The sequence below is a fragment of the Anopheles arabiensis genome, chromosome 2 (genome assembly GCF_016920715.1).
Source record: "Anopheles arabiensis isolate DONGOLA chromosome 2, AaraD3, whole genome shotgun sequence".
NCBI classification, from domain to species: domain Eukaryota; kingdom Metazoa; phylum Arthropoda; class Insecta; order Diptera; family Culicidae; genus Anopheles; species Anopheles arabiensis.
This window is the reverse complement of record NC_053517.1, coordinates 38,731,664-38,853,559: the sequence shown is the minus strand read 5'-3', so window position 1 is coordinate 38,853,559 and position 121,896 is coordinate 38,731,664. Positions and strand designations below refer to the sequence as shown.

The window sequence follows — 121,896 nt, the reverse complement described above, 5'->3', positions numbered from 1 at the left end:
CATACTCACGCCCATCGTCGCTGTGAACACTCGCTGTGCGCTATACTGCACATGGGCTGGGCCGATGCACGTACTGCGTTTTCATTACCATAAATAAAACCGCTTCGCGACCTGCTCCACTGCATCGATTCGACGTTCGGCAAAAAGTTCACTAATACACGTGTAGGTGGCGCATGTGGCAAGTGCATGCGAGCAATAGCGAAAAGAAATAAAACGCACGCTACCATTGTGACCGGTGCCACACGCTGTCAATTTTGCCGGTATAAGGCAGGGTCAATTTATTGAAACTATCGGAAACAGTGTGCAAAAACACACAAGTGTAAGGTTCACATGCAGCGCGATGGAAGTGATGAAGGATACCAGGATACTACCGGAAGTCGCGTTCGTTGAGAGGGAAAATTTGCAGCTTATCGTCTGGAATGGAATGCGGGACGATGACAACGGTGGACCGCTCCATTTCTATTCGGTGATCGCCATTGGCATGTCATAGAAGTGAACTTTGCTATACTTTTCCTGCAGCACCCTGCGCATTTCCTTTGAATGTTCCCAGTCACGTGTTTCACAAATCACTTTCACCTGGAAATAATAACCAAAACGCATTAAAAATTGACAATTTATTCGAAAAAGAACATAAAAAATTCTAAAAATAAAAAGCTGATCTGTAAAATCCGCGCATAGCTTAACATTTTCTGATTTTTCAGTAATATTATAATTGCTTAAAACACAAAGCTGCATAATATGTATGTGACGATATATTATGTACAATATAATCCATTTTCACAGTAATGTAAATGAATCACGTCCAATTCTGAAATAGATTATAAGTTGATCTACAGAGCAGAATTGCTGACATGGCTGACATTGCATTTTTGAACAAAATAAAACGTATTTGTTTAACACAGTTTCAATCCTCAACAAAGTTTGTTCGAAAATAAATATGGCAGGTATCTTGACTTGTTCTAACAATCACACAATTAGACTTTTAGTAATATCTTAAATTATTAACTTCAGGAATAATAGCTTAATGTACTTTGATCATAAAGCCTGTGGACTTTAGAGAAAAAATGCACCAATATAATATTAAGTATCTGTATCATCCTTTACTTAAATGACACTTTTTTCAATGTTTTTGAACATCTGCTTTCAAGAATCAGTAGAACTATATGAGAGTTTGTCATTACAGGTGACCCCCGAGATACGACTGCATTTGGAACCAAAAAATGTCCCAAAGCAAGGCGTAAGTCGAATATCTGTGAATATAAAGTTCATAACCGAATTTTGAGAGTCAAAATCTATGATATCGTGTATTTTATTTAAAACAATGTTCGATAATGTATCAATTTTACTCTAAAAGCCGTTTTCACGATATAGATATTCAAGATCGGATCGGAGTTGAGGAAGCTCAATGCCATCTTTAGATCGTCAAAATCAAATCGTCTTAATTCGAGGAGGTCGTATCTCGGGGACGCCTGTATAATTATTGTTTCTAAATTATTTAGAACAGTTTTGATATTATTTTAATTCCGAAGCTTAAATAAAACCTAACGAATTAATGCATTAATGCAACATCTTCGTCGGTATATATAACACTTTTCTGAGTAATGCTTATAAGTATGTAATAAACTTCTTGTTACTGTGTGCTTTACATGTATACAACAATTCCATAATGGCTATATTAACATTTACACATTACAAATCAATACACCACAACCTATGCCTACAAGCTCACGGTGTACTTATTGCAATATTAATTATCAGAATTCTATATGTCCACTCCACTCTCTAGCTCGAAAGATGGTGAGTTTCATTGGAGCTTTAATAAGAAAAAATACCTCATAAATGATACACATTCAATCAACGTTTACTACACTGCCACACACCCCACTACGGACAGCCAGAAATACACCCACCCACCCAATACAACAAACAGTAGCTGCCACCAGACGGTAAAAGCAAACTCATCGCAACCGAAGTGTGCGCTAATCAACGCAATCAAAAACCGACCACAGCGACATCAGAGAAAACACGAAATCCAATCATCCGGACCGTTCTCGCCAAACCTTTTCCACGCTAATGAAGCGTACCCTGTGTCGAAAGGTAAATATTAGACGCACCCGAAGTACTGCCGGCCTTGGTTGACCGCGAAAACCAGCACAAACGGTTCCGGCCGCTACCAAAACCCCGTGCCCACCAGCCTGTGCCGTCTGCGGGTCGGACCGTCGTCACGCCTGACCACGTATGGCCATTGACCGTAAATTAAATCATAACGAGCGTCCTCATGTTCCCGGTCATTACCACCATCGTCGGATGTGTTTTTTTCTTCCTTTCGTTTGTTTTTGGCAGGTCTATCAACGCAAACTCTGCCCATCGTGGTGCGTTGCTTTGGGGGGGCCCAAGTTTGCCAAACGGGTAGGCAGAGCGCGGGAGAGATTTCTGCAATATCGGTCGTTTGTTTTCGGGGTACAGCAGATCCCGCGCAAATGTTGGTGTTTAAAAATACCTAGAAAGACCGCAATACTAGCGTATCCTATGAAACAACGGTTCTTTATGCTATGGACCACACCCAAAAACCCAGAACAACAACACACAGCACACAAAACGGCAAACACAAGCTGCTTTCACTTACCTCTACATGGTGAATATCACGAATGAAGGCACGTTCGTGCATTATGTCCTTGATGGAAACGCCCAGGCTGGCGAGCAGATTGCACAGCTTAGCTACACCGCCCGGTCCATCGCTGACGGTGACGGTGAATCTGCGTTGTGTTGTGCCACCCCCGAAACGACCGCGAGTGCGAGTCCGGATCCCACCGTTCCGAGAACCGGCGTAGGTCATTACAATGCAAACAACGAGATACGGAAGCGAGAAAACAAGAGAGAATGTGTGTGTGAGAGGGAGAGCACAGGTAATTGCCATCAGGCATCAGGCGGATGTTATGTCACTGGCACAAGCAGCAGCAGAACCCCGACAGAGTCCCAGGGACTCCAGAAGTTAACGTTACCTCTGCAAACGGCCCTCGGCAGCCATGCCACGCTCGAGACATTTGCCGAACATGGTCGTATCGATATTGCCTCCGCAAATTAGCAGCACCACTCTACCGGAAACGAGATCGAGAAAACGGTTCGTGAATGGCCGGAGGTTTTAGAACGGAGCGTTGGTGTGTGGGTTTTTTGTTGTTTTGCCCCTCAACCCACTTCGGATCATCCTATCGGTGGTTTCGGCTTACCGTTTTCCAATGAATTCATCCAGATGGCCGGCCAAAATGGCTGCCAGGCCGGCGGCACCCGCTCCCTCCACCACACACTTTTCCAGCTCGACCAGTCGCAGAATCGCCAGCGCAATCCACTCCTCCTTCACGACGATCATTTTGTCCAGCAGCGGCACGGTCGTGGCGTACGCGTTGTACCCTACCTGCGGCACTGCCAACCCGTCCGCCAGCGTTTCCTGGTTCGCGACAAACACTGGACTCTTGTTCTCGAGCGCTCGCGTGAAGCTGGGACACTTCTCCGACTCGACACCCTGTGAGAAAGCGTACGAGCGCGTGCACACACATGGCAACACAACCGGAAATGGGGTGAATTATTCTGCACACCGTGTTTCATTAGGCAATAGCTGGAATTGCTTCGAACCCATGGCCGGGTACGGTATTTACGCGCATTCCAACTATCGAGCGAGAGCGATCGGAACTTACGATGATTTTGGTATTAGGGCTGAGATTTTTGATGGCAGTTGCAACACCGGCAATCAGTCCGCCGCCACCGACCGGCACCACAACGGCGTCGATGTCGCTGACCTGCTCCACGATCTCCAGCCCGATCGTGCCCTGACCGGACATGATGTGCGGATGGTCGTACCCGTTAATGTACGTGAGTCCCCGGTCGTGTGCCATTTTCAGTGCAATCCTTTTAGCCTCGCCCATGTCCGCTCCCTGTCCAGCCGGCCAGCCAGCGTGTTTTGATGCGTGAAAATGATATGAAAGTACCGGGTTAGAAAGCATACGCCAGCAGGCAGGCAGCCGGCATAGTCAGCAGTCAAAACAATGTTAACCCGCCGTCGGGAATGCAAGGGACATACCTGTACGACGACATTAGCGTGATAGTTACGGCATTTCTGGATTTTCATCAGCGAAGCCTTCAGCGGCATCACGACCGTCACCGGGATGCCCAGCTTCCAGCCGTGATAGGACAGACCCTGCCAGTTGTCATATGCCGTGGGTTGTGATTTTTTGTTTTCAATTTCCGGATGAGCACAACGCGGCATGCGGGAACACGGGAAAAAATGAAACCAAAAACACGACACACGCGATACAGCGGTGAATAACTTTCAAACGGAACCGGGTGCGCTAAGCTAAATCGCTGCCAGAATCAGCCAACCAAGGCCAGCGATGGCTTGTTTGCCCACCCAGGGGACATTAGCTCGTGAGCACTCTTACTGGGGTGCTTTTGGAAATGGTTTTCTGTTTTTTTTTTCTGCTCGCATTCAAATACTGACGAAACGGGGCCATCACCACGCCATGTAGGGACAACCCGGACCCACCAGCAAACTCACCTGCGCATGATTCCCGAGGGAGGCCGAGATGACGCCCGTTTTTTTCTGCTCGTCCGACAGCATTAGCAACGCGTAGCGCGCTCCACGCTCCTTGAAGCTGCCAGTAAACTGCAGAAATTCCTTCTTCAGGTAGATGTCCATGTCGATCAGGTCGGAGAAGTGTGATTTCTGCAAACATCAAGAGTCAAGAGGCACAGGGGAGAGGGAAACAAGGCGTGAAAAATCTACAGAAAAAAGTGCCCACATCGCGCGACCAAACCCATCCTCGGAGTGTACGTACCACGCACGGCGTCAGCTCGACACCTTTTCTGATTTTGAACGCCGCGGACGTTACGTCCTGGAAGGTGATTATCTGCGGATTGTCCGCATTGCAAAACGGATCGACGATTTCCGGCTCGGTCGTTGCGGCTGTTGGGGCGCCGGCGGGTGCACCGTTCACGCCGGCCTCGTGCCCATTTTGGCCTGCTGCTGTCGGCCGCTCTGCCGCCGACGGGCGAGCTGTCAGCTTCGCGGAAGCCATTTGCGTCGTTACGGATGACACTTGCATCGTGGGAGATTAATCTACGGTGACATTTAAATCAAGGTAACAACAATTAAACAACTACAACAAAAAACAGTTCTCTCTCTCGAACCGAAGAACGACGACTGTTTGCGCAACCAGCATCCCTTAATGGTGGTGGCTCGTGGGCAAAACGGGACCAGCGATGACGGGTGGTGTCATAAAAAATTAATCGAGACGTAAACGTTTGCCCAGCAAGTGCACGGTTGCAAAGTGAAGTGACGTACACTGTAGCTCGCTGTTGAGGATGTTACGTGGAGCAAGATAAAAAAAAAAACATACACTACCCGGACGAAACGGACAACAGAATGGTTGTTTCCGTAGCGTTGCGTAACCGCTCATCGTGTCCCAGCAGGTGAAATATTAATATTCCAAATTTCCATAAAGCACACTTTGTAACCGTTCCCAATCCCGAGAACCATCCGAGCCAGGAATGTGTGTTTGTTCAGTGAGAAAGACAGAGCAAAAGAGAGAGAGAAAGAGAGAGAGAGAGAGAGACAAGTTGATTTGTGGAGGTGAAAAGTATAAAATAGGTCCCCTATGAGTTCCCGAAAGCTCGCCGGGAATATGTTGATGAGTTTGGTACTTCCAGTCATGACCGTAATGAGAATCGTTGGGCTTCTTTGTTATCCCAACTACGCCATTATAACTCAATCACGTTTCGACCCACTCGAATCAATTCCAGTGATAGTGTTAACATCATCATTTGCAAAATTTAACACACTGCAGGGTAACAAATAGTGGAAGCCCCTTTAAAGGATGCCAAACAACGATCCTGCGTTATGCTTTTGCATAGGTAAATATCATTCACTTTGTCTCGCGTTGAGCTTTACTACCCAACCTCATTATTAATTTGCAATTTGATACAAAACTATTGCTTTTGGCCCGAATATTTAACACCACGCACAAACTAGCCGAGTTTATTCGTCTAAATTTCCACTTCAATCCGCAACACAAACACATATTCACGAACACACACACACTTGCACAGGGGGGAGAATCACAGCGAGAGGATATGCGATGCAAAATCACGTGCAAATATTTGGGAAATGCAAACACGAATTTCAATACACGTCCACACGGCTTCCTGGTGGGTATATCGCCGTACATCCAAAGACTTGGCAATGGCGCTCCATTCCACGGCACTCTATTAGCCGCTGATTTCTCGATCAATTCGGTATTCGGTAGTTTATTGAACGGCACACAACTAACGCCGGCACCGGAGACTTGTGTGCAGACTTGTGCAACATTTATCGACCGACGAACGGTTTGAGCAATCGATGGAAACTGCAGAGCAGAATAAGTATTAAACTGCTAGGAGTACAAAAAAGTCTATGAAAAAAAAAACCAAAGCTGCACTACGTATCAAGTACAATTGCAACATAACTTTCTGGTTTTTTTTTTCGTTGCTCTAGGGAATCTATACATTTTGTTGTTGTTGAACCTTCAAATCCACGCAAATTCCGCTGCACGAGAGCTTTAGCTGTAGGGCTCTCCAATCATCACTCTTGAAAATCGCTCTCCAAACAACACTTCGAACGCACCCTTTTTGGTTGTTGTCGGTCTTCTCGACGACGAAATTGGCACACACCACCCTCTTCCAGCAAGGACTCGCACACAATTCGTTCGCTTCGCCCACGTACCGGGCGGGTTTTATACCCCGAATCTGGCAAATGCGTTACACCACTCGTCAGTATCATCCGCGCGCACCACTCGTCGATAGCATCACTCATTGACGTAACCCACTCGGGCGGGCGGGGAAGCGATCCAATTATTCTTCCCTCGCCGCCGCAAACTACATCGAACCACACACTTCGATTATCATTCCTATGCGAAAAGAGCGCCAAAATAAGCTACCCTTTTGCGCCGTTTTCGTTGCTATCCCCGGCTCGTTCGTGGCAGGTGGCTGTTGTGTGCCAAGTCTAGCATCGCGTGACTAAAAGTTCCAAAAAGTTGACACATCATTCACAATTGAGGCGATTGCAAGCTTCATTTCGAATACTGCTACTAGCGTCACATTTTGTTTGTGTTTATTTGTGCTCCCAAGACGCGTCGTAAAACCGTAGCGAACCCGTTACCTTGCCCGCCTGTTCAACGCTATCGACACTACCGCTGCCCTCTAGCACATTCCCATCACCACTGAGCCCGTCGATGCATGGTCCCGTGATGGACAGTCGAGGCTTAAAGGGCGTCAAAATTCAATACATTTTTTCTCGCCCTCTCGCTCGCCCAAACACGGCACAAAAGAAAGTGCGATAATGGGCGGCCCCCAACGTGTTGGGTGCATCTGGTTCCAGCTGCAGTAGCGTGTCTGGCCCAATTCTCGGTTATCGCTCGTTTACTGTTGCCTTTCTCGCCACACCGACCGGTTACGGTGAACTTTGATTGCGGGACAGCTTCACTATCGGGAAGCTGCGGGCAAAGGTTTGCGATGTTCGAGCGCTTATCGCTTCGGTCTACCGGTCTAACGGCCCGTGAAGGTGATGCAGCGGGTGATCGATCGGTGGCCCAGTGATGCTTCCGCCTATTACTCATCATCACTCACATTTTAGTGCTGATCGTAAGTGAGCTTTTATTTTTGTTTTGAGAGGAGCAAGGGACTACACCGAAGCAATCCTGAGTTCCCAAAATCACCAGAACCGTTGAACGGTACAAGCAGGAAGCAGAGTTGTTACTTACGGCTCGTAAACAATTTCCTCAATTGATCATCAATTTCGTACAGAAAAAGAGAGCGAGAAAAAGATAAACACAAACTTCCACCACAATAATCTCACTAACAGTGCCAGCTTCAGTATTGCTATTCATTATTTACCATCGTTTTCTTTTACGACAAACCAACCATTTCGCAGCAGCCCGCTCAGTTTGCCGCTCGCCGCTAACAGCCACTTTGCATTTAGGTGTGAATTTTTTATCTAACATCACCAATTCCGCTGTCTGTTGGCAACGATCTACACACACACACACCCATTTGTTCTCTCTTTTTCGTATGTGTCTTGAAGGCGTCTTAGCGTCTTTCCGCGTGTTTCAACTAAGTATGGATTAGCCTCAAAATTAAGCCAGTTACCAACCGAACGCTGAGTGGAGGGAGAGGACGTCCCAACTTAAGCCACTGTGAGTGTGAGCCACCGAGAAGTGGGGCTAAATTATGCATTCCTCTTCAAACGAAACGCAGCAGCTGATCTATGTTTTACTTAAGCTCATGAATGTAATGTTATTCCTTTTGTTTTATTCCAGCCGGCAAACTGGGCGAAATACTGCTGCCTCGCGCTCACACGCTGCACTGACGCTGCTAACGCAATAAAGCAGACGGCAAACGGAAGGTAGTTTGCGTCAACAATCTCGCGATGCGATGGGGAGCAAAGGAGCTAAAGAAAGAACAGCCATAAAATATGCTGCTGCTACTTGCTTGCACTGAACTCTGAACCGGCGCAAAATAAATAGTCACATCGCTTCGCATTCAAATCTCGTCCCGTCTTCTGCCCGCGGTGTGTGTGAGTGTCTTAAAAGCAAAACGGTTGTGGACGCGTTCGGTGCGTTTTATGCTTTTTGCCGTTTTCAAATTTATTTCCATCCCGCGCTTTCTCCCTCCACCGGCATCACGGCGAAGAAGTAAACAAACATCACAAGCATTATTCATTCGCTGCTGGTAAATAACGGGCAGCTGCTTATTCTTTGCTCCGCTTTTCGCTTCAGCTCACTCAAAGTTACACATCTTACGACAGCCTTATCTGAGCAGACTGAGCGATGCAATGAAGTCCGTCCGATGTGGCGTTTGCTGTCTGTCTGTTGTGAAGTTTTCATAAACTGCTGCCAGCAACATTTCTTCGGCGTGAGTATGAAGCTTCCGTTGGAAGTGTTGTTGAAGTTTTGCGATAGTAAACATACGCACGCGTCCCGCGATAAGCGACTGTGTGGTGGATGCATCGTAGCTGCAAACCTTATCAACCGACGCATCGGGCGCATGTAAGTGATCGACCCGCTCTTGGCACGAGATGTTGGCGATTTCTATAAAAAGCCCTTCGAGATCCGAACAGAGAGTATAGTTTTCTGGTCCAACTCAGCGTATCAGCATGAGGGGCAAAGGATTAACCTCGTTCGTGCTTGTGTTGTTGTTGTTTATCTCCCTCTCGATGGGCGATGAGGCTGTAAGTTTTAATTGCTCGTGATGCAGTTGCTGTTTTTTACTAACAAGACGCATTTATTAATGTCTCTTTATCGTAAAGTCCTCCGCAAAAACAAATGAGATAGCTGCCGAACCGACTCAGATCGATACGTCGACCTTCCAGAAGTGTTGCCCCCGTGTGATGAAACCGATCGTGCTCACCGCTAAACCGAAGATTAAATACATTGTAGTACCTCCGGAGAGTATAACGTGAGGACTGCTGTCGCTGTCGGGCATGCTGGAATTGCTTCGCATTGCTCAACCATAGTGAATTGTATTGCAACAAAAGCCGGGAACAAAACTACACAATAAACCTATACTCTTATTCCCTCCAGATTCGTCGTGTCTGTCTGATTTTGGTGGCACCAAATCGACTTCCCTCGGGGTTGGATAAAACTTCCATCGTCCAGATAGCAAACCATCGTCACAAAATGTCCACCGGTGTTAGTTTGTGCTAATATTTGTGCTTATTTTTTTCTTTTGCTGCTCCTACCACAGTTGCTTTTTGTTCTTGCGCGTTCAATATGGGCTAATTTTGCCATGCACGGACGTCGATCGTACCCAGCACGCCAAGGGGCCAAGGCCAAGGCAAATCGGATAATTTCATCTAATAATTGTGCATTTTATCATCGTTTTTAATCGCGCAGCTGTGTCGGTTCACAGCAAACAAAACTCCCCGGAAGGCATGTCTACCGAGACGGCAAGCATCGTATCGTACAGCGATACGCCGGCACGCCAGCTACACGTCCTACAGGCGATACCTCTATTGATATTCTTCGCTACGAAGTCTACACACAAAAGATCCTACGCGGGAAGAAGAGCTGACAGTGGGACGTACCGAGTAGAAAAGTGTAGAAGAAAGTGTCCCGCTTTGGGTATCGATCCAAGGCTTGCAGGAGAAGTTTGCACTACGGGCAACGGGATGCCTAAAATTTCCACCAGTGAAGGCCAACGGAAGGGACCGTCGAGCTGGCTGCGACGTTAGCTTTCGTGCATTGTCTCTGGCCTCTGCACTGTCTGAGGATGCGATCTCCGGTAGCTGACATTGGAGCTTATTCTTGTTCGGTAGAAGACTCGCATCTCTTTTTTCCCATTCCCAAGCCAAGGAAGCAACATCACCGCTGCGAGGTCACGAGCACTCTGATGCGCCACTCTTGCCGTTGGTGTGCTCGACTATCATCACCAGCATATCACCTACGCCCGCAGGTCTGCCGGCCTCACTACACTTCACTGACCAGCAGTTTGCGTCGGAGGCACTATCTTTGATGCTATTTTACCGTTTCCGTTTCTCCACGGTTCACGCTCTTTCTCTCTCTCCCTGCACAGCTTGAACGACCGATCCTAGCGGCTAGAAATCAAAACGATTCCTGTTACGTTCTAGCTCGCCGTATGATGGGTGCTTTGCGTAAAAGAAAGAAAAAAACGGACAGATTAGTTTTTCACCCTCATAATGCTTCGGTCGTTCTGCATGCCTTCCGTGGGCGAAGGATGTGACGGGTCGTATCTTGCTGAGAGTGCGTTCGCTCCAACCGAAAACGGCAACCGGCAGTGCCAACCGATCGTGCCTAAAAGGCTTTTTCATAATTTTTGTCACAAACATACGCACACAAACGCACACAGTGATATAACAGCATAACCACTGTCATAAGTGGGTAGTGCCGCAACCACACTCCGGCACACATACGTACACATATACTTTCTGGAAAGAAAATTTGAAACTGCCCGGTACGACAGGTGCGGGCCATTGTTGCAGCTTTGCACATTTTGCCAACGGTTTCGTGCATCTAGGGAACGAGCACAACAAAAAAATGCTATACGTAAACACCATGTGCGTTGGCAGTGTGCGGATTGATCATGTTTGCTTCCTGCATCACGGTTCATGCGTTCGCTTACGGGCAAACGGGAGAAGCACACGTACAAAATAACAACAACCACCACCACAACAGCAACAAAAACCTCATAACACATCTATAATAATCGAACGAGCTCCCTTCTTCGGCCAATCATTTCATACAAGAATCAACAGTGAAGCTTTAATCAATGATAATTGAAGGCAAAATATTTGCTCAGCCTCATCATTAATGCTGTAGCAAGCGGTATGCAGGCTGCGATGCGCTAGCGATGTTGTTGTGGGTATGGAATTGGAGATGAGATGGCGCATCGGGGCCTGCCTCTTACGCGCGTTGTAGAGAGAATATTTTGTGAAGCGATAACAATCGCACAACAAACAACCATTTCAAACATGATCGAATAAGGTCGCTTCTTTCCAGCGACCGCTGTGCAGCGCAGAAGGCCCGCTGAGTGGACCAACGACATCGATGGCCGCTGGAAATGCTTTCATAAAACAGTGATTCTAATCATCACACAAGGTTAATGAGAGGTCAATATAAAACAATGGGGCGATCATATCAATACACCATTGCACATGAGCATTTTAAATGTTTAACAAGCAAAAGCAACCGAATAGAGCCTTTCAATTGCTGTGCTCGATAAACACGCATACATGTTATGGAAATAACAAAGTACCATTTTCATTGAGAAAAACAAAAGTTGCATTTACATTGTACTTACACAATAGACTTTAGAATATCAAAACAAAAACATCGTCCGATATTTAAAAAAAAACAAGTTTGACCTGAGTTAAAAAAGGATTTTTTAATCATTCTTTTAAATGCATCAAATATGTTTGTTTGTATTAAATTGCATTGTTTTTTTTTAATTTATTGAATTTTAAAACACATCGTGCTTCCTCTACAACACACAAATTATCCTGATAAGCACGAAACAATTTACCACCGATAGTCAAGCCTATGAAGCACTCTAGGAGGCCGTAAATTAAGGGAATTGTTGCAATCATTTCACATTCAAACAATCGATCGGAATAGATAAGAAAACAGTTAACAGCATGAGCATAAACGGCGTCATTACTTTTAATTTGTCATAGCGAAGGTAATTTATTTCCGTTTTACGATTCATAACTGATTTAGCTTCATTAGTGGAACATTGAAACAGCTATTTTATTTTTTACTTTTACCAAAAGGTCAATGATTGAAAATTAACGAGGTTTACCAACAAACTCAGCCGCTACTTATTTCTGTAACATTCATTTTGTGTTTTCCACAGTACAGTGTTGTGTACATTAAAAACTTAATTAACAATCTGTCAACCAAATCCATCTGTCAGAGAACACTGAACGCAACATTTCAAATCAGTCAAATTGCTTCCGTTTGTGTTTTGTGAGCCTCCATCACAATTTTACCAAACAATACCGTTGGCCTTCAATTGTGCCTGGTCAGAGCTGTCTTTTAAATTACGATTTCTATTTCATTCCCTGAAAAAATCAATAAAAAGTGTTGTTTTGCTTCTTCTTCTTCTTCTTCTTCTTTTGCACCATACCACGCCCAGATCTGCAGTTGGTGTTTCTTTTCTTTCTAGTTCGAGATAAAGCACGGTGGTTGCGCGGTGGTTTGTACGAGCGATTTTCCATTTATATTTCTGATAAGACCGGCCGCAGCGCTGGATTAAAAATTTGTGACAATAGCGACAACGGCCGGCACCGTCGGTTGAAAAGGCATCATTTAATGTGCAAACAATCTTGTCGACCAATTGCTTCCGCTGAATAGCGAGAGAAGTGAAGGAAAATGGAAAAGAAATGATGAACCTGCCAGTCCTGCTTCAGTTTCGTTCGTGTGCACCGTAACCGTATGAAAGATCGCGATAGTGTAAAACACCGTTTCCTATCATGCGCTGCGTGATGGTAGCTTTCGATTTGTGCCATTACATCAGCATTTCAGCTACCGAAAAGGTGAAAATCATTCTGGATGAAAACGATTGATGGAAAGCGAGAATGGAATTGGATCTTAAATTGCTCAATTACCAATCGTTTCAATCGTGAGCGATGGGATTTTTTGTATGGAATTGGCTTCAATGTGCTGGAAAGATAGGTGATACTTCCGAGAAGTGCAAAGAGTGGCTTCAAAACGTATTGTAGGTGTAATACATTTCATTTTTCAGGAAATTTCACTAAGCACGAAGCTTTATGGAGACAGTAACAGAGCGTAATACGCAATATGCAGTGTTACAGTTTTCATTTAAATAAATAAGTAGTAGTACGAGACTATTCATTGTTTCGAAAGCACTTCAATTACTTTAGAATTAAACCAAGGTGTGCAAAGCTCTAGTGATAGTCCACGTTTACCCCAACATTTTTTTGCGTAAACATCTACCACACTCGACGGCTCTGGCACGCGGTGGATGTCTCGCGGCTATACATTTCATTACGCTCCATGTTTTTATGCTAACACAATCATCTTCACGTCTGTCTCGCAACACATCCGATACGATATGATGATGTTATTAGGCTCTTCGTTGGACCATATACGTGCGTCCTGCTGTGCTCGGTCGGCAGGCCATGCAACCATCTTACTTGTGGATCAGGGTGGATTTCATTTTTTGTTTTTTTTTTATTTGCCTTTTCACCACCCCTTAAGGCCATTTCCCGTTTTTCTCACGTTTTTTTACACTTTTTTTTTCTTTTTGCTTTCGAACGCAGTTTTTCTCCACAGCTTTTCTCTGCCATTTGAACGCCGAATACCTCGCCCGACTGCCTGAACGAACGGACGGGAGCGAGAGTGCTTGCCATGCATGAGCGGGTCCAGTTCATTCGAGAGCGCTTCCTCCGGAGAACTCTGGGCGCTTGCCGGCTGAGTGGCCGGAGCTATCCATAACCGGCGGCTTACCAGCCTCGCACAGTCGGGCGGTAGGTTTAATCATATTTCTTTCCGAACCAGTTATTGAATGGTTTTGACTGTCATTTGACCTTATCGCTTATCGAGCAGTGCGGCATCCCAGCAACGTGATCCGACCTCCGGACGGGTTGGTACAATGGCAAATAAAAGAACATGCTTCTTTCCACGAATTGTGGTGAAAATTGGATTCGCCTGAGCGAGGGAAAGGGAATGGCAGAATGGCGTTACAACGACTACAGGTACGCCCACAGTAAGCGGGAAAACGGGAAACTAATCAGGGAAAAAGTTTCAATTCAACACGAACCAGCGGCAGTGGAACTGAATTTCAACTCCTGAACGAAACACTTGCGCTCACAAACGTGTCCGATGACTGTCTAATTCCAATGGAAAACTTTTCACAACTTAAACAACCAAACCGCTAACAACGTTTGGCCAGTCGCCGCGCTGATACGTTGATGCTAAAAGCTCTCCTCGAGCTTAGTGCACTTGTGCGAGGATGCAGGATGCACTTTGCGCCGGTGGCTTTGGAGGGTAAGAAAATACCTACCCAACAGCACGGCCCTTCCTTCATGCTCAACATGTTAAATTTACTGCTACTAGCATCGAAACTACGGACTGGTGCTGCTCGTTCCTCCCTCTCCACCTCTAGCCACGGCTGACCTTCGACAACCGAAGACATTCGATATTCGAGTATGTTTGCTAACTCAATTCGGTGCATTTCCCTAGCGTGCTTTGGACATCATAGCTCTGCCCTCGATGCACTCTTCCCGCGCTCCTTTCGGCAGGGTAACATGGCATGGTTTTGCTAGCAAACTCACTCACTCGCTCGCACATGTATGGGCATGTGAACGTATACCTACCCATACCAACTCTTCCGGGTGGCACGTTCGCAGCATAAAAGTCCCATGCTCTCGTAGCGAAGTTGCCACACACACACGGTCACGGAACTTTGCCGATGCTTTTAACGTTATGGAGCAAGAATGTCCGGGGTAACGCCCGCTGGGAATGCGGGAAAACAATTCCAAACCGAGGTTGTGAGCAGGGATGAAAAGGGGGAGGGAGGGAGGGTTGGAGAGGGCCGTTCGGGCATCATTTTCGGCGACTGAGCTAAAGCAATCCATTCGATCCTTTGACAAACATCGAGCCGGTTCACCTCGGGGCCAGACCGCGGAGGGCACGCTGGGTGGTGATGCACGCTGCACATGTGACTTATGCGAGCGATGACAACGACGATCGGGTAAGAATCTATTCGGCCCAGTGCCATGTTTTACTTCCCTTTTGGGGAGGAGGGGGAGGCTGGTGCATTCTCACAGGGTGTGTTTGCGTGTTTGCGTTCTTTCACCGCATAAACTTCCATTTTTGCATTGTAAGACGTGCATTTGGACGCCCGGTACATAACTCGTGCCATAGTTGACGGAACCGATAATGTGCTGCATACTGAAGCGCTTTCAGGAATAATGTTTCACAACACATCGTAGCTATAAGGGAACAAGGAGCTTTTTATTTTATAGCCGATCAATTGAGTTAAATACATATTATGACAGTAAAGGTACTAATAATCTTGTCATGAAGGAGGTATACAATAATTTATTTAATTCAAATTAATGATGAATGAACTGTGGCCGATAAATTGTAGAAACAGTTTCATCTGCATACAGAATGCTGGAAAAATAGGATCAGAATAGAATAAGATCAGTTGAATTTTTTTAAATTAACCAGTTTGAGTGTTTAAAATCATCCATATTACCTACACATAATGACAATTGAATTTTTTGTTCGACATTTTAGTCGTTTATAAGTCTTGAAAAATCGTGACAAAATACAAAATTTTAAATTTACACTTTGAATAATAACCTATCAAATTTGAAACATTTTAATAAAAAAAAATTAATATTCTTGGAAATTAAAGTACAAAACGCAAAAATATGTTTATATCTTCTTCAGTTGAACTACCTGGTTTTGTTGGATATGTGTTTCAATTTGAAGAAATGTGAATTAGAAGCTCAACAAAAGTCCTGTTTTTTGACAAATTTCCAACGAAAACTGGGAGAAAATTAAATCATACCATTCGTAAAATTGAATGGCATCGCTTCAAAAGGAAGTGAAGCAACCACACCTGTCTAAAATACCTCCAGAGACATGCTTCCCACACACGAGAAGCCTATCGAGACGCACACCGCACGATTTGAATGTGTGGCGAAAAATATCATGATGTAAATAAGCGGCTACGGCTTCAAGCACCCCCAAACGCACACGAAACGGTTGAACTTTACCGAGTTCCGAGATTCGGAGCGAAACACGGGAAGCACCTTTTTCATTTATTTCCTCAACCAACAAGCTTTTACCGTGCCCATTAACACGAGCATCTGCAAACAATTCAATTTGCCATACATTCTGCCACCCACTTGCTACCGCCCACGGCTGGCCCTTCATCTCCGGTGGTATTAGGACGGATTTACGAAGGGCGGGTTTTTTTTGCACCTTCACTGCTTCCATTCAACCATCTTCAAGAAAGTGGGGCAGTTATCGTAATTCCGTTCGATCCGATTGGCGCTGTGGCATGCCTTCTTGGGCGGTGAAATTCAAGCCCCGCCGCGTTCGACATGGTTCCTGCAAGCTCGCGCCAGCTTACCGGTGCCGCTCAAGAAGTAAAATCTCCCACCCTTGCGAATTGGTGGGCGAAACAATCTTCCCTAACAACAGTCACCTTGTTCGCTCCCACCCTGGCAGCTGGCGACGGTACGTTCGTCTTACGTTTTTATTTTATTTTATTTTTTTATAAGCAATATCGACTACTCCCCCTTTGCAAAGAACAAAAGGACGCACAAAAGGATGTCGGGTGGAGAAAAATGTTAAATGAACTTCCCACGAGCTGGCGGGGTGAGAGTGGCACGAGGCGGCAGTCAGTAACCATAATGAACACGGCAGGCGAGCTGCATGGTTGAATGCTGCTGCTTCTCCTGCCGGCCCAAACTTGTTCGGTGTGCACCGAAGCCGAAGAGAAAAGCTTAAGAGGAAAGCGAGAAAAACTCAATTAAAAATTAATTCATTTCAGGGCGATTCCCGGCGGGGAAGAGGGCAGAGAACGGGCACTCTTCCAAGGGGTTGTAGCTTCCTGACAAAGGTGGTTCCTGGACAGGGGGGAGGAGACGTCAGTGAAGCACATACAGGCACACGAGCTGGTGGCGCTGAGTGGGCCAGCCTGGGTATCGATAGCAGCAAGCCGAAGAACAAATGGACAAGAGTTTTTCCCTACCGGACCGAAAATACCCACTGGTAATCAAGTTTTCTTTCCGATGCACTCGATATTGGCGAATAGTTTCATGTCGGCTTTAGTTTGAGTGTGCGTGTTTTTTTTCTTCTTATACTGTTTTGTCCGTTTGCTTCATTGCAAGTTGCTGCTTTTCCTTCCGCACGCCTTATTCGTTGTGATTTTTCTTTCGCGAACGGAAGCGCTCCTCTTGATTTCCCTGCTGAATCCCTTTGCTTTCCTCTGCGTACCATTTAATCGGCGAATGGTGTGCTTTTGTGTGTGTGTTTTTGTGAACATCTCTGAACAAGCAATTTAATCCTGGTTTCATTGAATTAGATGAGGCTCCAACATAGCGGTTCAAATAGGCGTCTGGTTGCGTTTCAATAATTGCAATAGATAGGGAGCGTTGTAACATCAGCGAGTAGGCTAATGTTACAAATAGTTGATATCCGATTGGTTCGAACAACACATAGAAAAGGTAAGCATTGATGAATGCACAATCATTTCATTTTAAAATGGTCAACGCTTCGGCGAAACAAACCCCATTTCTAACAAACTTCGGTTGGAAATAATTCAAATCTATTTTGAATTTCTGGTAATGGACAGAATCGATATCTCAGACTTTTTGTGGTCATGTTTAGATTAATTTTATTTAGTTTTTTTTCCTTCTAGCACAACTATGCATCTTGAAAATTTTGTGAGCAATTGAACTAGAGCAAAACCAGAAATTAATTGATGCATCAATTGTAGATGTAATCAACATAAAGTCTACGATCATTGCCTTTACCTTAAAGTCCCTTACTATATCTGCTAAAATGAGAAATATTATATTTGAGATTGTTGAGTCTGTTAAAGGAATCGATACTGAGATGAGATTAGATGTCACCATGATCCGTAGAACAGAGCTTCTAAAAGGAAAAATAGCTCTTAAAAATATGTTCTACAGTGTAATTTGATTCTGTTTGACACTGCGTCTGAAATATTTGTATTATTAATACTTTTTTTTTAATTATTTTAGGACAAAGTAACTTTACTTTTCATAAGTCGTTTGTACATCTTCTATTTTTTTGTAAAAATAAATTTTTAAATTTTCTGAATTATTGCAGGCTGGCGCTTCATATTTTATGTTTTTCTTGAACTAAAAAAGCGGATATAGTACCTGATAAGCAAGTAACAAGTAGAAAACGTTTTCATTCAATAAACTTATAATAAGTTGGATTAACAATATCAATGTTCTGATACTTTTAATAAAAAAAAAAATTCAGTTGGTACCGAGAAATGTTGCCTTTAAGACTTAGAGTCTAAGGCATACATTTTTGGCTCATTCACACCTGTTCGTGTATATAAGTAAAAATTTGTTTTCTCTTGTAGGCATCATGATAATTTTACAAGGTGTTATGGAGCAGAGGAGCAGATTTATGAAAACTGTAATTTTATATCACTTAAACACTACAAAAACCGTATAGAATGATTGTGACATTGTCTACAAATGACGAGCATTAAGTTGAGCCTGAAGCGTTTCTATACCAACGTTCAGTGCGTAAAAGAGTATACTCCACCGGTGTTAATATCTGTAGTGTTTATTATTTCGTATATTTTCACAGTTTGTAACAATGCAAAGAATCTTCAGTAATGCTTATATCGCACACACTGTACGTTTGAAATGTTTCACACAAGTTGCACGCAAATGGAGAAAGCCACGATTGAATACAATCTACTTACGTGCAATACGGAAACTTCCATGCTCAAAGCACACATGGAACTGAGCTTTGAAGAGAATACAAAGCTTTTTAGTTTTTACTTACAATTTCGCTAGAAAATACCAGGAAAGAGGATTTTTCTCAAAAATGGCAGTAGATATATTCGCTACCAGCCTCTTTTCAGTTCTAGTTTTAATTCAAATTTCTAAACACACTTTCTAGTTAGATATTTGATACACGAATCAGGGTTTAATAAAGCCAAAAAGAGTGAAGACATAATAAGATACTCATACAATCATCAAAAATGAGAAAAATCTCATTGCATTTTGAAAAATAAACCAATTCTTTTGACGTCAGTACGTGACTTGTGTCGCCACTAAAAAGCTAAAATCCACTTATTGATCTCAAAAACAAATAAATGCACACTCTATTCCACACTAAACTTACTTAACAGTATCAATCGAAATCCGAGCAAGCATATTTTTTTTAAGAAAATTACTTTATTGTCATTGCATCAACGCAATAGTGCCACCAGTTTACTGTTGCTTACAAGCTAAAACCGTGTGTTTGATTAGCGTGTTACTTTATTTGTACAAATAGCGTAAATAAATAGTCGTGAAGCGCCAGCCGTGGCGCGCTCGGGCAAAACAAATCGATCAACGGGTCGTTCGATTCGCACAGTCGTATTGCTACGTTAGCTTTCCGGATTAATGTAATCAATAAATGGAATCTTCATCTGCATGTAGGTGTCTATGTTTGTTTGTTTGTTTGTGCAAGTGTGTGTGTGTGTGTATCAGCTTGTGTCTCTTGGTAGGTCCGACACCGCCCGGGCAACATTTGCCCCACCCCCAGAAGTACCGACTTCTAAGCGCACAAAACCTTTCCAATACATGTGTAAAACCGTCCGTCTGTTTGTTTCTCGGGTGAGAAACCGGAAACGGCTTCACCGGATACCACACCAACCGTACCGTAAGATATGGCGAAACGGGAACATGATCCTAAGAATAAATACTCCATGCTTCAAGTGCATGATAAAACGTGCTCCTTCTTTGCGTTATGGCAGCTGCGCGAAGATGCGGCCCGCCTCGGAGCTTCGGCTGCAGCCCGAAAACAAATCAATATCCGTCCGATGGCTCGTTAGTCAAACTCGGCGTTGCCGGGCGCTGCACGGAAGGTGCCATGTCCGTGTCCACTGTCGAGTGTGTGTGCGCTATTTACAGCTTCTTTATCGTGCCCGTACTCCCGGACGTTGTGTCGGTGGCGGAGGAGTCGGAACTGAACTTATCCCGGACGGGCTGCAGCGGCTGGGTGGCTGTATCGATCGACGCCGGCTGTCCCGTTTCCCCGTCGCCCGCACTGCGCGCTTCTCCGCCCTCCGTTCGGGACACCGCTTCCGGGCACTTGAAGGACGAGGGCGTTCGCATCAACCCAACCGGCCGCACGTAGCTGTAGTGGTTCTCGGGCTTATGCTCGATGCAAATGATGTCGACTGGTGGCTGCTCCTCGCTCGGCCGGTCGTCGTCCGCCTCGCTCGAGCCGGGCTCGCACTCCGAGCCCAGCGAGTTCTGGCGGGACATCGTCATGTAGGTGCTTTCCTGGTGCGTCGGCAACAGGGGACCGACGTGCAGGGTGTTCAGCGCGATCGGTGGCTCCTCCTCGACCGGTGGCTCCTCGGCCACGATCGGAGGGGAGCTGATGAAGTTGTTGCTAGCTCGCGCCTGCCGCACGGCTGCCGGCCGTCCCAGGGTGGAGCAGATGCGTGGTGGCGGAGCCGGAATCAATCGGCCCGCGCCTGCCGCTTCCCGGCGCAAACTATGGCAGTTTCCGTGGGGCAGGGCCCCGTACAGCGACTGGGGTGGCAGTGAGCGGCGCTTTATCGAGGTGCCCACCGTCGTCGGCCCGCCCGTCCCACCGGTTCGCGGGTGGTCGGGCAGCACCTTCGGGAAGTTTCGCCTCTGTATGACGCGCAGCGCTTCCTCCGGCGAGAGTGGATCCTTTTCGGTGCTTTTGTCGCGCGACGTCACATTGATGTCACCCGCGGGAGTGTCCTGCTCGATGAAGCTCGTCACCTCCTCTTCACCCCCTTCACCGGTCGCCCCGAACCGTCGCACCGGATAGTCGGGACAGTTGTAATACAGTCCTGCTCCGGCACCGGGCATCGTTTGCTTCAGCTCATCGGTCGTCGCCGAGCTGGAGCACGAGGAAGAGGTGCCGGATGAGCTGCTGCCCGTCCCGCTGCCATCACCTTCCCCCATCCGTCCCTCCCCGGGACAGCCGCTTACCGCACAGTCCACCTCATCGGTCGCTCCGTACTCGAACGACTTGGCCTTCGTTATCTCGATCGGTTCCTGCCGCAGCACGCTGTTGCCCCGGGCCTGCGGAGTCGCATCGATCGCCACACTGATCTTGTGCGGTGGCACGGCCGGTGCCATGCGACACCCAGCCGAGGCCACCATCCAGTCGCACACCTTCGTGTGTGCATCGACTGCATCGACGCCGATCGATACCGGGCCGTGCAGCTCGCCGCCAAACGGTTGCTTCGCCACCGGCTCGTAAGAGTTCGACTTCCGCAGCATCATTGTGGCCGCCTCGTCAAGCAGATACGCCCCGTGCGGCAGATGGTGGTGATGGTGGTGCCCGTGCAGCTGATTGCAACCGTCCTCCTTCTCGCCGAGCCCCACGCCCGCCACCACGACGGCGGCCGCACTCTCCAGCATCGTGTCGTCGTACTTTCGCTTTACCTTGCGACCGCCCGCCACACCACCAACACCGACCCCGCCCGCTCCCGGCCGACCGAGATGGCGCCGGACCAGGTAGCCCACTATGACGACGATGTTGAACAGCAGAAACACGATAGCCACCGCTATCAGGATGGTGAGCGTCGATTCACTTTTCATGATTTCTGTCGCACCCCCGTCCAGCTCATGCTCGTCCGTCGCTCCGAACGGGCCGTCCTTGCCGGACTGCTGCAGTTGCTTCGGGTGCTTCGGATGCTCCAGGACACCGGCGGCCAGCTGGGCCGGGCTGGCACCCTTCTCCGGGATGGCGGCAGCGGAGGAAGTCGCCGGGGCATTGTACATTCCCGGCCCGGCCAGCGGATCCTTCATCTGGTACAGCAGCTCCCGGAAGGGGTCCTCCGTCGGCCGCTCGATGTCGACGTGAATCGGGTACAGGTTAATGTGCCCGGTGGGATAGTCGGGATGGGGCGTAGTGCCACCCCGCATCCGCCCAACCACCGCACTCACACCGCCACCCTGCTTCCCGCCTGCGCCGGGCGGGCTGAAGAAGTCCGAGTACGGCGCGTACGCCTTCGAGCTGGTAATCTTCTTCAGCTCTTCCGGCAGCTCCTCGTTCCAGAACTTCATGTACTTCTGGCGGTACCGGTGGCCCACGACCGGCGTAATGCCCATGTGCAAATAGCTCTGGTTGATGCTGTTGTACTCCGGCCAGTCCACATCGTAGTACGACCAGTCTTCCGGGTTGAGATTCAGGAACAGATCCTTCCAGGGCGCTTTCGGGTTGCTGTGCGGGGTGGATGGCGAGAGGGAGGAGCGAGAGAAAACCAATTATTTGTTTGCTGTAATCATGGTCTGCCACGGCGGAAGGCGGAGAACGCTCAAGGGGTAGCATGTAAATCCCGGCCCAAACTTTCGCCCATGTTGTACACGCATGCAGCCACAGCGTTTGCATCAATCCGCAAGCTCGCAGCACATTTCGGGGCAGGGAAATTTGAACCATGTTCCCCGGTGGGAGCGGACCGGGCTGAAGGAATTTCCTCTAAAGCAGATTAGTTTGTCGGTTAGTTTTGCATGCACCGTCAGACGGTAATGGGGAACATGCTTTTAAAGCATCATCGATCTGACAATTTAATTAAAAACTCCGCTGCGGTATGTCGTGCTGTGTGCTGTTGGGCTATCTGCTTGCAAAGGGGAAAGCTTTTAGCAATGTTTTACTAAAATGGTTTGCCGATAATGTGGTTGGTTTAGTAGTCGCATGTTGATTGATCATCATAAGATTTCATTAGTTTAATATATTTCAGACATCTGCCGCTTTAACATTTGCATTAAATATAGGACAAACATTGTCGATTTTTCATGGGTTTATCATTTCCCACACTAAAAAATGTTCATTGCACTTTCGATAATATTATCCAATGAGTCAGCAGACAAAATTACCTCTTGCTGTCGAACTCTAATCGTGATATGATAAAAAAGAGAAGCTACTTCGTTTAGAAGCGTGCGCAATCAAAGAATGGCACCCCGTAGCGTCTAAAACGAACTTCATGAGGCATTTTGTAAAATTCGTGTAAGCCTATTCCGGCATTTATAACCTCTTGGCACTATTAGTCAACAATCACAGCATTCTAGGAAAGCCCAGTTCCAAATGACCGACCGCCCTGAACGACAAAAAGTTCCAAGATGTTCATGGATAGAAATTATCTTTCTTAATGTCTTTCTACATCCTACCAAAAAAAGTTTTATTTAGTGCAAACGTTTATAACCCTTTGCAACAATGCAACTGAACTGAACTGAAACTGAAAACTAGACAAGTGATTGGACGATTTAATGAAAATAAATAAATGAGGATTATTGTGCTAATTTAAAAATGCGTGACTAGTTACAAAACAATTAATTTTAAATACTACACGTTCCCAGGTTAAAAACATCAGCAATACTCCGGAAATGACAAATTTATCAGATTATACACCCTATCGCTATCTTTAGTCCATTGATATCATAGTGATTGTCGTGAGGTTGATGAATTAGAGGTTAAATTTTAACAACAAATATGTTCTTCAACCGTTGCCGAATAGTTTCCTTCTATAAAGAATGAAAATTGAATGAAAATTGAATTGAAGAATGAAAATATTATGCCGGTCTCGTAGTACAGTCGTCAACTCGTACGACTTAACAACATGCCCGTCATGGGTTCAATCCCCAAATAGGCCGCGCCGCCATACGTAGGATTGACTATCCTGCTATGGGGGGAAATCAATTAGTCCATGAAAGCCAAAGCCCACTAGTGGTACAGGCAGGCCTTGACCGACAACGGTTGTTGAGCCAAAGAAGAAGAAGAAGAAAGAATGAAACTTTTTAGTAAAGTAAAGTAAATCAACATGTACATTATGTGTAGCCTTTTATTCTAATTCTTCTACGTAACGTCCTACGTGGATATGCCGGCCTAGACTTGACCCCAAAACGGACATGTAGTTAAGTCGTGCGAGTTAACGACTGTACTACGGGACCGCTCTTAATTTAATCCCAAAATCAAACACAACGACTGTATTACTTTTGTGATTGATTGTTTGCTAGATATATACGTAGTTTTTCATAATAAAGGTCTCTCTCTCTCTATCTCTTTTGTTGGCCTGCTCACGATAGATAAATTTCGTCATAATGAAGGTATTTCTAATAAATGTATTCAATTATGCGCTATTTTTTGTAGTTCAATAGTTTAATTTGTAAAGCATTTTAATTAGGGTTGTTATTAGCTTAATCTGTTTTCTTAGTTATTATTTAGTATAACATCTATGTTTTGAATTTCATTACTATATGCAATATACAGTTTTTACACTATACAACAGTTATCTACAATCTCATTGAAAAACAACCTTGGTATCTTACCCAGTCTTGGCAAAGTTGGAGAAATACTTCATAACAGCCTCGGAAAACAGCCGCTCGCGCGCATTGTAGTGATGCTGGAAGGGGCCCACCTGCCCGAGCGGAGCACCGAACACGTACGCCAGATCCTCGCCGACCACGCTTTGCGATAGCTGTTGCATTCGGCCAGCCAACGGGGAGAAAGGGAAAAACCAGAAGCAGCCACCGAAAAATAGATAAACCGTGCAGCGTGCAACCCGGTTACAGCGTAATTAGACATCATTCAAATGATTTTGCGATGCAGTGCCACCACTCAACCACTTACCCGACCGTACTCGCCCGCCTCGCTGTTGTGGCCAAACACGTACATGTAGCACTTTGGGTTGACCTTCGACAGATACAGCCCGGTCTGGACCATCGGGGCGGCGACGCGCGCATCGGACAGTATTTCCAGCAGATTGTCCCGATGCTCGTCCGCCAGTGCCTTGTTCGGGTCCATGTAGATGTCGGTGTACCTGGAGGGGGGAGAGAGGAAGGGGGGAAAGCAGACCACACAGAATGAGTCGCTGTCGAAACACGCTGCCTCTGTCTATTTCCGTTTTCTCTATCGTTGCAATTTAAATTTTTCGCCCTCCACCGCCAACTTCCCAGCGTCACACGCTCCGGGGGGGTTATGGTTTGGAGCAATAATGCAACGCGAACGGGTAGCCGGTGCAATCTACTTACTCTCGCAGCGTTGCAGCGAGCGCCAGGTCGGGACGTATTTCGAAGCGATTTTGCATGTAAAATCGCAATAAATTGTCTCGTTCGTTTTCCAGCAGGCCGTACGTGAGCGCGACCGCATTCAGGATGTGATAGGATTCCAGCTCGGTCATGCCGTACAGCAGATCGTATCTACGTGCCGTCCGAGCAGCAGGTACGGACGAAGCGGGGGAAACGTGGATGCGTGAGCGTGCGCAGAAAGGGGAAATAAAAAAGGATAAATCAAAATTAATTTTTGAACACCACGCGCGGAGTACGCAAACGATGGGATAAATCACACGACGGTTACCCACTAAAAATGTCACTGTACTGGCCCATGACTTTGTGCGGCATGTTCGGTATGACCAGCCCGTCCACGATCGGGCCGAACCGGGTCGAGAACTGGGGGGACGCCGTTTTTACGCCCAATATTTCGCTGTACCGTTTGCGGCGCAGGCAAGCCGTCACCTCGTCGTTCTCCCCGTTCAGCGGACAGTTCAGCCCCTGCAGGACCTGCATCGTCGACTGCAGCGGGTGCTGCGTGAGGGCCCAATCGGACAGCGCCGAGCCGGACATCAGGATCGCCCGGTGAAACAGTCCCTTCGCGACCGGCGACACCATGAGAAAGTTGACGCAGGCCGCTCCCGTGCCCTGGCCCATCACCGTCACCAGCTTGGCATCGCCACCGAACGCGCCGATGTTTTCCTTGATCCACTGCAGCGCCGCTATCTGGTCCAGCAGACCGAAGTTGCTGGTCGTATGATCGCTAATGCCCGGTTTCATGAAACCTACGTGCAGGTGAAATGGAATGAAACGAGATAGTAGTAGTAGTAGCAGTAGTAGTCCAATTAGCGCGGTGCTCGGATGGCTTACCGAGAATGCCCAGGCGGAAGTTGAGCGTTACCACTATCACCTGACCGTAGCTGGCCAGGATGGACCCGTCGTACGGGTTGCCGCTGTTCCACTCGTACGATTCGCCATGGATGTACACGATGACGGGATACTTAGTCTGCGGTCCGATACCATCTGCAAACACACGAGCGAGAAGTGGTGGGATAGAGATGTGTTGTAAAACGGATAGAGATGTGTTCCGCAGCACAGGGTAGGTGAGGAAGGTTCAAACTAACGCTCCGCTGAACAATGCACGGTAATTGAAATTCAATATCAAATTACAGGCGTAAACGGTCGTGGTCAGAGGCCGAGGGTGTGGCCACGAAAATTGAAATCTACTCATGAGCTACTGCTTTTGACTACCTGGGACAAGTGCGTTTTGTATAGTGGGTTGATTAGATTGCATGTTTTGTATGAGCATAATTATGCTTTCGCGAGATTTTTGGGAGCGAAGCGTGCTGACCTTTCGTTGAAGAGGCAAATACGTCCAACGCATAATTTAATTACTTGAAATGTAATATTGAACCTCGAACACGAGCCAAGTCTGTGTGTGTGTGTTTCGTGCAGAAAAAGTAAACACTAAATCAACATCCTTTCATGCAAATGACAATTAAATCAGCATTTATGCTTCGCTTGCTTGCAGCACTGTTTTCAGCATTAAACTGTTCACAACCAAAAAAAATCAAACCTTCTGCACCGATCAAACGATGTTGTCGGCGAAAAAAGCATTACAAAAACATCACCCTCGAAATTCCTGACCTCAGCATAGTTCACTCATACCCTCATACCAACCAGCCTGGGACTGGCATTGTTCCAAGATCACACTTCACCCAAACCAGTTTGCTTCACAAAAAAAAGAAGTAAAACAAAAAGCGGATGCAACAGGAACGGGGCCGAACTGCAAGCAACCGCAGTGACTCCTGTCGAACTTCGTTTACTCTCTTCTACTTTCCGGGCGAAACGGTGGGGCGAAATTTTTAACTACAGCATGATGGCCGGCGCACGGAAGACCGGACCGATCATTTTCGCGTTTGTGAAGTGGGTCAGTAATTGAATTCTGCTGAACGTAATAAAATTTACGCTCTTTACCGAACGCCCCCCACATTGATGGCATCGCGCCACTCCCGGCTGTCCCGGCAACATAGCGAGGAATGGTGAGTTGTTTTTGCATTTATTAAATCCAATTTCGCTTGTCCGCTTTTCTGCTCCTGCGGGTCGTGCACGTTCGTACATACGTACTACCACAAGCACATTTACACAAGGGCTGGGCAAATTTTTCAGCTGGTTGGTGGGTTTGCATTTTTGTGTTCGGAATTCGGTTTTAAGCTACGGACTCACCACACCTTGCCAGCCAGGTGACAGGAGAGTATCGTTTCTTCCGCCAGAAATAAAATAGCATACAAACGGCAAATAACCCACACTAAGGGCAGGGTCCGTAATTCCATTCTCAACCGTGCAAATTTAATGTGCAATTTTCATTCGTGTAATGAAAATAGAACTGGTTACCGCGCTTACTAGGAACTGGTGAACAAACAGTGATCGGAATGCAATGGAACCAAAAATCATGAACCAAATTAAATTTATACACTCTATAATGTCCTCAATCATTCCTACTAGCAACACTAAGGCACGGACTATTCATGGATTCATATTTAATTACAAAGAAAATTATAGGCTTTAGAAGGGCTCAGTCGCAATTAAGCTCAACATGTTACAGTTAGTGGTTTTTTTTGTGATGTTTATTTTGACCAATTAGTTTGATTTGGAATTTGAATCTTTGGAATACATTTTATATCTCGGAGATGTAATCAATTTCATTTCAAATGTACGTCTAGAATGGCAGCTGTACATTAGAGTAATTAGAATTGGTATTAGAGGTGTGCCCCAAGAACCAGAACTGTACGATTCATTCAATTCATCCTAAAGAAAGAAGGACCTACGTTCATCTAATCAATGTTCATCGGTTCTTTATAAATCAAAATGTAATGAGTTGGTCATGAAAATAACGTCTTACCGGTCTAAATAAAGAAAGTCTTAGTACACCAGGTCGTTAATTTTCCCCATACAAATATTAACGTGAACCGTATAACAGGACGCTCAAGAAAAGAAAGTCCTTCCAATCGTAGTAAAGAGCATCCTGATCTGCCTAATAATTGTCAAAATGTGTTACACTAATTATGTTTTTCTTGCACAATATTTCACAAGTCACAATATTTTTTTCAACTGAAATGAACGAATGAATCGCGATTCACGTTCAGTTCATCGCAATGAAAGAACTCGTATGTCCACGTTCATCAAAATTAACCGAATTGCCTAAGGCTAGTTGGTATTTGTTGGAATTTTCCTAGGTGTGGTACATCCAAATACTGGTTTTGGGACTTTTTTTATTTTTTTCATCAAATTTAATTAATTTAGAATCAAAAATGGCGTTGATAATGTGAAATACATTTAATTGTAAAAAGTTTTATTTTACCGTTGTGCAGGACTTTTTACAGACTCTCAATTATCGCATGAAAGTGAAAGCTTTTTGTACATTTAAAGTGCGTTAAAGTTTGGATTGGGCTTTTTTAAAGCGTGAGAACCTCCTATTTCCATCCTAGTTTTAATTGTTAACAAAAAAATGCTGCACACTTAACTTAAAGATAACAACTTCTTCTTCTTCTAGATAACAGCAGCAGTTCTTCTTCTGTTATTTTAATAACAGTTCATATTAAAATAATTGCCTTTCTGACTATAAAACTCACTCAACCATAGCCATTTTTTGCCGGGCACACAGTCCGGCAAACTAAATTATACTACGCTACAAAACTAAAGTTCGATCTATAATGTACACCCGTTGCAAATGCTTATGCCAATGCCCCGAATGCAGGTTTGCCATCCAGAAAAATGCGACTTAATTGAACAACATTTGCTCCACCGATCAAAACACCCGAAACCCCGCACGTTCGCAAACATGTACAATACACAACCACAATGAAGCGAAAAGCGACGGTTTGGCTCCTCTGTGCTAACCCGCGAGCCAATTAAATTCACCAAGTGCCGAGAATAAAATGTGGACCCGTTCCAAGTGCGATCGGCTTTTGGGGTTTGGCCTTCTGGCGACCCACATTTCCAACGCGCTCGCTTTCCCACCCATCAAACACGTGGGAAGGTGTCACCGTGGGAGGTAAGCGCCAAAAGCAAACGCGTCCAACAAACGAGAGGCAGAAGAAAAAGAAGAATAAAAACACAAACACACCGACACACCGTTGCTGCTGTAGGCAACTAAAATCAGCGCCGGCTTACGCGCCAGATCGCCAGATCGAAATTCGGTTTTGGCGCCACCTTACCGTTTGGCGCTCCACATTCAAGGACGCAGGCGATTTACTTCTGGGAGGTAAATAGCTGAACCAAGCCAAGGAACAAGAAAAACATACACACACACATATCCCGTACTGTCGTTTGCTTTATGATGGAGTGGTTTGTAGTGTCGTGCGTCGATATTATTAGTAAGATTTCGATTTTGTTCCGGACAGGTTTGGGTCGCCTTTGGTTGTGCCGACCAGCCCTGGACTCGAGCTGACGTCAAAGGACCACCGACGTTGTGCGTCAGCGTATGTTTGAACGGGATTCAGAACTAAAAAGAGGTAATAATTAACACACCCATAAGCTTAACTCACCATAACTTGGAACGTAAAGGTTGAGATAGAGACAGTCTTCGCTTTCCACCTTTAGGTACGGAAGTAGCCGCTTGATCTGATCGTACCGGCCCTTCGAGTAGTTGTTGTTGGCGTTGTTCAGACTGGGCAGATTCTGGGGACACACCGGCGACAGCTTGGTGGCCATCTTGAGCCCATTCCACGGGATCGGCGCACTCGGTGGCATGAAGCGCCGCGAACCGACCGGAGCCTCCGCGTACGGTATACCAAGGAATTGGTCCACATTTTTCAACCCCGACTGGGGATGCATTACACGCACCGAGCCACGCAAAATGCCCTGCTTCACGGCGATATCGCGTGTGTACGGTGTACCGTCACGTGGATCGTAGCCCTGTTGCTGCTGCTGCTGTTGCTGAGTCTGCTGGGCTGAGGATCCCTGAGGCTGTGGTCGGAGACTAGCGTGCGCTTTGCGGTACTGCTCCGCCCGCGCTATAAATGGATTGGTTGCATAGTTCGATGGGCGCTGCTGGTACGGAACCGACGGTCCATCGTTGGACATGGATATGGAAGGGTAGAGATCACTGCCGTCACTCGCAAGGAACCCGGCCATCTGACCCTTACGCTCTGTCACGGTGGGCAATCCCAGATCGTCATACTCGCTGCTGTCCAGGATCGTTTCCACTTGTGATTGCCCGGGCTGCACCGATAGGGTGAGCAGAAGCAGGAGTAACAATATCGTCATTGTGTTGTTTTACAGCTTTGCGGAGCGATCATCAATTGGGTTGCTGTTGCTTGGGGAGCTTACACACACTTTCACGTCGCACACTAGCTTGTCAAACATTGAAACACTTGACACTTCACAAGACAAAAAGTTTTTAAAAGGTAATCGCTGTTTCGTAACTCTGACAAAGAAAAAACACAACACTCAAACACCATCACTGTACGGATCCCTACCGGAATGGAGTGGATTAGTTCACTTCTATGTTCACTTAGTCTCGTACTAGCTTACTTGACGCTTCTCAAACACGTTCAACACCATGCATCAAATCAAACATCATCACAATTACCACTCGCTACGCTTGTCGGTGTAGGTTTATTCACTGAACAGCCACACTAACCAGATCCAATCGGGACTTTTTGGCCGTTAAACCATTTTGCACCTGTCTGTGATGTATTTCAAACCAACAATCTAGAGAAAGAGATAAAACGATAACATTAAACTAAACTGTGCTGCGCTGAAAAGGGAAGGATGTATGCAGCACGCGAGCGTATGCAATGTTGCTCACCGACCTACAAATCAAAAGGGCAGCCTCAACCACCAAAACCGTTTGAGAAAAACAATAGCATGTCCCGGTAGGGACAGCATAGAAAAGCGTGCGGTGGAAGCTAAATGTTCATCTAAAATGCCAACGGCACACCATCATACCCACAAACACTCACACACATACAAAGAGCCTTATAAACGCACGCCAGAGCTGAGAGGAAGATCGGCGTACGATTGGGAGGGCTGGGGGCAAGGCGAAGGATTACCGGCCCAGATGACACAACATGATAATGCGCCGCGCACTGCTTTCTCGTCTGTTTGTGTGTATCTGTATATATATATGTATTAGTGTGAGGGTGAGAGAAACAGGTGGAAAATAAAAAAGAAAATGCTTCTACGCGCACTTTCCACCCATCCCGTGTGCGCCTTTACTGTAGTAAGCAGCTAATCAGATGTTTACACTACGGGTGAAACGCGAAACGGTTTTAAGTGAGTTCTACCAGCTAATGGGGGCCTGCTGCTGTTTGGATTGGGGAGTTGTTTTCTTCTTGTGCTTCTTCTTTTTTGTCAAGCGAAGATTGGAAACCAAGCAAGAAAAAACGACGATGCATTAGGGACGACACCGCACAAGAGCTGCTGGTTGTCGTCGTCGGTTCGGGTGTTTGAGGTGGCGGCGGAAAAGGCGGTTGAACTAAAAATGAACCTCAACGAGCAAAAAATAAAACAAATTCTAGAGAGAAGAGATAAAATAAAATTTAAAAAAAAACACACACACACACACACACACAGTACAAAACGACGACATCTCAAGCATCTGCCCATCTAGTGCGGGTTATTTTTATGTTGACGATGTTCCCCGCAACGCTTCCCTCATCGCTTTCCGCACTAAAAACATTCGCGCTGCCTGCGTCTCTTCCCTGCCAGAAGAGTTCGGTTTGGTAGGTTTACGCCTTCAAAGAGAAGCGCGGATGTTATGATGCGCGGTGCTCTTGAATTGCGCCAAAATGGTCGTATTGTAGAGTGTGTTCAAAAATAATGTTTTCGGGGTTTTTCTTCTTCTTTTTTCTTGGGAATGAAGCAGCTAAGCAATTCAAAGAATTCGAGTGCTACGTCATGCGGAAAGAAGAAAAACGAAGCATCTCAATGAAGCAACATTCGGTCCGATTCGCCAATCCACCTTCCAGTGATAGCTGCGCTAACGATCACGTCACACCAACAACAAAAAAGGGGAAGTGTATCAATTAAGCTGGTTCGAAAACAACTCATTTACATCAACACCAACACTCTATTAGTGTCGTTCGGGTGTTTGATGGCGGGCAAATTTCAAACGTGCGCCCGTCGGTTTATGATTTACCTACAAAGGGCGGTGAAGCTTTGATGATTTTGAGCGCCCTCCTACACGGTTCTCTTGGTGAAAACATGAGTTTTGAGGATGTGTAAACTACCTGGCACAAGCACTCACTCATTTACACCGTTCGGAGTGGCAAAGCGGGGATGATTTTGCCCTTCACAATGTGTGCCGACTTACTTGTGCGGCGGCTGGAAAGGCGAAAGCGTCAAAATGTACCAACCAAAGAATGGTTCATGGAAACAATCTGTACATTCCTTTGCGTTGATGCATTTCAATGTCACGCGAGAGAGAGAACCCGGTGAGTGTGACATTTTTCTGCCGAACCAGTGATTCAACGCGTTTTTATTTATCTTTCGTTTGCAGCCTCTCACATTCATGGTGCCGTTGGAAGGCACGTTAAATATGTTGCTTTTTTTAATTCTTTTAGAATAGTCTGACCCGTATTGGTAGTGGTTGGTATGCGATTAAGGCAAACTTTTTTTTAGGGTTTCACATGTGTAACCATAACGGGCAATGTATTTTTATCTCGACACATATTGCAGATGATTAAGATTGCGAAGATTAAGTGTGTAATTGCGAAGATTAAGTGTGTGTTGATTGCTGCAGGGGGTTGGATTCGTGGTAGATTCTTTTTAAGATATTATTGGGATACATTTAGGTTTTGCAACAATTAAAAAACAAGCTATTTGAATCCCATTTGAATTTCAGATTTTTAAGCAATTAAGTATAAAAATAAAAACAACTTTTTGATGAAATTTTATTTTGCATCTCGTTTCCGACTATATTTATCTAACTGAATAAAAAAGCACAAAAATCATCGAAAGGATTTAGATCACTAAAATTGCATCCTTATGCATTCTGCATGCATCTAAATTGCTTAATTTTTCTTTTCTTTACACCTGCCAAAATAGTAACATTACAAAAACATCTACATTTGTTTTACAAAGTTTTACAAGTCAGAATCGAATGTCAGCAAAACAATTTCAGTTGCTAAAGATTCAGTTTAGCTGTGTTAAGTTGTTGTTTGACCGCACCGATGCTATTTTCACAACCGCGATATGAATATTAAATCGCTCAAATAGTTTTTTTAGTGGCCCTTCGCAACGATTTGCAAATTCAATCACGCATTTTGATATCTTTTATATGAAATGAATTATTTAATATGTTTTAGCATTATAATTATGAAATATAACGTATTTATTGTAAAAAATAGGATTTTCTATGCAAAAAACAGCGAGCACTAGCCTATGTAAACATGTACTATGTGTATGAACCATTTGCCTAGAAAATCGCCTCTTTTGCAATAAATATGTAATATTTGATAAATATAATGCTTAAACGCCTTGAACTTAAAAGCATTGATCACAATAGTATGATCTCAAGATCCGTGTTTGAATTTCAAAAACTATGCAAAAAGCCTCTGAAAGAACATATTGCGCTTGTAAAAAATAGCATCGCACCAATCAAACAAAATAAAATCACAGCTAAACTGAATCTTGAGCAACTGAAATTGTTTTGCTGACATTCGATTATGACTTGTAAAACCCTGTATAAATTAAAAAGATTCCATTTCGTCAACATAGCTTCGAAATAAAGTTCTGCTGATAAACACTGTGACAAAATGGTTTGACCCCATTTATTCGATTTTTGAACTGTAAGTTTAATATTACGAATACTGCTCGAGCTAATCTTTCCTCCCGAACCACTTCATACATGCTCACTCACATCCAGCCATCCAATAGCCTTTCAACAATCATTAACCATTCGCTTTCATCGCCATCAATGAGAAGCTAGTCGAATCCGATACCTAACGCTTCTACCGGAAACCCACAGAGCAAATCGCAACTATATTGCCGTTGCGTGATCACCATTCGTCCGCATCGCACTGGCCGCCTACTCTGTTTGCCGAACAATAATTATCGCTCTTCGTGCATCTGACGTGTGGCATTACGAAGTGCGCGTCCCATGGATTCTTTGGGCACCTCGTTTACGCTGCCGCTTGCCCAAAGCAAACGCGTATAAATAGAAACACCTTCACTTCCTGACATCTCGACCCACCCACCAGCATCCCCCCGTCGTCAACCCGATACGCTAAGAAAGTATGTTTGCACGGTAGAACACGTTCGCCCGCGGTACCGTTTTGCGTGGTTGCGGGGCGTAAGGGAAGCGCAAACGCGCCTCATAACTTCTTGATGAATCTTGGAGTTTTATTGCCGCTGGGGAGAGGCCAGGGAGAGGCTGCTGCGCTCCGGCCACCATAACCCGATTCGGCGAACCAACAAAAATTGCATCAGATAAACCGTTCCTTTCCGCCAAACGCGAGCGACACAGGAAATTCGCCAGATACGAGCGAAGTTAACAGCAGTTTGGGTGGAAAAACACAAGTGACCGGATGGTTTTATGCGTTTTTTCCTGCTTGTCCTGATAGTGCTTCCTTGCCGCCGTACGCACGGGAGCAAACTTTATTAATTAAGGAAGCACACACACTGAACGGGACACGGCAACGAACGCAGACCAGCACCAGCTGCAGACTTCCGCCTTTTTCGGCCGTGCACAGAATCAAGTGACCAACGCCCATCGTAAAAGGTGCTCACTTGCTACACCTTCCAAGTTAAGGGGAGAGGGAAAACTCTTGGCAAACCAAAAGGAGAGGAATACGAGCCGTCGATGGTAATATTTCATCGGTGATCAAAACAGCGTCGTCGTCGTCGTCGTCGCCGTAACTGCACACGTTTCCACCCAACCTTTCAAACACTCCCCGGTGTAGTGTGCGCGATTCAGAAATTATTCGCGATTCGTCGAATGCAATTAATTAAAGTTCCACTTGTCCCGTTCCCGTACCAACTTTTGCATTGATCCGGTCAATATCCGGGGATCGGCCAGTGCAGAAGAATACGGTTGCACAGACCGCCGCGCTCACACCCGACAGCGCCACAGAGGGCAGGCAGCACCAGCGAACGCTGACGCTACGAGAAGGAAGAGCTAAAATTAAACCCCATCCACCGGCACTGTACGCTGTGCCATTCGGGAACGCATCTTTTCGAGCCGGGCTACGAGAAGCTGGACGGACGTTTCCATTTCTTGTGAAGCAAATGCGTTTTCCCGTTTTTGCGTCAAACTCCATCATCTTCCATGTGGGGAGCGTACGCAGCACCCAGGCACCGTGTAACTGCGGCAACAGAGGCAGCACACACACACTAAAAACACGCAGAGTAAACTCTTCCCATCGAACATCTGTTCCTGTCTGTGGTCCCTGTGCCATCCCGGCTACTTTCGGGAAGTCTCGAAGCGTTCTCCCCCTTTTACCTTTGCCGTTCAGTACCTGCTCCGCGGTACTGTGGTGGCCGGGTCCGTCGTTTCCCTGGGCAGCAATAAACGCCCTGGGCAGGCGAACGAAGCGAACTGTAACCTACAACTTTGCCCAGCCATTGCCGCAATGGTGGAACACGATGCCTTGTGTGATGTCGTTATTGCCTTTTCCTCATTTGAAAAGGGCATCGCAAGGGAGGGCCAGCTACGCAGGCAACATGATCATATCAAGCAGCAGTTCCCCGTTGCGGGCTCCCCGTTGCTCTTTATCAGCTCCAGCCAGTCAGAAATTCACCTTCGCTGCGTGGAAACGTTGCTTCATTATACGTCAAACCCCCTACCCAACCGATCGCTGTTTCGCTCCATGGCTCGGATGAAGTGCACTGCACGGTTGTTACTTTAATTGCCCCTGGGCCACAAGCTGCTCACAACTGCCAACGGCGGGTGCCGCCAGGCACGAGCTCAAGTAGGAAAAATTATCCAAACGAGTAAACGGTCTTCTGCAAATGCAATCTTTTCTTGAAACCACACATACACGCGCAGACACACTCCGTCCTCCAGCGATATCATTGCCCAGGCTCCACAGGGCAGAGCTGCAACCCATTTGCAGATGCAAAACCGTAACCGAACGGAACCGAACGCAACCGGCAGCTCGCGGTACCATATGTTCCGTTTGCAAGGAGGGTGGCTACATTTTCGGAATGCAGCCGTGCAGCTGTGGGCACGTGCAGCAGTTCATCATCTCTGCACCCAGCACCCAGTGTCAATGCGGTTGTGCGAAATGGGAAGCAGCAAATGGAAGCAAAAAACCCGTAACGTACAAGAGATACATGAAAATTACTCCGTCCATCGTCCCGGGCAACCGAAAACAGGAGTGGCATGCAACGCGCACGGGTAACGAGTGAAGAAGATTGATTTACTTGTGCGGCCAATGGGACCCGAAATGTGTTTCTGTCTCGTGGCTAAAACGTGCCAGATGTGTTCGTAGTTTGCAGCAAACGCTCCGGAACCGTGTGCATGGCTGCAAATTAAAAACGACAGCCTTCGTCGGTGTACCTGAATGGTCTGAACGGAGAAGCCTTGATCAACCTGCCTTTTTTATGAAGTATTGTTTCATCGCCTCCGACCCCCGTTTGGTCATCCAAGTCCCACCCGAACATCACAGTCCACAGCTGCTAATTAATTCGTGTACTATCATCATCACCATCTTCGGGAGCGGTGTTCCACGTCTTTGCGCAACTAGTCAATGCAACGCGCTGCAGAAGTTTTACCTTACCATGCTGCTGTTGCTGCTGCTGTCTCAAAAGTGCACCCTTTCCCCTTCTGCCGTCATTAGGTGGTCATTAATTTTCTGGTAACCTTTTCCCGAGCGACCTACCCAGACGGTACCGATCGAACCGGGTGCGATGGATGGCGTGCAGACAGGAAGGTATGTTGGAATGTTTGGTGCTTCCGCAACGAACCTGCATAGGCTGGGGGAAAGCAAATCGAACTCGAACCCGGATGAGGTTTGGCTTTTTCCATACAGGCAGTGTGGGTACCGGTAGAAAAAAGTGGCATGGCAAGGGTAAGCGAGGAGTGATGCATGCTGATTGCTGATCGTTGTGCGAATGCCAACATCTGTTCACCACTATCCATTTGTCCGGAAATGCTCGAGAAATGTAAAAATAATGGATGAAACCTCTGCGAGCGATCCGTTTTCCATCACGCGGCACTCACACACACACGCTAAGTAAAACGCTTACGAGTTGAACGCATTTTCATCATTGTAATGCGAGAAAGCTAATGGCTAAGCGTTCGCCGAACTGTTAATGTGTCTTTTTTTGTTTGTCTATACCTTAAGGCATGCTTGCAATTGAACTGAAACGACCATTTCGCAGCCATTTCGATGGGGGATTGTCAATATGATTCAGAAGATTTATTCGAAACTTGCTGTTCGTGGTACTAACAGAGAAGTTAACTCTAAAATGCTCATTTATTGCCTCACTGCATCAATTTCATTGCATCTATCACTTCAGTATAACAACTAAAATTTCATGCAAAAGCTGCTTTTGTCGCTAGTTTACTTCTCGGGCTCGGGCGTTTTCACAAATTTTACCGTCTAAATGTTATAAGATTACATTGAATAAATTTCATTTTTTATAAAATGTGCGTTGGCGTCGGCGTTGGTGTTTACTGCCAAGATTATTGTTAAATTATTCAATTAATTGGAAATACTTAAAATATTTTTTTAGATAATACACAAAAACAAAAACAAACAGTAGTTGTGTAAAATATTGTAAAAGAATCGAATAATGTACCACATAAAAAAAGCAAATGCTAACAATTTAATCAGGAAAGCGTACATTTTATTAAAAATTAAATTTGTTCAATGCCATCTTCTTAACTCGATTTTGGATATCTTAAATACATCAAATATAATACGTTTAAATACATTAAACACCTACATAATGAAAATTCAGGTTATCGAAGCCATATCATGTTAATCTTTGCTAACCTATTGAGAGTGTTGTTTTCCATTTTTATTCCATACCACTACTCCAAAAAACTTTGAGATTTGTAACTTAAACACACAATGTGGAAAAGGTGCTCAACTCAATTCAATACACTTCAAACCAGAGTGACCAGACATACCGATTTATCTGTATTCCTACCGATTTTTGACATGCCTACCGATTCACAGATGAGCCCCCTAAAACTACCGATTTTTCATTTATCCTACCGAAAATCACAGATTTTTTCGTAATACTAACCAAAAAGTCATATAACCATTTCCCAAATCACTTAATGTATAAAACTCTTTATGGAAATCACTAGCAACCAGAACCATAAGTTCAACAGAGACAACTAAGGCCCGTGTCTGCACCTCATGAAGTCGAACGCGCTGATAAAATTTTATATGCAATTTGACAGATAATGTAACCCGGCGCTCTAGCAGCAATAGAACACGACATCGAACATGAAAAATATACAGGACTTCACATGTTCGATTTGTGGGTTATCACATCGAACATGTAAAATCCCATATATTTGTCATGTTCGATGTCGCGTTCGATTGCTGCCAGAGCGTCCCAATCATTTGTTGGGTTGAATTCCCTAGTACAATTTTCAGATCGACACTTCAGAAAGGCCTCATGTGACCGCTATGAACCAAATCTAAACTATCTCCTTTAAATAAATGAAAGATGTTATTTTCTCTGCTGCTCTTCATGGGAAAGATTAGCTTCCATCTCCTTCAACCCCCCCCCGCTCAACACTTCAAAGCCTACCGAAAACTACCGAAAAATCTGAAACTCCTACCGAAAACTACCGATAAAATTTTGATGCGCCTACCGAAAACCGCAAAAATAATCTATCTGGCCACTCTGCTTCAAACCCCCAATGAGCCTTTAAGTTAAAATGATTAGCTCATGATTATTCAAGCCACAACAATCACTCTAGTTACTGTTACATTTCAAATAAAAAAAAACATTTCTATCGATCAAACTTCAAATCAAACAATTTTTAATTTGAAATAATCGCTTGCAACAATCATAATTTACATCATGTACATGTTTTCGAAAGATTAGATTTTTACATACGTTTTCACGTTACATTAAACTATTTAAACTGAAAAAAAACCTATTTTGTATGATCATCCTTTGCAAAATGACATCGCTATCGGTGGCCAGAAAACAATACTTTCACTCTCTAGAGCAAGAGAAATGTTCAGCCAAATAACTAAAAATAATTACCACGGCTAACGCAAGAAGAATGCCTCGAAACAAGGTAACAGCAAGAGTCGACAAAACAAACAAACACATACACATACACATTTACACCGTATCACAAACAACATTCTAGCCACGGCACCGCGTGATTGCATTCTTAAGCGTGACGAAACTGATGCTGGTCGAAGAAAACTCACAACAGAGATGACCAACACGAACCTCAACAGTTCGAGTGACCTTTGACAGCACCTCTTACGCTCGATGATCACATACAGATCGTATAAGAAAAAAACCCAACACTTTATACGCTAGCGACACATCAACATTTTAAATACAATGCGCACACCATTAACACCATCGAGCGGACAAAACAATACTCCTAGCGCGCTACCCGGTTTTGGTATGGTTTCGTGAGGAATTTCAAACGCTTTCGACCGGGATTCCTTGCGTAAATCCACTTCCTAGTGTCATCGCCGTCATCGTCCAAGCCAACCGCGCAAGGGTGTGTTTCTTCTCGAACGTAAATTGCATGACTTTCCACTCAACGTTCCACGTCCCACCGTCCCGGTTTCCCGCTTCCTTCGCTTAATTTAATCTTGTCCACCTCGGCCACCCGGCTCAGCTGCACCCTTTTTTCACTCACGCACCCAAGCGCACCCCGGCCCCGAACAGGGTGCCTGAAGTTTCACGAACGTACCGTGTATGGAACGAACCACATCGTGACACTTTATAAATTTAGCGCAACCGAAACAGAGCCGCGCGTACCGCGTGGTGCCGCGTGGTGATGGGTTGGAAGTGAAAGGAGCGAATGAGGAAAACAAAAATACAGCAAATAAAACACCGCACACACTCACACCAGCGCACAGTGTCACGTGTGCGTTTTCGGCGGGCAGAAGCGGAAGAAGGGCGGATCTAATACACCCAGCGACAGGCTCTGCCGCTGCCAGCTGCGTACCCAATGCTGCCAGCGTTTAATGTACGCACGCTTGTGTACGAAGCACTCTTTTGCCTCCGAAGCAGCGCACGGTGAAGAGCTGGGCTAGGAAGCGACACCCGCTCGTACGTGGGGCGTTATTTATAAAACCGCTCGAGAGGAAGAAGCCAACGAGATGCGATCTTGCTCTTCTTGCGCTCCGGTTTTGTGCCCGCCCGTGCGCCGGTTTATGCGTTGCTTTGCGCGACATTTCCTTTCCCCTTCGGCGCTCACCAGTGAAACGTACAACGATCGAACGCATAGAGAAATACCCCCAAAGACACGATCCTAACTACACAGCACTGCACAGTAACGTAGGGGCGCGATCATCTTCGCACGGCCAGGTGACTGAACCACAGTCACTCTCACCTTTCGAGACACACTGCGATACGTTTTCTTGCGATCTGTTTGCTGTGTGCTACTTTGCATCGCCACAAACTAAAGGACAGTGGTTGGCTTTGAATCACTTCGAATTTGAATATTTGAATATTGAACACGTGCTTTGTTGAGCCGCCATCAACCACAATGGCAACAAAGGTAACATTCCGAACACACCAAAACATCACTGAATGCCATAGAAAGGGAGCTGCACAACTCTTCTTCAACTTCTACCGAATCACACACCGCCACACACAGACACACTCAAGGGCCTATGAATTCATCATCGCGTTGCAACTTCACATACCAACCAGGGCCAATGCATTCGGATTGAGTTTTGCTTTTCTTGTTTAAATTGTTTTGAATATCGTTAAGGCGTCGCTTCCGATTCGCACACACACACACGCACACACACAACGACTGCTGAGCGACTTCTTACCGCTGTTTCGTTGTTACTTTTCTTTTCTCGATCACTCGATCTTCGAACACGGTCTGTTCTGTCGCACACAAGATACGGATTGTTTTTTTTTTGTCGTCATTTTAGTTTTTGTTTTCGTTATTTGAAAAGAAAAAGAAATTCCCCCCGAAGGCAAACGCCACTCGCTGTTGGTGACCCCCGTGCAAAGGCAAAAGGCACGAACGTACGGAGATCCGCGATCTTGTGTTGCGTGTGCTAACCACGCCACGATCGATCGAAGACTGAGGACGCTTGCAATGCTGCATAACAAACACTCTCGTGAGGCGGTGTAACAGGAGATCGCACTCTCTGTTTCGTGACGGCGGTACGACAGTCTGTGACAAATTTCCGTGGCCATTTTCATTCGACATGCATTGAATAATCCCAACAAGTAATGTATTCATTCCATGATTTTAAAATAAGCCAAAAATACACAAATGCGTTACTGACACAACAAAAATCACTATACAGCTAATTTAACAAAAAAATATATACTTAGGTTAAGGACATAATATTCTGTATATTTCTTTATGTTTTTTCATACTTTACCGAATAATCGAATTCGATTAGATAGCTTTTTTGCGTTATTTAGTTTACCCAAAAAAGCTCGATCAATCTTTCATATGAAAGTCTTTCATATAACAATACAATAAATTTGAGTTTATAAGTATTGGTAACCTAGTAGTACCAACCTACACGTGAACTTCAACTTAGTATCGTGTAACAAATGTTTGAGCGTAGGCACTTAGAAATTGTTATTGATAGTATTATTTATGTTTAACACTCTGGGCGCTGGCATTAGTATCTCTATCCGATCCTCACATACGATGCCGCTTCTGCAATAAGCGCTCTCTCTTTCTTCCCACTGCAATACGCTCTCCTGAGAGTTGCTGAGAAACCAATCACAGAGAAGGAGAGTGAATAAAGCTGCGATTCCAAAACGAGCCACACAGCGCCCAGAGTGTTAAACCATTGAGAAAAATTCTAAAAATCATTGGTACAAGGCTATCTGCATGAGTCGTACTCCTTGATGACTTCGTCACTCTAATGTACTGTATTATTGTTTGAAGGATTCCTGTCAAATACTTTTAAATGCGTCTCATCATGTATTTTGTTGATATACCGTAAAGTACCGTAAGATGGTTTTGAAAACATAAGAAAACCAGTTTGAAATCTGGGCAGTATGCCAACCACGACAGAAAATTTAAAAATTTTAAAATATGCCTTAATTTTTTTTTTTTTTGCTGTTTTTCTACATTTATCAAAAAGTACAATTCTGTATTGAGCAAACATAATCAAAAAATCTCATCAAATTAATGTATATATTCTAATAAACAATTCCAATCCCTTGCTTGTTAGTTTAACATTAAACATTGGCACTTAATGTGATCTTCAATTTATCCTAATACCTTACAGGGTTTTCGAGGATTATATAGACATGTTCAGCGAGTTGTAGATTCGTTCAGGCATATAATAGACTCTTTCAGCGAGACATAGAATTCTGCGGAAGTAGGCGTTGACATGTTCAGCGATTCTGTAGAGCTGTCATTTGTTATGGTTACACCCTGTGCCGCAAGGTTTAATTTTTCATGCTTAAATGTCCTAAAAGTAGCAAATAATCATTCCTCAAGCTGGTTAATACATACATTAGTTGAAAAAAGCATATTTTTTCGAAAACCGTTTGTTTACCTTCTGATGAGAATGATGCAAGCTGCAGTCCAAAGGGTACGAAAGTGACAGCTCTACAGTATAACCGAACATGTCAACGAATACTTCCGAACAATTCAATACCTCGCTGAAAGAGTCTATTATATGCCTGAACGAATCTACAACTCACTGAAAATGTCTATATAATCCTCGAAAACCCTGTATCTCCATGCTCCAAAGTCACCTAATTGATTATTACAGAATAATGAAATAAAAAAAAACAAAAACAAAATTCACCTACATGCAGTGGTAATGTCGTCATTCAACGTATACAACATAACAACATGCTTGTCGTAGAGTCAAACCTCATATTAATCGTTCCCATTAGCAAGGATTGACTATTCGGCTGTGCAATACTTCATAAGTCTCCCAAACCTGACCAGACCATTACTCAAAACATAATAAAAATAAATAACAAGGGACATAAAAAAAATCTGCAAAACTCTTCCGATTTAATTCCAAATTGCTACAAATTTAAATCATTCGTTAATTTTCCTACCTTTCACAGCAGCCCTGACGTTTATGGCACAAAACGCACTGCACGAGGGACACTCACGGGAATCAGCTGAACGGCACTCACCTAGACGGCAAAACAAAAAAAGATTTGTTAGTCATGCGCAGCAAGCAGCCAACGGGTGAGTGTACCGTCGTTCGGTAACCCACCTCCAGAGGTTGCTTAGGGCTGCTGTGGGCTGCTGCGACTGCCAAACCTTTTCGCCCTGCTCGCCCAATATCGGACGCTCATGCGCACCCACACAAGCACACGGGCCAGCAGTGCAGGCTCCCTGGCTAGTAGTGTGTGTCACAAACGTCAACCCTTGAAGTTCCTGCCAACCTACGGCCCACCGACCAAACGTAACACATTTGCCCCATTCAGTCGGAGTTAGGACACGCGATAGAGCTGAGTGAAGTGCGTTCGATGTGTGCCGCTCGCGTGTGGTGTATTTCTCTCGCCCATTCCGCCAACCAGTGCTGCTCGTGGGGCTGTAGCATTTCGCGTACGTTTAGTGTCACATACGTCAGCAGTTCCATCTAGTGCGCCCCGTGTTCCCCCTACCAACGCCCTCGCTCTCTTTCTCTCCTCCTCCTCCTTTGTTCTCCCCTTCCTAGGTGGGCGCGTGTGAACCTATCGTTTTCGCCGCGAGCCTCGTTAGGCAATCGAGCAAGCACGGGACAACATCGAACGGCAAGCAAGCTAGCAGCGCGCTAATCATTCGCAAACAATGTGCCACGATTTCGCGCACGGTGAAACGGCATCAATGGAATTAATCGGTCGTATATCGTCGGTCTGATTTGCGTGGTAAACAGGCGCGTCCGCTGTCGCGAGCAGTGCAAGGCTGGGCGCCTCCACCGGCACTCAGCACCAAACCCAGAAGCTCCTGTGCATGCTGCATCGATTACGTTCACCAATGAATGGATACGTGTTTGCACGGGCACGGCCCTGTCACTGTTCGGTGACTGGCATTGATTTGAAATAGTGCCTGCCCCCTCCTCCCGCCCCAGTCTGTCAGTTCCCGCGGGCCACGTTTTGTCGGTTGGAATTATGTCAAATTATTGTCGTTTTTCGCATCGCGCATCTCCCACCCCCGGGCGCCGTGTGAATTGTGGATGCCAATGGGAAGGGTAGGAATGCTTCGACACTCGACACGCGTGTACCGTACGGTGCCAGCAAGGACACTCCGTTCTGTAGCGCCCGTTTGGCATTGAACCTACACTTCATCCCCGTCCTCGGTTCGGTTCGGGCTCGGTGCAGTGTATGTGGCAGCAGGCGAGTGTACCCACACCCTTGCGGTTGTTTAGCTGGTTCGTTAGGCCGACGTTCGACCGCTCGAGTGCCCGATGGATGTATGTGCGAAGTGGATTACTCCATCCCGACAACAAGCCCAAGGCTGCGGATGAGTGAGCGTTTGTCGTCGAGTTATCCCTCCCCGGCGGTTCGTTCGCCTCGCCGGTGGGATTACGCCAGTTATTCAACCTGCCTGACGAAACGGCGCTTCAAAGAACACTGCGGGGGAAGATAAAAAGCACCGCTTCATCGCCAAGTGATATCGAGAAGAGCGACGGGCCAAGTGTGTGCAATCTGTATGTGTGTGTATGTGTATGTGATAAATGATTGCATTTTCTCGCTGCACCGATTCTTCCGATGAAAGACGGTGCGCTGCGCTGGTGTGTCCTTACCCAATGCTTTGTGACAAAGTGGGCGACAAGTGTGCGGTGTGCCTGGAGCCGATGAAACGAGTGAAACAAAAGAGATGTTTCGGGTGAAATCAAGCTGAAGCTTTGTGAAAATTGCAATTGTGCAGAGAGAAGCAAAGCAGTGAATAACAAGTTTTGTCGAAGAAAACCACACAGAAGGAAAACCACGATTTAAAAGCTTTATTCAGAAAGGTGAAGTGCAGCAAATGAGGTGTTGAGGCTTTAAATGAAAATGTTGTGTGGTGAGCTTAACGAAATAAATTGTGAAACCGAGTGAATTGCCGTGTCCGTAGTCAGCTGCAGTGCTGCTATTCTGCGAAAATCGATACAGAAAGCTTCCATAAAAGCACCACAAAAAGAGTGATTGTGTTTGTGTTTGAAAATGGAAAAAAGAGGATCATTTTCCGTGCTGTACCCCAAATCTTCCATCTGATTCGTTGCACTGGTGATAAGGGGCAAGAAAGCGGTGCGACCGTGAGTGCATAGTGGCGTGTAATACGATTACGAAAGTGTAGTTTCGCAACCAGAAAAGGAAAGGAATATCAAAAAAGCGAGCACAGTGCAAAATATGTGATGTATGAGCTTGCACAGCAATGTGGCAGCTGAAGCAGCACGAGCAGCAGCAGCAGCAGCAGTCGAAACGACACGAATAAAGTAACCATGCTGCCAGCAACGGTGATTATTGCGGTGGTTGTTTTCACCGTTTCGCTGGTGGCTCCCATAAATTCTGCCGGATCCGGCAGCAGCAGCAGCAGCAGTAGCGGAAGCGGCAACAGCCCCAGTAACGGTGGTCCCGGCAGCAACAGCATGGACGAGAACGAAACGCTCAAGAAGTCGACCAGCTCGCGGATCGTGCACACCAAGTACGGTGCCGTTTCCGGCACGATCGAGCACCTGGACGGGCGCCATCTGGATCCGGTCGAGGCGTTCCGCGGCGTGCCGTACGCTTCGCCCCCGGTGGGCAATCTGCGGTTCATGCCACCGGTGACCGGGGCGCTCTGGTCCGGTGTGAAAAAGGCAGACAGGTTAGCACGAGCACCCCTTCAGCGATAAAAATAAACCCATCCCGCCCATCCTGCTCCTAGGGGGGGAGCACAATCACTCGCAGTTTCTTTCCGCGACCGGCTTACGCTGAAGCTGTCGCAAAAAGATGAGCTGTGCGTGGTTGCTGTTGGGATTTTGTTACCGCGCTTGATGGGACGGTTCCTTTATTTATGTTAACACCTTTTCTCGATTTTTTTTCTCGCGGCAATGGTCGATTTTTGGACTCGTTTTTTAAACGCATTTTCCTTTAGGTTCAGTCCCGTCTGTCCCCAGCGGCTGCCTGACATCTATAACGAAACGGCTGCCCTGGAGCGCATGCCGCGCGGCAGGCTGGAGTACCTGAGGCGCCTCCTGCCCTACCTGCGCAATCAATCAGAGGACTGTCTTTATCTCAACATCTACGTACCAACGCAAGGTATACATTCTCATCTGGCTGGGGAGCCCGTGCGAAGATGACAATGGTGTAGAAAGGCTCAAACGAAAGCGAAAAACAACAGCACACACACCCACACAAACAATCCTCTAGCTACCCTCATAAGCATAAAACATTGCTCAGTGTCCCGCGTCCTGTGTTTGCTGCTCTGCCAAATGTGTGCTTGTTTTTCCACCGTCATTGCAAGTATCATTAGAGCGGTTCCAGCTAGAAACAAAGCGCGCAAACAAACAAAGACACACGAACCGACACACATCTAGACACCATCGCCCAGAAAACACACCCGAGACCCGTAACAAACAAACAGAAGAAAACAACAACAGCAAGAAAAAACGCGAGTAACGTTACGCAAACGAACAGAGCAAAAAAAGTCGTCGAGCCGCAAAACAACCGGGAGCGTAAAGCGCAAGAGATTTTATGAGATTTAGAATATCCTTTCCGAAGGACATACGCGATGAGGCTGGGTGGATAGGTTGCCTCCATCTTCCGTTTCTGTCCCCATTTTTTTGCCCGAAGGAAAGTGAAGATTACGCTAGCAACTTTTGTGGCTGTGGATGAGGAAAATAAAATTGGCCCTCCCCCCTGTTCGTGGGCCACATTCTCTGAAACCCGTTCACCACCACCCCACCAAAAAGCCTCTGCTGTCGACTGTCGCGAAGGCGTCAAATGCTGGGCGAAGAATGTGAGATTATATTTTAATATCCAGCACACAGTGTCACCACTACCGCTGGCGGCACATGCCAGGAGCAACAACAGAGAGCAGTAGCATCATTCCACCCGCTAAGTATCGATTTTGCAACATCAAAATGACATAAAAAAGGGTCCATTTTGTCCACCCACTGTGGCTGTGTGGTGGTTCGTAACGCATGTTTTTTTTCTTCTTCTTCTGTTTCTCACTCTAAAGCTCCCATTGTGTCTCTCTCGCGCTCTCTGCTGGTCATTTGTTGAAGTTGCGTTTTCCTATCAGCACCACGCCCCAAGAAACTGGAAAGCAATAAGACAACGGACAAAGAAAGGGCAAGAATGCTGCACACTGGACCGCTCCCAAGTCCCAAGTGGGATTTTGGTTTCGAGGGTATTTTTACGAAATCCTTCATTGTCTCGTCCGACGGACGGGCGAGAAGCCCTTGAGCTGGCACGCATTTACTGCGGGCTGCCCGGTTTTAGTAGCTTTTGTAAGTGAAGGATTAGCAAACAGCGAGCAGAGGGCCGCTGAAAATCGGCACCCACAGCAAATCGCCCCGTGATCAGGGGCTTGTTTGACCGTTTTCATGCCTCACACGGGATGGCGGGAATGTCGTGGAAGTGCCAAGCGATGCGATGAGTGAGACGTGAATGAATCGTAGTGACAGTGACGAGAAAGAAAGGAACAGGGCTTTGCTCGGAGCGAGATAGAAAGCAAATATTGCCACAAAGCCTTTCGCACAAAGTTCAGAGCGAATAAAATAAAATCCCTTTTTGATAGCCAGCCGACCGACCTGCCGATGGTCGTCGCGATCTGCCGCACGGACCGGTTGAACGGTTAGTACAAGGAACGCTGTTTCATGTGCCATTTTTATGGTTTCTCGTCCTTCGGCGTCGTTCGATGAAATCATAATCTAGTATGAATCCGGCCGGCCAACCGCCGCAGACTTCACTCCCCCTGCTGGGAAGAAGAAACAGGCAGGAGAGAATGTGTAAAAAAAGCAAAACATCCACCATATTTTATTTCGAACAAGCGAAGCCTGACGCAGCTTACCGAGGGCTGGTTCAGGGCATGAGCAACGTAAAAAAAAGGTAGTCTGTCTTTGTTGGCCACATTCTTCAATCGCCATTAAAATGCCGGTGATTCTTAATCAACTCACGAATTCCTGCCCGAAAGCACCTTCATTGAGGGTGCAGAAGGTCGTCATCGAGCACGAAGGAAAGGAAAGACAGGCACGAAAAATCTAAACCGGCCACCCGTGAACCTGCTTTTCATCTAATGAACAACATTTTCCGGGCGTCCGAAAATGAAGGTTTCTGTGAGCGTCAGTGTATGTGTGTGTGTGCTGTGACCTTTGGTTGGCTCTACCCAGAGGGAACTGCACGGACGTGATCAATGCTTTGATCTGGTTCACCCGGTAGCGCGTTAGGAAAATTAAAGCTGTTTCAATTGAGTTTGTTTGATTTTGGGTAAGCGCATTGCACCGCACCTCGGTTACAGGACGTTATGCGCGATTGCGAATAAATTGTGCTCCAAATCAAACAAAACCTTCAGCATTAATCAACCGTTTCGTTTGTTATGTTAAACATCCGTGATTTTTTTTTTGTCCTATAAATTGAAAGCGGAATAATTAGTGGGTGATATATCAATAGCGCTTAGATGAAAGGCTCGGATCAAATGCCAGCTTGGTCTTAGATATTTTGATCTAAAATTGTTTGATTTTGAGATTTAAAGCTTCAAATGAACAATGACTTTAAATGATTTATAGATAACTGTTAATCTTTAAAAAAAGATTCTTTTGAATTTTAACACATATAATCTACAAAACCGATTCAATATCCCTGATAGTAATCCTCACGACCAACAGCTGTTACTCTAGCGATGGTAAATGAATATTTTAATTGAACATGCACCTTATTCCTTCCTGACCTAAATAAGCTAGTGTGTCTTCGTTTTGGCGTCTGAAATGATTGAAGTAAACCCCAATATGAAATGAAATGTTTACGTACAATTATTGCTTGGCTAATTGTTGGAGCTACCAAGTTCACGGCCGGGTCGATGTTTATTTTAGACTTATTAAAATAAATACTATATTAACATATCTGGCGATGTTACACCCAAAATGCATCTATTTTGAACATGCTTAAGTATGTTAAACATTCTTTTGCACAATTGTTTAAGTGTTTTGTAACTGGAATTGTTTTTTACCAACAAATTTTTCTCTAAAAACATGTAACACACCAAACTCTTTTTGTAATCAATCAATACTCAAAAGAAACACAAAAACAATTAAAAAGTTCAAATCGTAAGCAATACTCATCGTATCCTACATCGATATCCTACAGCATGGAAATGGATATATCATGTTCTTTGTACACCATGTTGTCCAACAATCGTAATGGTCTTCACAATTCATTAAAATTTTGTAAATTGATGAACATAAATATATTTAATTTAAACTTTTTCTTGCGAAAGAACTCCATTCTAATGCGATTGCTGATCTTATAATGACGTGTAAACTGTGTATTAAGATAACGTCACAATATGTTATCACGATTGCATATTGTGTAAAAGGTATAAAAGATGAAATATCTATAAAAGTTTCATTACAATGTAATAATACAATAATACAAAAAAAATTAATAAAAATAGGATAATAATATTAAAAACCCATAACATGTTTTACGATTTACTAATATTAGTATTAATATTATTTTCGTCTTCTTGTTCTATTGCGCAACAACCTTTTTCGGTCAAAACCTGCCTGACTCACAAATGAGCTTAGCTATCAATGACTGAGCTATTACACAAAGCAGCATAGTCTGTCTTACGTATGGGGAGCACGGTCCATACAGGAATTGAACCCATGTTTATTATACCCTTCACATTTTTCCCTAGCAATGCATGGACTGTTTTAATCTCCATTATTCTACAACTGATTTAAATAATTCATAATTTTCCAAGCGCGTTTAAGTTGTAATATTATAAATAAAAAAAGTTGTTTTAACAGCACCAGTTGAAACTTTTATGTTTTTTATTGTAACATATCATACATACGCACATTGGCATCAGGCCATGAACATAATGTACATTCTAGGAATGAAAATACACGTCATTGATACAAATTAGTTCTCTGAACCTCTTATTCATGGGCAAAAGTATAAATAACAACGATTAATACTCGATCTGTTCCAATTATTCACACATAACTAAACTAAGCTTAAGCTGTTTGATTTAGACTATTTTCTTATAAAAAAACATCAATGACCTGGGATAGTTAAATATTTTTTCATTGAGTGTCTGAGCTGGACAGCATACTAATCACTTGATCACTGCAGTATGTTTGACAAAATCTAGTCTTAAGTAATTACGTTACGTGCTCATAACGAAATTTTTATACTTTAAAACTGTTTTTAAGCATATTTGTGTGCTAAACTTCATCCAGATAATTTCAAGTTTTTTGGTTCATTTAGATCCACTAAAAATCAAATTTATAAAATGACAAAGTTTCCCAAATAATAAATGCATCGCTTTGAACGTACTGTAAGAGCTCTGGCTCAACTTACCGAATGATGTTAAGCAACTTTTTTCGTTTATCACATCAGTTGTGCTGCCACACATAATCATCATATCATATTTGAGTCTGTAATGATATGTTGTAAACGTCATATTACATTCGTCATGTACAGTCTTTCTTGCTAAAAAAATACTTTCCTAGAAAAGTATACGATTTAGCACACCATCAACAATCGTTTCCATTGGATTTGTGATACTATTTCAATTTGTTTAATTTGTTGAAGAATTTGGTACACTACTATTTTTATCACCAGTGAAATGATAATCATGCAAGATTTTCATAATCTATCGTCAAATAGTACACAGCTTTTGTCACTTAATTGTCATTTAAACCTTGGTTTGGCTCGGAGTTTTGTCCGAGAGGCAATATTTTTTGACGTTTTTCATTATCCTGCCAACTCAAATATCAGACTATAAGTTTTTTAACCGTCTTCATGGTCGTAATATGGAAGAGATGTCTCTACTATATAAATTTTGGCATTACACCTTTTTCGTACGCCAAATGCTGCGGTCAATCCAATGCTCATAGTCTAACGAAAAAATAAGATCGATATTGTTTCATTTTTAGTAGCACTTCGTTTATGGTGATTTGTATTCGAATCAGAATCGTAATGTAAACAAAATCTTTCAAAAAAAAATCTTAATTCCGCACCTGTTTGTTGGAATAATCGTGCATTATTGAATAATCTATCATCAATTTATTAAAGTAATGTGCCTGAAAGCTGTAAAATAGGTTATTTGAACATTCTGAATTTAAAAAAATCATTCGGTATGATAATTCCAAAATCATTAAAAAAAAACATTACATAGCAAGCTGTAATCCTTTGTTAGGAATAATTTGGAAGGGCTTTTTTTTATCTGTAGACACGTTTTTCAATGCAATGTGTTGAACCAATAATTAATCAATGCCGGCCCTCAGGTACAGTAAACTTTTATGTTATATGTTTCATATCCAATGTGCTTGTTGCAATGTAGACTATGTTGCAGTAACCATCAAATTATAAACATTTATTTTTATAGATTTTGCATCTAAGTTCTAAAAGCTGAAATGACACAATCTAGCGTGTAATGTAATCAACACCTTCAATAACATTCACTGATTTGCAGAGAGGTTTCTTTTATGTTATCCTATTAGTTGATTAATATTCAAAAAAACACGCATGTGTATGATCGATTTCATGTTCCACTTTCTACCCAGTACAAGAGTTTACGCTCTTGCTGCCCTCTACCAACGCTAGTCCAAACCATTCCACCTCGTTTATTCAATCCAATCGTATCATTACCTTCCACCATAAACAAACCGAAGAAAAACACAATGGTCATGTTCGACATATTTTATGTATCCCACCCGAACGAGGTATCCCTCATGTATCACGAGTTTTCCAATTACTGCTCGCCGCATGGTGGCGTTTCGCTCTATCATAACACCCATAAAACCCGTCATTAATTATACACACCATTTCCAGAGGGTGTGCAGTTAACTTCGGGTGCTTTTTTATGTGTGCCATCCCTTGCCCCCTTTCATAATCCGCTGGAATGAATCGTGAGTGTGTATGTGTATTTTAGTGATTCGATGTAGGGAAGATTCTCGTGAACGAGCCCTAAAACCAGGGCAAGGAATTGCAGACGCGACCCTGAAATGTCCTAAGATTCCTACTACTTGTGCTGCAAATCTTGCACCATGGAATACCCTCACGTACCAACCACGGCTACGGTTGGCTGTACGCGTTGAAGCGGAGTTTGCGACACCCTTCGGCAAGGGCTACACACCAGCCCAATGAAACGAACGGGTCAAAATGTGACGTCTCATCTTATTAGCTCACATAAATTAAATTTCCCACCGCTCAACGTTGGAGGATTTCCGCTCCCAACGGGGTTGTGCATGTGTGTAAGTGTTTGTGTGTAGCGTCAGGCCGTCACTCAATTGCACCAGAGCTGGAGGGCGAAAAACTTTACTCGTCGTTCGTCGATGACGAGGACAAGCATGACGCCGAAACGCATTTGCCCGTAACTGACAGTTTCCACCAACAATTAATCATTTGTTTGATTGATCAATAAATCTTCCTCGTACTCGGAACTCGCCGAGAGTACTCAATTCAGCGTGGGCGCAAGACTCCCGCGGGTGGCGCAGAGTGGAATGATTTCATTGTTTACTCACGCGTCTTATCCTTTCCACGCATGGTGGAAACAGGGACCGTACACACATGTGTGTCCGAAACGTTGTTTGTGTGCGTTTGCGAAGCCTTTGGGTACCGCCTCACGATGGGTTGTGCCGCACCCAAAACACAAACTCATTTGCCAACGCTTTATGCAGTGCCAATGTACCGAGCGAGTCCACGCCTCCCGGGACCGCTAGACAAACAAGCGTACCGTACCGAAGCATCCAGGCGCCAGTCGCCGGTTTGCAGCGTGACTTGACACTTCCGACTTGAGCTCGACGGCTCGGTATGGCCGGAACGTACGATGCTCGGCGATGACGACGACGACGACGACATCGCCACAAACAGTGTGCCAACGAACGTCCCCCACGGACGGCATGAGAAGGGGAGTGTGGTTCACATTTCCGCCGACACGGCCGTTTGTCGCACGCACGCTTAAAGCGCCTCGGGTCAGGGGTTCGATTTGGAAACTGCAATGATGGATGAGTGCCCGAGAGTGGCTCTCTTCGGGCGTGGATGAATGTTCGAAATATAAGCATAGTTTACATATTTTCCTGCCACGAGCCGTACGACGTGGTTGGAATTCTTCTCTCGCAGGCGTACGAAAATGCTAATCGAAGGTTGCGAACTGCGAAAGGTTCACGTGAATGTGGCCACATACGATTGACTTTGATTGATTCATCCGGTTGATACGGTTGAGCCGCTCCAGGGTTCGAAAGTTTCGACACGGGCGTAAAATTATTCATTCCGATACGTGGTAGCCCGTACCCGAGGCCGGCTGAAGAGACAAATCGTTTTTATGGCAAACATTTGCGTGCGAAGGATTATCTAAATGTAGAGGTTACTGTCGTAACGGTCGGGTACAAACCGTACAAACAAATATTTATTGCCCAAACAAGGCACAGATATCTTATCTCGGTTAGTATCAATCAATATAATAAACCAATGTATTGGGTTCGATATGGGACCAATGAAAAAGTGTAAAAACAGCAACATAAACAAAAGGGGAATGTATTAAACATAAACATATTTAACTCATATTTTGATAAATGCCAATGTAATAGAATAACACGTAATTAAAGCGTAAAACTACACTTGATGTAAACATATAAAATCAAAATGTTCCCTGAAGAAGAAATAGTGACTCACAATGTAAGCTGACTTGCTTTAAATGATACGTGTAGTTTGTTTGGCAAAAATAGCTCACACAGCTTAGCATTTTACTTGATGAAGTCATTGTGTACCATTGTCTCAAGACAACAGAGGGCTTTCGCCCAGCAATTATCCTTCCTGAACTATTCAAAATTAATCAACCTTTTTCCAAGCTGCCATGTGGGTGTATCATCTGCTCACGTCCGGTCCGGCCCCACAATTTCCCAAAGACATCCGGTACTCATTGCAAATGCAGCAGTCTGCTGGGCATCCCTTCCCTGTCCTCGGGACCAGTACCCGCCACCCGTGTATCCTAAATAAGTCCCCTAGCCAGCATCCGACCCATGAGAGGGACGAAAGAAAAAAAAATGAAGCGAAAAGGGACAACAGCATTTCATAAATATTAAATGAGCACCGTTCGTTTGAACCGGAATCAAACAACTGCTGACCAACTGCTGGCCTGACCAATAAGCCCGGTGGACCTATGAGAAGGCGTCCCGTGAAGCTCTATTGAACACCGGAGAGAGCTTCTGCTGCAAAATACATACGTGTATAACTATGTTGGGTAGGTGGCTACATACCCATGAATGTACTGACCGGGTCCATGCTACACTTGCGGCCGTTTCTCGTCCTTCGATAGCTTCCTGCGACTACGGCAGGTCGTTGCGCATCGATAAAACTCGGAACTAAATACTCGCACCAACTAGCGCCAGCGGGCGTTCCTGTCCAACGCTCCCGCTTGCTTTAGATCTTCCACATTTGGCTCATGAAACATGCATCCGGGTTGGGTCGAACGAGTTGAAGCAGCAATTCAAGTGTGGGTCGATTGTGTTGTATGTTTTTGTTTTGTTTTAGTAGTGTTTTTTTTTTTGTACTTCCAATCGCTTTCCTACCTCTTAAATGGAAAAGTTGGTACCGGCAAGTAGTAGTTTGCTAGGCTCACGGAAAACAACTGTGAGTTTGGCCCCCGACTTGGCTCTGTTTCTTCTACCCCTAAAATTGTGCGAAATTAAATACAAAACCCCACGCTGATGCCGTTTGCACGATTGTCTCAACTGGCCGTTCGCACGAGACCTAACCGTATGGCCGCCATCCAATTGAATTCGATCTAGTGGGATATCTTATTAATGGACCTATTTAATAAAGATGAATTCTGATTACACCTACGGCCAGACCAGAATACAAAACACTAAGCCTGGCCGTGTGCTGTGTAGTACGGTAAGCCCGGTAAGAATTTCTCCACGCCCTAAAAATGATCCTGCATGTGCTGGAACATTTGTATTTGCTGTCTCTCTTTCGACCTCGCCACGCTACTCTTCGCATGGAACGAAGCGAAGGTCGCCATGGAAGAAAATTCGATACGTGTTCAAGTGGTAGCGCTTGGACCCGTCAGTGGATAGCAATTCGTACTTGAATTGAGATAAATTGAATTTGGACGAGTACCCTGAACAGTGTGTGTATGTGTGCTCACACACACACACAAACACACACACTCTACGCCTAGCCCTGGCGGTCTCTCACACTTGCCCAGCTTTTCCCTCACAACCTCCTGCCGGCCAATCGATTTGTACATCCGTCGAACGGTTTTCGTCCTTCACGGTTGCGATCATAAATTCTTCCCAATTCCCTCCCATCCATTACCACCACGTTCGGCGAGTGTGGGGCAAGAAGAAAAGATACGGCTCCATCGCATAGCATAAGGCGGCCCACGAAGCAACACAAGCACCGAATACCGTACCCCTCACATTTCTAAGGCGGCCTGCGGTTATTGTGTTAGCGCTGGAGCATATTTTGTCGCACGAAGAAAATTGAACGACAAACGAGCGAGTACACCCGTATAGCTCTTGCTCTCTCTCTTTCTCTTTCTTGGGGTCACGCTGAAAAAGGTATGAAAAATGTAAGGCATATTGAAATTTATTGTGCAAATATTCAACAAATCCCTGAACGCTTGATTTATGCACTATAATTTTTACCTGGCGTATTTGAAGAAAATGGAATTCAGCGTGGATTGAAACTCAGTGCAATCATATTTACGTTCACGATTGGTACAAATATTTGAAAACAATGTTTTACGTAGGTTGAGACTGTCATTTATAAGCTGAATGCTGAATCCTGAGTGCTTAATACTGAACTTTGACCTTGTTAAATTCTTTTAGTCGATGAATTATTTGCTTAAAATTAAAATAAAATGCAATACAATCTCGAATTGCTGGCAGTTTCTACATGCTGTATCGAGAAGAAATTGTTTTACTGTTTTAATTTGTCAATAGCTTATCGTTTCGCGCACAATCTACAAACTCATTGTATGGAGTTTTTACATCATTAAACACTACGTTGATTTTGACAATAAAACTAGTTTCACACATAAAGTTAATTTAACCAATATACACGAGCTATTTTTTCTGCTTTAAACGAAACAAGTCTGTACATCTAAGGCAATACATAAATTCATCTAAAGCCCAATGTTGATTGCCGTAGAAAAATAGTTTTTTATTTCATATAATGTCTCCATTTCGGTCGAATTCATTGCCTGATAATTGGATCCTTAGTTTTAAGCGATATCTGTTAAGAGCATATTTTATTTTTTTATGTACTGCTGTAGTTAGCAACATTCAATAAAAACCCCCACTGACAAGACACCTTCCGCTTAATTCATAAACCATGTTAAGTATAGCCAAGTGTAAGCGTTTGTTGCCAGCACGTCGATGTGCCATTATACCGCTACTGATGTACAATGCCAACACGCACAACCGGTGGCACACAATACCGAAACCATACAAACTATATCCCCAGCGCTCCAGTATCGCAAACCATTACCACCCGCTTTAACAAGTCGCCATTTGTCGGATGTATTGAAAGAGGAAACGTAACAAAGAGAACTTCACTGACACGGTATCGAATCACCCAAGGCACGAGCCTTCCCATACTTACACGGATGATAGGCAAGTAGCTTATGGGAATGGGAGAAACAGGGACTGGGGACGTAAAAAACGGCCGACCAAAACGACCGACAGACTTTGGAGAACAACGAGACTGTGTGTGAGAGAGAGACAGAGAAGTAAAAAAGAAGAAAACAAGATAAATAAAACACCCACCAACATCCAACAGCCGGAAAGTGAACGCCGACAGTCAACAACAAAGGAAGATTCTAATGGATTAAACGTGTAGCAAATCCGCTCCCAATGGAGCAAAACGGAAAGAGAAGATTACAATATGACATAAGCATCCAATTAGAAGCTTAGCGCAGCTCACATACCTTTGGAGCTCATTTGACAGATAGATTTTATTTTCTAGGCAAGCCCCGTTCGCAAAGGGCGACCTGGAAGGCTCCTTTTTTGTCCCGGACGTCGGACGATAGGGCAGGGAAGCGACTGAGCAGAAACCGAAGGAAAAGCTCATTTCACAACACACATACACACAATCACGGCAAGCGCTTCGGATGCTTGTGAAGTGGGCGCAAGCAACATACGTCGCGGCATCGATGGCAACCAACTTTTAAGCGCTTCGGCTTAACTACTGATTCTCCTTTTCGAAGCCTTACACGCGGACGCTGATCCGTTGTTCGAAGCAATCATATAGCCCGGACAGTTTATGTGCTCCGGCTTGTGCCTCTCCAATCCAGCCCGTCAACTCCCTTGATAACGTTCCGGTGGGAGGTGCTAGACCGTAGAATGCGATTATTGGAGAGGCTTTTAGTAGCTCCTGAGAGGCATTCAGACATGGGATTTTAACAGGGAAGACAATTTTGAAAACATTCAATATTACCTTTTTTATTGATTAATTTAACAAATAAACTAAACGTACAGTCAACATTTAAATCTCATATTACACTGTTAGAAAAATAAAAGTAAAAGTACAAAATAGACTAAGGACAGGCAGCAAACGGCAGCAGCATAAAGGAGGTATTTTTCCCAGTTTTTTGCTAACCAACATTGAAAGCTTCAATCACGGCTTAAACTCCAATCCTTCACGAAGCATCAAATTTGCTTTGGGACGACTGTTCCCAAGAGTGGAAAACGCTCCAATGGGGATTACACCAAATTCATTTTCGACAAGTGTTTTTCAACACAACAACAAGGATGCTCTTTCGCTAGACGCACGGGTGCAAGCGAATGGCAAAAAACGGTAACGATGCTTGAGCTGTTGCTGACGTCCTTGAGGCGACAAAACATTTCGCCTCGGGCGCATTCAATCGAGCGCAAAATGTTTTTCCTCCTCACTGAAGTGCGATTTACGCTCATTCGGTTGTCAAAACAGACAGGCCCGATTATCAAAACATGGAATCAGTTTCACTTCACTCATCACCATTTTTCTGTTGTTCCTTACTCAACCCAGCTCACAGGAAAACAATTAGAGAAACAAGAAAGAAACCCGCTTCGAAAGGCCTTTCTACACCGTGCGATTTCTTCCACCGAATTTCCACAGTCGCCCTGGAGTGCTTATTTGTTTTTGGCTTAATTCATCCTTTCAGCTGGCTCGCGGGAAAGCTCCAGCACCTCCAAATACGCCGTCGTGGTGTTCGTGCACGGTGAATCGTACGAATGGAACAGTGGGAACCCGTACGATGGATCGGTTCTAGCCAGTTATGGACAAATTTTAGTAGTTACAATCAATTATCGTTTAGGAATATTAGGCAAGTAACGTGGGGAGGAATAGGGGCGTGCATGCTAACACAGCAACACAATCTAATATTGCACTTGTTCTCTCTCTCTCTCATCGAGCAGGATTTTTAAATGCCAACGTAGACCGGTTCTCGAAAGCGCCGGCCAACTACGGTCTAATGGATATCATTGCCGCCCTGCACTGGATACAGGAAAACATCGAGGCCTTTGGTGGTGACCCGAAAAGTGTAACACTCGCAGGCCACGGAACCGGTGCCGCCTGTGTTCACTTTCTGATCGCCTCCGCAGCTGTCCCAGAAGGTGAGCTTAGCATAAAAGAGAAAGTTTGGCCCCAAACAATGTTACAGCGTCCTCTGCTTCCAAAGCGTCGAAAAAAAAGCGTGCGGTGATAATAACATTCATTAAATTTCGCCTTCCCTAAACGAATCACTTTAAAGTACGCCATCCGTACCATTATCGTAAAACCACTATCTGCAGCTTTAAAATCGCCCACTGTTCCCGCTCGTGAATGAAACCATTTCAAATTAGCATAAGAAAACAGCTAACCTCTCATTCACCATCCAATGGAACAGTCATGGACGGCAGCGACGATGACGGCGCTGTACGGTTTGCGCGAAAACAAGACACCGACGCCGTGGAAGACACCGTGACGCGTATCTGACGCGTCTATTCGCTTGTCACGTTTCCATTATGGGCAAGATAAATTTTTGTTTGATAATCATGAATTACTTTACCAACATTTCCATTCGTTCGCTCGCATCGCCCGATCGCTAATGGAATGAATAAATCCATCATCACCATCATGCCACGGAGCGAGAGCACCAAGCTTTTATGTTTGAGGCGTGTGGGCGCAATCCGTAAGCTTTGCGCGAGGCAAAGGCAAGGCGCCTTAAAGTCTGGAAGAACTGTACGATAAATATAAAGGTGTGTGAGATTTTTCTCTCGCCATCATACAGTCCCTCCCAGTTGTAGCAATGTTTTTTCCAAAACGGCAGCCATCCTATACGAATGTCGTACGTGGTACGGCGTGTCGTTTACGTTTAATAATAAAACAAGACGAACGTCCAAATCAATAAACACGCAAATCCAAGATGCTGCATTTTAAATTGTTTCGCACCAAGCCACGGCTGAACGCTTTCCCGCTGCTGCCGTTGCGACAGACCCGTCACGTGTGCGATACATTAAAAATTGTGAACAATTTTTATGATTTATTCCATGCCTTTTTTGTTGTTAGTATTTTCCCTGTACGTGTCATTGTTAAACGAGCTTTTTTGGGGGGAGCGTGGAGGTCTGAGGTCATAGAGGAATAAAATGAAAACAACTCTACGGGACTGCACGAGCATTAATAACGCCATTTCCAAATTCATACGATTGCTGTTGCTGCTGCTGCTGCTGATTTATGTCGATGGCAGCATGTTGGCATGGCATGTTTGCTAATGTTCCATTTTCGGCTGCACTGGGTGTGGAAAATTGTTTATGTTTGCTTCAAATTTAACTGTACGAATCAGTGAAGCCTTCATTGCACAGCGCACGACGCGATGTGTCGCGAGCCAACTAGAGCGGAATGATTAACTTCTAGGTAATAACCATTCCCGTGCCAGGCCGGCTAACCGTCGACTGCTAATGAAACGTTTCACTAAATATTTGACCGACAGCTAAAGGCCCTCCATTATGCGCCCCCTGTGTTAGATCCTGTTGAGTGGCGTTTCGATTTCACCATTTTCACCGTTCGTCCACGGGCGTAGCCGCACGTCATTTTCGCACGGGATTTAAATTCACTCTTCTCAATTCAATGGCACGGTGGCGTGCTCTTGAGTGCATTACAATGGTGATGCTTAGCAGAGCGTGTGCCGAAAATTGATTCCAATTGCTCCAACGCCAAAAAGGCACCGGTGCTTTTCCGGTGTAACACGGTGGTTTTGCCGTAGAATCCTACCCGTGAAAAGCAATTTGCGTTTTATCCACATCAATGAAAGCACCGAGAGATGCTCATCGTAACAGACACTGGGCGCTAAGCTGTGAAGCGAAAGGTCAGCAATGCCCACGTGCTCACGTGTTTCTCTTTCTCTCTCTCTCTCTCTCTCTCTCTCTCTCACCAGGACTGCTCTTCCATCGGGCGATCATGATGTCCGGATCGGGGCTCGCACCGTGGTCACTGGTGGGCGAGCCGGCCAAGTTCGCCGCTTACGTATCGCACCACGTGAACTGTTCGCCCGATCTACCTCACCAGCTGCTCCTGAAGTGTTTGCGCGACAAACCGCTCGAGGACATTCTATCCACCAGCGTGCGCGCACCGGACTTTGGCAACGCGTTCGGACCCAGCGTGGACGGTGTTGTAATAGGTAGGTGTCCAGGGCACGAGCTTCACACAGCTTCCCGGCCCAAGTGGGATTGCTTGCTGGGAAAACGAATGGATTTTCTTTCCACAAAGCCAGTAATTAAATCACGCTTTATGCCCAACGTCCAGATACGGGAGAGATACAGCAGATGGACGGGACGCACTACAGTGACTACAGTGGCAATCCGGCTGCAACGAAACCATCCGCTCATATCCACAACACGCTCAACACCATCAACGCGATACTGTTGCGCAAACTAGCTATTAACAAATTGTCCAAGTAGGTACCGAGCACGGTCTGGCTGTTTGTTCCGGTCCCGGGACAAAACACCCCCACGCGGATCACCAATCGGCGTAATCGCTCACCGGTAATTAAACCTTTGCGACTTTCTTTCTTCCCGCCCAGGTACGATCTACTGGTCGGTGTGACGCGGGCCGAAGCGTACTTTGCGTTCAACTCCGAAGACGTCCAGTACGGTATCGAGGCGGACCGGAGGGCGAAAATTCTGAAGAACTACGTCCGAAGCACGTACAGCTTCCATCTGAACGAAATCCTGGCCACGATCGTGAACGAGTACACCGACTGGGAGCGGCCGGTGCAGCATCCCATCAACATCAGGTACAGGGGGGCACACGTCACCGACCTGGTTCGCTGCCGATTCAGACCATTTATTTTCTTCCATCTTCCATTCTGTTTGATTTCATGCCGCAAACGCACACACACACACCCGGCCCTCCGCGCAGAGACGAGACGCTAGAAGCGCTGAGCGACGCACGTATCGTGGCGCCCGCCGTACAGACGGCCGACCTACATTCCGCTGATCACCGCAATTCGTTTCTGTACGTGTTCGATTATCAGACGAAATTTGGCGACTTTCCGCAGGTAAGAAAGGCTCCGGTAATCAGCTCCATTAGCGTTTTATGTTTCGTTCCCCCCTTTTCTGCAAGAGAGAGATTGTGTTTTTCGCCCTCCCGGTACCCAACACCACGCACACAAACGTTACTCTTTTCAGCTGGAAAACGCAAAACGGGGTTTTCCGTCACACCGAAGTTCAAATGGCCAACAGTGCGCAGCAAAACTGGGCAGCGTTTACACAGGGATACACCATTTTCCAATCGAATGGTTGGGCGGAAAATCCATTAATTTTCTGTCCACAGCAGATAAAACGTCAAAAACATCCAGTGAGTTCTCACACATTTAGGCACTTTTTATCGCTTTTTCTGCCTTTCTTCTTGGGCATTGGGAAAGAATTTTTCACTGCCGTTAAATCTTATCCAATCGGTGGTTTGAAAGAAAGTTGAGCGAATATCTCCAACTTTTTCACCACCCGGCAAGAATGTCTGACAGTACCACCGGCACGCCGAGTTTTAAGCGATGATCGGCAATCAAAAAGAGCGCTCGGAAAGTTTATCAAAAATCGACATAAAACAAAGCGTTTGAAAAGACAGCGAATGATTGTTCAGCGATTCCGTTCATTCGATTTAGAAACAGACGCCGGAGCAGTTTTGCAAACATAAGTGCTTTAATGATTGTTCTATCAGTTGTGCTCTAGCAGATTGTAAGGCTCGGAAGGTTCTTATATCGGTTCGCTGCTGAGCAGCTTGCAGCAAAACTTTTCCTTCCTTCTTCCCAACATTTTCTACCACTTTCAATAAAAACATTCTTTCCATGCCAATTTGTTTGAGGTTGCAAATTGCTCAAGTTTGCTACTGCCGGTGGGAACATGTAACGTAATGCCGCCTGGGACGGCGAATAACGGCAACAACAAAACGCATCCAAATTTGCTCCTCTCCACCCCGTCACACCCTCCAGCGCTCCTAAGATATTTGCTGAAATTGAAATTCTTTCGCCTGCTGAGCGAAAGGGATCTCCATAATGCTTTCGCGGTGGATTAGATTTTCCAATCCCGTATCGCATCGCCTGGTTGTACGGTTTGCAAAACTGTGGTCCGTCCACGCTGCTGTTGTTCCATGAATTATTACAACGTATTCTCGTCCGCTGTCCGATCGCTGATGTCCTTCGGGCGGTGGGCTGCACGGAACGAAACAGGTGGAAAGGACGCACGAAGAAAGAGGACAAAACAACCGCTCCGAACGATCAACATTGAATGGGACGGTTTTATCACGGTCGGTTATGTGCTATCCATTGGTGGCGGTGGTAGCTGCACAAAACAACCAACACTGTTCCGGCGCTCCTTCTTGTTTGGAGACCGGGTCAAAGATTAAATATCCTGTTGTGGCCAACACTTTACGCTGTCAATCTCAGCCGCTGTCCGCTGGCTCTCCCTTCCACGAACCGTTCCGTTATTTAAACGCTTTCCGCAGGGTGTTGCGAAGCTCGGTCCCGCTCTTCCCTATTGATCGAATTCACCCATACCGAACCACAGTCGACCCGAGTCGAAGGAATGTGCAGCTCTTTTGTACAAAGCTTTCGCGAGAATACAGATACAGCAAGGCGCCTGTGAAACTGCTGACCTGGTTCCTCTGCGAGGACAGCAAAACTATGTTCGCCCACAATCGCCACCCTGCGGTGGAAACCCGAAACCGCAGAACGAACATTATTTGCTTTTCATTGTGCTGCTTTTTTTTTTGGCTTCCGTTCTACAAATGCTGAATATTCGTGTACGTGTGGGCTGCATTTGCACCGGGAGCGGGAAATATTTGTGCAATGTTTTACAATCAATTTAATGAGCGTATAAACAATGCCGAACGTTGCTGCGATGCTGTCGTTCCGTTCGCTCGCACCGCCAACGCTCAACGCTTGACGAAGGTAAAACCACACACACACATCTCTAATCTCCAAAGCTTATCCAACCAGCGGGTAGGAGGGCTTTGCACCTTGCCCGGTCCTCGCACGAACACGAATGCCGTATCCTTCAAGGAAGATGTGCGCCATTTGACCCACTGCTCGGTATTGCTCCGGTACAAACACCAGTGAACGGTTTTACTGCTGCCCAAACTTTAGCAGGGCACTTTGTGTTTTGTTTTCCTTTTTTCGGTCCGCAAACCGGCGGTTTTTTGGAGAGCGGGGGGACAGGTTTGCCTTCGAATCTCGGAAGGTGCGCTTTCCAACGCCACGCAAGTTAAAAGTCATCCCAAGACGGTCAGGATGGGTGGGTTATGTTTGTGCACGCGGTTTGTGTGGTTTCTGTGGTTTCGGAAACGTCATCAAGACTCGGTCGGGCTGATTAAACCGGAACTGTACACAGAACCAGGGTAGGGGTGACGAATGCGAAGCGTAAAATCGATAATCTGGCGCCGGTTACATCCGGTCCAAGCAAAAAAAGAAAGCAAATCATAATCCTTTTCCAATGCTGTGCAAATATTGCGTGGAAAAGGGCACGCTGACTTCTTACGAAATCTACCAACAGAGCCCGTTGACTCGACAGTTGACATTCGTGACCTGGATTTTCGTGCCCCGGCTCAACCATTTTTGCGCCGGAGAGATTTTGTGTGTTCGTTAGAGGGATGCGAGGATCATAACTTCCAGCGCCAGAACAATTGTTTGGGTTTTTTTGCCTTTTTTGCCGTTGTGTGGTTAACGCTCGTACCGTCCTCCTATCAAATTTCTCTCCACGGTGTTGCATGGATTTGTTCGCAAAGTTGCCAACAAAACCACAAAACATGAAACACCAACTGTGGGAATGCGAAATCAACCAAGAGAACCAAGGGGAACTGGGATGCAGCATAAACAACAACAACAAAAAATCATATTCCCTGCTCGAGTTGAACCTGAAACACAGCACCGCCCGACGCTCCGGACGCTAAGCAGAAAAGGAATAAAAGATAAACGACGAACAACCACAAGCAACAACATCAACAAAAAACAGCGACAACCAGCTAACATGCCACACGGACACATAACTTTGCGCTTCACGCTCGTAACATAATCTGAACTCATGTTTGTTATCACATTGCTCTCAATCACAACTCTGTTTCTCGGTGTCCATTCCACACTGACTCTCTCTCTTTTTTTTCATTCTCTTTTCCTCCCTGCCGGGCGTCAAATAGCGACAAGGCTGTATCCATGGGGAGGACTTGCCGTATCTGTTCGGTGCACCACTGGTCGGAGGATTCAATCACTTCACGCGAAACTACACCAAGTCCGAAATCGCCCTCTCGGAAGCGGTTATGATCTACTGGTCAAACTTTATCCGCACCGGGTAAGTACGGAACCGGTTCATGCGACGTGCGACGCTGCTTTTGGGGTTTTGTCTGTTCCATCCCTTCAAATCTTCCACCGTTCGTTTTCCATCCACGCCTGAAAGCTTCCTTCTGTTCACTTGTCGACACGATCCTAATGTCGTCACGCGTCGCCACATCTACTCGATGCTCGCTCCATCCCGTGGAGCATTCCCCAGTCCCTAGTCTCACGGGCTGTTAACCGCGTGCAGCTAAAAACCTGCCAAATCCGGCACACAATTCTCCAGCGTGGCCCCGTCAATGTGGGCACGTCCGTGTTGTACGCCCTCTCTGCCCAGTGCCCAGCCCCCTATCAACAATCACCCGGAAGGGAACGATTCGTACTTTGCCGTGCCACTAACTCGGAACTACCTGCTTGCTTATGTGCCGCGTTCGGTTCCGTGTTCGTGGTGCTTTCGGTACACTTCAAAATTTCGCCAATGGTTTTATATTCCTTTCAGTGTCGAGTTTTCTAACATCCCTTTTCGCATGACGCACTTAAAAAACACTGCTCCTTCTTTTCCGCACAGCAACCCGAACGAGCAGCTCGAAAATGATCACGTACGCGACCGGACGCGCTTCAAGAACATCGAATGGACGCCGTACGAGAGTGTGCACAAAAAATATCTCAATCTTGGTGAGTAGTCTCCAACCATCCCCTGCTGCGTAGATTTCGGTAGGAGGTCTCCTTTCCTTTATTCGGAGATTTTCCAGTTTTGCTTTTCAACCTGTCCTGGTGCGAAAATGAAGCTTTATTCTTTGCGAGTGCGAGTTTGCACAACCAAATGTCATCCAAACGAAAAGAACAAAGCGATCGTGAACAAAGGCACCGAGTATGCAGAACTCTTGAAAATGCATTCGAAAAAATGGCCAGTGAATAAAACACTACTCGCATTACTCGGACGCCTTTTCATCTTGTTTTTGTGTGCGTGCGCTGCGGATTTATAGCGAACTGATTCTTCCTCCATGACAGTGGGAGACATGTGTGTGTGTGGAACGATCGGAAATCGTATGTGCTTCGGCTGCTTTCAATATTGATTCAGAGATTGTTTCCCGTTTTTGCCTCCGGGGGCAGACCAATCAATGTCAAATATCCTTCACCGAGGCCACCAGGAATCAGCCGAATGCGATTAGATTGCGATAGCGCCACTTTGATGATAGGCTGCGCCGGGCATCGCGTTTACCAGTCAAAGTCCCCTCGGGCGGACGGTAACGCTCCGACTTCCCGACCTAAGCGAGGCACCGTACCGTGTGCGTTTGATTTTTTGCTCTCAAAGCTCCGGCAGTTCGAATGTGATTTTTCAGGAATTTCCTTTTTGTGCCTGTGCCTCTTTCAGCCTGTTCTAACCCGCTCTTTCTTTTTCACGATTTTCCATGTGACCAGACACGAAGCCTAAGCTGAAAAACCACTACCGGGCGCATCGGCTGTCCTTCTGGCTGAACCTCGTGCCGGATTTGCATAAGCCGGGCAACGACGACGTCCCAAGCGGGCACCACGAGCTGGAGTCGGACGACGAGGAGCAGCCGGCCGCGCTGCCAACGGTGAAACCGCTCAATCCGCCCCAGCGCGATCCGGCCACGATCGGGTCGAACTATACGCTCTTCACCACGCAGGTCTTCTCGCTGCTGAACTTTTCCTCGTACGGCATCCTGCCGAACGGTAGCCGCCACTATCCGGGCACCCGGCCCGTCCACCCGGTGACGGCCGAATCGTCCGAGGGAGGGGACGATGACGGTGGCGCTACAGGCGGTGGGGCTGGCGGAGCCGGTGGAATGTCTTCCTCGCAGGAGGATGGCTTCGCCGCGTACAGTACCGCGCTGAGCGTCACGATCGCGATCGGGTGCAGTCTGCTCATACTGAACGTGCTGATCTTTGCCGGCGTGTACTACCAGCGGGACAAGACGCGACTGAATGAGCCGCGCGGCGGCGGCCCGGGCATGGGCGGTCCCGGCGGGCACGGCACGCTGCAGACGAAAAAGCGCAACGAAAACGGCCAAATGCCCAACAACATCTGCGGCGAGCTGGAAAGCCTGACGATCCACGCGAAGGCGGACCCCTCCACCATACTCGGGCACCATCATCCGGCGCTGCAGCACCACCAGATGCCGCCGCCCGAATTTGCCGACCTGCCGCAGCGGGCACCGCCACCACCGAAGCACCTGAAGTCAGTGCCGGGCGACGGCGGTGGAATGCTGCCCGCACACGCGCTCCAGCTGATCGGCAGCAATTGCGGCACGCTCACGAAGAAGAGCTGCGTCAAGTCGAACCTGTCGGCGGCGACGGTCGGTGGCGTGAGCGTCGGCCATCCCTCCCAGACCGTCACGATGGACGAGCTGCGCGTGTGACGTTAAGTGTCGTTCGCTCTCGAGGACCGAACGGTAGTGGCTGCCCCGGACGACGATGACCACGACCACGGTCGGAACATACTGATGAACTGCCTGGGCGACGGCAGGAGCCTGGCGTTCGATGGCGCCATGACCGCCCTGTAACCGCCCCGTAGCGGACGCAAACGTTGGATGGAGGCGCCCGGTGGCGCGTGGTCTTCTTTGCAGTGGCAAAAACCCGGCTGTTGGAGGGGGACCCCCCGGGGTACGGCCACTGCCGCGCGCAAGCCCAAGAGAGCGGATGGTAATGATGAATTTCAATAGGTTATGAATAATTAGTGCAAACCAGGGGATGCTCGGCCCCAGCACACGCGCTGGGACGGTTCGGGCCGAGCCAGTGCAGGAGCGAAGCCAATTTTTAGCCGAAAACAAGCCGACCATGTCCACCAGTGTTTGTGTATGTATGTGTGTGTGTGAGTGTGTGTGTGTATGTTTGCATCAAAGTGTGCGAAAGTGAAGTTTTCCAAGGGCGATTGACGATAGCGGCGATGATAACGCGCGGGAAGGATCCTTCCGGCTGTCCGTTGTTAGCAGCCTCCCCAATGCTGGTTCGTTGCCAGAAGCAGGTGTGTAATTAATCAATAATGATGTCGAACGGTGCCAGAATAGGGCGGGCTGTTTTGTTTCCCCATCCTCCCTCCAGCCGCCCCCGCACACAACGATCCCGAATGCCCGGCACGAACGGGAAAACGCCACCGGGGGCGGGTAAAATTAAAACATTAATTTTGCATTTCTGTCAGGCGAACGGTTTTCGCTTATGATTTATCAGTGACACTTCCTGAGCTAAATTATCCTCCTTCCCAGGGCACTCCCTCCACGCTGTGCCTCCCCTTTCGGATTCGGATGAGCGAGTGCCAGCCAAAGGTCACCTTTGCTGCTGCTTTGCCTTTGCTCTTGAGCTGAAGAGATGGCACGGGATGAGCCTTAATTTTGCCATCCATCCTTGAAAGAACGCCCAACAACACGCCTTGCCTCATTTACGCCCCATCTCGGAGTAGCCAAATTAATGATTAAAACATTTTGCCGCACCATCGGGACCATGGGGATGGGGATGAGCTGAAGCTTCCGTTTGCTGCGGGTTGGGGCCGCTGCATGGAAGCGTTCTGATAATTGGAAAATATTTTGATTTTTGCCAAGCGGCTTGTTTTTGCCAAGCGCGCTCAACCGTTGACAGTTTTCGATTAACACTGCCGACCCTGTTCGCGCCACTTGCCCTCGTGTGCAAATAGCAGCTTTTGGGAGAGGGAGGCCTTGCAAAAGGGGAAAGCAATCTAGCACCGTTGCCATGTTTCCGGGAGGGCGAAGTCGTTAAAATATTGTACCTTCTTGCTTGAGGTTCTATTTATTTGACAGTACGGTGCTGCTGAACAGTGACAGCAGCAAAGAACGACGACAAACGAGCAAACTAAGAGCCGCATCACCGCGTAGATTCTAGGAATTGTGCGTTTGTAAGCAGTTTTTTTCAACTATTGTTCAATTGTGAGGTATTTTTATCATTCCCTCATGAAATGCTTCCAACAACCAACGAACAACTATTTGTCGTACTGTTGTTCGGTCGGCTAGGATTGTGTTCTTCTGTACCATTCCTCCCTAGACTTCTCCTCCCTGATCCCGCATGGCGTGTTTTGACTGTTTGAACAGGCAATTTATTTGCTTCACCAACCATTGTTCTCCCGCAAATGATTGATAGCATTAACCAAAGGGTAGAAGAGGGGGGAGGGGAGGAAGCGATATCAGTGGAGCACCCGGGCGATGGGTTTCTTTTCCGGCGCCAGGCTCCGGGGTTCATTACCTTGAATCATTCATCCCTTCAGCCGCCTGACCCGCCCCGCCAGTGCCGGCCGGATACCAACTTAATCCGAAATCCTTCGAGCTTCCCCTGCCCTTGGCCCCCAATACTGGTACACCTTCGCCGTCTGTTGAGCCCCGGCGCGAGGCGCGGCAGAAATGGGGACAGAAATAATGCCCTATTGTTTGAATGTAGGACCAAAGAGGCGGCATCATAAATTCTAGGAAATAATAACAATAACAATAAAAATCTCTTTGTACATAATAAACTCCTTTCCGTGGGGTGCGGGGTGCGTAGGTAGGCGGACGGCCAAGCGGGCGTACACCGGGAAGCAAAAAGCGCCTCAACCGGTTATCCGGTTTCGGTGTGAATGTGGGCCACGACAGCACAGACGCAACACGGCCGGTGCGGGCGATATGCAAGCACACAGTTTTGCCGGCCACAGTTGTATCTTTGATTAAGTATTCGATAAGCCGCCATAACGAGCGAGATAAGGGGTTGGAATGTTATTTGGGGATGGTTGTTTTTTTCTTCTTCTGTTGTTGTTGTTGATTTCTTCTCATTGCTCGCTTTCTTGTATCATTGTTGTTAGTAGCGCACGTTGGACCTAGTACTGCTCAGCCAGGCACGCCGAAAGCGTTTGTTCGTTCTGCCACCGGCGGTGGATTATGTGCAAAACATATTTTCAGTGACTCGTGATTTGTGCGCTGTGAATGGAATTTCCTGTGTCGCTTTTTCCCCCTCGTTTGCCCCCCCCGGATGCTAACGCCATCCCCTTCCCCTGGACACACGGTTAATGAAGTGAGGCCCGGACCGTCACACAAAAACAACCAGTTTTAATTATGACCAAAAATGAGCAACAGGCCTTTATTAATAACGTTGTCCATCAGGCACATTAAAAGTGGATTGTAATTTTGGTAAATTGCCTTTTTTGCTAGCCAAGCACTTCCCCATGCTTTATGATTTGACATAGAATGATTACGGTGCTTAAGATGCTTGTTATAAGCACATGCTTTGTTTAGCTTTGTTTGAAACGTTGAATAACTGAGTAACGTGACGCAAAAAATAGCTGCAAGAAATCCCCTTTGAAAGAAGCTTAGAAAAATTTGTGAAACTTTGGACGGATTTTGGGAACTTCAAATGAATGGGAAACTACCGTTGAACCGTGTTATCGTGTGATATCGTTACCGGATAATGATCCGTTTGCGTGTCGCGCGCCCCAAGCACGACACTTATCAAAAGCAAACATTATTTTTAACTTTCGTAAAACGTAAAAAAAATAACGACAACACTTTGACGAATAAGAGGGCGTGATCGGCGTGTGAGACATGAAATTCTGTTTAAATAGATAAGCAAACACGCTGCGTGCAAAACGTAGTACACGTAGTACCGAAGCAGCAAGTTTTTCACGTTGTTCGAACAGATTTTATCTTTGTTAAAGCATGATCGATTTAATTTTAATAGAATTTTCTAAAGACTGACCTTATCGAACAAAACTCTCGTTCTGTTCCGTGCGAAATGCTCGCAGAGTGCAAAGGATCCGTGACCTTTACTGGAGCATACACTAACTAAAAAACACATAATCGAACTCATGGCAAAAGGTGGAATTGATTTAGGGAAAGAAACACTTAAAGATGTTACAGTCATCACAAAAACAATCTACCCGCATGCATCCCCTCCGTTGCTCCCTTTCTGATACTCTTTTTGCGTTTGCCGTCGTCTAGTTGATTTAGGTCGTTGGTTTGCTACATCATACGTGCTACAGTGAAACCGAGGGACTGCAGGAGGAATTGCATAGCGGTACAGAAAAAAAATAAACACCGAAACATAGCTATAATTGTGTGTTTAAAATTCATTCCAAACGTAAAGTTAAGCACTAAAGAGAGATTATTCGACCCATTTCGGTGAGAGTCAACTTACCTACTAGCATCCTTTCTTCCAAGCGACATCACACACCTTTTTCGTACTCCCGTAGGCTGTCCAGTCGTTTGAAAGATCGTTTCGGCAAACTCTGTATACAATGCAAAACTAAACTCAACCCAATGAACAAATGTTAGAAGAGGAGGAACTAAATATCGTTGAGACAGTAAACGACCAGGACGGCAAAAGATGCGGCAAAAAGATAAGCAGAGCAGTGCAGATTACTTTTAACACTGTAAATATTTCCGAACTTAATGAGCTAAACTAAAGGTATTATGAGAGAGAGAGAGAACTCAGAGAAAACACGGAAGAGGCAAAACCAAAACGTCGCACGCTAAGCAACACACGTAACATACAAATTTGATGGGAATTTAAACTACTTGTAAAGCACACAAACCAAACAAACAAACAAACAAACCCCACAAACTGTAATGTACACTGGAATACTCCGGAAGCTCTCGAAGCAGAAGCTGAGAGCTCGAGATTGCGTATTGGTTGGACGGCAGGCAATGTGGTGGGATCGAATGACTCGAATCAAAGATACAGAAAAGTAACGTTCTCCAACTGATGCTCGAAATAAATATGGCGACGGAAGCGTTGAAATTGAATTGATTGTGTACTTACTCGAGTTGTGTTCACCCATGGGATGGTTACTGCGGGGAGCAGCCTGTGTGGGAAATTTACACGTTGAATAATAAATATTTATTCAAGCTATTGAAATTGGGTAAGTAGATATTGTTAAAAAATCAATGCATTTCACTAACTTACTAGAAACTCCATAGTGCACAATTTCTTTTCGTTGGCATTACATCAATAAAAATAAAATCGCAACAGAAATTAATTGGCACGAGTTTTAACATACTTCCTCGTCAATATATCTACCAGCTAAATCTTCCCGCTGGTAGCTTCCTCCATTTAAGCTGCAAGAACTTCAATCTGCTGACCCCAGCACATCGTTCACCCTGTATGATTTTATTTTGCATTATTTAATCTGAATTTCATCGTAAATTTAACATTCTCGACTGTTCGCCAGAAACCGATCGGGTGGTCAAATGGCAAAAGGGAACGGAGGCCAGAAAGGAGAGGACAAATTAAACACCTTTCACCTACCGGTCGGTGGTGTTAAAATTCGTGCCCTTCGTCTAACAATGCAAACACAATCAAACAGTTCTGGGAAGTTGGCAACAGCAACCAGAATAACAGCAACAACAACAAAAAAACCCACACACAAAAGTTTCCCCAATGGTACGATACCGGCAAAAACCGCCCATAACGCAACGTTCGCAGCGCAGCAAACTTCAACTAAACGACACCATTGCCAATACGCAACGCAACAACTCGCGGTGTCGCTCGTCAATGTTTGATGATGGTGGTCGTGAGAGAGTGAGAGGCATAGAGTGCAGGAAAACATCCCCTTTAAAACTCATCCCCAAAAGACAGCGACAACGCTCAACAATGATCCCCGCAGGACTACCGTGCGCACAACAAATGGTTACCTTTTTTACATAGCGAGGACTTTACGAAGGATCATTGTCTTTTTTTATATTTGCGCTTGCTCGTGCGAAGGCACAAAGAAGGGGGGAAAAAGACACGAACACGAAACAAGCAAAACCCTTAAGTAAAAGTAAATTACTTTCCCCAAAAATGGTGTGCCTCCATTCCACTTCCGGCCCGTTTCACTGCACGTTCTGCGCGAAGTTTTATTTCCTTTTTATGAGACTCTAAATTCCGGATTTGATTCCGGTTGTTCAACAAATCTTCCCCCTTGAGCCGGCGAGTCGCTCCGGGGTGAAGTGACCATAATTTATGGTTTGCTGCCACATCCACTTCTCCTTCGGTGGGTTCGGAAATGCTGCCCGTCCCCGCCAAACTTTCTTGCCCCCAAAAACTCCGATTTGCTCGCGCATGGCACGTGTCTTTTCGATGTTCTGTGGTTTTGTCCACACGGTGTGGTGTTGAAATTGAATGCCCGCCTGAAGTTCGGTGGCTGACTACTGCGCCACTGCACCGCTGTGTTTCCGCCGTGTCTTAATCGATTGCTCAATTTATCGTACCGTACTTGCGCGATCTCCATTTGCGTACTGACGGCGGTGAGTGCAGTTAAATTATGTAATGCGCCGAAATGAAATAACCCTTCAATATGTTACGCCTGAGTGATTTCAAGGGGGCTATAAATTTGTCCCACAGTTGTCGCTTCCTTCGCAATTTCTAATCTACCCCATTGCAAGCAATTGGACGATTGTTGGGGAGGCAACATTTCGTGAAGAGTTATTGCTTTTTTATTCGTAACGATTGTGGCACGCATGAAACACTTGTCATCTTGTGGCTTGTGTTGCGAGAGCATTTGCGTAAAACAAACGCCTTTTAAAATGGAACCGCGCAAACCGCACACCATTTGCGCTGAAATGCCTTATTTTAGTGCTAAAGCACTTTCAGCCCATGTCGACTAGGGAAACGAGGTCAACCATTTCAATACGCCCGTTTGAGCCGTTCATTCGCGTCCGAGTATTGTTGAAAAGTGTAAAAAAGCTTTCACTTCAATACACGCAACAATCACCCGATTGCCATTCGTAACGAGTGCTTTTGATGCATGCATCCGCGTGTTCCACGCGGCGCTTATGTTTATATTTGCAGCAAACCACAGCTTACTGAGGTAATTATTTTTTAATCCACACTTGCGGTCATTGCAGCGAGCTGTGTTGCACTATCGCGAACACAAACACATAGCATATTTAGACTTTCATACAAATTAGGGAAGAAATATACCTTCAAACGCTGCATGCAAAACAAGCATTTGCCTATATTTATGTCACGCTTTGTAGCATAAAGGGTACGTACGCTATCAAGCGGTAAACGTAATTCGACGAGACACATATTTTCCAGTGGTTTGACTCGCAAAACCACAATCCAATGAGCCGTATAACAGAGGTGTTGCACTTTCCCATCTCCCGCTGTCTCCATTGTCAGTTTGGTGATGCAGTATTTAGCTACTGACACAGGGAGGTGGGCAAATGCTACTGCAATCCTTGGAGGGTCGATACATGCATCGATTGCACATTGAAGACACAAAGCACTGTTCCGAGCATAGCAGGAGATGACGTCCATACTGAATCGTACCTGAGCTTTATTTCCACCCTTTTTCAAACCATTTATTTTTGTTTCGGGTAAACCAGAGGTCGGCAATGTTTTGTTCTGCAAAGACGCAAATCACCATTTTTAACCGGAATTCTGAATTGAGCCTATTGTCGGATTTCGTGGCAAACTTGGTAGTTATTTATTAATAGCTAGAGCTTTCTTTTTATTTCGACGGACCATTTGATCCATCGATAAGGTGAGGCCTAATAAATCCCTATAAAACTAAGCTTGCGAAGCTATCGAAATAAAGAAAAAAAGCTTGTCTACAGAAGGTTGCGGACCACTATGACAATCGGTGGATCAGCATGTGGACAACAAAAGCGTTTGACATGGTTACGAAATAGTATCCACTTCTACCTTCGGTTGTGAGTAGAAGCATACATCAACGACGCAAAGCAAGCGAAAGAGTACGTAGGGGTTGCTGGGGTAATATGCACTTCTGGAGAAAAGCACATGTTTTTTTTATACAGTTCTACAGTTCTACATGCACAGTTCTACATGCTTATACAGTTCTACATGCACAGAAACGTGGTTAGATTTGGGCACGTTTTGATGTATTTTTTTAACTGCTTCGTTAAAGGATCAAATTCCGGAAATGGATGTCTTTTATTCGTGGATTTCATTGACCTTTAAATTGTTATTAGACCTTCAAATCGCACAAAATTATTTCGACAAGTATGCAGATATACTAATCTTTCAATCAAAAATATTCTAAACGTTGCGTTTTGCCTCTTTGCTATGGTGAATTTTAACCCAGAACAGGTGTGTTTTAGACTAAGCAGATAACAAAATCAAATTGTTCCAAAATTGATTTGTTTATAAAACGAGATGTGAATTGATACAGCCAACTAAGCCGTTCTTACAAGAAACAAAATAACATTATGTTTTGAGCAAAAAATGGCAAAAAAAAATCCATTATAGATTACAACAATGCACCAAGAAGAACTGTATTAATTAATATTAATATATTAATACATATTAAATTTATAAATTGAATATATTAATATTAATAAAATCAACAATCGCTGCTTATTGAATTTGCAATAAATAAATTTTCCTTAAGTGGGGCATTTTACCCCATGAACCCCTAAATGAAACAAAAGTAAAATCGATTGCAACCCAACACCAACACCGTTAGCCACGGGCTGTGAGCTACCCGTTCCATCACAGTGCGTGTGCAAATTGTTCGTATGTCTGGAATGCACCGCCTGTCGGGATGTCCCCTGATGTGCAAATCCTCACCCTCCCTCAACCTCTTGTTTGTTGCCGTTTTGTTACCGGCTATGGTTATGGTTGAAATCCACTGAATGGGGATCGTCAAACCAGCATGACATTGAGCAAGTATCGTGTGGTGCTAAATTCATTCCCTGCATGTGTGAGACTGCATGGCTGGGTAAGGATATGGATACCGAGTTTCTTGAAATTGCAGACATGTATTGATCGTATGTACCACCACCATTATCCGGTTGTACGCTTCGACAGACGCCTTTCGGCAAAGTCGGGCGATCAGGCTGATAGCTTAAGCTTTAACACAGACGATTTTATTATAAGCCGTTAATGTTGAATGAATTTTTAAACCATTATCAAACGAACCGTTTAAAGAATGAATGCGGACAGCTATAACAACTAGTGTTATGAAGTTTGTGTCCTATAAATTGATTTAAATTGATTAAATGATTTAATTAATCGATAGTTGTACAAAGCACTGTTATTGAAACTTTTTAAGCATATCAGTAAAGGTAACTGGCTATTTCATTTTGCTTAAATTCAGCTAGCAAAAATCGTATTTTACATTAACGAATAAGATAACGAGTATATATGAGAACCACTAATATTTACACCACACAATCTATGAAAAATAAAATATGTTAAACATTACTAGCCTGATTTGTAATATATTGGAATATCGCTACCAATATTAACCTTTTTTTTAATGATGACGTCTTTTGAACATTTTTGCCTAAAAAGTGCTGTTAAACTTAGTAGTTTTCTATTCTTAAACATTCATTTTTCCAGTTATGAAAATGACATCTGAGTCCATAACGTTAATGAAATAATTATATTTAAAAAAACGCGTAATATTTTGTTGCATACATATTAATTACAATTCCAACGAAATTATCGCATTCCTATCTCGATAGTCCTACGTAGTTCGGAAAGCAAAATCATCACTCGCCAAAACCTGACACGTTAACGAATACCAATTACGTAAAATATTACCTGCAGTAGTTGAAATGAGGAAGAAAAAAATGCCCACCTTTCACCATGTCATTTGCACCAACGAACTCCGGGCCTGCGTGGGCCAATTTCATGGCTCAGCTCGGGCGCTAATTCTCTCGAAACATAAACTCAGGCACCCCACCAGCAACGATCTGTATAATGCAATTAATTAAAGCGGGAGAGCCTCCCGGCGTACTCGCGTACGCTTCCACAGTGCGATAAGATGATGTGCTCCCGCGCCAGAAGCGGAGCGCCAGCCGGAGGAATGATGTTTAATTAATCTTCCTTTTCTGGAAATTTTCCATTCCCCTGCGCCAGCCCTAGCAGGCCACCGAGCGAGCAAGCATGAGCGGATTGAAAATCATATCAAACAAGATGTACGCACTTGTGGGCGCACTCCCTCATTGCTGCTGCCACCGGCCGGTTTGCCGGTGCGTTTCCTTTTGCCAACGATGCTGCCAGCAGGAAGAAACACACATACACACACAAATACACCAACACTGCAACCAGTAAGTGTGTCAGCTTTCGAGAAGATTATATCGACCAGGGCGGCCACTTGCGATTCGGTACAGATTTATCTTTCATTTAATCTTAACCGCACCGATACGCTCAATGGTCGTTTGGCTCAAGTAGGTAAGTCTCAACAAAACGGATGAATTTACCTTAAACGCGTCATTTGAGCTTGTAAGATGTAAAGATCAAAGTCGGCAAAGAATGAAAAATTTCAGCATACTTTGCTGCTATCCGAATTATTTAAACATGCACAACAAATTCCCGCCCATCTCTCTCGCGCCGTAAACGAAGAGATCATTTTCAAGCACAAAACTTGCGCTCTGTCAGGGCAAACTTTAGCCGCTATTTGCCGGTTATTGGAATGATTGGCTTAATTATCAGTTCGTATATCTCAAAGCAAAAACCGATGCGCTTCGGTGGAGTGTGTTTTGTTGGGTTCGTCTTTTGCCTTTGTCACCTTATAGCCTTTCGCCTCGTAGGCGGGTGCACAACGTTCTCCAGTTAGCGATGATCAACTAACCACCCCTGCCAGAAAGTTTCCCTAACCACGGTCCCGGAAAACTCAAGGGGGTATGTTGCTGCCTGTTGCTCGTGTCGAAAACAGCGAAAAGGTCACTCTGGCTGGCATCAATCATTTACCCGTAGCTGGGTCGATGGCGTGTGCGCCCCCCTGAGTTGGCCAGTGTCCGGCTGTTGAGAGGCGTTGGTTCTGATGGGTAATAAACATATCATTAATTATGTCCTCGGTAGCTGCCGTTTGCAGGTGGGGCTTGCTGTTGTCAGCAGCATAAAATTGATCCTTTTTCCTTTGTCTTTATGCTACTCAGCTTCTCGGCACCTTGTAGTTGCAAACATAAAAACAGTTAGTCACGCCAGCTAGCTTCGGTTTGCCGCATCCCCATAGGTCCGTCCCTAATTACGGAAAACCTTTGACCAACCTTTGGTTTCGCTTCCAACTAAATTACCATTCACGTTCAAATCACGTGAGGGACAAGACATTTTTGCGTCATAAATCTCCCCATAAATCAATCCATTCGAGAGTAGCACGCACGCTGTACCCACGGTGCGCCAAGCGACGAACGTTTAATTTTACTATCAACAGGGGACATGGCTTTCAGCAAGGACAGCTTTTCAGAGCACCTATTAAATCATTGCCCATCGGTAAGATAAGATCGAACCGTGTAATTTTCAATTACCGCTCGCGCGGTGTGTATGTGTGTGCCCGTGCTGTCGACAGGTGATGGCATTTTTGTTCCATCCGCCTCGCACTAATCGCACCGCCACGCTGTCACACCCATCCGCAAGACGGTACTGCAGCAGAATCAGTTTTAATTACACTCAACAATTTTATGGATCCCAAGAGACCAGCATCATGTTGCAGAGAATTTTGGGAAAGCATTATTCAGCTTCCCTTTGGAAAGCACCAGTCCTGCTGTCGCTCCAGTCCGCTATGGAACCGCGCTCTGCAAACTCTGCTCCAAGGTTCGACACTCAGAGCTTTGATATTTTCCTAGAAAATTAATTTAAAAATATATCCACTGCCATCTTATTCTTCTGTTGTCGATACTTGTGATGTGGTAGATGCGAGAATTGCTGATATTATAAGAACTTCAAGCGTAAGACATGGCTAAAGCACGCTGCTAAAGAGTTTCATAAACCCGCCACCCTTTTGCTGCTTTGCGCTTTTGATCGATTTTGTTTGATGATTTTTTGAGTAAAATTGCTCTACAGTCAAAAGTTTTATTCCGGGAAGCAATTTATACTTAAAATCCACCATTTGCGACCTTTATATGCGTGTGTGTGTGATTTTTCATTCTGTTCTTTTGAGCCGCTTTTGTGCGCAGGGTGAATAAAAACATACCTCGCGCTGGCAATTCCTGGCAAATTGTGGCCTCCCGCAGGAATTAATTTATTCGAGAAAAAAACACAAACCCACACACATACACGCAAACGCACCAACGCCCACTGAGAAGCACATTTCAATCTGTTTCGACTTTTTACGCGGTGGCTGTTATTTTCGTTATTTTGCTATTTTTTACCCATTTTTCCACCTGCACGCGGGTGATGCGGTGAAGCTTTACGTTGCGTGCGAATGAAAAATTTCCCCTTTCTGGGATCCCATTGCTATACAGCGGTGTAGGTTAAACGGTGGCGTGGTATGAGTCGTATTCGTGACCCAGTGCGGAGAAACACGATACGTCAGTTTTCATTACGGATGGTAAGTGAAGTGTGAAGGGCAAGGAAAACATACAACAGTGTTGTTATGCTTCCCAGTTTGATCTGGTAGTTTTCTTTGGCGTACGGCCTGCGGTAAAACGAGCTTATGGTATGATTGATAAATTAAAATAAAAATCCCATGTTTTATATCATTGATTGTGCAGGATATCGTTTGAATAAATGCGGTCCCAAATACATCTCAGCTTATGGTTTTATCATTTTCCAAGCAACATACACAAACTCGCCCTCAATCAGGATATTTTAATACATCAATAATCATTGTGATTCATGTGCGATTGAAATTTTGATTGTGTGATAACCCTGAAATGATTCAGTTTACATTCGCAAAATCGAGAACCATTCACAGAATGTACACATTGTGCTGTGAGTATACGACCCGCTAGACACCAATTGCTCCACGCAGTATTGCGTGTTTAGCATTCATTTCTCTCCCAGCACTCCCAGCTCCAGGTGGTGCAATCTAATTAAACTGTTCATAATTACAATAGCACACCTGGCATATTCGTCCTGCCAGGCGAGTGCATGCATGCATGCATACGCTCATGCATTTCTGTTCCTGTGCTGCACCGTGCATGCAGGCGTTCAGGATGTAACGCTGCAAGTGTCCTAAATCGTTGCCGGTACATGATTTTCAATCACTTGCAAACTTCGTTTCACCGCAGCATTACCGCGCAGCACTCCCGACACCGTTGCGACGCCACCGTCAATATCACCTGGCTGTGATGAACGAACCGACCCCGGCTTAATAATGTGGTTTACAGTTCATTTCGGTTGGAATACGTATTAATTAAAATCTCGTTTCAGTCCTGATGTTTGAAAAGATTGCACAAAACAATGGCCCGATGGTTGTACCCACCCCCGAAACGCCCGCTTTGTTCCCCCCCCCCCCCCCTATCGTGCGGTGCAACCGTGTGCTGTGCCCATCACTACTCGTCTGCAGTGCTTGCACCGTACCCAAGCGCTAATATGGATGATTTATTCGCACGATCTCGTGACTTATCCTCGTGCTCGCGCCAGTTCACCGTATTGTTTTGGTGTTGGCGGTGGTGATGTTTTGTGGAGCGGACGCGCTAAAAAAAACAAGCAAACGACACGGTTGTTACTATCGCTATGATATGCAAATTAATTTCTCTATAAATAATAGAATTGCTAATATCATATCTCGCCAACGCCCATTTTGAAACAATCCCATTTCGGAAGGGCAGCCATTTTTAATAGCGACAGTTTAATTTCATAACAGCACACCATTCCCAACAAAAACAAAAACACACACACATTTAAATTAACTCATTTAGTAAAGCCGGAAACAGGGCAAAAGAAATGTGGGAAATATAATATACGTGCTCATACACACACGCACAACCCTAAAAGATGTTTAATCTAAGCTTCCACACGGTATACCTGGTATACAGTTTAACTAGCAAACAGGTGCAAGACAATCGGCCCTGTACAAACATGAAAGAGGTGAGTACACAATGCTTCAACATGCTGGTTTACCAAACAACATAACAACAAGCCGGTACTGCCAGTTCTGTAATTTTGACACTGCAAGCTGCTCACCAGGCAATGCAGAGTGCCGAATATCGACGTGACCGAACGTTCTCTCCGAGACGAGGCTTACGGTAAACTCGTGCAAGGCCGATGCATTAGCAGCACCACCTTCATCTCAGAACAAAGGAAATTTGTTTTTTCATTAAGTCCATTTTCTCACAACTTTCCTGGTCGGTGTAATGAGCACAGTATGCCTAAAGTGACCTACAATACATGACTGTTAATATTGTCTGAGCAAAAAGCAAAGAGCACTGGCAGCATTTCAAGGCAGCAGTAGCCAGCTCTTGTGAGCATTGGCTTTTTTTCTTTTTCTAATAATTGCTACTATTACAGTATAGTTCCATAGTAAAAATGTGTAATGAATTAATGTGATGAAACAGTTAGAATAAATATTATTATTACTCTGAGGATGAAGTGCGATAATAATAAAGTTAAGGTTTTATATATTTGTGCAGCTTCATTTCATTCTAAGTAGATAAAACATAATAATTTGCTTTTAAACTTTCTCACTGATAATGCTCTTCACTGTCCAAATTAACAGCGCAATAAATCACCCGATTGTTTTGTCTAATATCTCATAATGTCTCAGCTCTTCAATACCGGACTTAACTACCTGTCTGCACGCTTTTCATTCATATCTTTTCCTTCCATTCGCTCAACACATTCCGACCCTTCACTATAACCATCCCACCTCAACGGACCTGCTAATGCGCCGCACCTTAAAGAATTTCGCCTCCACCGCCTAACTCCACCCCACGGTTCGATGTGCCCGCGGGCACAATAACCCGCTTGATTTATGCATTCCAATAACCTTTCGGTGGAATTAGTATTTCTTCTCTTTTTTCGTAAACCGTGATCCGGCCATTCTGCCCACATGCCCACCCGCATGGGTTGGCGGTTTTCGTGCGCTGTGTTCGGGCTCGCAAACGATGACAAATTAAAACTACGAATAGGTGGTAAAAAGAGATGAAGAAAAGAAGCTTCTAGGGCTAAATAATTCACCGCTAGCGCTTCCTTTTATCCCCCACTTCCGTTCAACCGCATGCAGCGTGCACCAAACAAAAAAAGTGATGAGAAAACTCGAACGAACTTCAGCAATATAAGGTGTTCGCGGAAAGCGTGCTATGGGTTCCGTTTCAACGAATTCGAGAAGAAAGGCGAAATTATCATTTGTCATATTTAGGTTATTATGTGTAAAGCGCACGTCCGGTGTAGAGTGAACGAAACCGCCAACAACAAAAAAGCACCCCACAAAATGACGCATCGCCCCCAAACTCATCACTGAGGCAAAAGGCACTCAACAAACCCGCACCCTTCCCGCACCCCACCGGTAACCACTCGAACGCAAAACACAGCCCCCATTCCCGGACACGAGAAGGTGGATACAACATTATGGGAAAATTTGGACCAGCTAAGATTACATGCCCTTGCCCTTTGCGCCCAATCGTTGGTCCGCTGAGCACGAGGCAGCCGGATGTAGCCATTTTCGTTTACCTTTTGTAGCCTATTCAAATCGGCTAGGGTTGGCATCCTCCGATGGTTGGCACCGTTCAAAAGCACCGGAAGCCGACTGAGTGAGGTTGGTAATTTTCATTTCGTCCTTTTATCGTGCAACCACCGCTGGGGCGCTATCGTTACCTGTGCCGCCTATTAGGTCGGTGACAAGCCATTCCCCCCTATCCCGTTGAAATCGTTCCCACCGTGGTATGTATGTATGTGCACAAGCAGATCAGACTCTCAGGCCCGAACAACACTATTGATCGTTGGCGAAGAAGGGAGGGAACATTTCGGATAACCTCAAACTGAAGTAGAGAGGAACGAGGGACAGGAGTGTTATCATGGTTAAGGATGGTAACTGCTTATACCCATCCCGGGTAAGCAACTACTAAGCTGCTTGTCGCTAACGAGTAAAGCCTTAGCACGTCCCCTTAGCACAAAGGCCGAATCGTGGAATGCTGTATTTAATGAAGCATCGTTTTCGGGCGGAAAACGATATGTTAAAAATTGAGCCATCAACGCTGGTTTCTACAGCTGTTTCCTAAATGCGAAACCATGCAAGTGCCACTAAGCACTAAATAAGGGATTACACATTGACAGGTTGCTTTGCATGCAGGCACTCGATGGCTTTGCAAATGCTTCAGCACTCTAGCTCATAGCCGTTACTTTGAGCACTGCATTTTACAACACGAATTGCTCGGTTATAGATATCTTTACACAAAAAAGGTACCCTTTTCCATTTATATTTGTCGTTTACAAATAGTGTTCTTGCTCAAAATACAACTAGCATAAATTTTACTCAAAGTAATCAAATCGTTTTGCAAGATATAAAATCGTTTTACAAAAACGATACGCCAATACAAACATTTCTTTTTTTTTTTGTCGGACTGCATAAAAAGCCATTTCACAGGTTTTAAGAAGCTCCATAAATTCCAGCATCCAGCTACCCGCCGGAAGTGTTCGCCCGAAAAATCAATATCATTCGCCTTGGGAAGGTATCGTGAACGACATAACCTTTTTCCGGGTATGGTGAAGCCCGCAAAATGTTAGCCGCACTTGCTTTCTGCTTACCTGCTCAATACCTTCCGCCATTACTTGAACGACCTCATCATATTGGCTATAATGAACTTATGAAAGTTGTTATGAGGGTCGTTAGCAATAATACGATGGAAGCAGCAATTTCACCCGAATGCAAGAGCTCGCCGAAACTCGTCCGGCACCGGTACGGGGCTTACAGTAACAGACACAGCAATACAATCATGGCGCTGACGGTTGCGCTTTAGTAAGAGCTTCCGATTTAATACACGAGAGCCTATTTGGAATGTTTATTTATTTTTGCTCAAGTGAAGCCAGTGGTGCACTTTTAAAATTCACAATATTCACATAACTCACCGGAATTTCGGATAGCTATGAAAGTTTGTTGTGAAAGCTATAAAAGCATTTGGGCCGGTGTCGTGGTACACTCGTCAACTCGAATGACTTACCAATATTCCCGTCATGGGCTGAACCACCGGGTGGACAGTGCACCCCATGCGTAAGACTAAATATCCTGCTATGTGTGTTTAATAAGCCACTGACAGCCTATAATTATGGAATATTGAAACTCGTCCCGTCGGCTGCAAATGCGTTACCACTTAAAAACGATAAAAATGTGACAAGCTATACAATTGATCAAGCCTTCAAAAGTATATTTTAGTTCAAGTGGAGATAATTCCTTTAGCAATTTAAAAACGATTTCAAACTATTAAGCTCAAACAAACCTATAATTCCTCTTAATTGTGTAACAATGCATAGGATGAATATTTATTTATTGTATATTGTATTCATGCTACCAAAACATAATATGCTTCTGCCTTCTTCTTTGGCGCAACAACCGTTTTCGGTTAAGGACTCCCTGTACCACTTGGCTTTCAGTGACTTATTGACTATCCAAAGCAGACTGGACTGATTCTAACGTACGATCCTTTGAGGCTTGACCCCTTGACAGGTATGTTGTTAGGTCGTGCGAATTGACGACGGTACCAAGAAACCAGCACATAAGTATAATTACTTTATTAAATAAAATAGTGCTCTGATATGAGTTATATTTAAACACTCTATTCTGATGACAAAAAGCTGCCTGCGAGATGTAGCTCACCTTCACAAAAAATGAATTTTTTAACAAAAAAAAATATTGTAACTAAGCAATTTATTTTTCCAAGATTCTCGACCTTCACATTTTTAGGTATGACAACGTAGACAACGTTCAGGCAACGCAAAAAAAACATCAACCTTACCGGTCGTTCCAAGATTGTCTGAAACGCGTGGAAAATTATCGCTCGCACAAAGTAAGGCACTTGCATACCGTCCAACGGTTGCAGGCATTTTTAAAATGCATAACACAGCTAAATAGTTTCGCTTATCTTTTGCTGGCTTGTGTCTCGGTAGCTATCGTTGCAAGCTGGTCGGTGGACAAATCTACCAACTATGAGAAGGGAACCTTATGTCTCCTAAACCTACGTCATCGTGCCTGAAAACCACCCAAAACCCAGAATTTGTCGTTTAGTATAAAGTCAGAGCACTTGGAACTGTGCATTGTAAAGATAATGAAATAAAAAAAGCTTTTTTTCAAAATTTTGTTTCTACCTAACCAACGAAATAGAGGGCCAGATGCAAAACGCCCATCATGATGGATTTTAATGAACACCGTATAGTGAGCATGCTGCTTTTGCATGAACGCACGTTATTTTCATTCCGACGGATGCAGAGTATCACGTATTCATTTATGATACGTTCATAAAGCTCGCCAGTTTTACTACAGCATTAAAGTAAGTACGTATTCGGTTTGAAACACAAACACCATTTCCTTAGAAAGCAGTAGTGTGGGAAAGGACTGATTTGGTTGTGAGAGGCATCAGCGATCTTAAGTTGCATAATCCGGCACGTACAATGATTCGTACCTCAGACGTATTGTATCATTTAACGTGGAAGGAAGATCATGGTTTATGCCAACCGTTTCTTTAAAAAAAACTGTATTTTATGACATTTTTTTATACATTCAAGTGTTTCAAACTTGTATTCACCAGTACAGGTTTGTAGTGCAGTCAAACTTGAACACAAAATATCAATCTGTGTTATTCAATGCACAAATCAAGCACAGACAACATCCAATTGAGGTCGGGTCGACAACACCAAATACTATCCGTCACCACAACACAACTGTCCCAACAGTCCCCAAAAACCAAAATTGCAACGATAATCAATAACAGTAGTACATAACCGATCCATAGTCAAAAGCACTGTGCAGAGATAGCACTACGAAACTAGCACAAATTGAGTGCAGCGCTTATACCACCCGGGAGCGAAGTGCTGATTTAACTTTTGAAACACCGGTACCCGTTTGGGACATACAGAGAGAGGGAGAGAGAGAGAACTCCAAATCGAAATTTGTTCCAGCGACACACCGGTAAGACGGTGGTGGATAATCAATTTTAATTATATTTGATAATAGTATGAGCCACCCGGGGGGATTTCAAACGCGTCCAATGGCTGGCTGGTTGGTGAGTGTGACATAAATTAAAATTAACTATGATTACAGTGATTTGTGTTCGCATTGGGTACGTGCCCTTGTTTAATGTTTCTAGCTCCGTTCGGAGTGGTGTGTATCAATACATCAAGCTGCGATTTCCATTACGGTTATTTTGAGCTCAACTTCAACAGTTGGACCTATGATTATCGGGCTATTCGACAAACACATGCACCACTACATGCATAACGTTTCGTACAGTAGGTTTCTAACTCACGTGACACAGTTGAATTAGAAAACGCTGAAAAGTATATCACACAAAGGATGCCATCTAAATGTTACATCTTTGCTCCATCAAACACGTTATCCGACTCACTTAAGATTGTTCCATTAAAGTCGGCAACACCTCTCTGACGAACAACCACAAGCTGGAGCCGATAATTTGCATCGTTCAATAAAACGAATCCCTGTCTATAGTGCTGCCAAAATACAATTCCTCGAAACCACCTATTGAGAGAAAGCTTATGCCTGACAGAAGAGACGGCTCTTCTTATCCAACCTAATCTTGCCGTCTTGCCTAGTCCAGGTCTGGCTCAACCGATCGACAGAACTTCTAATGGATACCTTTTCAACAGACATTTATTGCGTTAATGTGTAAGGCGGATCCTGGTAAATTATTTTGAGCTTTAATGACAGGGCAATGAATTGGGGCTGGCAGCAGACGTGAGTGCCCTCCTCCTGCTCGTCCAATAATAATCGGAACCCAATGAATTACCCATCATGCTGTACAACCCGTCTCCAGCAGAACCGCCACTCCTAAACCATCAGCTGAACCTCTGCTGGTGAGTATGATGGTGCGGTGTGTTACAACCACTCGGCAGTGGAAAATCGATCCCGATAAGCAGTCGCAATCGGTACATCTTACCAACGGCACACCTTACCCAGCTGCAACATGACATCTCGACCCCCATCTCGAGAACACGAGTAGCTTCGCTGTACCATCACTCGTAACAATTTATGGTGCTTTCAACGAGGTGAAATAAATTTGGCGACACTAGCGATCTGTCCAACACGTTGGTTGGCTGCCCTATGGTCCCCCTTCGGTCCATCCCGACATGCTATCCGAGGTCTGCTGGTCCACTGCACGATGGCTGTAAAGTAAAATCAGAAGTGCATACATAATTTAGCAGATTGTTTCCGTAGTCGCACCGTTTGCGAACAGATTTTAAATGAACCGTTTCCGTATCCCGTTTTTCTAGTCCTCTGTCCGCGCCCAAGCGCCCAGGCTTGATTTCCCTGGAGGCGCTGTGTTCGCCTCCATTCAAGTAGGAGCCAGGCCGCCTTCGGTACCGGTTGTAACTAATGAAATAAAATATTGAGCTCGAACGGATAAATGGCAACACGATGCTTACGGGTTGGAATGTAGCGCCTTTCGCAGAGAAGTAGTTCCTAGACGCGTTGTGTTCCTTGTTACGTTTCTTCATTCATTTAAGCATTTCCTCTGTTGGTTTATCATTGACTAATTTTAAAGCTAAAAATGTGCTCTTAATTTTTTTTTTTTGCTGAAATTGGTTCTCCGCAAAGGGATTTAGTTAGATTTAGTAAAATTAAAGTCTTTAAATGTATTTATACTTTTTACATTATAAATAAAAACTAAAATGTTACGCTACTACTACTATTGCTACAGCAAAATTATTTACTTCCACATGTATGTGAGTTCAGTGCGACTGATCGTAATTCTTTTGTTAAATTCTCCTATTATACTAGCGGTTACTTATGCAGTGGTGTACAACTCAGTTAATCTCTTACATGCATTGAAAAAATAGTAGTTTCTACAATATTGATTTGTCTCCTTAAATTCACTTTTCTCAGAGCTTTATCATTAACAATGTATTTAAGTCCCATGGTTTCTAACTCAAAATTATGCTATTGTTGAGGATTGCATGAGTTGCTTCTGTAGTTACATAATTTTAAAGTATCGTGATGGAACTTAATAGTTCGGTTAATAAACACAACCAATCATTTCTAATTAATTAATAGTACATCTTTGGAATCGATGTAGCAAAACAACCCATAAAAAAAAACAAACTAAAATACCGCCAAAACACCAAATGCAAATAACACAACCCTCCTACAGGCATTAGACAAATACATTACAATACATTACAATTTTTGGATGGTCCTAAACAAACGTAAATAATCATCCACCATAACCTATGGCAGACAAGGAGCGACATCGAGTGTAAATTGCTTATCCTGAGCCTGGCGTTCTTTAATAAGCCGCTCACCTTGTGTGACACTACGGAGTAGACACAAATGTGATAAGGTTTCCTTACACATTCACCTTTTCAACACCCGGGCCGGATGAAAATCAACCTATTATATATGTGCATTACACTGCAACGCTCGGCAACCAGAGGAATGCGGATCTAAAACGAAAACAATACAAACCCCATCTCGTCATTCGAGATACAACCAACGCTCCATCCCGTTCGATGTACACTATTGTTTACCCACGAAAGGGACGTACAGAGAGAGGCACGCCGAAATGATCGTACCATCGTTTTGTGTTTCCCCCCTTCTTCGTACATTTGTGTTACGATACTTCACCGATTTCACTTCCGCATAATGGTGAATGGGCACCGTAGAAACGGCTGGTACCGACACGGCTCTGGATGATTCTGTAAACCACCCCGGTACGAGCTGGATGCAGCAGAATTGCACTATAATCCCGGATAGTGCCACTGCACTTCTGGAAACTGTAGCCGTGTTTTTGTGTGAATGATGATTATCTGCTTTTGTCCTTAAGCTGATGTTGTGCTCCTGGATTTTTCCCCGACGAAACAATGTTGCAATTCTGTGGGAAATTACTACCCAAGCACTCACTCTTCTTCGGCCATGAAACCAGCTCTCCAGTGTGGTACCGTTTCCTCACAAAGCACACCGTGTTTCTTTCGTCAGTCAATCTGTGGGTGTACGATGATTTACAACGAACAGTATAGTACAGGTCGGTTCTTGTGTCGGTTCTTTTCAATTTGTCCCCGAATCCGAATCAAACCGGTCCCATTATAAAGCATTCTTAAAAGAGCTTCCTGATACACTCTAATTTAAGCCGTTACTTTATCCATGTAAAGCAATTGTATAGATTGCGATATAGTCTTATGCTACCGTGCAGCCTTTGGCTTCCTGGAATTGTATAACAAATCATTTAAAGGCGTTAAGAACACTTGCACTTAAAGTGCAGAGCACGATATGTATAGCTACATGCTTGACTGTGAGATATTGCAACCTGTACATTAAAGTGAATTTTCCCATTTTTATGTTTATCATTCCGCAACATGAACGACTGTCGTGCACAAGACAAGATGTCCAGCATTTCATTTGTTCACATTTCTTAGCTGATAGACAGCTATCAACACTCTTACCTTTCGGGTACGATTCGTATCTGCGTAGGAAGTAGTAGTCTCTATTGTGTAGAGATTTCAACAAAATATACCCCTGGTAAGAAAGAAAGTCCTGCGGCAATGAGCGAACAACACTCCAACATCCGCTCTTTCAGTTTCAACATCGCCAACGTTCCCTTTAACGGGCTTTTCCTGCTTGCTTTCTCTTTCGTCTCCCATACATACATATGCAGCGCCACGTGAGCATTGCGTCTTTGCGAGAAAGTGTTGCTATACACGAGGCATTTGGTAATGTTTAGTTTTTTTTTTTTTTTGGTGTGCTTATTCATTTTGCACTTTTTTGTTTTGTCAACCTCTACCAGTAGTCCTACTTTTTACCATTTTAATATTCATGAGCTGGAATGGCGGTCCGTGGGCATCGGTAGGTAGAAGCAGAGCAACAACAACAAAAAGCATACATAAAACAGGACCGATCGGAGGAAAGTGCTGAAGGGCGTTTAAGGCTAACAGGAGCCGAGGCAACTTGTCGAGTGGCACCGACCGACAGCCGAGCGGATATCCACACGCTGGATTGTCCTCGTGATAAAAGGAAAATAAATGAGAAAAGTATCGATCCACGTCTTGAAAAAGCAGTACAATTCCAACCGAGACAAACATCCTGAAGCACGTGCAGCACACGGAATGGTAGAAGTTGAAAACTAAAAGTGGAGAGATCCAAGACCCGGGAAAACTATGATTGGATAAGAATTGCTTCTTTTCTTCTGTGCCGCTTGTTTTTTCCCTATCTGAAGAAGGCTTTCAAAGGAAGGGCAATGCTAAAATCACTTCACCAGCATTGTTAGAGTAGAGTATTCAACTTAATCTATCTGTTGAATGTGTTTCATGACGTTTGCTATTTCTATAATTTCTAATAATTTTAAAAGTGTGTAAATTTCCCTTCAACATATATATACATTTCCTAAAAAGAAATAAACATATCTCCAATACCGCGTACCCTTGGCCATACCGCTTTTCAGTGTTTCATGAGCCACAACTTCGGTATAATAAATTTGGAACATCGTATCATAAACAGAAAAGTGAAGTAAGCTCGTAAAATAACGAACGAATAAATTTACTCGCCGGGTCGCCGGTATGCTGATTCACAGCGATATGAAAATATCGACCAGCGCGTACTCGTAATGCGGCAAATGTCGGAAATATTCACGGCTGAAAGTGCAAGAACAGAGCACATAGAACCGATAAAACGGCTAATAATAAAATGAATACAAATTTTAATACCTTTAAGTTAATTCACAAAATTACGAGTACCATGAAAGCTTAATCGTTCCTATTTGTTAAGTATAGAAGTGTTTTCAAACTGTGTTAAAGTTTTTCGAACAATCTCAATAGAGACTGGAGTCGACTAATCCCGCCATGTTTGCGATTTGTGACCTGAGATTATCTGGAGTTCGTGAAACCATTTTGTACAACTGAAAAGGGGTCTCCATACAGATAGAACATAAGTTCAGGAATGCCAATTAATTACAAAATGGGTAGTATCGCAACGCAACACTCATTGCTGTAGTTTATTTTCGGAGCTTTTCAGGCTTTTAGGATGGAGTTTACACACGGTGGTGATTGTTGTCAAACGACAAATATTTTAGATCTGTATAATTAACCCTTAACTACAATTGATTTCAAAAGCTGCACACAACACTATGCAACACTGTTGGTCCTTCTAGAAATGTTTAAATCCAAAATATGTTATGATATATTAAAAATAAATATCTGTTCCGATTGCTTCAACTAAATGATGATAAATTAATCTTTTCCACCACAAGGACGCATCGCCCCTGGAAATAGATCCTTCATTACATTACAACAAGTTCAAAACATCCCAGAACTACATACAGCTACAATAACACAGAACTACATTAAACAAAGTGTTTTTTTCTCCTTTTAATTAATGAGTTAATGAATGTTCTGTTAGATTTGTTGCTCTCTGATAAACTACAATAAAGCATTGTTGCAATTGATACCTTGCTTTCACACATTCGTGTTTCTAGTTCATAATTACATGCGGATAAAAAACTTTTATGCAAACTATTGATATTTGTTGCGGATTCACTTTGAGGTTGCTCAATATTAGATATTTTCACACTCACTACCTCTTTGCTGGTGTGTGCATGTTTCTATAGGGATACCATACGTCATGGCACTTGTCCAGACAGACCCCACAAAAAGCAGCTTTTGCACAGGATTTTGGTACGCATATTGCGAACCGTTTAGATATGCTCCCGGATGTTTTCTCGAGCAAAATACGCACAAAATCGTGCCGCACAACATTAGTTAGTCATTCAATTTGGTTTATGGTTTTGGTGGTGATAAAACAACATCCCCTTTCTGCGATGTGCAGCGGTTAGCTGTGTGTGGTTGTGGTGACTGGTGCACTTTTCCGGGTTGATTTGTATGCGTTTTATTTTTTACTTTTGTTCCTAGTACAATCTCCCAACTTTACCGGTCGAACAAGCGGTGCGTACAGCTTCAACCATTCCGGAAATAAAATCAACCTTCAGCATGAATGTGATAGGCCTCATAATTGAAATTTGTATCGGTATTTTTTTATTATTATTATCTTCGTTCACTGACCGATTAATTTAAAATTGCTCATCAAATACCGCACCACTGCTTACTGTTTGTTTTTCTGCTACGTTACAAATCAAATCGATTTAAATGATAATGATCCAGCTTATCAGGTCGCCATCAATATATGTTGCGTGGAATAAATTATGGAAATTTGTTAAATATTGATTTTACTGTGGGATTAAATACAACTTTTTCAAGGATTTTCAGTATCATTGCAATTTAAAACACAAATATTGTGTTTCCATCATCTTTAAGCATCAAATATTCATCAATAAAATTATATAAAATTATAAAATTTAATTTTATAAAAATTATAAAATTATAATCCAATGCATCTGAAATTGAATTTATTTTACGTTCGCTAAATTTCACCAATTCTTTTTCTATGCCATGGCAAGTTCTTGATCGATTGCGAAACCCTCATAGTCAATGCCGTTCCGTTTGATAAACATTCCAATACTTTCACACCGCATTTATCGCTCCGTCTGAGAGGGGTTCACTCTTATGCTCTACAGTCTGCCTTATCCGTACTCACCTACCGCTCTGAGAGGCAACATCGTCCAATAAAGTGACCACAGACGACAATCATTCTGTCAGAGTGATTGACTGCTTAAGCCCCACATCGTCACGGGGTTGCATACTGCGCGGGGCCACAAACCTTTCACTCGGTCGCCCGTAACCGGCATGCCACGGCACTCGGCCAACCCGGGTCAAACCGGTAAGTGATAAATGAAGCTTGTTAGAGCGGAACTTAACGAAGAAATTTTTCAAACTCTCGCTCGTGCCGAAACTCCGTCGCTGCCATGCCGTGTGCCGCCACTTCGTTCGTATTCCGGTCGAGCGCAGCGCCATCCGACACCGGAAGTGCTTACGCGTTGCAAATTGCAAAGGTGAGCTAAAGGGTGGTCAGGACGATTTATTATCTGAGAATAAGCGATCTTATTTGTCAACCTTTGCTTGCGCTTAGGGAAGGCTTACCAAAGCGTATAACCAGCTGGATCTTCGTACGCCACAGGCCAGATAAACAAACGAGCAGTTCGGTGTCCATAGCGATAAGTAGAGAAGCAAACATAACACTACGTCTCTTACTGCAATGACGTCGTTTCTGTTTTTCTCGCAATATTTCCTGCTATAAGCAGCATCAAAATGTGTCCAGCATCAAGAAACATAAAAAAGTTAACTATAAATTTGCCCACCTATCTAAAATTAAACATTAGTCTATCTATACAACATTGATCTTTTTTCTATCTTTGTAACATTAATAAAAGCAGGAAGTTCGTGTTACTGCCAAAAATACATTCCTATATCCTTATTGCTTCCTTCGGTCCCACTGTTACTTAGCAACTGTACAAAACCAATCAATTCTCAATCATATTTGTCTGATAAGCAAAGGCAGAAAAACGCTCTATGTATGTGTATGTGTGCTGCTTTTTTTTGTTTTTGTATGAAAATGGGCCCTTCGTTTGAGTGAAATTGCTGGGCACAGTAAACCGTTTTCGGGTGACTGATTTTGTCAAACATACAGCTACACTGATTATGCATAGCCATGATTGGTGCTTATCCCGAACCTCTACCCGATACGCTTCAGACACTTTTAACTGAACCGTTGCCCTATATCAGCTTGCTACACTTGTTATGGTCGATGGAGTACATCGATTCTGCTAGGCGTTAAGGGAATACTGCTGCATACGTATAGCGACAAGTTGAAAAGATGTTAAAAACGAATTTTTTAGGAACAAACTTTATTTTCGATGAAATGCATTTCAAAAACTGTTTCTAAACACTCCATATTATTGTAAAACAAATATTGACAAACAAATATAAGTATTTATACGTGTTTTCAAAATGCATGTTACTCTGAAGTGATAATGAGAAGCGACAAAAATTAGTATATATAAATATAAACTAAAATAAATGTAACTTAAATACAAATTATGTTATAACTTACATTTAAATTACTTTTCCTATATGCAAACACAACACATACTTTATTTTACATAATTTTACTATATTCCTACTTAACAGATTTTAACTATTTTTGGTGATAAATATAACGGTTGATATTGTTCCTACACATTTTGTAGGAAGGAGGTATGGGGGTATAGCTCCTGCAATTTCTTTTTTAACGCAAAGCTCCTAATGGATTGAATGTTCTGAAAACAAATGACGAGCGGAATACAAGCTATTAAATACAAAATACTTTTAATTTCCGTTGCTAGCTTCTTTTTCTTTGTGTTGCTGTCAATGTTTTTTTACAATCAATGTAAATGTTTGCTGATAGCAAAGTATGAAAAAAAGGTTTAAACATTTTAAAATTTTTCTTGATTCGTTTCCAACAGTGTCAATAGTGTTTCTACAGTAGTGCCATATTTACTTTCTATCATTTTGCAAATTCATCGTTAGACAAGTGCACCTCTCCCTACGGGTATTAAATGGAAGAGAAAGAGAGACTAAAAAATGGTACGAATGATTTGTGTAATAGAATGAAACAGAAAAATACCACGCTGCTGTTCCAGCCTTCCACTCCAGCTTTTTAAGCCATTAGCTTTTCTACTCATCTTGTAATTTGATACACTGCGACTCTGACACCGGCACCTGAAGTAATCGGTTTTTGCGAACCGCCGGCACTTGACACAACGCCCTAGCGGAGGCAGGTTACCCGCGGCATACTCTCATTACAGAATATATTAGATTTTAGATTACAATTTTATGGTTTCTGCAACAGCCTCCTAGCTTCGAACGTACGTGCATCGTTTCCGAAACGAAAAAGCAGCTCGGACCACACCCTCCCAACCTTCTCCAATGACTCTCCGTTTCAGTGACATTTTACTCTTTCCATCTCTCTCACTCTTGGCTCTTACTTTCTCTTTCTCTCTCATACACATACATAGAGCAAGGCTGCTGTTAGACCAAGAAGCTCGTACGTTGCTGTTTGTTAAAATACCGTTTCAAATTCAATTAAGTACAGATCATACTACCACCAATCTGAGGCTGAGTAAGAGGCAAACCTAGCAACCGTCTCCTACCAACGAAGCTCAAGCTATCGACGGTTCGCTATGATGTACGGCTAGCCAGGATCGAGGGATTAGCAATAGGCGAAGCAAAAGAGATAAAGCGAGAGACACTTACTATGTATGCGTCTCTTTATGTTTTTTTCTCATCGGAAATGTTTGCCTAATTTGGTTTTAATACAGTTAAGGATCTTGGAAGTTTATGGTCATACATTACATAGGGTCCTATCACATCCGCCGGTTGCATACAGCCTTCACTGCACACTTTCTCCGACATACGCCTTGTTGTAAACGATTTTAATTGAAAGCTATCACCTGGCATGTACTGCTTTTGACGTACGGTAAGCAATGGCATTATTTCATTCTGGCAGCATTACACATTTACCTCAAGTGCGCTGAGCGATTATATTAAAAATATTGAATCCTTTTTATCTAGTCGGGAATATTGCTTTGAAGTAAGCTTCATTGAAGCAAGCAGTCGATCTCAAAAGAAAGCATGTTGATAATCAACATAAAATTCCATCTTTGGTTGTTTTTCCCATTTGCATTTAATTGATATTTTTTAGGTAAATAAAGATTATCAATTTAAGATGGGTAGGCAATAAGCCGGTCTCGTGATACAGTCGTCAACTCGTACGACTTAACAACATGCCCGTCATGGGTTCAAGCCCCGAAAAGACCATGCCACCATACGTAGGACTGACCATCCTGCTATGAGGGGAAATCAATAAGTCACTAAAAGTCAAGCCCACAAGCGGCGCAGACATGCCTTTACCGACAACGGTTGTTGAGCCAAAGAAGAAGAAGTGTAGGCATTAAAACAGGTTTAATAACTTAAAACTAAGATTTCAAATACCGTTTATTTTTACATAGAGTGTGAATCTACGCAGTATGAAGCATTTCTCCGCGATGCTGTTAACTTACTATAACTAAAAGTCGTCGTAATTAAATCCTACAGTTCTGCATATGAATCAGGATCCAACGGTTTGCTTTGTCGAACGGGCCGTCACAACTGAAAATACAAAAATTGCATGTTTTATTTTAACATGTTACATTACACACATTCTCTTAAAATTGAGGACTCTTCAACAATATACATTATGAATGATAGTCTTTAAAAATTCGTAATAAAAGTACAGATACAAGATTTCGAAGCAACCAAAAGTAACAGCTTGTAATTTTTTCCCAAATTTTGTTAAACCGTCAACAACAATCAAATCAAACAGCTAAGTACCGAATGAAACATCCAAGGTGAAACCAAACATACTGTGAAGCAACAATTCCATCACTGTGCAGTATAAATCGCCTATACAACGGTACCGTAAAGAGTGGTTCCTTCTGAAAAACTGAAAGTACTTGAGCGTCACAAAGCTCGATTACTGTGGAATCAAGGCTATCGAAAGTATTGTGAAACTTCCGAGCTAAACTCACTCCGCCCAATCCGACACGGGATTGACCGTAAGCCGTAAGAAAATGCACCCGAATGAAAGAAATAAAGATAATGCCACGTCTTTCCGAACCATCCCACCGGTCCAGCGGTTCTCCCGGAAGCGATAGTTTGGGTGTTACACAAACCGGTCGGACTTTAGCCTAGCTTAGCCGTAAACGTTACCAGTTCAAGTTGCCAAAGGAAGCCAGTTTTATCTCCCCTCTGGCGAAAACAACAACAGGCTCGAGTATCAATCGTATGGTATGATTGCCCTGTAAAATCCATACCCAAATTTACCCTGCATCTACCATATAAAGCTGCTTATATCGATTCGACCTTCCCAAAATGACGTTAGTGCTGACTTGCTTTTTGATGCCGCTTTTATTGGGGCCACAAAATGCGGAACGTAATGTGCATTTTGTAGTGAGTTTGTGGAGAGGGTTTGATGGAGTCTTGCTCAAACAATGCTATTTCTTTTGATGCTTGGACTACTTTCTCCATCAAAGCTACCGAATGAAGTGAACGGAAATAATGTTCAACAATCACATTTTAGCCTTAAGGTCTAAATATCACTTCATTCTTCAACTACTTCTGTCGGTTGAACTTTCCAGAAGTGCTTGTTAATTCCGCGCGCTGAATGAAAATCACCACCACTCCAAACAATGGCAAGGAAGCCACACGGTACCGCCCGCCCTACCGACAATCAAAAAGCAACCACAGAAATGATCCCTCCCACAGGGTAAGGGAAAAGAATTCCTACACAAAGAATTAACGGACCGTCTAGGCTAGAGCGGGGTGCGACGGAACATGGCAAAACAACTTGAAAATAATTACGAAATTTTCCCTCCCGAACAACAATGCACGCCAGGTAGCGAGATGAAAACTCATCCCACCCCTGGCCCCATGAAGCAGGACCAATCGGCAAACCTACCACCCGGGGCGGCGGAAGATTCGGTTGAGCGGAGGATCGAAGCGAAAAGGTCCCATCCGGTAAGTAACAAAGTGGCCAATTTGAATACGAAATTAAACTTACCGTTACCGAATAAGGTGTGCACGGCCCCATGATCTCCCCCCGGCCCTGCTCCATCCTGACCCACAAATAAAGCTATGGGAGCAATCTCAAAGTATCCTAAGTTGTTTTCCTTGTTTTTTTTCTGGCTGTTATATTCACCTAGCCGAACCGCTTCCTGCATACCACGCAAGCGGCTGGCGGAAGTAGGGAGTGTAACGTGAACCTTCGTTGGGCTCGATTTAATAGCATGCACCGGAAGTGGTAGATTTCGGAACCGTTCTAAAGGTGAATAATTGTAATTTTATTCTATCCGCCACGTTAAACATTGCTGCTAAATAATGACCTCAGCGGGGAGGCGGGGAGCGACCAGCGGCGAAGGTGGATCAAAACAGTCCCATTAATAAGGGCAAGTTTGCTTGCTTCCTCCCCGCGGTCGGCATTGTTCCAACAGTCTCTAGATTACAACGTTATTCGATGTTAAGAAATTAGCTAATGCTCATGTAATTAATGGCGAAATTTGTGATTATTGAGCATAATTGTTCATTTGTTTTTATTATACTATAAACTCTGAAAACCAATCACGCTGAAGAGCTTCTTGTATGACAAACGAAAAACAAAAAACATTGCTGTTTAAGTTATGACGGTCACGAATTTGAAAATAAACATAAACTAATTGCATCCAAACATGTTCTAAGATTGATTCGATTGAAAAAATCAATAGCAACACTTCTTTGCCCACCTCTAGAACTGGAGTACACTTTGCCGTTTGCACGTTTCATTTAAATAATGCTAGCGCAAAAGAAAACTTCTCCGGTAGGAGAGCTTTCGTAGTCGGTGCTTTATTTTCTGCTCTGCATGCTATTCTGCTTCACCCCGGTGCAGAAGGGGAAGATTTCCTGAATAACTTCATCATTTTTCATTTCTTTTCTACTGTCAGCAGCAAGAGGAAAGGTAAAAGACAGCTGAGCTGCGGACAAAAAGTTGCGCTGGTTTTATGTTCAAGTGTGCTCGATAAGTCAGAATCTTCACTCACCGGCACCGGCAAAGAAATGCTGACGAAAGCTAATTAGAGTTCGTGAAGTGTGCTATGGTGAAGGATATTTTCCATGTTTTTTTTGTTCTTCTAAAAACTAAAGTGTCAAAGATGTAGTTTGCAGTGAAGCAGAGTTGCACAACTTTTAATGAATATGTAGACGAACATATTTGCTTCAACTGTTGGCACAATATCAACTCAGCGTCCCTTTGCGCGCCATGATGATAAACAAATCAATTTAACAAAGCAACTATATTATTTTGTTGTGTATCAGTAGCATTCATATAAATTGTTTGCTAATTTTATGGTATACATTCACATTTATATACTATTACAACTATAGAATAAAACTCCTTAACAGTTGGTTAATCTTGACCGTAACATCCGAGAAGAAGAATAACAGAAAAGCCTTTTCAGCTGCCGTACCGATCGGTTAAGCTTGTTTTGTACCGTGAATTGAAAAGTACAAAAGTTTAACGCAAAGTTTGCTTTGATACGTGACTGGCATGCGACAAAATCACTGAAACTATGAATGGCTTACTCGTTGAGCCGAAAACCTGGCACGCGTTACAAAATAGGTGTGCAATCATGCCGATTTTCTGCGTCCGACACGCCGTTTAACTGGAACGAAAGAAGTCCTACGCCCTACTACAATCGCCTCCGGCTACACCAGTTCCCACGCGTTACCGCCACATTGCCTGCTCTTGTGTTGCAGCGAGGAATCGGTAACTTTGTGTGATAAAACCAAAAAAGTCACGTGCTCGTAAACCGGGTGACCTTTTTACGAGAGTAGGTATGAGTTCGGAAAATAAAATGAAACCGAAGCGTTTACAGGCAAACGAAAACGAAAACAAGTGGCACGATCGATGACAACGTGAAACAATCTAATAGGTCTCGTGTTTTCTATGTTATCGATGAGGCTATTCACCGTGGAACATTTCAAATTTGCTTTTTGTCTATATCTAAATAATCTACATACAGTCAACATATCGCAAAAGCAGCACAACAAACAAATTTTCATGGTAGTGTAAAGATTAAATCTCATTTGTATCTCGAATTAATCTCAAAAACATTCCGCATACACCTAATGTCCGCATATAAAAATGAAATTTACGTTATAATTGTATCTGTTACAAAATTACACAAAAGGATTAAATTTTCAGCAACTTTCTTCTATGTTATGTGATGATACAAAACATACATACAAACATAACGATGATACTTTTGCTCTTCTGATGATACAAGTGAAGGATTATTTCCACATTTTAATAACTCATTACTACCACACAACTCATCAATATGCAAAGCTTGTTGCATATACAACCTTCGGTGACGTTCACTCTCTTTAAATAATTATTTTCTAACAACATGCTTCCCCCGAAATGCTACCCTTAAACCAAAATCCCTTGCGTGTTGAACCCCTTTCCAGCTCAAACTCGTCATATAATCTTGTTATGCTTGCTAATTATGTATGCATTGTTTATCAGTTTATCTCGTCTAAATTGCAGTTGACGCTGTGGGTTAAAATATGCTCTGTAACCCTAAATAAATCAGGCTCATTAGTGTCCAGGGTAGCACAAAAGCACCCTATCCAAAAAAAAAGTGTAGGTAAGCTTGCAACGTGGTGCATTACCATTTTATCATCAGGACCTGGCGCAACATTTGGCGAGCAGCAGAAAAATGCAATCCCATAGCGACTGTAACACTTTATGCTTGCCCACACCGACGTACCACCCGTGGAGTTGGATAGAGTGTGCACACACACACACACACACAAAAACGAAATCATCATCACAGCTTCTGCTCTCCCACACGACCACAACGTGAGCGACAGCGTGGTACTCCTGTTTAGATTAATCTGCGTCACGGTGGGGTTATAAATTCATCAGCTCCAACGTGACGCCGTGCAAGATGTTTGAATTTTTAACAGGTTGTCTGCAGCAGTGGCAAATGTGGGAACGAGCGTACGGTGAGCACCCACATAGCCAACATCGCAACCCCTTGACTGTGAATGTGCAAATTTCATTCAATAGCATTACAAGACTGGTCGTGATGAACTTTATTGCGATCCAATCAGCTTCAAAAAGATATTTATTTTTAACGCTCTACCGATATACGATTCATGTTTTTTTTTCCAATGCATCATTACGGGTCTTTGATCAGGACGAAACCAAGATGAATGAAGTATAATTATGCACCTATAGGGTCCCTTATTCCAATGAAATCATAAATATTTTCACAAAATTCTGTAGACTCCGCTCTATCGGTGGCTTCAGTGTGTTTGACTATGTATCCGAACAGTTCAACTGTGTCCCTTGTAATTCTCGCAGCTTCACCAAACTCACACTACCACCGACCTTTCAGGATGTGTTTGTTTTTCATTACGTGCTTACGTAGACCCCATAAACTTACGTCAAGCAACTAATGGTACCGACTAACAGTGGCGCACGGTGGCCTGGGTTTCGCAATTTCTCATGTAAACGTGTTAATTAAAAAGGGATGTTTCGTTTGTTTCGCACTCATCAAAAACTGATGAGTCCTTTGGTTTGCGTATTGTACGTTCATGAAGCACTGCTTCAAACTATACAAACAGCACCTCACAAGAAATTATATTGCTTGATGTATGCCAACTTGTTACATGAGCAGAATTAATTCAAATCATTCAATGAAATAAAATACAGGTTGTTCCCGAGATACGCTATTGATGCGGACCGAGAAGAAACAGCGTCGCTGGAATTTCCGCATAAATCGAATAACGCGGTTTTCCAGCCAATATATAGCTAATGTTCGTGTAATTTTGCATGGGTGATTTTGGCCACTTAATTCATCATTGATAATGTCTCTGACTAAAATTTTTTTTACCTTTTTAAAAGATGTTTAGTTTTAAAGACATTTAACTATGGTAAATCAGTCAAGGCAATGTCAGGCAATCAGGCAATGTCAAATCAGTACAATTTGGTCAAGCATCAATAGGGAAAGAAGGCACGATTCAACCTAGCAACTAACAGAAACAGAGAAGAGCGCAATTTAGAGCGTAAGGTGCTCATGAGGTGGTTAGTGAGAATAATGCTCTCAAAATGCGGCGATGTGCCGAACATTACATTTACACAGCCAAAAGTAAGCGACTTCATTAAACAAGTGTAATAAAAAAGAAATTTGTTTGTTTGAAACGTCAATATTGAGCTACGAAATTTTGAAATCACATTTTTAAAACTCACTGATCAATCTTATTAGCAGCACTAAGCTTCGCGTATCGTTACCGATCTTCTACGCATCAAAGCACGATAACGTGTAGTTGATTTCATCACCAGCAAACAATAAATGCGAAAATCTCCTTTCAACGAACCATAAAAGCAGCTACTTGAGAAACTTCCAAGATGCGTACTAATAAACATCAAGAGTTTCTTTACGATACTTCTCAGTCGCCACCCGTACCTTTGCGCCACGGCGGACACAAAACTCTGGTAACGATGTGCACGATAGTTTCGTGTTTCTGTTGAGGCAACAACTTCCTCTAACTTTTCCGTTGCGCACCAATTAGTGATGCATTCTCAGCCATTCCTCACCAAAACGAAACACGGTAAGGTGGTATCTATCCTCAGCGAAGACCCATGTGTTGCAGCACACCGGAAGAACGTTCGTTAGTGCACCGTATCGTTAAATTCTACTTTGATGGCGGCACCGGCACTTCACCTGCTGAAATGAACGCACTAAATAACCGCACTGCAGCTGGCAAATGGCTGTCCCATGTGTGTTTTGCACGTTTTCTTCACACATGCCGTATGGATGTGGTGCGAACGGGTGACAATTGGATCAACTGGCATAGCTCACCCGCTCACAACTTAACGCTAGCCCCACTGCCTTTTAATTAGAGACAGATATGCACATTAAAATAGATTGGAATAGAAAATTAAAGGAAAAACAAACCTCACCCTACGAATGGGTTCTATCGGTAGTGTAAACAAAACTCAAAGGGACAAACCTTAAAAAAATTGTAATCGATTTTATGTTACTTTACTTTAATTAATTTATCATACTTTTTTGGTAAGATAAAGCAGACCATTGTAATACTCGGTTTGCACTATTTCGTTTTTAGAAGGCATTTGTTTGAGTTTTGGGAGCTTAATCTTGCACTGATTGGACCAAATCATCATCTTCAAAGCCAATAGGATAGGTATAATTTTAATGACTCAGCTCTATTTTAGACTTATGACATGCTGGAAGTTCTAGCATCACAATAAGTTATTTGTTGCACAAATTTGAATACGACTCTCATGGTTATGTCTATTATATGCATTTTTTATGTTCACTGGAACAGGATTCTTTCCTTGTCATTTCCATGTCTACGCACAACGCTGGTGCTGTTGCCAAGGTCAGAGCATTGTTCGTAAAGCTTTTTGCTTTGCAGCTTATTTGGTTAAATATATCTCGTTTTAATTCACCGGACTTAAAAAAGCTAAACAAAACATCACACGCACATTGCCACTTTGAAATTCAACTCCCATCCGCTACCACCAACTCGTTACCAAACGGTAGGCCAATTAACCTTTCCACTATGCTGATAATATTCGTTACGAGCAACTCCGTTTCCATACACACGGCCGGTTTTTTCTTCATTCAAACTCACCTTATCCATTCACAACAGTTGTTCATTCTGCTCTCGGCCCACACCCCGCCCCCAGCATGTGCTCGTCCTTCATCCTGCATGAACACAAAAGCTGCGCGTGTAAAAGTATTCAAGGTTGGAACCCAACGAACGGAACCCACCTGCAGTGTTGTCCTACCTGTTCCACGAAGCGCTTCTAATGCTAATATTGATAACCGCTAAGCAGGGCTCGAAAGAGCGAACCGGCAGCTGCGACCAACCGAAAGCGTTGACGCGCCGTACAATGTTTAGATGAGGGTGGAACTGGCGTTCCGGCTGAAACTGGCCATGTTTAACCGAGGACTTTATTCGACGCCATTCAAAATCCACTTGCGCGATAAAAGATAATGCTCCAACCGCACTACCGGCGCCCCACCGTTGCTAAGGAATCAAAAGGACACGCAGTTTAAGCCGTCCGCATTATTAAATTATAGCAAACTTAATGCTACAAACAGCGTAACAAACTTATTAAATATGGATAATCTATTCAAAAGAACTGGAAAAGTGAAGCAAATGGCAGTGATAATGGTACAACATTTTCGTTACAAACGTATCTCCCCCCACGCACACACACCCACTGGGTAACAATACTGGGAACTTTGTGTTGGCTACAGTTCACCCACTATACGCTTTGTTTTTGGTCTTGCTTGCGTTCAGTGCTTGCGATGGAACCGCTCAACCCTCCGATTGCGAATTGGTAAAGCATTCGCTCTGTTACCGGCTAAGCCTTGCGAAGTTGGAAGACGTATTTGCACGTGAGCACGAATCATTAATCAAATCATAATCTGAAAATAAAACAAATGTTGCAACGAAAATCGATATCCTGCTGAGCCTAACAGTGCGCACATGTATGGGTACGTGTGTGTGTGTGTGGGTGTGTGTGCGCGCGCGGTCTGACTGCAGTGTGGGAAGTTATAATCTGCCATCCATAATTCTATTGCCGCACACGGTAGGGCGTAATTTTTGTGCCTGGCAAATAAACTTTTGCTGCCTCGCCACGAGCCGATTACCGTACTCCGTTCCCTGACGATGCTTGACGTTTGTGGTGGTGGAGAAAACAAACCGTTCCCCGAACGCGGTGGTAGGATGGCCGCAGTAGGGGTACGTTGAACGGTATTTAGCCGTTGCGGTTCTTGGCGAAATTCGACCAATATCAATACTATCGATAAAACTTTACCAATTCACATCCGCCACGGCAGCTGCTGAGCTGTGCCCGTGTGGGTCAGTTTCTTTTCATTCGGTGTGGTTCATTTGGCTGCAACTTATAAAGTTGGGCTAAGAGAGAAAGTTGCTTGTTTTATAGACCACCAAAAGATCAGTTTTCAAACACGCGGCTTGATTTCTTTGAATTATTAAGCTTAACCCCTGAAGAAGATAGTGTGCAGATTATAAACCGCTTTTATAACGGCAGGTAACGAATATTGAACATAGAAAATACTCTAAAAAATACATTAGATTTTTAGTCATTTAAGAGTTGTATTTTAAAATGTCTAAAAATAAGGAGTCTTAATTAATGAAACATGAAATCATTTTAACATATTTCATAATTTTAATGCGACTTTATATAGCGAACAATTTTTATTAACTAAAGTAGAAGATCTATTACTAATATTGTATATTTTTATTATTTGTACATATTGTTTATATTTATAATCAAATCATAACGCTCTTAGGAAAAAAACATGCATTGCGTACTGTACACATGATGATTTGCAGAATTGTGTTCTCTATTTGCTCATTTGTGAAATAAAACTCTCTTTATTACTGAAAACAATTCTATTGTAACTTTTTCTTCCCAGTAGGTTGAACAAAATAAAAGGTCATGTGTCCAAATTAATTACCCCCAAAATGTTAACATTTTGTACATCACCACAGCAGACCATCGTTAAGTTATTATTCACCTAGCACTCTAAGCTACCAGCTTTGTGCACTTCCGTGCATGTCGCTGTTAAGCCGAGCTCGGGAGCATTCTATAAATTCCGGTCTAACAAGATCACATACCACCACCGGGCACCAGATTGCATCGCTACTTGCAAAAACCAATCTAAAACGGTTGTACCAAATTTGCCATTCGCCCGACAAGGGCATGGCTTAATTTATGGGGTAATAAATTTTCAATCACATCGAACCAAGACACCATGGCAAAAGGAGGTACGGATATAATTCCGCAGGCTTTCTTACTTCACTTTTCCCATTACTCTTTCCTAAGTTCCACTGCAAATTTCATGCACTTTTCAGAACACTTGGTAGATTATTTTTTTCTCTCTCCTTTACCCAAATGGACTACTTCAGGTTCCAACGTGAAAAATACTTGAGTAAATCTATATCACACTGTCGTGTCGTTTACTCGTGCTAAGCCGACAAAAAGGATACAGAGAGCGCTGCTCAGGTTGAGTTATTACCAAATGCGAATAGAGAGCTACAGATAATTCCCAGTATTGACAACAATTTGGTATTTTTTCAAAAACAACAATATTTTTGCAATAATTATAAAGGTTGTTTGATTGATACCATACAGGACTTGTAAACATTATATAAAGTAATGGAAATACCTCATTTAAAAACAATATGTACCAAAAATCAACAATTAAGCATTTAAAAAAGTGATGCATGACCATCTATTTATGTGCACCGAAACGGATTTTTAATATCATAAATAACTCGTTTTGTTTATGCTTCACTTGCTTAAAATAAATACATCGGTCCTGTAATACCAAACGAAACTAATAAATCATTCACTCAAACGACTTACTGTCACACCAAACGGATGAAATTGCTTTGCAGAAGCGTAGAATTGCAATCGAATATCTTACTTCCCAACAGCCTTCGTTTCAACATTTCCCATCAGAAAGCTTGCATTACACTTTAGTTGATTGAAAGCGCCAGTATCCGATGCTTTCGGCCAGCGAGAGCGACAAGCCCGCATCAACCTGTTTCAGTCAATCGAATCCATTTACAGACGAGCGCATTCCGGTACAATAAATTGACTGAAGTCGCAGTCGGAACTGCATCGATGCTATTCATTCCATTCGTTCAGTGAAGTGCCCATTGCCTTTCGCCTTTCAACATACCGGGGACAAAAAAGGGAAACAGAAGAAACGATGATTGGAACTGGAGAAAATCCATTTTAAATAAATACAAAAAAAAATAAACTTTTGAAGTAGCAGTGTCGAAGCAACGGGAAGTATCCAATGGCGACAGCTGTCGATAGAATAATGACAAATGAAAAACGTGTTCAATGCTTTGGTTTTTGTGAATATGATTTTTAAAATGTTTACAGAATGCTTACTGCTTAAGCAAGAGTTTTCTATTAGTTTTAGTTTTCGGTTCTCATTGGTTTTTCGTATATTTAAGCAATCCGTGGTACAGTTGTTTCTTTAAGTCGATATGACCTACACTGAATTATTGTATAGTGTTGTAGATAAAGATACAAATTATCTAAATAATTAATAAAGGTGCGTGTGATTTTGCACCAATTTTGACGAGTAAATGCTACCACTTGCTTGCTGGCTTCTTTATGAAACTTATTATTTAAGCCAACATTCTTTAACAGAGCACGATTTCGTAGTAAAGTACTGCATAAATGAAATGCGAAAGAGTTTTTTTTAACATTCTTTGATTCAACTCATGAGCTAAAATTAGCTGAGCGCTCGTTAATGGAGTGCAACAAAGTCTGCTTTTAATTGATGAACTCGCACAGCGGAACGAAATGCATGGCAGCGATTAAAATAAATTAAAAAAAAACTCTCCTATAATCAAAACAGAGCTTTAAAAACGTAATGGCCTGGAAAATTATGCACGCCTGTTTCTGGGTTGTTATTCTCGGAGTTTTTCTTTTGAATTTTTCTTTTTAAACTATGGTTTCGCATCAATTATCTGTTCTTACATTATACTTCTACTCATTTACATTTTATGCAAGTTCAGAAATTGTACATTCAGTTTACAAAATTGCAAGGTAAGGGATTGAAAAGTAACAATCATACGTACTGAGCAAGCAATTTATACACCATGCACTGGACCTAAACGAACACAATAGAGCATCCGTATGGGTGAAATGGAAACGGAACATAAGGAAAAAACGATACAAAACCACAAACCGTGCAATAGTGCACGTGAAAGCAACACTGAAATAAAACGATCTTGAACCCATTCGTCCCGCACGTTAATAGCAATCGTCAGTGAATAAAACACCACATTCGAAACGTTGCATAAAAGTTGCATTCCTTGGGGCTGTGAACTTGGAATCTGTTACTGTTCGATCTCACATTGAACCACACACATACCGTTTCGTTCACCGTGCTATAGTTTGCCACATTCCCGTGCGGGTGGTCAGCATCGCGCGCTCACTCACACACACACATAACCCCTAAGCGCTTGCCATTTATTATTAAGCTTACTAAGAGGTTCGTGACCAGAGTGCTAAAATTAGACCGCTTTCCACAATGGTCGAACATTGCGGTATGCTTTTCGTTGGTAGGAGGTTTGAAATACTCCTCCAATCAACCACATCTTCTACGATTGAACACTGTTTCTAGTTTCCCGAACTGATCGTATTCGTTTGGTGATTTATCAGTAGAATTTGAAGGTTTTTTTATAAGCATTGCTGTAAATTTTCTTGGAATTCGAAGATACATAAGCATCAATTATATGTTGAACGATTAAATAATTTCTCCGTTATGTAATCTGTACTATTAGATATGGATGGTATTTCAATTGATTTCTATTAAATCTATCTTATGCAGTCGGCATCACATCATCAATTAATTCAATGCATCCACAAAAAACATGGATTTTACATTCAAAAACAATTAACACTCGTTCATTCTCCTGAACTCTGAATGGTGCCATTCATCGCTTATGAGTACCATTTACTGGCTGTTACCACAGACTACTATCCCAACACACTCAACACCCTGCTACTACTTCAAAGAATTGTAAACATACTAATTTTCGCACAGTTAAAAGGCATAAAAGCAGCGCAGCAAAACAAAACAACAAGCAAACATCCTGCCACTCTCTTAACCTCTCCTTGCAGGAACAGTCAACCGGTACGTGTTTGCACGGTAATTGCACCCCGTTTTCAAAGAGGGAAATTTATATTTTCACACCCCCGAGCGAACGGACCAAAAAAAGGGGAGGAAAGATAAACGATGCCGCAGCACAAAATGACTAACGCCAACAATCATTCAAGGAAGCGGCTAAAGCGAGGTTTACTTTGCACTTCTTTATTTCATCGTTCACCGACGCTCACAACACACACACAAACATACACACATATCCACGTCCACCTTAGCGAAGGTAGTGCTGTCTTCTAATTTTTTCTCTCAGTTCGTTGCTTACTGCCCTCAAAAACTGCTCGTTTCTCGCCAGTTGATAAGGGTGCTGCACCCATATCGTCTTAAATTGAGAGCCAAAAGGTTTTAACCCCCTTTTCGCAGTCTGGTGGCTCAAGGTGAACCTGGCCGGTGGATGTGCAAGCACAAGGCTGCACCAGAGTGGCGAAAGTAACGCTTCGGTTTGCTTTTCTTTTGTTTCTGGCCCATGCCTTCCGGCTACCGGTACGCCGGTCAGCCGGAAGGATGCAGCAGAACATGGCCGGGGCAAAACAACGAGTTAAGATTTGTTAGATATACGAATCGCACCGGATCCTCACAGCGCACGGAACGGGCGCTCCTTTGTGCAAGGGAGGACGAAAAAACGATGCCCGTGCCGCAGTATCGTTTAAAGAGCGCCTCACATGTTCCCACCAGTGCTGTGGGGAAAAACAACAGGGTACAGCTTTGCCCCGAGTCAATGGGTAAGGTAAACACCCTTAATGAAAAATCTCCGCAGCATGACCAAAGCGAAGCGATGGATGAACGGGGGAATGCCATTCGCACCAAACCAAGCCGGAAGTGGATGCGAATTCGCAACAACACGGCCCACCTTACTCAACCAGCAAACCCTTTCACCGTGCACAGTCCAGCACGGTTTGAGCTTGTTTCAGGATCTTTAGTAGCACGTTTATCACCCCGGCCCTCTCAATGCACCCAAAGCTAGAGGGCAGAGAAACCCCAGCATATTCCACCAGGAACGATAAGACGACCATCACGAAAGCATTCCCCACCGGGCCCGGGGAGCAAGCGTTTGGTGTGAATGCACTTGTACAGTTTTATTTTAGCCGGAGCGTTAGACACGTTTCAGTACTCACATGTACGCCGGAAAGGCAGCCGGCGCTTGGTTTAGTGGCATTTCAAGGGGCCCCGTGTGTGTGTGTGTGTGTGTGTGTGTGTGTGTGTGTGTGTGTGTGTGTGTGTGTGGAAGCGTAAATTAACACACGAGGAAATCACATCCTGTAGCGAACGGGAAAAATGTACAAGCAGCGTGTCAAGAGTAGTTTGCTAGCATTAAAGTGGATGCTCCTTACAATAAATTACATTTTGCATGATAGTTTCTGGGACCAAATTAATTTTGAGCTTGCTTTGTCAATTGGACATGTCCACACCTTAGTAAAAAAAAAATAGCATTGTCAAGGTAGAGGAAATCCTTTTAACAGGTCTATGATATCGAACGATTTAAAGATGCTAGAATTTGGTGTAATAAGTAACGCCCACTTTTACAATAGCACAACGTTCAAATACTGGATTAATAATTGGTTGAATTGCTATCATTTGTAAAACATTTAGTTAAATATTAATTGCAGATTCTAAAAGACTGAGTTTAGTTCACAGGCCAAAAAATATAAATTAATAAATAAATGATTGGTGTTTAAAATTAGCTCGATAATTAACTCGAATAAGTCACGGTGCCAGTAAAGCAATCTTTCATACGAAATATATAAATATCTCAGATCTTTGTATGCTAACGTTTCTATGAATTCAATCAGCACGAAGTGAACAAACAAGTTGTACTTTTTATAAATACGTTACCATACGTTATTCCAAATACATTTCTCATTTGTATAGTGATTTCATATATGCGTTCATAAAATTGAGATGAAATTGAAAGTTTTCAGAGTCAGTTACAAAAATTTTATCCGGAAAAATAGTTTATCGTCAAAAAGAAAATGTAGCAATACAGCAAAGCCGTCCCTCCTGAATAAAATAAAAGAAAATGTAACCTTTTTATTTGAAGTGATAAGAAAAAACATAATTAAATGTTCTTAGTACCTGGCAAAAGGAAATGTCCACCGATTTTCTAATGTTTAAACGAATAATCTTACTTAGTATAATCTTATTTTTAGCATATCATATCATTTAGCTACAATCAAAAACTGTCAATCAGGCATTTTCTGTAAAACACCTTTGCTGGAAATACTTTATTTTCATTTTTTTACTTGACCAACCTGTTTTTAAATTATCATATATGTAAATAATTGTTACTTTATTTCCCAGGTCAACGAAACACTCCCTTTCATTAATGTTCTTTCCGCGCTCTAGTAGTGTAGCTCACGCAGACTTAACCACTTGCGGCTTGACAATAACGAATGAAACGATTCTTCTGAACCAGTTTTCAACCTTCCCAACAAAAGACAACCACAAAAGCAACACACATCATATTGAGCCTGCCGAACAACCTTCCATTCTTCGCATTGCAGCGCCCATGAGAACAACGATTCTAAAATTCGGTCACCTAGGATACACTTTCTTCCACCTTGCAGCACACCGCGAGTGTTTTGACGAAATGGCACGAAAACTTTACTTCCACTATTTCAGGAAGCACGGGCAACCGACTTGTTTGCTTCGCGCAGCGCTTCATTGCTGCGGCTGACGAAGAATGCTCCAACGAACGCTCGACGAATAATTTATGACTTTCCGCAAGGTACTGTATCTGCTGCAGGCGGGGCAACCGGCATCGCGCCGGTATGGTGAAGATTTCCGACTCGTCAAGATCTTTTGATGAATTCTACAAAATAAATGTTGTTTAGAAAGCGGGAGCCCGTACGTGAGATGGGATGGCTCGAGCGCTTTTGCTGCCCCGGGTCGAGTGCAGCGCTGGAGTGCATCCAAACCGGCAGCGCATACTGCAGAGCCAGCGCAGAGCGTTGCAGCATTGCATCGAAGGTGAGATTACAGACGTAGCTGCTGGGACTGTTGTTCCGGTGTGCCAAGCAGCAAACTGCAATTATTTGTCTAACATTCTCGCTAGAGTTGGAGGAAGTTTTCGAGTGAATTCCGCCAGAGTTGATTTGGTTTGCAGTTTCTACGATTTTCAAGATCTTCTCAGCATATGTTTATGATATCTAAAATGATTCAAATTCAAAACATTGTATGCTAAAGCTGAAACTGAACTTATGTGATATGTATGAGCAACAAAATTAAAACTTTACTAAGCAAGTTTTGATTATCTAAAACAGTTAAAGAAAACACTTAGTAAAAGCTTCAAAATTTAAATTGTTCAAGTAATTTATTCCTCATGAAAATATGTTGCTATTAAACAAACCAAATGGTAGAGCTCGCATTTAACCATTTAATACACTGTCAAAAATCCTTGCTAACGATTTTCTAAGCATCATTTTACCGAGATTTTATTTAAAAGATACTCAAACCCCCATCCCCATTCCCTGGCCAGGGCGACAGGATCGTAACCATAAAAGCGCTATGCACCGCATAAAACGTGTAACAAAGACAATGGACAATCGTTTATTTTGCTTTTATTCTCAACCATCCCCCCAACTCCACAAACCAGTGGTCGATTGCTACTCCAAGGACCACGGCAGTGTCGGCAGGCATTAGATCCCTCGTCACAAAAAGGGTCCTCCTACCCCATGCCCACAAACCACAAATGACCTGTACAGCGTGAAGTCGAACCGGGACCACACCGACGCAGGAAGACGACCGGCGAGAGAAAGTGATTATTTATTCGTTTGTTCAGAAGGTGCCGCGAACCGAACCCTGCTGGACGGTGGATGATGGTGATGAGACACTAGATCTACCGGGTCGGGTCAGTACCGGATCATTCCACAGCGAGCGGGACATCTGCAGCCGTTCGGCGTTGCGGCATTGCTACGTTTGTCGTGCCGGGGAAAAAAAGGTCGCACAAGCTCACGAGAGACACAGGCAAAGTCCTCAGTCCGTTTTCCCACGCCTGACCATCAAGGGAAAGGTTTTTCATAAAACCCGCCTCCTTCCATGCAACAAACACACGCACACACACACACAATCACAAAGCAACACACTCACTGAGAGGGCAAACAGAACAACAACACGGGCAAATGCACGGGCAGATCCGCGCTCGTGTACCCTCGTAATCTCAAGGGTGAAATAATTACTCCGAAAGTGTTTTTACGACACTAATAAAAGTCGCTCTAATGTTCTCTTTGACGTCGTCTCTCACGGAAATGCCCTGAATACATAAAATCTGACCTTACGGTTGTGCGTTTGCCGTTGCGTTTCCGTTTTGCGTTTGTACATGTTTGTAGCGAGGATTGACCCCGTGGCAGGCACCTCATTTGTCGACGGTTCGGGCCCCACGGAAGGGTTCGCGGCGAGAAAGTGCCAAAAATGGGGAAATAAATGACTCACGACGGTTCACGAAGCGCAAAATTTTCACGGTCCATCAGGTTTTGCTTGATGAAACGTGTCAAAGAGTCGCCGCCGACCGTCCGCCCGTTCGCGTACGTGTTGCGTAGTAGTGCGCCGCCAAGCCTTTCCTTATGGACTGCGCTGGCAGGACGGTACGGAGTGAGCACGGGCCGAGTGTATAAAAATATGGACCAACACGTAAAAAAAACCCTCCGAACCCGCTAGCTAACCGCCACGCACGAACGAAACCAAATGGCACTGGTGGGTTTGGGGTTGGGAGTGGCTGTACGCTTGGTAGCAAAACAGGTCCTTAGACAAGCGTCTCCAGGGATGAATGCGAACGGAGACGGCAGACCCAACTGCCTTTGTGTGTTTGAGCTTTTTCCCAGAGCTGTCGTTGTAGTAATGAACTGATTTTAATTATTTGATCATATCACGGAATGGTTGAGGAAGCAGCACCACGGTCGTGGCAGACGAACAAATGTGCGCAATGAAAATTCATTGTCCGCAAGTGGAACGGTCTATCTGGGAAGGGAAACATTACCTTCAGTAGAAACGGAAACGGTGAAATTTGAGCTCACTTTTTGATGAGGTACATCATTTCAGACTAGCTACTTCAACGACCGTTCGTAAAGCGGGAGCTGTTACCACAAAGGATCAGCCCGTTGAGCTTTAGCGTCACATAAATTTTCATTTCGGTTGGCGTGCAGTATTTGTTCAAAGTTCATTTAGAGACCGTTATTGTCACTAGCACATTCTCTTCAGTTCAGATGACACACCTGTAGAGGTTACTTAAGTTATACTGAACGTATCCTTGTAACATGATAATCAACTAAGTATTGCTCACTAGAAAGCCACTACACTAAAACACACCCAAATGAATTTAACGCTTTACACAACAGAATAATTTCCACAAGTATTGTGAAAGAAGTAGCTTACTTTGACGTCTCACTTAAATGCTTCCAGCTGGCGACGGCAACTAATGAAACAGGTCGCCATCAAATGAACCTACTTTACGCTAGCTGAATTGTGGCCACTGCCACATGCCGCAGTACAAACAAATCACTATCGCAAACGATCTGCCCCAATACGCACACACTCACCGCTTCCCCCATTGCTTCAGCAAATGAGCCAAGCTGGAGAGCAATTTAGCTCACAGCGGTGCGCATTTGCGTGTTTCGTAGGCTCACACAGTCAGCCCAACAAATGATGCCACATCCAAACCGACTCATGTGGTGTGGAATTCGGCTAACGAAACACAGCTCTCCCCCAGGTTAGCTTTGCATTAACATATCACTCCAGCAAACGGTAAGTATGGCAATGGGAAGAAACATTTCTAATAACCACCGTGCTACGTTCCGGTTCCTGGAAATCAGTAACCAACAAACAGGAGCGAAGGAATGGAAGAAACGATACCCTTGACATTGGTACGCACAAAACCAATCGTCAAGGTGTGTGTGTGTGAGAGAGAGCATCTCGCTCAACCAAATCTTGTGAGTACGATAGCGACCTGGGAGGAAACGGCACCATAGACCGTGGCAAATAACACTCGGAATAAATGTTATTGTGTGGTAGGTAATGAGCAGCGGACGACTAGGTGCGAGTGCCTTCCACGAGATTACTAGTATGGTGAAAATGGTTGAAGAAGCGAAATTCTTGAGCAGCGTCAGATACAGATTTGTGGTTGCCACTCATCTCTCAGTTTGCGGGATTGTGGGAACGACTCGGTCCATTAGAGCCCAACATTGGTGGTGTGGTTTACCAGCTTGCGCATAACGATTTGCAGCATGATTAATCAATATTGGCAGTTTCGAAAAATACAAACCAATATTAATTACATTCGTGTAAAGCGAAAATGATGCGTTAGACTACCGATAACATATTAAGCATCTTTGTATTGGCATACAACAACGAAATACCAATTAATGAAAATATAAATCTGCTGTGTTTGAAAGGCTCATCGTACCGTACAAGTGTATAATAAGCGTTTTTAATTAATTTATGTTTTGCATCTGTTTATTCGAGCACACTATCGTCTACGATAGTGAGTTAATCCTTTCCTTGCACGTTTACGCCCCTCTCTCTCGCTAACCACATTATAAGCTTATCCTCTCACGTCGACAACTTAATACTTCCTTCAATCGGGTTACTCTCTCCGATGGCTCGCCCCCCTTTCTCATATCTACTGCATCGTTTCCTACGCCCCAATAGTACGCACTTTCATACCGCAAAAATAATACATTAAAATATCAGCCGAAATTTATCACCCCATAATAATATGGATAATAATGTATTCTCGCTCCCGAATGAATTCATTAGTGCGGTTCTTTCCCAACACGTTGGGAAGAGGCAGCCTACCCAACTCGCGTAGAGGCGGGCGGTCTTAGTCTAAAACCAGTCAAATCAAGCGACGGCAACGGTCACATATGATCACAAGAAAACCACACAACCACTCGCTCGCATGCGTCTCCGCACCGCAAACCATCCCAACAACCATCAAACCTCGCATACCTTTCCGACCATAATGATCATCAAACATGAGCGGATTGCGCTTCGGATTCGACCCCGCCAGCTTCCCGCCAAATGTGCGCGCGATAAACGTGCGCACAATTTAATTTATTCGAGCGTAAACAATACTCTCGCAACGCAAAACCTTTTTGATTTGGTTCATTTGAAATGCAAATGAGCACCTGCCCGGGGTTGCAGAAACGGTACCCTCGCGGTACGGATGTTACCTTTCGGTTTATGCAAATGCCACAAATCACCCACACATACACAGGTACGGGGTGTAGGAAAGCGCAACAGCAAACCGGTGCACATACCGATACAGCTCATGGGCGCATTTCCTTTCCGCTCTATGGCGGACTGGATGACGTTACTCTAACCATTTTCTCGATCCTACACTCGAGGGGCGACGGTATACACATATCAACCACTAATTTCAATAACGCCGTCCAGGCGTGTGCCATTATGCTACCCTAGGGTAAGGTTTCCTTCAAGTGTAAGTAACATTGTAGCTATACACAACAGAGGTACTGTTTATAGTAGGAAGCATACACCAAATATCTATTAGAAAGTGTTCCCAATAATTAAATTTTTGCTGTCGCGTTGACCGCATTAATACACAAGCCCCACAATGTCTGCTAGAGTGAAACTAATGTCAGCAATTTTAATAAAATTTATAAAGCTCTTTTTATATTAAGGGCATTCTCCCAACTCAATTAATAGAAAAACCGTCCAGCAAACTCAGCAATTTTTTAATAGTTAACTTCTTTGCCCGTCCTAAAACTCATCAACTCCTCTCCCTTCCCCCAATAAACTCTTTCCGTAAACAAACAAACAAACACACATCTTTCGAAATCCCCCGCTTGGATGCCTTCAAACCCGACTGAAATTCAATTATATCCTTTTAGTCAAAACAATAAAGGAAAACAACACCAACCGATAACGAAGGCACGGGTCGAAACGTAATCAACTTCAAGCGGCAAAGCAAAAATTCCACCATCCCTATCCTGTCCCTGTCTGCCACATGATGCACACACTGCCTTCCTCTTCCTCCTTATTTCTGCTGTCTCCCAAGCTGCTTTGCACTGCTAAACCTCTTCGTACGCGCAGAAATCACAAAACGGTAGGATAAATTTTAATCCCATTATGGGCTAGCCGCTGAAAATCGAATGCTTTGAATATTAATTCTATCGCTTTTCGGGTTCAGTCCTACGGTTCGTGTGATTCGATTCACTTTTGTTTAGCTTTGCCCCGGTTGATGCCACCAGTATCGGGCGCTGTACTTCCTCTCCTTCTCTAAACCGTCCGACTTTCCTGGCACCAGCGTGGAAACGGTGACTGGCAGGAAAGCAAATCCACACTAACGATATCAACAGATAAGTCTTACGTATGCCCCGAACTCAAATGAAAGCTCGCAGCAACATTCTATAGCCTCGTGTGTTTGTTTTCCCCTTACTATAAGGTTTTTACCCAGTAAATGTGAGCAGATTATTCCTTGCAGTCGGCCGAGCAAACAATTCAAAATCATTGAAATTTCAACTTAAATGAAGCGTACTTATTCCTTCACCATAGCTCCGTTCTACTTTTTATCTTTCGTTTTTCAGACTCTCTGGTCAATTGGAACTAGCTCTTCTGCTAATTAACATTTATACTTTATAGTTATTTCCATCATTGGCTCGACCACTATAAAGTTATTCCGATGTTTCACGCTATTACTACCAGAAAAGCTCATTTTCCAAAAATCACACATTTTACATTTTTTAGCCGTTCACTTAAATTTTCATGAATCAAATGTGTGCAGAACAAAAATGTCACAACATAACAAGCACAACTAATTACAGAAAAACAAAACAAGATTTTTCTGCTCCGATGTACTCATAATGGTGGTATTGTGGTGACTTGAAAAACTGCAAACTCGATAACTGTGTTTTGAATGTTTTTGGATATGAATAGTGAGAATTAATGACCTATAAGACGTATTAATGACGTTTGAGATATTTTCTTGGTTCTTTCTTCCGGGAAGTGAAATATTTGTGACGGTAATTGAACTCTAAAGCATTCTTTTTGACAGGCACAAAGTAATTTCTATTGGATTTCACATGAGCCTATTCAAAATAGGGAACCATAGAGTTCACTTCATTATTAATATATTTTTATAGAGACATTGAGTCTATTACCCTCATTCGTTTCTTTCGAGTCCGCTGCCTGTGCCATAAAGTTCAGTTCACTACGTAGAATCAGAATTCAGAGTTCACTGAAACGTCAGAATTGTATGAATTTGATTGATAAATATATTGATCGTCAGATATCATTCCTTTTGCAAAAATAAAAATGCATGTTGCATGCAGTATGAAGGCTCCAGTCAGGATTGTTTGAACGTTAATTTTTTAACTCAGTATGGTCCAGACTGACTGCAAAGCGATTGAATCTTGGCCTGCTGAGGAACTGCCTGTAACCCACCTTAAATTGGGACTACCACGTTCCCTCTGTCCTTAAGGACGGCCTTTACAGAGTGTTTCGTGCGTCTGCATAACATGGCCATGGAATCTGGCAATCTTGATACGTTGCAGCACAGTCAGATCGCAGAACATCTCGTATAGCTCATCATTGAATCGGCTCCTCCATTATCCTTTCACACATACCGTGCTAAATATTCTCCTATTTATCTTTCCATCGTACGTAGCTAATAGGCTTTTGTCAGATTTGGACATTGCAAACAGGACATTGTTTATCCTGCACAAAATAGCACAATCGAAGGAGTTTATCTGAGTATAACCACTATGGAAACATGTATGTTTTCTACACCTGTGATGAACTATGGACGAAAATACCCTAAATTTATAAAAGTAGTGTTGAAAAGGTGATTTTGAGAAAATCAGTCACGTTTAATAAAATGTATGATGAAAATATACATGGCATCGTTTATCTTTATGGACTTACAGTTGCGTCAAACCGTACTTTTTTGTCATTACTGTCACTGGTAGCTTTTTTAGTTTGAACTTTAAGCAGGGAACTGTAATATATGACCGGTAAAATTCGTTAAAATCTTTACAAAGGACAAAAATCATTAGATATCAGAACAAATTACTTTCCTTTTATCATTGAATTCTCATTTGATTTAAATTTGAATACTATTTAAGGAAAACATGTTGGATTTATTTAATGTATCCTTTTACAGTAAATCAATACTTTTCCGATGTTAAAAATGCAATACCAATGGGTTATTGAGTTATTTATAAAACATCATCGCTAGTCAATACCTTAATCTTCATATTACCTGCAAAATGGGTAATCCTACATTCTTCCTCATCTCTGATGAATCGAGATAATATTTACCAATTGATTGCATTCCATCCACTGCTTACATTTCGTAAATAATCATCATCATAAATGAACATCCTATTTGAACGATTCTTTCATAGCCCATACAACTGGAAAGCACACTGACGATGCCCGGATGTTTTACTTTATTTTATCTTCTTTTTCACTATTATTCAAAATTTCCCCACACACTAGACAAATGATTTTTCAAGAGTCAAAATCGATTTGCCCCAATGTTCGATGAAAAGCACAACCTAATGCCTGCACCATTGTATGCTGATTGGTACCATGTTTTCTCGGGGCTCGGGTACCGCCAATCTAATCTCGAGTGCCACCATTCTATGCCACTTGCTCCTTACGCCCTTTCGCCTGGCTGTAGCATGGCAAAACCGAAATTGTTCCATTGTTAAAATACATCTATACGTGAATGTGTCTGGGTACGTACGTAGGGTTAGGGATACATTTTTATTTGCCGCTCAATCAACGGTTCTCATTCGAATCAGGTTCGTGCTGCGAATGCACAATTTCGAACTGAGGAAACATTGAATTGATTATAACTATTTTCCGCACGGTCATCCTGGGTAAAATAGTGCTCCGTCTTGCCGAAGGGGGGTTTGTCCCTGGCCCGATGCACTTGCACTTGCCGCAAACCAATACTCTTTCCGTCACTACTAGCTGGTGCGAAGGTCAAACAGGGATTGGTGATATATGAGCCGTAGCATTGTGGTAGACTTGGTAGCACATACCACCACTATTGTCATGGTGAGGCACGGTGAAGGTTTGCGAGAACTAATAGCATAGAAAATGGAACTTGATAAGAACACCCATTGTTCGAGGGTAAGTACTTTCTCTCTTCTCTAGTTCTGTGTAGCAGTAAAAATAGGAAACAGTATAGAAAACGTTTCCAACGCTGGTGAACGAAAAATACCTTTCAACCGTTCGAGCATTACTTTTCTTTGCTAAATGTACATTATAAATCATGAAACAATTGACGAAGAAGGATGTAGGAATCACGAAATAATTGTTAGATTTCAATTGTTTTCGAAAGGTATCGATTTCAATGAAAGATAAAAAAAGACACACACTTTTTATCTTTCATTGAAATCGAGGCAAAAATTAAATCCGTTGCTTAAAAATAAATAAATTAGATACTCACAGTTAAACTGATAAATATTTTTCAAACGTACAATATTTCTGATATTCCAAAACATTAACACTGAGTACACACCAAAACAATCGTACCTCGTTGGCATCTAAAAAACTGTTTCATAAACATTGTGTAACAATTGACATTTTGAATTAAATACTAAACAAGATGGTTTGAATTTGATAACAAATGCAATTCATAACAGCAAAAGTTGTTTATTAGTTGATTCGATTATATTTGACACAAAAGTTCATACTCTATAAAATCTCACTTTCATTAAATTACTTAAAATAACCAACTATGCTAATATTTTTAAAAAAAATTGTTCCACACTCATGTAAAACATGCATTCCATGTAAAATCCACAACACACAGTGCCCCTCACTTCATTTAGTATGATTATTTCGCCCAAACTCCATTAAATGTAACGCAACCGCATTGTGCAGTTTCCACGCAAGTGTCGAACGCTCGATCAAAGGCAGCAGCGAAACATTATTGTCTAACACATTAGCACACCATTGAATGAGCTCGGTCGTATTCTGCATCGATCAACATGCGTCAAATTACTTGCACACGGCTACATTCATCCTTCAGACTCATCAAGGCACATTCGCTATGAGCCACATTTTCACCCATCCCATGCAGTGTCGGCGAGCAATGTTTCACAAATGAATGAACGGAGTATGTTGACAATAGTGGCATTAATATTACAAAGCACTGTGCATCTCACTGTGTAAGTGTAGCACGTACATTTCCAATGAGCTTCAATCGTAGCTGCGAGCATCTGTTACAAAGGCACACACGCTGATGCCGTGCAGCGGCAACATGCGATTAATAAATCATAATGCTTGCATATCCTCGCTAGCGGTATGGTAAATAATAATTCCTGTAAACTGTTTAAGCTTCACACTGCTAGTCATTAGTATGCAGCGGTTTTATGTAAATCTTCAGCATCTGCAGGCGACTAATCTGATCGCTAAGATACATTTACTGATTAATTAAAGTAATATTTTAAATTGGAATATTTATTTTATGTGGTACCAACATTTTTACTACTACATATGTTTAGATGAAGACATTTAAAGCAGGTTAGATTCAATTTCAGTTCAGTTACAATTAGAGTTTCAAGGAGAAATATAGCACATTCTTAAACTCGTTAAAGTGGTTCTAAGAATATGTCTGATGCCAAACGACTTACCAACATAATTTCACCAGACCATTTTGCAGCTCAGAAACTCCACACAATGCCTCATTCACCTTACTTATCTTCCTTAACAAATTCGTTGCACTCAAATACGCAGCATATCACACCTGACCGGATGATGAAGTGGAAACGAATCCACTGAACACGACCTTCGTATGAGCTTCGGTTTCACGCTTCGATTACTTTTAACTAAGATGCCTCCTAACGCATCTCAGGCATACCAGAAGAACATGTTCTACCCGACGGGTACGACTCACTGGATGCTAATACCCCCTGCAAAGCATTGACACAGGTTGGCAGGAAGCATTACAATCCCCTGCCAAACAATGTCAATGTCGATTGCAAAAGGATGAACCGATTTCTGACGTGTCGTCTTGGCATACCAACGTCGTGGCTGCCGTATTCCGCATGCCACATATTCCGCCTCTTCGTTATCTTGCTGCTTCTTACGCCTGAAGTATTTTCCAACGTATATCCGCAAGCAAGACATGCCTAATACCCCGTAGCGTCTATCATTTAGTCTTCTCTCAAGCGTATTTGCTCATCCGATCAGCACCTCCGATCGATTATATCGGCGTTTTGTGGAAGGACACTTAGAATATGTCCACAACATCCGGTAGCTGTGCTTTCGCTGACAGTTTCCTGACAAATTGTGCTCACGAGTTTAAAGGATTAGGCACTACCTTAAAGCAAAGCGTACTTTTTGAAATACATAAAATGTTTTGGATGTGATTCTAAACACTTAAAGTTATCGGTTCTCATGAAATAAAAAATATCTCTCTCAATGGATTACGTGCAATCATTCAAAATCTTTTTTTCTTTTTTCGTAACTATACAATTGTAGGTATATCGTGATACAAGCACTGCTGTATTATACTAAATCGTCTACATTGGAATCTTAAATCAACCTCTTCGACTTGCGTATTG

At 43.8% G+C, this 121,896-nt stretch overlaps 3 protein-coding genes across 11 annotated transcripts; 1 reads left to right on the top strand and 2 right to left on the bottom strand.

Moving 5' to 3' along the window:
- Positions 1-246: 246 nt before the first annotated feature.
- On the bottom strand, positions 247-7,319 carry LOC120893641 (L-threonine ammonia-lyase). 3 transcript variants are annotated; one of them, XM_040295648.1, is made up of 9 exons: positions 7,187-7,319; positions 4,830-5,110; positions 4,550-4,717; positions 4,076-4,192; positions 3,693-3,929; positions 3,228-3,520; positions 3,003-3,095; positions 2,627-2,756; positions 247-576 (listed from the first exon to the last, which is right to left on the bottom strand). In XM_040295648.1, the coding sequence occupies exons 2-9, from the start codon at positions 5,094-5,096 to the stop codon at positions 460-462; spliced, it is 1,422 nt and encodes a 473-aa protein (XP_040151582.1). In that variant the 5' UTR covers positions 5,097-5,110; positions 7,187-7,319; the 3' UTR covers positions 247-459. The 3 variants fall into 3 exon arrangements, with proteins under 3 accessions (XP_040151582.1, XP_040151583.1, XP_040151581.1); XM_040295649.1 differs by lacking the exon at positions 7,187-7,319 and adding an exon at positions 6,966-7,171; XM_040295647.1 differs by lacking the exon at positions 7,187-7,319 and adding an exon at positions 6,653-6,948.
- Positions 7,320-19,449: 12,130 nt separating this feature from the next.
- LOC120895163 lies at positions 19,450-41,517 on the bottom strand. 7 transcript variants are annotated; one of them, XM_040298260.1, is made up of 8 exons: positions 41,472-41,517; positions 29,863-31,030; positions 26,186-26,338; positions 25,623-26,100; positions 25,298-25,465; positions 24,897-25,086; positions 24,596-24,744; positions 19,450-22,493 (listed from the first exon to the last, which is right to left on the bottom strand). In XM_040298260.1, the coding sequence occupies exons 2-8, from the start codon at positions 30,581-30,583 to the stop codon at positions 20,186-20,188; spliced, it is 4,167 nt and encodes a 1,388-aa protein (XP_040154194.1). In that variant the 5' UTR covers positions 30,584-31,030; positions 41,472-41,517; the 3' UTR covers positions 19,450-20,185. The 7 variants fall into 7 exon arrangements, with proteins under 7 accessions (XP_040154194.1, XP_040154192.1, XP_040154198.1 ...); XM_040298258.1 differs by having other exon boundaries at positions 41,266-41,514; XM_040298264.1 differs by having other exon boundaries at positions 29,863-30,696; positions 41,266-41,514.
- Positions 41,518-43,878: 2,361 nt separating this feature from the next.
- On the top strand, positions 43,879-72,079 carry LOC120894550 (neuroligin 4-like). Its single transcript, XM_040297202.1, has 11 exons — positions 43,879-46,211; positions 46,482-46,645; positions 58,707-58,868; positions 58,960-59,157; positions 60,957-61,199; positions 61,325-61,475; positions 61,602-61,814; positions 61,940-62,078; positions 65,207-65,358; positions 65,908-66,014; positions 66,762-72,079. Exons 1-11 carry the CDS (start codon positions 45,847-45,849, stop codon positions 67,721-67,723), a joined length of 2,856 nt encoding a protein of 951 aa, XP_040153136.1. The 5' UTR covers positions 43,879-45,846; the 3' UTR covers positions 67,724-72,079.
- Positions 72,080-121,896: the final 49,817 nt, after the last annotated feature.

Excerpts from the sequence above, each read along its gene's own strand:
- LOC120894550 (XM_040297202.1), top strand. The coding sequence starts at position 45,847 with ATGCTGCCAGCAACGGTGATTATTGCGGTGGTTGTTTTCACCGTTTCG. Across the intron at positions 58,869-58,959 it reads TTATCGTTTAGGAATATTAG|GATTTTTAAATGCCAACGTA; the intron begins GCAAGTAACGTG and ends CTCATCGAGCAG. Across the intron at positions 61,815-61,939 it reads CAGCATCCCATCAACATCAG|AGACGAGACGCTAGAAGCGC; the intron begins GTACAGGGGGGC and ends CCCTCCGCGCAG.
- LOC120893641 (XM_040295648.1), bottom strand. The coding sequence starts at position 5,096 with ATGCAAGTGTCATCCGTAACGACGCAAATGGCTTCCGCGAAGCTGACA. Across the intron at positions 4,193-4,549 it reads CCCTCGGGAATCATGCGCAG|GGTCTGTCCTATCACGGCTG; the intron begins GTGAGTTTGCTG and ends GACAACTGGCAG. Across the intron at positions 3,521-3,692 it reads GCCCTAATACCAAAATCATC|GGTGTCGAGTCGGAGAAGTG; the intron begins GTAAGTTCCGAT and ends GCTTTCTCACAG.
- LOC120895163 (XM_040298260.1), bottom strand. The coding sequence starts at position 30,583 with ATGACGATATTGTTACTCCTGCTTCTGCTCACCCTATCGGTGCAGCCC. Across the intron at positions 25,087-25,297 it reads CTCGCTGCAACGCTGCGAGA|GTACACCGACATCTACATGG; the intron begins GTAAGTAGATTG and ends TCCCCCCTCCAG. Across the intron at positions 22,494-24,595 it reads TCCAACTTTGCCAAGACTGG|CAACCCGAAAGCGCCCTGGA; the intron begins GTAAGATACCAA and ends CACCCCGCACAG.